The sequence below is a fragment of the Miniopterus natalensis genome, chromosome 15 (genome assembly GCF_054644295.1).
Source record: "Miniopterus natalensis isolate mMinNat1 chromosome 15, mMinNat1.hap1, whole genome shotgun sequence".
Lineage (NCBI taxonomy): Eukaryota > Metazoa > Chordata > Mammalia > Chiroptera > Miniopteridae > Miniopterus > Miniopterus natalensis.
Genome location: NC_142095.1, coordinates 3,883,411 through 3,986,374, shown reverse-complemented (window position 1 = coordinate 3,986,374; position 102,964 = coordinate 3,883,411). Strand labels below are relative to the sequence as shown.

Genomic DNA, 102,964 nt, shown 5'->3' with positions numbered 1-102,964 from the left:
GGGGGACATGGGGCGCCAGCAGCCGGAACAATAGCTTTAACTCTTAGATCAGTGAGTTTTAAATCATGAAAGTCCCGACTATCTCCTTGTTTGGAGCGCCCCTTCGGAGCAGGAACGGGAGGTGACCCTCCCGAGGCGGAAGCAGAGGCAAACTCTTCCCTGCCTTGACGGCCCCCTGTAGTCTCCCAGGGATGGGGGGATCCTCCACTGGAGGCTACGGCCCCCTCTCCAGGTCCCGGGTCTGGAGGGCTCTGGGAAGCCACGTGGAGCTCGGCGTTGCCACACGGATGCGGGCCCGGCTCTTCGGATCCCGGAGTCTCGCCCGCTACGACCGCGTCTCTAAACCCCTTGATGGAACCAACGGAAGCCCAACCATCTTCCCGCCGTTCAATCCAGTTCTCCCCGCGCTATGCAACTCCTGACGCCAGTCGGTACCGTCTGGCCAATGGGCAGACGCGGCGAAACCTACGTCACGGAAGACGTGCGGGGCCGACGGGTGAACGCAGAGCGCTCCAATCAGGAAGTCGCCGTCTCCGTTCGCACAATGGGAGGCTCTGCCCCCGACGGCGGACTCATTGTCCGGGGAGAGGGGGCTCCCCGAGTTCCAGGATAGCCGGAAAGATAATCCAGGGGACACTCTTACCAACCGGTCTGCAGAGGCAGCAGCCACAATGGGCTGCAGCGCCACATGCAGAGGGCACGGGTGTCCCAGGGCCGAGGGGGAGGGGGCGGTGGTCAGGACTGGGGCCCGCAACACTCCAAGGGGCGCGGCTTCTGCTTGGAACCAGCCGAGAACCGCTACCTAAGGCCTCTGGCCCGCCCCAAACGGTAACTGTGACATCACCACCAACCAATGAGACGGCGCTCTCTTTGGCCTCTTGACTTCGCTTCCGGGAGGCGGAGTTCCCGCCGGTCCCGCCCCGCGGGCGCCCCACGTGACTACGGCGCGCCGGCGGCTGAGCTCGGGTGATGCTCTCCCATCTCTGAATCTGCGGACCCCCCAAGGTCGGCGCTCAGAGCCCGGCGCGCGGTCTGGGTTCCTAAGGGCGTGGGGGTGGAGCATCTGCTTCCCTTACAAACCGACGCAACGGCCCCTTGGACAATCCTGTGGACACCGGCGGGCCACACTGCCCGTGAGTACCAGCCCTGGTCCCGCCGGAGAGCCCTGCCCTGCTCTTCCCACGAGGTCAGCGCGTGCATCACAGGGGACCCAGCAGGCACAGAGGCTGAAAAGTGTCCTGCCCCCGCTTCCCGAGGACCCGCGCTTTCCACTGAATGACACTATTGCAGGGAGAGAATCGTGGTTCTCTGCCTTCTGCACTGAGAAAGGAGTCGCTGATTCTGGATGAGAAAGGGAGGAGCACATGCCTCCAGGATGAAGAGGAGTGGACCAGGCTGTACCACACAGAGCTTTTACCAGGACCAAACATTTTGTCAGCCCCTCCTCAGGACCAGGTGAGCCTCTGTGCTTTCCTGAGAGTGGACAGTTAAGGACATCTCCCCATCAGCCTCCTGTGCTTTGCTCCCACGAGCTCCCTGTCAAATGTTCTTGCCTCAGCTTCCTAAGGACTCGTTTCCCAGGGACCTATCTCTAGGCCGGGCTTCTCTGTGCTCACTGCTTAGTCTTGTTGGGAGAAAGCCCTCTGCCTTCAGCACCCCAATTAGAAAATAAAAGGTGTGACCACAAGTCATAGTATCAGGGGCTCTGGGTGTGAAAGGAACTGATGAAAACCACTCTGACTGGTTGGTGCCTGGCAGTGGGTTCCTGACTCTCCTCCTTCACTTACAGCAAAAGCTTTTTAAACTTGGGAGACCACAAGGAAAGGCAAGTTTTTGCTCAATGACTCCTAATTCCTCTCAAACAGTAGTGCAAACCTAACCCCATATTTGTTTACATACTCTTTTTGTCCTCCTGCAATTACCAAATTTCTGCCAAAGCTAAAAATGAGGGATCTTGCTGGGCCTCATGACATATAAATAAGGAAAACAGCTGGGCAGGCCTCAGGTGTTCAGAGAGGCCAGGGCTGGAGTAGAGTTTCAATAGGGGAGAAAGATGGCATTCAAGGCAAAGAAAGATTTTAAGCGAAGCCTGAAGGGGCAGTCACCTGCAGATGGACCACAGGGCACTGCTTGGCTGTGGCTCAGAAATGTGAACTCAAGGAAAGAGGCTGGAAAAGGGCCCAAGGGACTCTGAAGGACAGGCCTGTCAGGGGCCACCACCACCTCAGGGTGGAGAGGTCAAGGCAAGCTAACGAGGAGATGCTGAGGCCCCATGCCCCTGCCCATCCCCTTCCTACCACCACCCAGAATCATACAGGGAAGCATGTTTCCAGAGGCCTATGATTTATTTCCAAAGGTGAGCTGCAGCACATAGGAAAATACACATGGCTTTTCAGTCTACATTTTTACAGAGAAAATAGAATCTATCATTGGCTTTCTCAGTGCCATCACCCCATTCTGTGAGGCTCAAGGATGGGTGGCCTTTCTCCAAGATGCTGCTTTCAAAGCAGCAGTTTGGTCAAGGCCCCCGGGGGTGGGAGCGAGGGACAGCAACCCCTACGGGGGTAGGGGAAGCACATGAGCAGCACTTACTGCAAAGCTAAGGCAAAAAACAGAGCTGGCGGCAAATCTCCCCTCACCCCAAGGACATGGCTTGCTGAAGCCCAGGACACAGACCAGACAGGTTGGGGATGGTGACTCTGGCCTAGCCTGTTGCAGCAGCAGGACTCTGAGTGTGCATGTGTATATGGGGGAGGGGGAGGGGGACATGCTGAAGAGGCAGCCTAACGGGAGATGGAGGAGCTTCACAAATTCCCTTTGCCCCAGCATTGTTCCCAGAGCGTGGTCCCCAATCCTGAACTTGGCCCCTCACATCAGCCCTACTTCAGGTGGGGGGCCCTGCTCAAGACCCTTCCACCACCACATCCCCTAACACTGTCAGTGCAAAACATTCTTAGGGCCAAGCCCCAAGTCCACTGATCCCTGCCCAGGGCTGCAGGGAAGGGTGGAAAGGAAGGTGCTAGCTGGGGGCCTCGCCCAGCACCGGGAATTCCTTGCACATCTCTCGGACAATCATGCGGTCCATCTGGCACTGTGGTGAGGCGTCCTCCTCAGTCAGGATACGTCGCAGTGTGGCTTGCAGGTCAGGGAGCCTGTGGCGGTGCTGCAGATAGGGCGTGGAGCGGACCACGGCATGCATCAGGGAGAGGTACTCCATGCGCAGCTGTGGGGAGAGCAGGCAAAGCTCAGGGACCCCAGGGAGGCACTGCGGCCAGACAGGGACGGGCCACTACTGCCTCATGGCAGCCACATGGACCCTGGGGCTGTGGACCAGCTCACACCAATGAAGATCAGGGTCGCATACCCAGCACATAGAATGTACTTGGCTTAGAACTGGCCTTTGACAGCTCTCGAATAAGTAAGTGAATGAATGAATCACCCAAAACAGAGAGAGTCCCAGAATGTGGCTGACCCGAGGAGGTCCTGGCTCAGAGAGGTGGCAAGCAGCAGCAGCGAGCCCCTGCCCCTCCTTTAATGCTGAGCCCTCATGGTAATGCCATCTGTAGTCAGAGGCCCTCTGCTTCTCACTTGTCCTCTCACCCTGGCAGATCTCATTCACATCCACAGCTTCAAATGTGACCCACACTCACCCCAGGCCTAGACCTCTCCTATGAGCTCCAGACGAGAATATCTAACTGTCCATTGTCATCTCCTATATAGCTCACAGAGTCCTCAAACCCCTATATCCACCATCAAACTCATGACCTTCCCCATCATTCCAAAGCTGAAGGCTTTCTCATGTTCTTTATCCTAATAAAGAGCACTGTTGTCCATTCAAATGCTCAGGCCACACCTGCAGGTGTCCTCTTTGAATCTGTCCCCACACCCCCCAAATCAACCCATCCCTGAGACCTGACATCATCTTACGGTCTACACATGCTTAGAGTCCATCCAATACCCAACCCCATCCAATTTCATCCAATTTACCTTCCTCAGGTAAAGAGCTCCAACAGCCCCTCCAATCTGACACCAAGCTGCCCCTTACCATCACTGAGGCCCCCAATCCACTGACCTGACCCAACATTTTCTCTTGGACTATCCCCCTCACCAACCCTCATTTCTCTCTTTACCTTTCATTGGGCAGCATCACCCTGCTAACTCCCACCCTGGTCCGACCTAGCACCTGCAAATCACACCCAGGCGTCTGAGCCGACATACAGCCTCAGGCCTCAGCCTCATTCCGGACTGCAAACCTCCAGTGGACACGCACTGCCTGGGCCTCCCTCCGCTCCTCTCGGCCATGCTCGCTCCTCCCTTAAAGCACCACTGCCACCTTCTGTTTTCCAAACGTAAACTGCCCAGTCGGCTGGCCTTGTGCTTCATGGAGAAAACAAGCCACCTTTCTTTTTCTTTCCTTTTTGTAACCCTCACCCAAGAATTTATTTTTATTGATTTTATTTACTCATTAATTTATTTATCCTCACCTGAGGGTATTTTTCCCATTGCTTTTTCAGAGAGAGTGGAAGGGGGAGAGAGAGGAAAAAACACCGAAGTGGGAGAGGCACATCGACTGGCTGCCTCCCGCACGCGCCCCGGATCGAGCCTGCAACTGAGGTACGTGCCCTTGGCCAGGATGGAACCCGGGACCCTGCATTCTGCGGGCCGATGCTCTAACCACTGAGCAAAACCAGCCAGGGCTGTTTTTATTGATTTGAGAGAGGAAGGGAGAGAGAGAAGGAAACATCAATGTGAGAGAGGAACATCTATCGGCTGCCTCTGGTACTCGCCCCAAAAGGGGATCAAACCCGCAACTTGGGTATGTGCCCTGACTGGGGAGCGACCCGGCTTGGTGTATGCGATGATGTTCCAACCAACTGAGCTGAGCCACCTGGCCAGCGCAACAGGCCATCTTTTAGAAAGCCCTGTCATCTCTCAGCACCTACATTTCCCGTCCCCACGTGAATGAACTGTCAGGGGCCATCCCCTCACGTGGGCCTAGACCCTCCTCTGTGACCTTATCTCCTTGCCTCCTGCAGTGCCCCCCCTGCTCCGCAGCACACAGGCCAGTTCTCTGTGCTTCCTGGACCGTTCCCTCTGGCTCGGACACATGCACCAGAATCTTCCACCTTTCAAACACTCTCCCTAGCCCTACATCTCCCTCCAGCAACCCCCCTTTTCCTGAAACGCGCAAGAGTTGTCTCCTCCATTCACTGCTTCCAACCCCCTTCCCCTCCCCATTTCCACTGCCTTCCAACTTCAAATTCTCTCAAATTTCCACTCAGATTCTCTTCCCTCCACTCCACGGACATGGCCTGTCTGTCACCAGTGACCTCTGTGTCGCAAATCTAGTGGCCAACACTCAGTCCCTATCTTACTCAGGCTCCTAATTGTAGAGACAGCTCATGTCCCTCTTCCTCCAAACACGTGGCTTTGGGCTCCTGTCCTCTTGGTTTTCCTCCTGAGTTTCTCCCTACTTACCCTACCGGGTCCACTGCTGAGGCCTGAACTTCCTCCTGACCTGTCCCTCCTACTCCCTGTGTGATCACACTGTCACAGGCTTCCCACCAAATCTACGCAAAGACAACTCCGAAGTGTCTCTCCAGTGCCGACTGCCTCCGACATCCTCTGTACCTGGATGTCTAGCAGGGATCTTCTCAATCTTGACACATCATAATACAACTCTACCCCTCCCCCCGTCCATGCCACCCAACAGTGGCGGCTGCTTCCTGCCTGGAATCCCATCTGGGGCGTTCACTAGATCATTTCCCCTTTGTCGGAGAAGCACTTGCAGCCTCCGCTCTCCACTTCCTCTCCTCACCTCCCACGGCTCCCTCCACTCCAGCTTTCTCTAGACAGGCCACCCCCACATCACCATGGCTGGCTCCTTTGGGTCCTGGCACACCCGTCAGTTTCCAGAGCGCCTCCCACACTTACCTGGTGCCGGCAGCACACCGTCCCTTGTTTCCATTCAGTATCCCCCCCCCGCTTTCGTTTCCATTTCTACCCACTCCTGTGCCTGCTGCAGCCCCTCCAGCACCTTGTCTCCGGGCGACAGGTCGGCAATGTGCCGCACGGTGATGTCGATGAGCACCATCATGTCCGTGTGGTAGAAGATGGCAGCCGTGGTGGGGCTGGCAAACACGTCCTGCAGGAACTTGAGGATGGAGTGTGGCGGCTGCGGCTCATGTTTGAAGATGCGCACAGGGTCATCTAGGAGGCCGGGAAAGAGGCGTCAGGGAAGCAGGGTCATCCCAGGGAGTTATGGGGTCATGCAGTCCCAGGACACCGAAGCGGTAGCACACACATCCCTGGCCCTCACCCCCTCTGTTCAGGAGCAAAAGCAGCTTCTCGGAGAAGATCTTGACGTTGGTGTGCTTGCTCAGAGCAGCCATGATGATGTTCTGGTCAGGGGCTGAGAAGAGACGGGGGTATGGACAAGAGTACTAAGCCGGGGGCGCCCCCGCTGGTCGCCGCCTCCCGGCCGCCGCCCCACCTGGCAGGTGCAAGTTGAGAGCCAGAAGCAGGTTCGTGCAGAGATCCGGCAGCTGCTCTGTGGTGTCCAAGGGCAGCCCGTCCTCCACAATGCTCAGCAGAAACTGGGCAAAGGGTGTGCCCAGGTGATCTGCAAGAGGGGCACATGGAAGTCTGCAGCCCTGCGCTCTCCCCATACCACCCGGCCTCCTTGCGTTTCTGTGAGCCCTGGAGACACTATCCCTGCCAGGCTACTGTCAGTGGGCCCCCGGGGCCTCAGGCCAGGGGTCCCGGCCCCAGCTTGGCTCTCGGCTCCCTGCAGTGAGCTGGTCGGCAAACAGCCTTCTTACCATAGTGTGCGCAGGGCACTGCCTCCCCCATGGAGAAGACCATGGCCAGGATGAGGGCGGAATAACAAAGTTTCTGGTGATCTGGGGGGGCGAGGCAGACAGTCAGAGACTCTACAGAAGGCAGGAACCCCCCTCCAGGTGGCAGGAAACTCCCCTCGCCTCACCCTGCGTGTCTGTCTGCATGTCCCGTGCCAGTTCCACAGGCAGCACAGATGACACTAGTATGGAGATGATGGCTGCATCCAGGCTGCACATGGCCCCGAAGCACTTGAGGAGCAGCAGTCGCAGTGACACCCGGTGTTCCTGGCAGGCGACGCTGAGTGCTCAGTGCCCGGGACCCCCCCCTCCATCCGGGTCCTTCCATGCCCCCACCCGTCTTGCACATACCATTTGGTAGTAGGCCACCAAGGCCAGCACAGACTCGAACTCATTTCTCTTGCACATTTTCTTACACACTTCAGGGTCTGCGTCAGTCTGTGGGGGGGAGGAAGTGTGAGAGTCACTCAGTGTGAGCCATGAGACCACACACGAGTGAGCTGAGTGCATGTGGGGGGAGACCCCTGAGCACTGGAGGATGGCGCAGGGCAGGGTGGCTGCTCTGCATACGGGGGACAGCTGGGGACCCCCACCCCTCACCAGAATGTGCAGCAGCTCCTCCAGGTAGCAGCGGATGACACCCTCGTCTTCATACAGGGCCCAGCTGCGCTGCTGGGCATCGTCCTTCCGCCGAGCCAAGTCTGCAAAGATCACTTCCAGCCGCTGCTGGTCATGGCAGACCTGCCCTGAGGGCAAGGCAGTGCTCAGATCCTGGGGGAGAGAGCGAGGCATGGGTCAGCACACTCTCTGCCCATCACCACCTCCAGGAAGCCCCGAAGCATGGAGCTCAACCCAGGCCCTGAGGTCATGGGCATGAGCTCTAGGCAGTGTCAGGCAAGGGGTCCAGGCCTCACCTACCAGAGCTGCCTCTTGTCAATGTCCTCCTAGGACCAGGCAGGCTTCTCTTCCCTCCCCCCCACAAATACCTGTTCCCATGACCCACCCCTCAACATCAAGGCCCCCAAGGGTACCAGCCCAGTTCTCCCTCCCTCTCCAAGTAACTCTACTGCCCCCAAGTCTCTGGATAACCTCCTGGGACAGGCTTCTGCATAAAACATGCGTGGGGTGTTTCCCAACTATTGCCCCTCATCCTAGACCTGGATAAACCTCCTCCACGAGAGGGTCATGGACTGTCGCTGCTTGAGTGAGGCTGACACCCCACCCTCCAATTCTACAGGGTGGCACCGCGCCTATCATCTATTCACGTCCCATGTTCCCCTTGATCCCAAGCCCATCGACCCACTGCTCCTCCAACCCCAAACCTGAGCTGCATGGGCCATGGAGCCCCAAGGAGGGTCCCACTATATAGACAGGGCTCGCTGCCCTCTAATCCTGCTCCCTGACCAGTGCCCCACCCCATGATGCCCACACACCTCATTCACGTCTGAGTCAGTACTTAGGCCTTCATCAGAGCTCTCAAAGCACCCACTTCTCCCACTGCCAAGGTCAGCAAGACAGTGCCCTCACTCATGCCCTATGTTCATTCCTCTCCTGTAGCCAGGGAGTACTGTTGGCCACCCATGTCTGGTCTCACCTATCACCTGCCCCAGGTCTCACCTCCCACACCACCTGCACGCTCCTCCCTGTGTTCCAGCCACGCTGGCTTCACCCTACTTTCTACTGTGAGCCAAGCTCGGTCCTGCCTCATGGCCTTTGTTCAGACTGAGCCCCTGCCTGGAACACTCATTTTCCCTGTCTCCTTCAAGGGTCAGCTTAAACGTCTCCAGCACCTAGCAAAGTGCAGGCCCAGGGCTAGAGCTCAACGAATGCTGGTAGAAGGCAAGTAAAGGCTTGGGTACAAGTGTGAGGGTGGGAATGGGGCAGGAGCGGCAGGGTGGCCCAAGGATGGGGAGGCCCCTGGCCCTGCTGCCCACCCTCACCTTGCCTTCTACCAGCGAGAGGAGGACCTGCTCCATGACAGGTGAGCTGGCTGGCACGGAGGCCTGGATGTGACCCACCACGACGCCAATGGCCACACGGCATAGCTCGTGGCTCAGGCCGGTGTTTCTCCGCACGAGCTCCATCAGCTCTGCCCCGATGGTCTTGGGCACGGCCGTCTCAGCCACCGCCTTCTCCTCTGTGGTCCCCAGGCTCAGTGCACCCAGGGCCTCCAGCTCACTGGGGGCTGAGGGTGTATCAACTGCCACCTCCTCTGTAGGGGGGTCGGGGACTGGCACCTTGGAGGGAGGGGGCTGAGCTTGGGACACAGTGGTATGAGTGCCGCGGCGGGGCACTGGTGGGGGAGTGGGGGAGCAGCTGGGGCCCAGCTCAGATGAGCTGGAGCCCGTATAAAGCGTGTCAAGGGAGGTACTGCTGACTGAGGAGCCACTGGACACAGAACTGCCCCCGGAGGGCGTGGCGTTGCGGCTGCCTGTGGGCAGAGAGTGGATGCTGTGCTGGGGCAGCCCCCTGGGGACTGTACCCCTCCAAGTCCAGAGCCCCCATTTCCCAGTACAGGGCCCAGATCCACTGCCAGACCCTCCCCACCAAGCCCAGAGCCCCCAAATGCCCCAACATGTGCTCTGTCCTCCCCGCAAGCCTGGAGCCTCCAACTCCCTGACACGCCGAGCAACCATTCCAAGATCATGGCTCCCCTACAGTTCCCCCAACCCTGCCTCTCACCGCTCCCCGAGGCCACCAGGGCCTCACGATCTCGGCGTTTCACGGGTGGAGGTGGTGTGGCAGGTGCTGCTCGGCGAGGCTGTGGCGGGATCTGCGAGGATGCAAGTGTGGTGTGAGAGGACAGGCTGCCCTCTGGGCTGCCAACCTGGCTAGGGCCCTGTGCTCCTGGCACGGCAGGGCTATGGTCCTGGGCTGCACTTCTGGCCCAAGTGGACCCTCCAAGCCTCTGGACAAAGGCCTTAGGCCCCACCCACCTCCTTTCCCCAGGCTGTTCTCACCATGTACCTGGTAGAGGCCTCCGTCTGCCCCAAGATACTCAGAACTGGGCAGGCTGTGCTGCCTCTCGAACCCAGCACGACACACCCCATTGGGCTGCCTGGCAGCAGCAGCATCCAGATGGTGGTCACTGGTGGACGGGGTCATAGCTGCAGGGCTGGAGGCAGAGGGGCCCCTGCGGGACAGAGTCTCTTTCCGGTGGTGGATCAGCTTCCTAACGGAGGAACAGGGAGATCACTGGGGGTGTGTTACCTCCCAGCTCCGAGTCTTCACATGCTCCCTGTGGGATGCTGGGCCCCCCACAGCCCAGGACCGTCCTGCCTCCCTCATGCTCCACCCTACTCTGCAATACACCCAACTCTGCTCTGAGCACCTACCTCCCTGGCACCCACCTCCCTGGTACCCACCTCCCTGGCACTGACTGGGAGGTGCCCTCCCCTGCTCCCACTCACTGGAGGACTCCGCGCTGCTCCAGGCTGTACTTGCCACCGTCCCGCATGGCTGCATTGTGCACAGCCTCAATGGCCCGGTCAATGGCTTGGAGAACATCCTGCTCCAGGCCCTGAGTGGGGGGGCGGGGGGGACAGTTAGATCTGGCGGCCAAGTAAGGGTACTGATCCCAGGCCCAGCCCAGGATGGAGCCCAGGACAGAGGACCATGCCAGCTAAAGCCTGGCATGCTAGACGTGAACACAGAAAGCTGGACTAGAATATAAAATGGGGTTTTCAAACTGCATCACTCAGGAGCTGGGGCATGGCACATGGGGGCCCCTGCTTAGGATTTGACCCCATAGTGAGGCTTTCACCTAAGATGTCTCTGAAAACCAGGGTTCTAATGCAAAAACACAGCCCAGGACCCCCAGCTTGAGGCCAAGAACACACACCTAGTCTATCCCCAGGCTTGACTCAGAGCTCAGGCTGAGATGCCAAGTAGGTAGCCTCTAGTGTCTGGGACCCTTAACAAATCACCCTGGATCTTGCAGATCCTTCACAAAGCCAAGGTCACACTCCAGTACAGCCCTGTCCTCATAGAGACTTCTGTAGGTCCTGGTAGCTGACGATGAGCCAAAGGGATCTCCTCTCCCCATCCCTGGTACCAGGCCTCACCTCCCCCAAGCTGTTCCAGGAATCTTTCTGACTAAGCCAGGGAAGCAGCAGTTCTGTGTCTGTGGCAAAGAATGGACATAATAGAAGGGCCTGGCCCCTGCCCCAGATTCTGTGTTGCCATGCCCAGCAACTCACGGGCCGAATCTACCCAGCCTGCCTAGCATGCGGTGGGGAGTAGGGGGTGGTAGCTCTGGGACCAGCCACCTCCACCCCTCCCCTGTTCCTGGCACCCATGGTCCATCAGGCCCAAGGAGCCTCAGAACTGAGGTGACATCACTACAGAGCAGGTTTGAAAGCTTCCCTGATGAGGAAAGACAGACAGATGCAGAGGTCAACAAAGCCATGCAGGTAACACGGGGCATTCCAGAGTGCAGGGGGACAGGAGACAGAAAGGGGAACAGAAAGGGAAAGACACACATAGAAAGTAAGAAAAACACTGAAACAGAGGAGGGTGGCGGGGAGAGACAGGCAGAGGGAGACAACGCAGAAAGAAATTGAGAGCTGGAGACAGACAGGGAGCGAGTCGGAGGAAGAAAGACACGCCGGTGGAGAGTCAGAATGAGAGTTAGGGAGACCAAGGCAGGGAGATCTGCAGAAGGAAACCAAGACATGGAGAAGATGGAAGCCTTTCTGCCTTCCCCAAACTCCCAGCTCTACTGGCCCTGGCCAGGGGAGGGGCCTCACAGGACCATGTACAGAGGCTTTCCTCAGAGGCCTCCAACAACCTCTCAGCCCCAGAGAGACTGGGTCCGACATGCTCACTCCCGACCCAGCAGCCCTGATGTCCAGCGTTCCCCACTATCACTCCAAGCACTCCTAGATGGGATCAGGCTGAGGGTCCAGGGCCCTGGGTTCATCCCTCTGGTGCGACCAGACAACATCTCCAAATTTATCCTGTTATTTCTGTCCTGAACTGGGCTGGAACAAGATGTTTACTAAAAGCTAGGGACTAGGATGGCATGAGGGTGTCTGGCACTGGCCTGGCCAGGAGGTTCCAGGCCTTCCTTCCCTGTGGTCAGAATAGGCCAGCTGGAGACACTGCATCCAGCCCCAACAGCAGGACTATTCTTGGGGAAACAGGAACTGGGGCTGCAGCCTCCATTGGAAGGAAATGGGGCCATAGCCAGACCTGGGGAAGCCATGGGGAGGTCTCACTTCCTCACAATGGGAGCAGCCCCCATTCCTGGCTGGGGACAAAAAGGGATGGAGCTCCCTCACTTTCAAAGAAAGGAAGTCTGAAAAGTCAGGACCTGAGGCTTGGGGGAGTGGGGAGAGTAGTGCCAGGAAGTGTCAGCAGGGGCTGGGATTCTTGGTTCAAAGTGGGTGGGTGGGTGGTCTTAGGAAGAGCTTAAGGGGTGGCTGGAGTATAGGATGGTGAAAGACACTGAAGTCTCAGGGCTTTGGAGGTCATCTAGGGGATAGGGGTGCCCATGGCTCTGGGGTCCAAGTGTGTAGGGGGCGCTAAGGACATGGAGGATGGTTAGGGAAACAGGTGGTGTCCAGGGTGGCCAGGGTCTCAGTGGTGGAAGCAGTGACTCCAGTTGGGGGTCTTAGGGTGAGAGGCAAGAGTCTGGAGTCTTAGGGATCTGGGGAACTGGTCAGAATTGGGTGAGGCTGGAATCCTGGGCTGACTCTTGAATTCTATTTAGATGAGGTCCCACTGGGTCTGAGATCCCAAGGAGAGTCGGGGTTTTGGTAGGTCTGAAGTCCTTCGAGGTGACTGTCAAGGGCCTGGTTTTATGTGGAGGTGCGAGCTCTTGCAGTCCCAGTCCTCGTGGGTCTGGGGTCTCAGGGTCAGGCTGTCAAACTCCCTCTCTGCTGGAGGTCCCGCGGGCCCAGCGTTCCGGGGTGGGTCCTGCGAGCCCATCACGCGGCCCAGGCGAGGGGCGCGGAGGGCCGGCCGGGAGGGGCACACTCACCTGCAGGCGGCGCAGGTAGGCGGGCGGCACGTAGCCGGTCTCGCCACTGCGCGCCCGCGCCGCCAGCCACCAGTGCGTGCTGCTGCGCTCCAGCACCAGGAAGGTCTCGCCTGCAGCGAACGTCAGCGCATTAGGCTCCGCCGAGCGGAACGCGTACAGCGCGCGGTACATGGGGCCGAGCTGGGCCGCCCTGGAGCAGGGTAGGCGGTGGCGGCTGCGGAACCAGGACCCAGGCCACCAGCGCCGCGCCCGGGCGCCCCGTGACACACGACGCGTGCGCGCGCACGCTGCCCGCCGCAGCCCCGCCTCCGAGTGTGTGGTCCCACGCACGCTAGTGCCGCGCCCCCTGGCGGCCCCAAACGGCTCGGAGTCTGCGGTCTCTTCGGCCCTGGGCCTCTCCGACTCCAGGTCCCTGTCCCACCCCCCTCCTACTCCCACAGGGCCCCTCCCCAGAGCCCCAGCATCTGCCGCCCAGCCCTCCATTCCTTTTCCGAGCGCAAGCCCGAGTGCTTTGACCCGTACTACCCCCCTAAGGAGTGCTCTGCCTGCACCCCAACGGCAGAGCCTGTGTCCTTTCCGTTCCCGCCACCCCGAGGGCGACCCCGTGAGGGTTGTCCCCTTTAATGGGTGTCTCTGCTTGGACACTTGGAGGCGCCCGCGGGAGCCAGGTCTCTTCCGTGTTTTAGGCCTTTCTGCCCAGGGGCTGGTCCAGCCACATTCCCCACTGGAAGCCTGGGCCAAGGGAGCAGGGGATGTGGGCACTTGGCGTATTTTTGCACATAGTGAACATAGGGATACTGGGCCTAGGAGAGAAGATGCTGGGAAGTTCAGGAGGGGGTGGGACTGCTAAAACTGCACATCCAGGCCTTATCCTCTTGGCACCGGGTCTGTGCCCTCCTCTCTGTTGTCTGGTTCTGCAGTTCAAGACCTGCCACACATCCTCCTTCCAGAAACCGTCCTAGCAGAGCACAAGTAGCTCTCCTAGGGGCTGCCCTGGCTGGAGCTGCATGAAGGATGAGCCTGGTACAGTTGCAGTGGGGCCCAGGGCTGGGTAGTAGTGGCAACAGGGGGTGAGCCAAGAGAACCAACCTGTGCAGAACACCCCCTCATTTAACACCCACCTCCTGGGACCCTTTACCACAGAGCCCATTGCTGCCAACAGACCAGAGTCTGGTGGCTACTTAAGGCCCCAATACTGGTTCCAGGTCTTCTGACATCATGTCCAGCCAAATAGCTGCTGCCAGGTTTGGTTTAAGCTGCATGAGGGCAATGACCTGTCAAGAGTCAAGCGTAGTTCTTTCCATAGGAGGTGCTGAGACACTAGGCTGGCACAGACCCCAGTCACCTGGCTGTTATATGTGTGGGGCTCCTTTTTGGGTGACCACAGGGTACTAGGTTAGGGGACTGAGGACCAAGCCAAGAGGCTGTGGTGACTTTAAGGGCCATGGAGTGGGGGTGGTGGCAAGGAGAATACAGCTGGGCCAGGGTGGAGGTCACAGTATGGTGAGGAGGCTTCTGAGGGTTGGAAGGGGAGCTGGCTGCCTGCCTCTGACAAGAACGACAGCAGCCAGATGGAAGGGGGGAGGGAGAAGAGGGTAAAGGGGAGATAAAACTGTGACGGAAGGAGACTCCACTTGGGGTGGTAAACACACAATACCATATATGGATGATGTATTGTAGAATTGTATACCTGAAATCTATATATTTATTAACCAATATCACCCCAATAAATTCAATAAAAAAAAAAGAATGACAGCAGCACTGTGTACAATTAACAAAAGGATTTGTATTAGAACATTTACACTCAGGGAAGAAAGAGGTATCTGCATCATCAAATGTGGAATGTTGAAGAAACTTAAAATAAATAAAGACTCCGAGCGTGGTTGGGGCTGGCTCAGGCTGGGACTCACAGAGGCCTCTGTGCATCAGCTCCAGGCTGCAGAGGCCACCACCTGGCCATACTGGCTTCCTCCCTGACACAGCACAGCTGTGCCTGGGACACAGAGAGTCAAGTGTTGGTGCAGTCAGCAAGCTCACTCCCCACTTTCCTCAGTTATCTCTGTGACAATGTCTATTAGGCTCTGGAGCCCAAAAATATAGCCAGCATCCTGGCCCTCGTGTACCACCCTGTCCTCGCCATACAGCCTGCAGGTAGTGTGTGCAAAGTCGATCATGCGCACGTCCACTGAGCTGGCGCCGATGGGCTTGAAGGCATAGGCACCAGCAGACTCATCGGCTGACTCCTCTGACAGGTCCTCCAAGTCCTCAGCATCTGAGTCCAGGGCCACCTCAGGCCGCTCCTTGCCATCATAGATGATTAGCAGGGAGCTTGAGTAGAAGCGGTAAGACTCCTGTCGCTCCAACACAGCCTTGAGCTCAGCCAGCTTCTTAAGCACAGGGCCAAGGAGCTCACGGCGCAGGTACCGCCCGTTGTGGAAGAACTGGAAAAGTGCCTCCTTAAAGCCCTGCACCGACAGCTTCCGTCCATGGTACTTGTTCATGAACATGAGTTGCCCACTGCCCGCCTGGTACACCTGTGGAGTGGTTGTGATAATAACATGCCTGGATAAGATCCTTTAACTTGTTGAGTCACAGGAGACGCTGTCCTCTCCAATCAACACCCACTAAGGATATAGCCCTTTGACTTGGGTTCTGTCCCCAGCCCCCTGTTCAGTATATGGTTGGTGGAGAGGACCTAACGCTTTTGCCTTTCCCCTCCCTCCTGTCCACAGACTTTGGACTCAGCCAGCTAGGCCATCCCCGAAGGGGATCACCAAGCATGAATGCTTTCTTTTCTAACCGGAAAGTGCTAGATTTAGGCAAATCTGGCATCTTTTGAGAAAACAGGACTATGCCAGGATACTGGACAACTTAGCCAGCCCATACCATGCACCAGCTCTCCCCTCACCTGCATGCCACACAGGCGCACACCGATGACTGCAGATGTGCTCTGCTGGCATTTTCGGATCTGGTTGGCCGCCTTCTCTTCTGAAGCATCGTCACCATGCTGGCGTGTACCCATCTTGAGGTCCAAGACACAAGGCACCTCATACCGGGAAGTCAGATTCTCCAGTAAGATAAATTCTGAGTGGTTAAGGAAAACAAAAACCCTCTAAAGAGGTGCTGCTGCATGGGTCCTTGGTACTCCCAGGGTACAATACCTGCACAGAGCGCCAGAGAAGCCCAAGACCATAGAGTGCCCCGTCAGTCCTGCCATCTCTCACACAAGAAGCCCCAAAACAGCCTGAGTCAGACTCAATACAAGCCTGGACTCCCCCATTTCCTCAACTTAGCAAGGTGTGGGACCAGTGTCCAACAGCATACTGGCCTAAATTACAAAGCAGAACACCAAGTAAATTCAGTAAATCCTATAGCCTTAAATATGAACTGGAGACATCAGTATGCACTCATGAAAAGTTTTCTCTTTAAAATAAATGTGTTTTTTCCAGCTGCATGCACTGAAAAGGTCTAGAAACAATGAGCAAATGTATGAGCACCCCTAGCCCTAGACCAGTGTTCCTAGAGCAGGGATTGGTGAACTGTGGCCCCCTGCTCATTGTTGTACATACAACCTGTAAGCTAAGAATGGTTCTTGCATTTTTAAGAGGTGCTATATATATATATATATATATAAAATATATATATATAAAACACGTCATGACACATGAAAATGAAATTCAAATCTCAGTGACCATAAACAGTTTTATTGGAATATAGCCATACTCATCCATTTATTATCTATAGCTGCTTTCATGCTACAGTGAGAGTTGTGATAGAGATTGTTGCAAAACCTAAAATACTACTTGGCCCTTTAACTGAAAAGGTTTGCAACCCATGCCTTAGAGGAATGATTAAACTCACATCTGGAGCAGGAAACATACATGACCCTGGACTTCATTCCATATCAGAAAGTAAGACAGCTATCACAGACTATTGTGATTGTGTCAAAATGACTCAGGAGCTTATTTTAAAAATCTCCCCCTAGCCAAATGTGAAACAATTTGAGCATCAATAGATAACTGCAATGGACTAAAACATGTCAAATATGTTTAAATTCATGGATTGATAATGATGTTAAAAAACTCACTGGTCACTTCTGGAGGATGTTAAGAAACCTATGTATTATTCCAAATATATATCTAGTAAATAAAAATTTAACCTGTGTTTCCTATATAAACTATCTCAGGATAAGCATGTAGTTGATGAGGAAAAGTTTCTCTTTATAGCTGGATTCCAGCTAATGAATGAAGGAATGATAAATTTAGAAAGTCATCTAATGACAAAACAGATCTAAGGCAATGACAATACAAAAGAAAAGGACAACTAAACACTGTGCTTCCTGGTGGATATATACAACACCATCTCTGAGAGGCTCTGGTCCCCATCCCCCTCAAACTGAACCTGAATCTGATCAAGCCTGTAGATCAAATGATCAACTTAATGGAAACAGAGGAGACAAATAACATGTAAAAGACACCGCAGGGACGTAATCAGTAAAATCCAGATAGTGGAAACTCTAGAAGACCCAGTTTCTTTGGCAAGAAATTTCTAAGAAGAAAAAACAGGGATATTTAAAAAGACTAAAACATTTCAATCAAATGAACATGTGAGTCTCATCTGGATCCTCATTCAAAGAAACTATCAATAAAAACTTATTTATGAGACAATTAGGAAAATGTGGACAGAAGCTAGGGATTTCATAGTAAGGAATTATTGTCTACTTTTTAAGGAGTAATAATGGTATTAATGTTTTAAAATACCCTTATCTTTTAGAGATGCATGCCGAGGTATACACAGGTGCAACGTTATAGCTGACACTTGCCTCAGACATAGTTCAGCTCAGGGGTGCTGGGTGTATATACTCATGACAAGAGAATTACATGAGTGGGTTTCCTGCTGAACCTGGGTAACTGGTACTTAAAGGTTCAACATGTTCTATTTTTAACAGGTTTAAATTTTTCCCTAATAAAAATGTTAAAAATAAATAAAACAAACATAAATAAAACACTCAATTCTGAGGAATTTCCCTTCTTTTATCCATTAAGCTGATTAAAAAAAATCAGTAACACAGAACTTAACGGATAAAAGAAGGGGGACAAAAATGACCTTGTGCTTTCTTCATGTGCCAATCTGGAGAACCAGGACTGACAGGTCAGTCCTCGCTAACCGGGCCCTTGGCAGGTAACCACTATTTGGGGACTTCTGTAGCAGTCTAAAACATGAACCTGTCCCTTGCATTCTAGGCGAAAGGCCCCCGATGCAGACTGGTCCCTCCATGAGAAGCCACTCACCCCAAAAAACCCCTAAACCCCCTGCCCTACCACCTGCATTCCCAGACCAGCCCTTGGCCCTGAGGGAAATGGTATTTAACCACGGCTATCACACAGTAGCGTCCAGGCACAACCATGACTAAAAATTCCAACCCTTCTCTCCAAGCTCCAAGGGTCTCCTATCCCTCCTCTCCCCAAGATAGAGATGCTCTGTCAACAAAGGATACTGTACTGGTTGCGATGTTTTGCATTCTCCTTCATTCTCTGTAACTGTTGCTGGTGACATTTCATGCTCCAAGTGTTATAGTGTTTAAGCTGGGAACTTACATTCCCCTTTTTCTCGACACTGTAGTACAAGACTTCGGATTTCTTTAGCCAATCAAATTCTTCTTCTAACTTATGGCTATAAAGAGATAAGGAGTCAATAAATCACAATGTCTTATCAAAATTCAGGGCGAAAGAAACACAAAGGAACTTTATGGAGTGATGGGAAGTTTGATGTCTTGATAATGGTGGTACACATCAAACACTTTTAATAGGTATATGTCGTATGTATATTATACGTCAAGAAAGTTTTGTGTGTTTTTTTAATTAAGAGGCTAGCTCATGTTTTTCTATGATGCAAGAACAGCCTTTGCCTCCCCCACTGGCCCCACAAGGAAGCCTACATTGCCCTCTTCTTCTAGGCAGTACCACCCTGGCTTCTGGTACATTCAGGTTCCCTGACTCTGAATGCTGGAGACTGGGGAAATCTGAATTGAAATACCATGGTAATAAGCAAGCCTACTTAACTACATTATACATACTTCAATTTATATTTTTACAAGCTCTGCCAAGGTATGGCACTTGGAAGGCCCTGCCTAGGTGGATTTCTGAGTTTAGGGGTTACCCAGCAGACTATCTGTGACCAACCTGAACTGACGGCTGTCTTGGTCACTACTGCTATATCCCCAGGGGGGAGCACAGGGACTGGCACAAAAAGAATGAGTGACTTAAATTCTTTCACAGCTCCCACTACAGCTATTTACCCAAAATGGCATAATTTAATGCAGAGTCAATTACAGAAAAGCTGGGCATGCCATGTGGAAAACTGGCCACTGAGGGACAAGGCACCTACATAAGTCCATGAAGTGAGTCCTTAGGGCTAGGGCACTGAGTTGTAACAAGGTCCTCCCAGAGTCCAGTTTATACCCACCTCTTCATTTTCTCCTCCTTCCGGTGCTGCCGCACCCAGTCCTTGGGGGTCTTCTCTGTTTCTAGGACATGATGTTTTTTGTTTGTCCACCTTAGGAGTTTACTTTTTGGTTCACAATCTGAACAGTCTACACTGTCCACAGTTCCATGGTCCCCTTTTAATGGATATGCTATTAAACACAAGTTCCTGTCTTCATCTTCATCAAAGCGCACAGATACCACACCTGGAAGGGGGGTGAGGAGCAGAGAGGACTTTTAATTTCAAAGAAGCAGAGAAAACTTTTAATTCCACATGTGTTATAAATAACATGATTGTAACATTTGTGTGTTTTTCTTACCCTGTTCCTTAGTCTCTATGTTGCCAGAGGCCCCAAACTCATCTGCAAACCTAACAAATATCAAAACAGCTAGAAAAGATGACACCATACAAGACAAGCGATTAGGGAGCAAACACAGCCGAGAGTCTTCCTCTCTGATGCACTCAACAAGGCAAGAGCCAAAGAATTACAAGACACATTTTTCCATCATTGAAAATGTTTATTAATTTTTATGTAATTCTTCTAATCCTAAGAGAGATGTAAAAACATTTGCTCTTTATATCTTGAGGGAATTTTTAATGCCCTAAACACAAACTCAGATGGCCTCGAGGCTTGCTTTAAAGCAGAGCCTGAACACAGGGAACACAGGTTTGCCTGAGGGGTAAGAAGCATCCAAGGGTAAGGGGAGACTGGGCAAGCAAAACAATATAAAGGAGCAAACAAAACAAACCACACAGCACAACAGACACCCTAGCAAAGGCTTCTTGCAGCACCCCCATACAGGTGGGCGCCGCAAGCCTTTTTGTCCTTCTCAAATATTACTTTATTGGTCTCTTGAGGTCTCATGTCACAAAAGAACAAAATAAACACAAGGCAAACAGGGCTGAGCTGGGAGCACAGATGTGTGGCAGCCTTGAAAGCAGCTCTCCCCCCCTTCAGTCTCTAGAACCTGCCATGTAATTAGTCAGTCTTTGAGGAGGGGTTTGTCAAGTGGCAGCATTTCAGCAGGTGCCGACGAGCGCCTTACAACCGACTGGCTGAACACTTTTCCTCCCAGACCTCTCTGGGCCAGGATCACTCAATTTGCTCAGTCCTTGCTGCCCGCCCGCTGCAGGGGAATGCGTGCTCAGAGAGAGAGACGACACTTCTGAGGTGGTCCCCGGCTCTGGGCGCAGAGGAGCCGGGGTGGGGAATTCAGGGGACCACACTTCCCTGTGGCCACGGGGAAAGAACCAGGGGGAAAAAAGGGGGCAGGGGCGGCCAGCTAACAAGGGGCCTTTGGCTTTGTCCTGGAAAAAACAACAGAGAAGGACCAAGTGAGGGCCCCCAACTCTCCCACCCCCACCACAACACACATGCATATTCAGAATACAGAGAGAGGTGCCCAGCACATTCTGTCTTCAAAGAGTATGTTTCAACAGTCCCAGAAGAACCTAAGTTGTTCAAGAGTCTTCTGTATAATCAGGCAATACAAATTTTAAATTACTTTCCTTAATGGGTTCTTCCTTGATTTACAAAGGATCCCACCTCCCCAGGAAAGACCACACCATGCTAGTGGCTACTGATATCCCCCCAAAATGCATTATAAAAAGGCAGAGTCACCATATGTGAATCAAAAGGTTGCTGTAACATAACAATTTCAGGGACATTCCGTAACAGCAATGGGCTGCAGCTAATCAGCACAAGCCTCCCACTCCTGCATTCCATCTGACTCAACCCTGCTCCCAAGCCTACCTAATCACCAGGGCTTCTGGTTTTCTGGAGGGCAAAAAGCAGGCGGCAAGTATTCTGGGCAAAATCCTCCCAAAGTCTTCCCCGCTGGCCCTCCATGGAGACTATGGGTTACTGTGATCAAGAGACACTTGAACATAAAACACAACTACACTTCCACCAAAAACCAAAATAAACTAAAAACAATCCACAAAACAAAAGACAATTGAGCAATCTTACCAGGGCTTGAAAACTGAGGGTGTGAGGTGCTGGGCTGAGGGCCAAGAGGAGGAGGAGGAGGAGGAGGAGGAGGGAAAACACAGAGTGAGTGGGAGGGGGTGAGGGCTCCCAGTATGGCTGCCATGGAGGTCAACAACGCCTGCCTCACATCGCCTCATATCTCCTCGCCAGGCGCTGGCGACCCCTACCAGCAGTTGGGGGCTCACCTTTGTACCGGGGAGTGAATTTGCGCATCTCAGCTGGGAGAGTCTCGTAGAACTGGTGCTCCCTCGGGACCAGGGGCTTGCACAGAGTTGTCTCATTGAAGCGGAGCACACAAGAATGCCCCCCAACCTGGTGGACAAAGGGCTCCAGCAGAACACCCTTGGCTCGGGGCTCCACGTCCATGGCCCTGAAGGCTGGGCTCATTCTCCAGGGGCAAGCAGCAGGGAGAAGGGGGAGGCGGCAGGGTCCAGGGGCCAGCGCGTCCTCCGTCTGCCGTCTGTCTGTGTGTTGGTGTGTCTGGCCTTGGCTCCTTGGTCGTGCAGGTCAGGACACTCTGCAGGAAGCAAACAGTGACAGGAGTTGGATGTGGCCTGGGAACCACATCTGCCTTAGAGTCGCAGCCCTCCTCCTCCAGCAGCAAGACAAACAGACTGAGATCACTCAGGAGCCAGCCCACATCACCCACTCTGGCTCCGCCTCCACCCGCAGAAACAAACAGCCAGAGCTTTTGCTGGGCGCGGCCGGATGCCTACAGGCAGGGACTGGCTCCATGTGCTTCTAAACGGCCCACCTTAGCCACTGCAGTGGGCAAAATGCGAAGCCACAAGGAGGAAAAGTAATAATTTCAAACCTAATATTCAGATTGAGTCTTACTATTTTCTAATAAATTTTAAACTTAAGGTAATTGATGTCCAAGTCTCTTCATTAATTATATATTGTTTAATAAACTTTTAAAAAGAGTTTTAGATTCAAGGCAAAATTAAGAGGAAGATACAGAGATTTCCCACATATGTATACCCTCCCCCATTATCAATATTTCCCAGTACATTTGTTACAAATGATGAACCTAAACCATCATAGTTTATATTAGGGTTCACTCTTGCTCGTTAATTATATTTTTATAAAATGCATTTAAAGGGAAAAACTGCTCACACACCATCTAGTAAGATTTACCCCCCCAGGGTGTCCACACACACCCCCGCCCTACCCAAGGCCAAAGACAAGCCCTATTAACCTTATTAGCAGTGGAGCTTAGGCCTAGCTTTAATGATTAACGTCTGTATCTAAAAACAACTGATCAAGGCTGGCTAACTCCCTTTAAAAAGATACACAGTGTTCTAGGTCACAAACTATTTTTATCAGTTCTATCCTGATCTCCAAAAGCTGGGACACACCTTTAGACCAAAGCTGCACTCCTCAGGCAACCAGAGCTTTCTCCCACTCTGAGGTCCAGGGCCGTGCACCTAACTTCACATTTCCATACACACTGGATCTCTATGAACCTGCTAACAGTTTCAGGGCATGCCTGTTTTCTGTCTGTAGTTTATGAGCTGCACAGGCACTACTAGCACTGCTTACAGGGCTTGGGCTGCATTTCATATCAGTACAGGGTTTCTTACTGGGTATTCCTCTGGTTCCCACGACTCCAACTGAGATGGTAGTGGTGAGGATGGCCTGCTGGAGATGTGCGTGCTTGTCCTCTAGGTGGATAAAGCACCTATTATGTGCCAGGCTCGCTGCAGGAACATACCTTATTTAGTCCTCACAATACTGTCTAAGAGGTAGATACTACTACTGTCCCTGTTGCAAACAAAGAAGCTGATTTGGGGAAGTGAGGAAACTCATCCAGGGTAAGAGATAATAAGCCACAGCTCCCAAATGAACCTCAATCTGTTGCCTGCTCCCACATGGCTGACACTAGGGCACAGAGTTTCTGCCTTGGTATAGCACTCCTATGTACTTGCAACATTTGGCTTATCCTATGAGTGCTTTCACTGTGTATTTATAATTCCTATTTATAAAATACAGTCATGCACCACTTAACAACAAGGGTACATTCTGAGAAATGCACCATTAGGCAATTTTGTCATTGTGCGAACATCAGAGTGCACTTACACAAACCTAGGATGGTACAGCCTACTACACACCTAGGTTATATGGTATAGACTATTGCTCCTAGGCTATACTGTGCAAAACAACATGAGATTAAATCAAGCACAAGAGAAAATTATGCAATCAAGAGGCACCGTAAACACAAGGTGTATGAGGCTGCTGCTGGCATACTACGCATACTTTTTACAGCAAACCTTTGTGCTTTTTAAAAAATAAGTAGAAAGAGTACACTCTAAAATAATGATAAAAAGTATAGTACAGTAAATATATAAACCACTGACAGTCATTTATTATCATTGTTAAGTATTATGCACTGTACATAATTGTATGTGCTATACTTTTATACCATTGGCAGCAGGCTTGTTTACACCAGCATCACCACAAACACGTGAGTAATGTGTTGTGCTATAATGTTAACACAGCTACAGGTCACTAGGTGACAGGAATTTTTCAGCTCTTATAATCTCATGGGACAGTCATCATATATGTGGTCTGTTGTTAACCAAAACGTCATTATGTGGCACATGACTTTATATAGCCTTTTAGAGAGTTTAAACTGGTGTTAATTTCTTCCTTCCAGAGAGAACCAACTGTGGGCCCCAACGGGACCCAAGGAATCAATAAGCTTCCCTATACGCAAAAAGCAGAAAACCAAAGGTCCTGATTTCTCACTTGGCACTACCTTTTCATCATCAGAGAAGCTCTCAGGAGGGCATGCGCTAAGAAGAGTCCCAAAACACAACACAGGCAATCAGCTATAAGGATGAGGACATTCCAGCCATTCCAGACTCTCTCCATAAGGTGGAGCTCTGAGATGCTTGGCCACACAAGCCCCTGCTCTAGGTCTGCGGAGAGTAGTTCACTCTTCTAAAAGACCTCTTGAGTAAGAGCAATGCCAAAGGAAACCTACTTACTGACTGACTCATGGTCAGACTGCCAGTACCCAGGCACAAAAATTGTGAAAGTATATGACACTCCTCATGGACCATACTTTAGAAACATAATCCAAAAACCTTTCATAAACGTGTAAAATTGCTTTTGTTATCACAGCAATGCTAACAACAATACAAATCCCTTTCCAGCTCTGTTCAAGATTCCTTAAATGGCCCCGGGCGGGCGTGGCTCAGCGGTTGAGCATCGACCTAGGATCCAGGCGATGGGGTTCGATTCCCGGTCAGGGAACATGCCTGGGTTGCGGGCTAGGCAGCCAATCAATGACTCTCTCATCATTGATGTTTCTATCTCTCTCTCTCCCCCTCCTTTCCTCTCTCTGAAATCAATAAAGATATGTTTAAAAAAAAATTCCTTAAATGTATTAAATTAGGAAAAATATCTTTCCAGACATCTCTTATCCATCCCTATCGCCAATGACAAATCTAAAACAAACAAAAACTAGTCCTTAGTGGCAGCTCTCTATAGAGTATGGTTCATGGGTGTGGCTGGAGGCTGAAAGGCCCGGTTAGGGTCCCTACCTCCTCCTCTCCCAGGTCCTCAGTGTGCTCATTAGCTGCTGGGTGTGATGTGGCACTTTGCCACCCTCCTCTAAGCACCCAACTCTGGCAGTCCACAGGACACTGTTCCCTGGAGAAGAATCATCACCTTCAGCAGAGAGGCAAGAAAAATAAGGCTCATTCTCACCTGAGCCAAGTCTGACAACAGAGGAAACTCCCAAATGTGAGGCAGAATTATCCTTTAGTGAGGTGACTCGATTACTTGGAGAAAGTCTCCAAGTCCCTGGCTCCCTCTGAATTTTACAAACTTGTTTTCTGGTCTGTAAAACGGAGAGGAGAGGCCTGGAGTAGATCTCTACTCCGTGGGGTGTGTAATGAGTGTTTTAATCAAAAAGGAAAAACAAGTAAATATCAGTGCATTGCACATAATAAGGTGAATCCTGTTTTGTGATTCTTTTATTTCAATTATGTTCAGTATCTCAATATGAACATAAGTATGACTTCAATATACAACATATTTATCACATTTGGGGTTGCAGACAAAGAAGTGGAGCTTTTGTTCTCGGGGCCCTTACAGGTCCTATCCCTGTAGGAAAATGAAAGATCAACTTTCCAGTGACTACACAGATCAACTTCTCTAGTAGCCTCAAAAGAAAAGCACCCAAAGCATCTGCTCTGCCTCACCTGCTACTCTCTCCTGTTCCACATATGGTTTGAGCAGCAGGGTCTCTTAATGGTTTTTAAACATTTAAGGTCTAAGGCCAAGTTTCCCAAGAATCCTGGAGTAGTAATGGTTACTGTCAAGTCCATGCAATGGATAGGCCTGTACCTAGGGAGATCGGAATACCATTAAAAACTGGCTTCAGATTTAGGATCTATTTAACTTTCTATATTGCCTCACACATTGTCCATGAAACTATGAACAGGTAAGGAACACAGAGCAGGATTCATACTAGGCTAGGACACAGCTTTTCCCCACAGCCCACTCCCCTAAATCTATTAAATTGGTTTCAGTATCTACTGGAAACAATGCCTTAATATTCTTAACTTTTAAAATGAGAGCCCCTGGGTCCTTAGCTCACACATCTGGAGTTTAATTAATGAGGCTACAAATGGGATCTGCTGCTGGGGCTGCATACTCTGCCTCAAGAAAAGCCTGTGGGTAATCACAGGGGATGATGTGAGGCACACTAGCCCGATAGTGGAAAACAACCCTTATTACCCTAAGCCTCCTCTCCGTGAGCTCTCCCATGAGCCCCAGAGCTACTGCCTGGCATCTGCACATATCCACGCACACCCCACAACTCCACCAACCAGGGTCAATCACTGGAACTCTCAAACACTGCTGGTAGAAATACAAAAAGATACAACTTTGGAAAACAATTTGGCAGTTTCTTATAAAGTTAAACATATACTTATTATATGACCCAGCAATCTTTCTCATAGCTATTTACCTAAGAGAAATAAAGAAAAATGTTACACAAAGAATTATACCTGAACGTTCATAGAAGCACTATTCACAACAGCCAAAAGGTGAAAACCACCCAAATGTCCATCAAATAGGTGAAGGAATAAACAGTGGTATATTGTGTATCTGTATAATGGAATAGTCATGAAAAGCAATGTATTGATACATGCAAAACAAAGATTAATCACAAGAGCATTATGTTAGATGGAAAAAGTCGGTGACGAAAGATATGCTGCACAATTCCATTTGTATGAAATTCTAGAAAAAGTAAAACTATAGTAGCAGATAAGCAGTTGCCAGGAGGCAGAGGTAGGGGAATAGGACTGGCTGCAAAGGAACCCAAGAGAACTTTTAGAAGTAATGAATATATTCTATGCTGTCAGTGGGACAGTAATTATATGAGTGCATAAATTTGTCAAAACTCATCAAATTACAGACTTAAAATTGATATTACTGTATAGAAGTTGTACTTCAATAAAGGGATTAAATTTTTACTTATACATTTTTGAACTTACATATGTTTCATAATTATGTATTATTTTAATAATCAGAAAATATTATAATTAAAAAGATCATAACAGCAGTATAATATTTTCTACATACAAATGCACTGGCTGATATTTACCTTCCCATTCATTCTAACTGGTCTCATTTGCCTCACATTGAGTATCTTGCATCACTCATACCAAGGTCAGCCTGGAGTCACCATCTTGGTCAAAGTAAGGGCTTCTTTTCAGTGAAGATACTCCCTGATGCTACAGGCTTTCAGGGACAGCCATGTTTTCCCTCATAAATTCATGAAGCCCACTGCTAATCTTAAAGCTATCTGCTCACTTTGAAAGGCTAATTTTTATCAGGGTATTAATACTAGCACACTTCTACCAGTTGCATAGTTATCTTTTTCATTTATATAAAGAAAAGCATCCTTTACACACAAACAGAACAGAAGCATAGGTCCAATAAGCCTTTCTGTGGAACACCCATAAGGAAAGAAAAATCAACATCAAATCTGCTCCATTTATATTGGCTTCCTAGTTATTTCTCAAACACGCCTGGCATACACCTGCCTCTAGGGGTGTTACACTTGCCATTCCCTCTGCTTGGTCCACTCCTACCTCCTTCAGCTCTTTATGCAAATGTCACCTCTTTATTGAGGGCTTCCCAATTCACTACATCCACAGGAGCCGCCCCTCACCCTGGCCAGGTGGCTCAGTTGGTTGGAGCATTGTCCTATACACCAAAAGGTTGAGGGTTCGACTCCCAGGCCGGGCACATGTCTAGTTTGTGGGTTCAGTCCCAGGTAGGGGCACATACAAAAGGCAACCGATTGATGTTTCTCTCTCATATCAAAGCCCCCCCCCGCCCTCCTTCCTCTCTCTCTCTAAAATCAATAAAAAAACATATCCTTGGGTGAGGATAATTAATAAATATATAAATAATATATTTACCTAACATTAAATTAACTTTGGGTACCACAAGACCTGGATCTGCCTGTACTTCATTACTCCCTTCTCTTCAGTTTTTTGTATGTTCCAAAATTCTTTCTTATTTTTTTTCTCAACATGCTTTTTTAAAAATTGATATTTGAGAAAGAGAAGAAGGGAAAGGGGAGGGGGAGAGGGAGGGAGGGAGGAATAGAGACAGACAGACAGACATCAATGTGAGAGAAACATCTGTCAGTTGCCATATGCACCCAACCAGGGACCAAACCTGCAACCTAGGTATGCACCCTGACTGGGAATTGAACCCACGACCTTTCGGTGTATGGGCCAATGCTCCAACCAAGCCACACTGGCTAGGGCTGGATAATTTTTTTAATTAAGGAATTATCATTGTCTTTTTAGGTAGAAAAGTGGTATTACAGATACTGTGGGTAGTTCCTTGTCTCTTAGAGATATTCAATAAAATATTTATGAATATAACACGTTTTAGGGAAAATCTTCCTTAAAAATTCAGCTTTTAAAAAATATATATCGTCTTTATTGATTTCAGAGAGAGGAAGGGAGAGGGAGAGAGTTGAAATGTCAATGAGAGAGTTGTCATTGATCAGATGCTTCCCACACGCCCCAGAATGGGGATCGAGTCCGCAACCCCGGCACGTGCTCTGACCAGGAATCGAACCTCGATCTCCTGGATCCTAGGTTGATGTTCAACCACTGAGCCACACTCGGCCAGGCAAATTCAGCTTTTTTAAAAAGCAGGGGGACGAAGGCAGAGTGTAGAACAAACAGGATTGGCTAAAAGTTGGTAACTTCAGAAGTTGGTGATGGGTAATAAACCCAAACCAACTATGCAGCATCTTAGGACAGTCTCTTTTTTTTTTAAATCCTCATCCGAGGATATTTTTCCCATTGCTTTTCAGAGAGAGTGGAAGGGAGAGAGAGAGAAACATCGATTGGCTGCCTCCCGCATGCACCCCGACCAGGGCCAGGGACGTGCCTTTGATCGGAATCAAACCCGGGACCCTTCAGTCTGCAGGCCAACTCTCTAACCACTGAGCCAAATGGGCTAGGGCAGGATACTATCTTTTCCTTTAGAGATGGACTCAATTTGGGGGGAAAAGGACCTTTCCTTGCCGTTGGAATATTTTGCAAAATACTAATACTACTTGTGACTTTTATTACTTGGTATGCAAATAGGCAGAAATAGAATTTATTTTAAAAACAAAAACATGCTTTAAAATGTAATCATGAGTGTAATCATCTGCTTACTTTCTACTATGCAAAAATATGTTTAAGGTGATTATCTCACTAGGTAAAACAACTTTACTTAAAGGGAATATTCTTCCCCAGTGCATCCCCTTTATGAGCCAAACAATGGAAAATTTTCACCTCAGCAAGCCAGCCTCAGGGAGGCTCAGGCTCAACCCAGTTGCCTAGATACCAGTGACATCTCTGGTGCTTACAGAAAGCTCTGGCACCCTTCTGCAAGGGAAACCGGCAAGGTTCATCAGCCAGCGGTGTTCCTTCCTCACACATTCCACTGCTCAGTCAGACACAGGGCTGGTATACAGGTATACAGTGCACCTGTCTGTCACTTTGGAAGCGTTGAAACCAAAAAAAGGTCCATTACATGTGCTAAACTAATCCTAGTTCTCGTTCGCTTGATTTCTAATAACTCCTGTTAATTCTACTCTAAAGTCACAAAGCAGGTAGACCAATTGGAGTAACAGTTAAACAGTTCGAATGACGTCCCCCAAAGAAAAAGTTACTAAGCGATCAACTTGGCCTATTACGTCAAATATGAAAGAGCATTCATTCTGCCCACTTTCTAATTCTGATAGTAGCTAAAATTAAAACAATAACACCACCCTGAAATTTCTCTTTAAATACTTAACACTAGGTTACAGGATGCAATTATACAAACTCCGCAGCAGCAACCTATGTAAATAAGCATCTTAGCTCACTTAAAATGTTACCCTGCTAAAAATGCAAGTACAACAAACATTTTACATACTAGGATTCATCAAAATTACTGTAATCATGGTGCTTTATAAAAGCTATAATAAAACTGGTTATCTGCAACATTATTGTTACCGCTTCTCAAAAGTTTCAGTACTTTTTCTTAAAACTATTCTTCCAAATTTTATTTTATTCTTGTTCTATGTACATCTTTCTATCAAAATGCTGTGTGTGGTTTTCTTTTTACCCTCACTGGAGGATATGTTTTTATTGATTTTAGAGAGAAGGAGGAGAGAAAGAGGAACATCTATGTGAGAGAGAAACATGGATCAGCTGCCTCCCCTACATGTCCAACCAAGATCAAACTGCAACCTTTTGGTGTAAGGGCGGATGCTCCAACCAACTGAGCCACCCGACCGGGGCACTATCAAAATGTTTCACTCCAAGCAGTGACTAGTTCTATTTCCCCAGGCATTTAAGAGCAGTAGATTGTACTGGTTTCTACATTTTCTCATTTGGACTCATTTTTCTGCTAATGCAGCCTTTCTTAATATGAGACCGAATAACATGGTAACATGAAACAAAGCATTAGATGCAAAAAACAAAAGCAGTCTCTAATCAAACGTGAAAGAACTGAGAGCCCCACCTACGGCGAGGCTTATTATAAAGACACATCCTCTGCCCTGGCCGGTGTGGCTCAGCTGGTTGAGAGTCCTACTGCAGAAGGTCTCCCACTGGATCCCGGTCAGGGCACACGCCCGGGTTGGGGCTCCATCCGGGGTCTGGGGCTCCATCCGGGGTCCGGGCGTGCAGAAGAGGCAACCCATCGATGTTTCTCTCTCTCCCTCTCCCTTCCTCTCTCTCTAAAAATCAATAAAAATATATTTTTTAAAAAATAGAAAGCGTCCTCTGATCCATTTTAGGGCTTTTTTGGATAATAAGGTTAAGTGTGCAGATTTCCTCACCAGACAGCAGCTGACAGGCCCAACTGCCATTCAACACTCAAAATGGCTGCACATCTACCGGCCCCAGGTAAACAAACGTACCTGAGGCGCTGGTTGACTCCTCCACCCAAACACTCAAAGAGACCCCTCAATAAACCTGGAGATCATGAACACCACTGTCCTGGGGAGACACTGACCCCAATGACCCGGGACACCTTGCTCCCCCAAAGACCCGAGAAGACTTCCTCAATGACAGACGGAGATCCTGAAACCCGCAAATATCCGGGAGACCCCGCCAACGACCAGGGAAGATTCTGCCCCTCAAAACCAGGGTAGATCTCCTCCAATAACCTGAAGAAATAACGTCTCTCTCAAATGACCCGGCGAAATACCGCCCCACAAAGACCCTTGGACTTTCCCACCCCCACCCCCGCCATTATAGCAAAAGCCCCTCCCCAAATAACCCGGGGATACCCCTAATGACCGGAGACCTCACCCCACAACGGCACGGAGAAGCCCTCCCTCAAAGCTCCGGGGAAACAAAGCCGTCGGCACGGCAAAGCGGGCGTTACCTGCGGCCTCAGCCCTGTCCTGGGGTGCTTCCGTTCTATTGTTTGTCTCCCATCAAGATGGCGGCGGCCTGGCCGAGACCCGCCCCCTACGCCTCGCTCCCGGCGACCCTCGCTATTGGCTCGCACCGGGAGCTCGGCTCGTGGATTGGGTGGTCCGAAAAGCGCTGTTGCTAGGGTGCCAGGATTCTCCTCAGTGACTTCCGGGATGGGCGGGGCACGGGGCGGGGCCTTGCTTACGTCACTGGAAGGGTGTGCAAGGAGGTCAGGTGGGGTGGTTGGGTGGACTGATGGGTTTCGGGCAAATGGGTGCAATGCGGAATGCCTGGGAGACGGAGGGATCAAACAACCGCACCATTTCCCGCCCCCCCTTCCCCCCCCAGTCTAAGGGGTTTCCCAGGATGTGGGACTTTCAACGCTAACATTGAGATCGTGGTCAGCAAACTGGGAAGTTGGTCACCCTCGAAGATGGATGGACAAAGAACTGGATATGAGTGGACAAAAGAGCAGCAGCTGTAGACGGTGGATAAAGGGTGTATATGTGTACAGGTGGCCAGCCCAGCTCCTGCTCCTGTGCTGCACCTGTGGCTCCAGGACCTGCAGCAGGTGCTGTAAACACAGAATAAAAGCCCAGCAGGCACCATTCAGGCCCCACAGACGGGCACTGCCCGACTTCCTCTGCCCACCCGATCTCCCCTTGCATTGCTCCTGTGTATGGGTGGAGGCTGGACAGGACAGGGTCTACTTGGGGCAGCGCCAGCATTAATTCACTCTTCGTTTGTTCCACAAGTGCTTACCCAGGGCTGACCTGGCCTAGACACCTGGTACATGGCAAGAATGGACTCGGCATGTGAGCTCTATGGTCAGGGATACTTACTGCTATATCATGTCTAATGGGGAAAACACTGCAAAGAGATGACCCCCATCCACAAGGACACGGTTGGAGACATTTTGGTGCTTTCATACTGTTTGGGTTACTATAATGTGTGACAAATTACCTAAATTTAGTAGCTTAAGACAGTAACATTAATTTTGCTCACACATCTGTCTTTGGGCAGGAGCCAGTGCAGGCTGCTGTTTTCTGCTGTTTTCTGTCTGAGCAGCTTGAAAGCTGGGGCTGGGAGTCATCTGAAGGCTCCTCACTTAAGTCTGCTGTTGGTTGTTGGCCGTCAGCAAGACTTTAGCTGGGGCTGAAAACACCCACATATGGCCACTCCATGTGCCCTCACAGCATGGTGGCGAGGTTCCAAGAATGACTATCCCAAGAGAGATTTTTGGAAACCAAGTAAAAGCTGTATTATCTTTCTCACCTAGACCCAGAAGTCCCAGTGTCTTTCTGCCTCAATCTATTCATTAGAAGTGAAATGACTAAGGCCAGGCCATATCTAAGGAAAGCGAAATTAGATCCCAACTTTTGTGCGAGAATTATCAACAAGTGTGGACATGTTTTATGTCATCATCAAAAAGAAGGAATTGGGATAATAGCACTTGATTTGGAGGGCCTACCACAAAGTTGGAGCGAGTGAGAAAAATAAGTGTGTATAAAATTATCAAAGTGGCCCCGCCAGTGTGGCTTGGTGGTTGAGTACTGACTGACTCATGAACCAAGAAGAGGTCACCGGTTTGATTCCCGGTCAGGGCACATGCCCAGGTTGTGGGCTCGATCCCTAGTAGGGAGCTTGTGGGAGGCAGCCGATCAACGTTTCTCTCTCATCGATGTTTCCATCTCTCTTTCCCTCTCTAAAATCAATAAAAACATTTTTTAAAAAAAGATCTAAGTATATACAACAAAGAGAAACTACTGTGTAACTGTATATATTTCTATAATTATAGAAGCAAGGAGAAACATAGGGAACATACATCTTGTAACTACTGGTTCCAGAGAGTGATGGTGAGAGAAGAAAGCGGCAAGAGTAAGCAGAAGAGGGAAAGACCAAGACTGTGCTGGGAGCCAGCAGCTAGAATGAGTTCCCCCTTATGCATTTCATTATAGGTGTATAACTGTATGAAAAAGGTGATTTTTCAGAGGCTTGTTTAGGTGATGAAATGACCGAGACCACCAAGGAAACAATGACCACCTGACCTGAAAACTCGGGATAGAGTAGGGAGGAAGACTGAGAGGCTGCAGCGTGCTTCATCTGAGGCTTGTTTTGTGTCTGACCTCTGAGAAATCATTGAGTAAAATGTCTGTTTTATGCACCTTTCTGTATTTGTTATAATATTCCACAGTTTTTAAAAGATTTTAATTATTAAAAAAAGGAGGTCCTGGCCGGGTAACTCAGCTGCTTAGAGCATCGTCCCGATACGCAGGTTTCAATGAGCGAAATAAAGAGATGGGAGAGGGACAGGGCAGGGAGGACTGGACGCTAAACTCAGTGTAGCGTGTCCCAGAGGGAGTGAGCAGCGTGGAGCTAACACCCAAAGCCATGCTGTCCTGACAGAATCTCCCAGGAGGGGAGAGTAGAACCCAGGGCGGAGACCTGGGCCACCCTACACTAAACTGTATCTGGGTTAAAGCTGGCAACCCAGGTGGGAAGAAAACCAGCAGAACTACATGTTCCTGAGAAGGTTGTCCTTGGAGTAGGAGGGAGGAGTCCATCATGACAAATTTGACAGACTCCAGTGATCCAGAGAGTACTCTGGCTCTGCCCGAAGTCACCGAGGACTGCGTGGGTGGGCTGAGGTGAGGATGGGAGGTGAGGAGGCAGCTGCAGGTGTGGTCAAGGCTTTTTGCCATGAAGAGAGAACAGTGGGGCAGGAGCTTGAGGAGGAGCTTGGAGTTTCTGGCCCATTGCTTCTGTTTTCTCCCTAAAAGCCAAGTGAGGCCATTCATTGCCTGGCTGGTGTGGCTCAAGTGGTTGAGTCGACTCATGCACAAGCCCCGGTTGCACGCTCAGTCCCCAGTGGGTGATGTGCAGGAGGCCGCAGATTAATGTTTCTATTTCTCTCTCCCTCTCCCTTCCTCTCTCTCTAAAATCAATAAAAACATATTAAACAAACAAACACGCGAGGCCACTGCTGAGGGGGGCAGGGGCGCAAGAAGTTAGAGGACAGGGCTGAGGGCCAGGCAGCAAGCCCTGCCAGGAGCTTGAAGATGAAAGGAGGCACTGAGAGAGCTGGCCTCAGGGACGTAAGTAACCAGGCCCCAGGCAGGAATGGGCCAGGGCAAAAGAGGTCGTCCAAAGATGAATGGGGCAAGAATTGGACCAGGAGGCCAGGCAGTTGGGGAGCCCAGGGCAGTGCCTGTGGGCAGTTGCTGCTCCCTTGCTGCACTTTGCCCCTCCCAAGCAGCCCTGGCGGGTGGGGTGAGCCTAGAGTCCTCTGAGATCAGCATCTCTCCACATCCCCTTTCCTGCCTGTTCCTTAAACAGAGCTAGGCGGTCTTGCTCAACCCCACCCTCCCTGGCCTGGAGTCCTCCCAGTGGCCCCAGCGCGTGGCTCAAGGGTGGGACGTGCAATTGCATGTAGGGAACATGATGTTCCCACCAGGACAGGGTGTCCCCGGATGCCCCCCCTCCACACCCACAGCCCTGGGATGTCAGCCTCGGGGAGGGGCTGACTGCAAACCGTTCCGAAGATTTTATTTTTCCCAGAACAAAAGGCAGGAAAATTTCTAAGAAAAGATCCCCCAGGACCAGGGTGGAGGCAGCTCAAAGCACACCCTGTCCCTGGCACAATCAGGCAGTGAAGAGCCCAGGGGGCACTCTGGGAAATCCCCATCATGCTGGAAAGCCTGCCTGGTCTCAGCGGCACTCTTAATGTACATTTAGGTCGTAAACCTGGACCTGGAACCAGTTTCTGGAAGCAGAGGCTTGCCCATGGGCTATAAAACCAGCTTTACACGTTTATGGTTTTCAGTTGTGTCGCCATCTCTGTCAAGGACCGGGGGCTGCTTTTGCTGTGAGCCAGAGATTCCCGGCCTGAACAGAGCACAAGAGGAGAGACCACACCAGCCACTGGACCCCAGCCCCCTACTGTATGTAGGTGGAATGGGCAGGGGGGGTAGTGCCCTCCCATAAACCTGGCTCGTTTACTGAGCAGCAAGCCAAAAGGAGGCTCTGTGTAAGGCTCCAACTCATCCTTGTCTGTGGACCCAGGGCAGGAGGAACTGCCAGTTAGGTGAAACTACCTTGAATTCTGAGGTAGGGCAAACGTGGGTATTTTGTATGTTGACCCACAATGGCAGCCCCGAGTTCAGGATCTGGGGGTCACGTGCTGTCCACCCCCCAGCTCCTTCCTGGTTGGGGAGAGGCTCTGGCTTCCGAAGCTGCCAGGGCTGCAGCTGCCAGTGGCAACAACCCCTTGTCAATTCCAGGCTGATTCCTGGGGGCATGTGAGCTTGTGTGTTGGCCTCATTTCTTACTCCATGGATAAGCCTGGCTGCACAGCTCTGGAACGGAAGGCCAGGGTCCAAGGTGGCTCACGAGCTGTTCCAGCTTGCCCGGGACTGATGCCTGGGACATCTGCCTCAAAGGCCTCTTCCCCCCAGCCCCGCAGGCCCGAGACTCAGCTCCAGGTCTCCTGCTTCTCTATCTGCCCGGACTGGGATCAAAGCAGGCATGGGAATGTGTATTGCACATGTCCCTTCATGCCCAGGCTTTCATTTTCATGAAAATGTCCAGTTTAACTATGCTTGGATGTTATGCTGGAAAGAGCTGGTTTGCTTATCTTGTGGGTCTGGACTATAGCTCTAACACCACCTGTACACCCCTGCTTCCTCATTCTGGTCAGAAAGGAGATTGCTAGATCCTGGCTGCCTGCAGAATACACAGTGACTTTTCACCCTTGGCTCAGAGCAATCCTGCAGAGGAGGAAGGGGTGGGGCCCATGGCCAAGGCGGCCATGGGGATTTTAGCTGGTCCTATCTGTTTCAAATGCCCACTCTCGTGCCTGTCAGGATGGACTGATTGAGGAAGAACAGTGAAGAATAGTGAAGTCCTGCTGGCTTTCCAAGTGTCCCAGTCCCCCTTTGGTTTCACACTCTGGCCTGGCCAACCTCCTTTATAGCCTCTGCAGTCTACAAATGAGCTGGGCACTGCTTCACCCTGTGTACTTGAGGATAATCCAGATAACTGGTTTTATAGGATAGAGAGATGTGCCCACAGGATCAATGATTCTGGCTGGGAAGAAGCCAAAGAGGAAGGGGTAGAACTGTCACATGGAAAAAGACATTTTAAGAAAATTTTGACTTTTTTTAAACTTTTAAAAATATGTTTTTATTGATTTTTAGAGAGAGAGGAAGGGAGATAGAAACATTAATGAGAGAGAAACATCATTGATCGGCTGCCTCCTGCACACTCCTTAACCTGGGCACGTGCCCTGACCAGGAATCGAACCGGTGACCTCTCAGTTCCTGGGTCAACCACTCAACCACTGATCAACAGCCAGATGAAAAATTTGATTCTTAGCACACATCATCACAGAAGGCTACCTAGGCCAGAAAGGCATGTCGTCGTCTGGCCAACCTTCGTCATGATGTTTAGAATGACTGGCACGAAGATGACAGCTTCTGAGGAGTCCCTACCTGGAGAATCTTTCTTCAAACCTTAACTCTAGTCTTTCTTTCACAGCTCTCCCGATGCTTCTGTAACTAGAATTGTGTGATGCAAGCTAGAGCAGTGCATGTTTGTGTGTCCAAGCTACTCACTTTAGGCGGGCCCATGCAAAATATTGGGGCTGGAAAAACATACCCAGGTCCTGCCAACTGCAACCCTGACCAAGCAATGGAGTTGGAGGAAGCGGGGGAAAGGTGAAAGGGAACATGTAGCTTGCTGCCATGTTTTTGGTAGGGGCTGCCAAGAACAAACAGCTCAAATTACCAGAAAACGTCATCCTGCTGGAAATTCAGTTGGTTTGATGGCAGAATACACAACCTGCACACTTTTTAAAAATCTGATTTTTTAAAAAAATGTTATTAATTTTAGAGACAGGGAGGGAGAGGGATAGGAGATAGAAACATCAGTGATGAGAGTCATTGATCAGCTGCCTCCTGCAGGCCCTCTGCTGGGGATCGAGCCCGCACCCGGCCATGTGCCTTGACCAGGAACTGAACGGGTGACCTCTCGGTGCATGGGACAGCGCTCAATTAACCGAGCCACACTGGGCCGGGCAGTACTTCGCCCTTTTGTACTGCCACGTGAAGGCAAGAGCAAACTGGAACATGGTTTTGTTGTAGAATGAGCTCCCTTTGGTCACTTGGAAATAAACTGTAGGTACAGTGGCCTATCACAGAGTCATTGCTAGTTCTGGTAGCCATGTTACAGAGAAGGAAATGATATAACAGTGTCAGACAGAGGATGATTTCTGCTGGGCTTCATTGGTGAGTGTATTTTCCCTGGTAAGGAGTGTATTGGATACCCTTGTACACCATGTGCAACAACTCAAAGCTGTTTAATTTTATGTGTCAACCTGACCAGGCCATTGGTCAAACATTATTCTGGGAGTTTTTTGTTAAGAGTGATTTTGGATGATATTAACATTTAAATCAACAGTCTGAATAAAGCAGATTGCCCTCCTAATGTGGGTGGGCCTCATTCAATGAGCTGAAGGGTGGAACAGAACAGTCTGACTTTCCCCCAAGTAAGAGGGAATTTTCCTGTCTTTCGAATTGGGATATTGGCTCTTCCTGGATCTTGAGCCTGCTAGCCTTTGGACAGGAACTACACTATTGGCTCTTCTGGGTCTCGGGCCTTCAGACTCAGACTGGAATTAAACCATTAGCTCTCCTGGGTCTAAAGCTTGCCAGCTCATCCAGAAGATCTTGGGACTTGCTTGTCTCCATAATCAGGTGAGCCAATTCTTTATAATAAATCTCTTTACACACACACACACTCTCTCTCTCTCTACTGGTTCTGTTTCTTTGGAGAACCCTAACTAATACATATTCCCAGGCCTCCTCTTTAATTTCTAAGAACTCACACCCCAATCCCAACAATATATCTGCCAGATGAGTGATCCGATGGCCTGGAGCCCTGAAATGAGAGGACAAACACATGGCACAAGGCTGCACCAGAAAGTCAGACATGATTTGTCAGCCTTTATTAACCAAGAGCAGAGCCAAGCCCTAGAGTTTCCTTTTAAAAAATCCAACCTTGTTTATGGCAAACAATGATTTAATTATACATTCAATTCCACAGAGCAAGAATTAATCACTTTCCAATCACTTATTCTTCTGAGATTAAAACACAAGTGTAAACAGGTTAAAATAAAATTCTTCCCAATGATTTAAAAATAATTCCAATTGAAAGACATTTCAAACACTATGTGTAGAACTCAGGACCAAAAACAGACCTTAAAACATTTTTACCTTTGAGGTAGCACAATAATGCTGAATTAGATTTCTTTTATTACAATGAGCTTTAAGAAAACAATGAGGAATCTACCTTTTGCTCAAGGCGGGCTAAATGGTTTTCTGCAAATCCCCCATGAGGTTAGCAACAGTTTTCTTTAAAAAAAAAAAAAAAAAAATTTTTTTTTTTTAAGTATAAAGATAGCCCTGCAGTGTGTAAAAGGAAACCCACGGGAAGGCTGCTTCCCATAAAATAGACATTAGAATCATTGAGGAACGTCAGCAGTCAAGACAGGAGGGACAAGAGGTAATTGTAGTGAAAACACCAAAACAACTTGTATCTTGGCAAGATTGGTTTACAAATGCATGTCAAGAACAAAAATTCCAACATCAGCTTACTGAAAACAAAAGATAAAAGATAACATTCACAGGTCTTTTTTCTTTTTCTCTGTGCAAAGATGCTCTTTCACTTTTTCTAAATGAGAGGGGATTGTTTGTACACTTGACACGACATGGAGATGCTGTGTACCCAGGGTGCTGCTGGGTGGCGGCGGCACCGCTGACTGCTCTGCCACTGTGAGCGGAGAACCTGGGCGGTGAGAGGATGAACACAAACCTCTCCCGGCTGGAGAACCATTTCTTGCCACTTTGCTGCCGAATTCACTCATTAAACTGCTCAAAGAAAACCTCCACCCTGGATTTCTGAGCATCTATCGCAATTGTATGTAACACAATTATATATATAAGGGCTGTTGGCTAAGGCCAGAACACATGAATCCTTCCTTCAGAGAATACGACCAAGAGAGAGTGGATGTGATACACTGGGGCCAGAAGGAAGGGTAATACTGCAAGCTGGACCGCGAACTCTCAGAACATTCTCCACCCTCCAAAATCAATTAGCAAAGGGTCATTTCCCAGCCCACACTCTGCCCCATGAGGCTCAACCGTCAGGGCAGGGCTTGCCTAGCACAATGTGGACACCAGAGCCCTGAGGTGAACTCGTCTATTCCTTTGGTTCCCCATGCTACACAGAGAATTGGAACAGTGTCAGACTCCGGGCACCTTGGTAATGGCTATGTCCTGTTTCACTCACACTGGTCCCTTTAAAGTCTCCCTCCTTCAAGCCAGGCCCCAGAGGGGCTCTGTACGAAGTGAGGGGCAAGACTGATGATGATCTGTACGTCAAACTGTAATTACAGCAGGAGGACTTAAACCTGATGAATTCTACTCTGTAAAACACCAATCATGAGCGAGCCGGGGGTGTCAAAGAGGCTTCTGTGAAGCGACAGGCTGGACGGGGATGTGCAAGAGGGCAGGACGAGAAAGCCTATTCCCAGCAGCCTGTGGGAGTAACTTTGGCACGGAGTTCACAGCCAGCCCTAACAACGCTGGCATGGGGTGGGGGGCGCAAAGGGGGCATCTGCTCAGCGTTTAAACAGAGTCCTCACAGTCTGGGGCTAGATCTCTGTGTCACTCCCGAAGCCCAACGTACTGTTACCTCTGCAAGAAACTGGTGTGGTTCTTGTCAACTGAAGTGCAAGATCTGCCTTCTTATTTGATAATAAAGCAACACCATAGAAAACAATAACCTTGAAAAATCATGGGGAAAACCACATGGGCTTTCCCAGTGCTAGCTGCCTGTTTTGGAGTACTAGTTACAACCTTTCACACTTCTGAGAGCTGCAATGCAGACTACTTAGGGCAGCCTGAAAAGAGTCCTGCTGCTTTCACTTCACGGAGCACAAGAAAAAGGGAGAATTGACCAAGCTTGTGGTGAGTCACCACTCTGGAAATCTCCTGACCACACTGTCTGTGGCAAAAACAGAGAGCACAGCTTGTGTGGACAATGGAAGGTGACCACGTGGGCTCCATCATCACCCACAGTAGGAACCACTTTAAGCCCTAGCTCATAATCTCTTAGGGATTTACTGAGTTATACAAGTTTTGAAAAAATCATATTGGAAAGGGCCTCTTGAATTAATATAAACTTGGTTACAATGCAAATGTCACACTGCTCTTAGGATCGCCTGTAACATCTGATTTTAAGTCATTCCAAAGAAAAAATTCATTCTGAAACATATCTTTAGGATAAATATTAGGATAATTCATCAGGATTCTACCTGATATAATTAAAAGGTTAAAAAAGTTTTAAAATACAAGCTAAATTATTACTTTCCTTTGGGATTACTTGGAACCCCAAATATTCCTAACATCTTAATTAGAAAGGTCTTTGCAGTAATTCTATAAAATTGTAAATGATGCCGATTTTTGAAAACTAACAAAATGAGTTGATCTTTAGGATAAATGCCTGAGTCAGCTGACAAACTGATATATATGAATATGTCCAAGGGGAATTTCTAAATAGAGAAATATTTGTTTAATTTCAAAAAATAGCTGCTTCTTCTTTAAAGAGTTTAAAAATTGATGGTTCAACAGCAGAGCCATGTGATAACTCTGGAGTAGAAGGAAAAGGTTCTCTTTGTAGTATAACCTCTTGCCGGCACACTGCCATTAGCCTGTAGAGGTAACTGGAAACAAGGGATGGCAGAATTATCCAGGAAAGTATTTGGGTCAGATAGAGTAATGGCACCTCCAGACCCTGGCTCCTTAAAAACGGACAGCAATTTATTCATGCAAACTGCACAGAGATTAAACAAAACAAAATCTACTAAAACAAAACAAAACCCCCAACCCAGAAAACCTTCCCTGTCTCTCTGCTACCTGAAGAATGTACCAAACCCAAATTTTCTGCTCTAACATGGGTCCCAATGATTGATCAGTGTGCTTTGGGGTGCTGACTGCTGGGCCCTGGGCAGGGCCATCCCCTAAGAATCACTGAATTTGGAGACAACTGTCATGTGTGCAGCTCTCAGCAGATAGTACAATGCCACAGGACCACATACCTCCATCATATCTGCCACCGTTTTCCACTGTAGAACCAAAGGCTACAATTTTGAACAAATGTGGACTTTCTCAAAAGACAAATGAGATCAAAAGCTACAACATTTCCTCCCTTGAAAAAGGTTGGGAGAGGGTGTCTACAGTTATACAACAGGTTTCTGCAGACCTGTGGTAACTTCCAAAAGCAATAGTAGCAGCAGGAGAGGAAAGGAAGATGTTTACACTTTGGACTTTGTATCAGGCACTTAAATTGTTGGAGAGACATGCCATTTTGAACCAAATATGTGAAACTGGGTTGGAATAATCATTACAAGTAGTCTAATAATGGGCTTTCAGAAGCAAAGTGGAGGTGCAGGTTGAACCTCTACCCATCCTTTAGTGCTGACTTTCAAGTTTTCTAAATGCCCATGGCCATAGCAATGGCAGCTGCGGTGGCAACAGCAGGAACAGTTCTGTCGTGTCTGCTTTCTGTGTGTGTTCTGTGGCTGACTGTAAGGTTTTGGTGTCACACTGAGAAGACTCTGGGGTGTGGCACACCTACTGCCCAGGGTCGGCCAGATCCATGCTGGAGCCAAACATCTTCACCAGCTGTTCCTGGTAGTGTGAGATGTTCCTCTTCATGATGTCCATGCAGGGCCCCAGAAGCCTCTCAAATGCTAGTACATCCATAACTGCATTATTAAAAAGAGATGAGGAAGAGAATGAATTCTATACCAACAATTCCAAGGTCATTCTCTTTGTGCAAACCTTTTCTTAAATATATACATTCACATTACAGGATATTAGACTTTGGGATACTGGGCACTTGGGAAAAGGGGAAATGTTTCCATGGAACACAGCAGGACTGTGTCATATAAGTTTGAGACTTTGCAGAGTCCAGTAGCACCTGTTTCTCTCTGTCCCCACACAACCCTGGACACTTGCCCCCTCTTTTCACACTGCCAGGGTGCCTGTATGCCCGCCTTGTTCACAGACTACAATCAGTGCTCAGAAATGTTTGTGAGAAGAAAATATTCTCATTTCTAGTTGGTCACACAAACTGCCCAAGTCTAGATTTAAGAACCGGTGAAATAAGTCAAGGCTTGCTGATGAGAAAAAAATACTGCATGTTAGAAAAAAAGTATTAATGCATAAAGAGTTTTTCTTACCTAAGCATTTGACATTTCCCACAGCATAAGCAGAAGCAGCTCTAGGTTTGTTGGTCACCAGTGCAAGCTCCCCAAAATATTGCCCCTTATGGCAGCGGGCAATCTCGACCTCCTGGTTCCCATCATCCTTGTCTGCTTTAGTCTAGAGCAGGGAGAGAACATGATCCAGGCTGACTCCAGAATCAGAGTGGGGCATGTCCAGTTGCACACACTTGAATTCCCTTAACACAATTACTGAGAAATTCACTTTGCAGAGATTCTAACTGTACCATATAAAATGCACGGGCCAATCTCAGTGGCATGGTTTAATCAGAGGAGTTGGCTTTCACCTGGGACTTCATCTGAATTCTAACCCCCTTCAGGTAATAGAAAAATATCAAGAGGTAAGGCACAAACCATTTTCTTTTGAAGATTTATATATATTATTATAATACATTTTATATTAATATATAATATGTAATTATAATATATAATTAACATATAATATATAACATATATTATAATTATAATTATAGTATAATATATTATATAATTAATATGTATTATATTATGTTAATATATGTTAACATATAATAATACATATATTTTATACATATATATGAATACTCTCAGTTTGGTAGATGCTAACTTCTGTGGCACAGAGGAAAAGACATGTTTTGATAATTCTTTCTAAATAATGTCAATGCTTTTCTTAGATAAAGAGTCAAAACCCTGGGCTGCTACTTTTTGATTTGAGACCATGCCTTTCTTGGACAAAACTTACAGTGACAAATTTTCTTTTTGGGTATTTTCTTCTTAAGCTAGTGGTCCCCTCCCACATGTATTTTTAGAAGAATTAAGTAACTAAATATTTTTAAAATAATGTCCAACCTTGACATTTGGTGGTTTAACTCTGTGTTAAAAAATCAAGAAGGGCCTGGCCAGAGTGGCTCAGTGATTGAGCGATGACCCATGAACCAGGAAGTCACACTCATTCAATTCCCAGTCAAGGCACAAGCCTGGGTTTCAAGCTCAGTCCCCAGTAGGGGGCATGCAGGAGGCAACTGAGCAACGATTCTCTGTCATCACTAATGTTTCTCTCCTTCTCTCCCTCTCCCTTCCTCTCTCTGAAATCAATAAAAACATTAAAAAAGAAAAACCAAGCAGGTTGTAATTCATGCTTATCAGATTACTAAAAATAGTAATGTACTATATTGTATTTAGAGTTTCCCTTTTTTTTTTTTTAAAACAAATCCCTCTGCTAAGCTAAGCAATAAGTTGCTTAAGTAAATGATTATTTAGAATATATTAGTAAGAATTAGTCTCAAATCTCTAAGAGCCCCTTTATGTTATGGGCAGATAGACAATTTTTTGAAGGTTTATTTAGAAAAATAAACAAGTGCCACACTAGCTTACATGGCCTAACCATTTTTCCTTCCACACATCTGCCCTGAACTGTTTGTTCTTAAGTCTATCTGCCCCATTCAAGCCAATGCTCTCTTTCCTATTTCTGTAGTGTTCTCTAGGACCACAGACATGTTGGTGCCCACCTAGTCCCTTCTCTAGAATAGCACTTCCCACATTGTCACACCAATATCAGACCCCTGGGGGTTTTGTTACAATAGAGATTCTGATTCATTAGGTCTGGGGCAGGGTCCAAGACTGCATTTCTGACAAGCTCCCTCAATCCCCCAGTACCACAGTGCTGATGGTCCTACACACCCAACACTATGCTGTGTGGCAATGAATACCTGAGAAATGTACATTTATCAGCAGTCCCAAAACTAAGTGAAAGAACACAGAAGTTTCAAACTATTGTTTCATGTGAAATAACATCTATTTTTAATTCGGAATCAAGCCATCTTATAAGCAGTAATCATATTTTTCTTTCTTTCTCCATTCTTAACTTTTAATAAAGATGTTCTATAGAAGGTTTCATACTAGGTTTATTTAGTATTAGATATAACTCACTATTTTAACAAATTCTATATTCTTTAAAAAAAGTAAAACAGGGAAATCTGATGATATATTTATGGTAAGAATCATTCCTCCCTCTTCTAGTCATCAGTTTTCTAGGTCTCCCTACCCATCAAATGGCCATAATGATAGCCATACTAATAATTGTCCTAGAGACCTCCTCTCTCAGTGCCCTAAAAAGGAAGCTATTTTCATATTCAATACCTACGTGTATTTTTTAATTATATAATTCCTCCATTTTTCTGTTGGGATGTTTATCTTTTTATTGATTTGTAGGCTAATATTTCTCATATTACTGATTACATAGCAGAGGCAAAGGCAATAGGGACAAGAAGAAATACACTAACTTTCTATCAATGGATGGGCCTACCACATGGGTCTTTGCCAGTCACATACCTCACCTAACAATGGTGGTTTTAGTACACTAAACACACTTCACTTTATTTAAAGCAAACAGTTACTTTCTGTGCATACACCTGGCTGGATCTTCCCTAGAATAACTTGCATCATCACACATAAACTCACCTTGCTTTTAATCAAGATGCGCACTTCACCGGACTCTATAATGTAAAAGCTATCAGCCTTTTCACCCTGAAAAGGGAAAGGAGGTCAGGCACATATGTACTGAAGAGGGACACAGAAGTAGATCATTTTGTTATTGCCTGAGCTCTGATTTGTATTTATTTTCCAACTCTACAAATCAATCAATGGCTAACAAATTCAGAACAAAACTAGAGGATCCTGATCACAGGGGATGTCAGTCCAGTGTAACTAACACACACCTCTCATTTCCTAACATGGAATATTCACATTTTCCTCCAAGAATATGCCCAGGTTGCCAAATGCACAAAGCACTGTTCTTCTTATTGCTCGTGTTGGTCCACAACTGAAACCTATGATGAGGGATCAGTAGCCAAGGCTGCTACAGACAGTATCAAGATGACTCCTGGCTACCTCTGGGTCATAGGGCCCAGGTATAATTTTGACCACCAAATGCAGCCCTCTGGAGGACAGTGTGGATCTGGTGAAAGCCCTGCCATGGTCAGGAAGGTGCTTTGATATGGGCTGATGTCACCCTTATGAGCCTCAGGCTTTTCTTTTGCTTGTTTTGATTTTAACCCACTTAGCTGAACTAGTCATTCAAGTAATTCAACAAATAATTAAGTGCTTACTATGTGCCAGGCACTATTTTATTCCACGCATGTGAGATACATCAGTGGACAAAACAAATATCCCTACCCTTGTGAAACTTAGTCTGTAGTGTGAACGAACTGTAAACAATCAACATAATAATCAGTAGATTATGCTGTTGTGTTGGAAGGCAGTAAGTGCTACAGGAAGAAAGCAAGCAGGGAATGTGGAGACTGCAGGACTGGGGAGATGGCTACAGTATCTGACAGGGCCTCACTGAGGTGAGATCTGAGCAAAGGCCGGAGGAGGTGAGAGTTAGGCCAGCAGATATGGGAGAAGCAGCTTTCAGGCATGCTTCAGACTATGGGCCCCCACTCAACCTCTGAAGCAATGACCATCTACTCTGGGTAATTCAATACTAATCATGTGCTCTCATTCCATCTGAGTCTTATATCTTCAGTGAGAATCTATACTTCTTCCGAGCATTCATAAGGCTTCATATCCTTCGACCACCATAGTACGTTCACCATGCACAGCTGAAGTTGACATTCCTGCGTTTTCTGGTTCCAGGGCCCCATATAATCACCTCTCCATGTGAGTGAAAGCAACAACTTTATAAAGGGATGTCTGTGGGTTCCCATGCTGCTATGCTGGGTGGCTATCCTACACGCAACAGAGCCAAATCACCATGAAGTTCTAGCATTACATAAATAGCTGCATGATAGGAGTTGATGGAGGATAGGGAGCCATGAAAGAAATGAAAAAAAATCAACACAAACATAAAAATTTGTGTTGATGAACTTGAAAGGATGTAATAAAAGAAACTCTGAAAGGACAGTGGGCCAGGGGCTCCCCCAACAGCATGTGTGGTCTGGAGAACATCCAGAGACAGGCTGAGATACATGCTAGGATCCCCCCATTCCCTGCAATAGGCAATGGCTTCTATTCTTTCTGCTGTACCTGGGCCCCAGCTGGACATCAGTGTTAAGAAGGCATGCACCCTCAGGTATAACACATGTGTAAAAAACAACTGGGCTGCAGAAAGAAGCTAGAAGCATGTGGGTGCTAAAGAGTCACAGCAGTCAGAGTACAAGGTCCAAGGGGACTTAAGGTAGGAATCTCTAAGTGCTAAAGATCATCATTGATCTTCAGAGACGTAGGCAAATTTCTAGTTTAGGAATGCCCCTAATGTAGCCCAGGCTGGTGTGCTCAGTGCTTAGAGCGTTGGCCGGTGCACTGAAGAACCTCGGGTTCAATTTCTGATCAAGGGCACATACCTGGGTTGCAGGTTCGATCCCGGCCCTGGTCAGGGTGTGTGTGGGAGGCAACCAATCAGTGTGTCTCTCTCACATCTATGTTTCTCTCTCCCTCCCTCCCTCCCTTCCACTCACTCTAAAAATCAATGGAAAAAATGTCCTTGAGTGAGGATCAAAAAAAAAATGGTTTGTTGGTTTGTATAGATTTAGATAAGCTGCAAGCGTAAAATACACACCAGATTTTGAAGACTGAGTTACTCCTCCCCCCAAAAGGAATGTAAAACATCTCATTAAACTTTTATGATACTTAGATATTGAAGTGGTAATATTTTAGATATATTTGGTTAAATAAAATATATTAAAATTAAGATCACCTGTTTCTTTTTTTAATTTGGCTACTAAAAACATTTTAAATTACATATGTGGCTCACATATTTCTATTGAACAGTGGTGGTCTAGAAGTAAACATAGGAGAAAATCTTATTGAGCTTGCAAAGGTATTTTTAAAAAGGGCATAAAAATAATGAATTATAAGAGGAAAAAATGACAAACTGAACTCATCAAAATTAAAAACTTTTGTTTTTTAAAAGCTACCATTAAGAAAATGAAGAGACAAGCCACAGACACAGATTGGGAGAAATATTTGCAAGTCATTTGTCTGATAAAGGGTTTGTACTTAGAATATGTAAAGAACTCTTATAACTCAATAATAAGCCAAACAACCAACTTTTAAATAGGGCAAAAGACTGCACAGATATGTTACCAAAGAAAACATGAGGATAGCAAGCATTCACGGGAAAAGATGCTCAACATCATTAGACATTAGGTAAATTCAAATTAAAACCAAAATAAAACACCACTTGATACCACTAGAATGGCTAAAATTAAAAGCTGTCAGTGCTAAATGCTGGTGAGGACGCAGAGTATCTGGAACTCCTGTGCACTGCTGGGGAAATGCAATTTTGTATAGCCATTTTTAAAATTTTTATTTTATTTTATTTTTAAGCCATTTACAAACCAATTTGGCAGTTTGCTAAACACACATTTACCATGTGACTCAGCATTTCCATAAAAACATATGTCTACACAAAGACTTGTATGTGAATGTTCACTGCAGTTTTACTCATAATTACCAAAAACTGGAGAGGCCCCAGTGTCCCTCAAACGGAATTATGCTACATCCATACAATGAAATGCTTCTCAGCAATAAAAAGGAATGCTCTGCTGATACAAACAGCATAGACAAATCTCAAAAACATATGCCAATCCCTAGCTGGTTTGGCTCAGTGGTTAGAATGTTGGCCTGAGGACTGAAGGGTCCCGGGTTCAATTTTAGCCAAGGGCATGTACCTCGCGGTTGCAGGCTTGCTCCCTGGCCCAGTCGGGGCGCGTGCAGGAGGCAACCAATCGATGTTTCTCTCTCACACTGATGCTTTTCTCTCTCCCTTCCACTCTCTCTGAAAAGCAATGGAAAAAATATCCTCGGGTAAAGGTTAAAAAAAACAAGAAACATAAGCTAAGAGAAAGGAGGCCGACACAAGACTCTGCATTATACAATTTCACTTATGTGAAATTCTAGAAAAGGGATTTATAGAGTGATAGGAGGCAGATCAGTTATTTCCAGAAGGAAGGGGGTTGGGGGGGGGGGGGGGACTGACTGCAAATACAAATGAGAGAACTTCTTGGGGTGATGGAAATGCCTTATTCTACGATTACAGGGGTGTTATAAAATTCTTGAATTGTATACTTAAACTTGGTAATCTTATTGTATGTAAAACATACAATATGTATCAAAGCTGACCAAAACAACATAAAGCACATTTTCTGACTCAGTCGGTCTGGGGTGGAGCCCAAGAACATGCATTTCTAACAATTCCTAACAATATCTATAACATTCCCAGATGGTGGTGGTGCTGCTGCTGCTGGTGGTGCTGGGACCTCACTTAGAGAAACCTTGGTCTAGAGACACTGCCAAAAGGGGTCTAGAATAAATACATTAATTCGTGTCCACTCTGCACCACCAGCTAGCACTCTTATGCAAGAGCAGACACCCCAGAAAACACTGTGGCTTCTCATACCTCTTGACACACCTCCTGAAGGACTGAGGCTTTCAGGATGAAGTAGAGGCCCTCTGGGTGTAAACTAAAACACCTTGGGTTCAGAAGCAAACGTGACCAGTCAACACGTCCCATTCCTGCAGCCTGGCACTGCGTTCTTACCATACTAGGATACCTACCCTGGCACGCAGCTCATGCCCACACGCCCTTGCTCATATTGTTCTCTTGCCCCTGGAAGACCTTTCCCTGACCTCAACTGTTGAAGCTGCACTGTTCAATAAGCCCAACTCAAATGGCATTTCCTTCATGAAACCATATGGAGCATTTCCTTTTTTCTATATTCTGTCATTTATATAAAACTACATTACAGAGCTTATATCTGGTCTATCTTAATGTTTACAGAATCAAACCAATTTCTTTTTTTTAAAGTTTCAATGACACTTCTGTTATACTTTTTATTTTACTTATTTATTTATTTTAACCCTCACCCGAGGATATTTTTCCACTGCTTTTCAGAGAGAGAGGAAGGGCGGGGAGAGAGAGAAACATTGATGTGAGAGACACATCAATTGGTTGTTCCTCTCACGAGCCTTGATCAGGGCTGGGAACGAGCCTGAAACCGCACGCAGTACATGTCCTTGGCTGGAATCGAACCCAGGACCCTTCAGTCCACAGGCGGATGATCTAGCCACTGAGCCAAACTGGCTAGGGCACAAACCAACTTCAAATGAAAAGAATTAACAGTTGGGGTACCCAGAACAGAAGCTTTAGAGATGCCACTCAGAGTAGACAAGGTTTTGTCATCAGCCCTCTTTCTCTGGAAGTGCCTCTCTCCTTCTGTGATAAGCCTGATTAGCCCCTGTGGTGCTGGTTGGGCAAACTCCAGGGGTGGGCCTGGACTCAGGCTTGACCAGTCTAAGTCTTTCCTCCTCCTAGCCCCAGTTCTGGGTTCAAGGATGGGCACAACACTCAAACCAGACCAGCTAGATTTCTTTCCAGCGCTCTTGCCAGAACCACCGGCAGAGTTTAAACTTGGCAAAGTCCATAATACTCTTTAAATAACCCTGCATCAAGCAAGTCTACCAGCACCATTTTCCCAGTAGCGTTTGCTTACTTTGCGTCTGTCACATTTTGGTAATTCTCCCAATACTTCAAACTTTTTCATTGTTATTATATTTATTAGTGATTTATGATCAGTGATCTTTGACATTAATAGGGCAAGATTCTCCATCGGCAAAAAGATTACGACTCGCTGAAGGCTCAGGTGATGGTTAGCATTTTTTAGTAATAAAGCATTTTTAATTAAGGTATGTGCATTGTTTTTTTAGACATAATGCTATTGCACACTTAACAGAATACCATATAGTGTAAACATAACTTTTATATGCACTGGGAAACCAAAAAATTCATGTGACTCCCTTTACTGAGATATCTGCTTTATAGCAGTGGTCTGGAACCAAACCTGCAATATATCTGAGGCACGCCTATAATTAAAAACGCAAACATAGTAGATGAGAAAAATTATTACATAGTACTCATCACAATGATCCAGTGCATTGTATAGTGATCCTTAAAGTACCCAAAAGTAACATGAGAAAAAGGCACAAAGGAAACAATAAAGGAACCTTATAAATCTGGTCAATCACTGAAGACTGAAGACTCTGGTTTGTGTTGGATTAGCTAAGAGGCTACCTTTGTGTCAAACATAAAGAGAAGGTAAAGGGCCCAACTCTTCGAACTTCCTCAGGTTTTAACAGCCATGAATGAAGCTTACTCAGAGTCAAAAGAAAATGACATCTGAAAGCACAAACACCAGAAGCCAAGGAGAGGTGAGTGAAGGCAACAGATGGGAATGTCAGTAAGAAACATCAATGGGCTTCAGGAGATCTGCAGGAAGCGTGCCCTAGTACCTCCCAAAAGTGAGAGGACAGGCACACACACATGCACGAGTCCCTCACGAGGGGACTGCCCCCACCTGAGTGATTATGCGCTCCCCATCCTTGAAGTCTCTCTCTGCAATAACATCCACAATCTTCATTCGTTCTGACACCTGAAACAGAGATACACTCGCAAGTCATAAGAAGACCTCCACTGAAAGTCACAAATAGTATCTACACAACACAGAAATGAGTTATAGTAGTTTGAGTTGAAAACCTAACAGTAGCATAGTTTCAATGGCTTTTCTCACACCCCCATAGACAGTCTTCAGTACTTACCTCTAGGGACTTGAGCAGGGGCACAGACTCAATGAAGGTCTCAAACGTCTTCCGCTTCCGTGCATTGTTCTTCACTATGATTCTTCTAAACGTCGACCGGTCCTATGGAGAGGGGGTGAAAATCTCAGTGAGTGCCTATGCGATAGAACGTCTGCGGGTTAACTAACTGGGCCACTACAAACACTGGGACTGTGAAAGGCACTAAGTCTGGTACTTTAATCTGAGTCAGCCAGAGCCAGACTCTCACGAGCAGCTGCTTGCTGTGCGGTGCGCAACTGGGCCACCTATAGGTGGTAAATAGAATATAAAGGGAAAAACTCCCAGTCAAACATCTGAGAGCTTCCGGTCTGTCACTGCTCAGTGTGAAAAGATGCACCTTAAGAAAAAGGAGATAAAACAATCAGATGGTTTTTGCCCTCAAGGATTTTACAATCTCAGTGAGGACACAATACAAAATACATAGGGATAAATATAAATTTGTCTGGGACCTGAAGGAGGGGTAGAATTTAAATTAAGAGAGACAGGAGGAAACTCAAGATGGAAAGCAGGCATAAGAAAGGTACCTTGAGTCCAGCAAGTCATGGATTCAGACTCAGGAGACAGTTAACCAGAGCTATAGCCAGGCACTTCTCAGATGCGTGGGGAGGGACATGCAGCCAGGAGAATGTTGATTGGTTTTAGACTTCTAAATGTTTACACAGTTATTTGTACCTAAGTTAATTGTAGTTTTCTTCTACCTCAGGCTGTCAGTAATGAAAAAATAATTTTTTGGAGGGAGGGGGTTACAGTAATGACATCCTAAAGGCTGGCAGGATGAAAAAACGGCAAGAAGCTGAAGGCATGTTAAGCTTGTAGGTTTGCTATTTTAGCATTCTTGATGATGGGGTAGGTGTAGGTAGAGAAAACACATAAAAGACAACTAAATCGAGATGTCTAAATGGGTTTCACCAGCTCATGTTCCATTAAGGACAGAATTCCCAGGCACTATCCCATGCAATGTTTCATCTGCCTTACAAAAGAAGTCACCTACTGCACCCTACACACCTAGTGTGAACCATGGCAGACTGCTACCCTCCCTCCCTAAACTGCTGTACACATAACATCTGCCCTCCAACATTTTGCCAGATTCTGCCCCATTTTCTTCATCTGTCTGCTTGAGAAGAGCCACTCAGTCTCTGAATGCTATAATGGGCTGCATTATATGCCACTACTTTTTTGAAGTCCAAGGTTAGAAATGTATCACTTAAAATGTTACTGTTATACTTTGGAATATTACTGCAATGTAATATTCCAGCCTGGGCAACATTGATGCATTTTATAACAGAATTTATTTTCTCCCTATTATTTATTGACCTATCCTTGAGTTTTCCAACCACTGAGTCCCCAAAGTGTGTGATCTATTCTGAAGTCATTCTATCACTCATCTCTCAGGAGCATTCTTATTTTCTTAAATCATAGTAAAGTGCTGTATATGTCTTTAAAATGTGATTTCATTTGAGGAAATACGTTAATCCTATGGTATACATTCAATTCTGCTTTTAAGGTCAATAGAAACAAATTACTATAGATGTCAATGCTTTAAAAGTAAAATATGGAATTTGTACAAGAGAATGACTATTTTGTTTAAGAGAGTCATATATTTTGAAGGAAGGTGGGTCATGTACAATAAAGGATAGGAATCACAGCCGTGCTATGCCTAAGACATTTTAGGAACGTTCTCTTTCCCAAAATCTGGCCATCAGCCTTTCTAGTCATTTAATCTACTAGATATTGGCATGGGCCAAGACACAAGTGGATGCCTGAACAGAAAGAAGAGAGTCCTGGGACAGCTAGAGATGCAAAACACTGTAGGCAGAGCTTTCAATGACTTATTTTTCTAGGCTGTCTCTTGTATAGAGTTATCCCCCCCCCCTTTCTACTTGTCTCATGAAAACATAAACACAAAATGCAGTAAGAGCTGACACAATCGCTTCTCAGCCTTTTGGCTAAGATCAAGTAGTGAAGACTTGACGTGGCTGAAAGGTCATAAGACCCAGTCATTGCTCTGTAATTTGGAGTAAATGGTTTGCTGACAAATCATTTAAGAGAAATGGAAAAATACACTGGTATAAGACCTTCCACAATGTCTTTCAGATAACTGGCTATAGAATACAGTGTTCATCAACAGCCCAAGGACAGAGGCCCAGGAGTAAAGGAAATTAATACTCTGCCCTGCAAGGGGAACCACTTCTCTAACTTACCAGTCCCCAAAGGGCGCCTTCTGAGGTGGCAACAATGGTGGCAGCTCTTGGAGTGTTGTACATCAGAGCTAGTTCTCCAAAACTTCCACGGTTGTCATATTGACCAACAGTGCGGGTTTGATCATCTTTTGTTACTAAAATATTATAAGTTCCCCTGAAAGTATAACAAGAAACAATTTCATTGATAATTCTAACAATAAACTCAAGAACTGGCAGGCAGTGCACAAACAGAAGGTACATAAGACAGAAAGGTTGTTTCGGAGATTCCCAGCAGACGTTTGCATTTTGACTTTGCATTCTGTGACCTTGCTAAACTTAATTATTAGTTCTAATAGTTTTTTTGTAGCACTGTCGGGATTTTTCAGAGGGTCATTTCATCTACAAACAGTTTCATTCCTCCTTCCCAATTTATGTGCCCACCTGCCCGCACTCCCTCCACATTCGCCTTTCCTTCTTTTTCCTTTGCCTAGTGCACTGGCCAGGGCCTACAGACAATATTAAACAGACGTGGTGAGAGCAGAAATCCTTGTCTTGTTCTCAATCTTACAGGAAAAACATTCACTCTTTCACCATTAAGTATGATGGTTAGCTGTAGATTTCTAAAAATGCCTTTAATCAGGTTGGAGAAAAGTCCCTTCTGTTTCTAGTTTGCAGAGTTTTTGATCAAGAAAAGGTGTTGAATTTTGTCAAATGCTTTTCCTGCAGATATTGAAATGATTGTATGGGTTTTCTTTTGTAGTCTGTTGAAAACTAGGATGTAGAACTGATTAAAATAAAATAAAATAAAAATTTCTCTGTTGATTGATGATAATTGTAAAATAAAAATATTTAGAACTGACAAGCATTTGGAGAAATAAGCTCTCTCAATATACCACTGAGGCACATGGAAATGTTTTAAAGTTTCTGAAAGACAATTAACAACATATAGCAAATTCTTTAAAGAGATCCTTTGGCATAGCAATTCCATTTCTAGTCAGGATTCTAAAAAAGATAATCAAAGACACTGAAAAATATCTAACGAGCCCGGCCGGGCGTGGCTCACAGGCTGAGCATCGACCTAGGATCCAGGAGATCAAGGTTCGATTCCCAGTCAGGGACATGCCCGGGTTGAGGGCTCGATCCCCAATGACTCTCTCATCATTGGTGCTTCTCTCTCTCTCTCCCTCTCCTTTCCTCTCTCTGAAATCAATAAAGATATATATATATATAAATATATATCTAACTATACGAGTGTTCACCAGGTAATATTTATAACAGCAAAAACTACAATTTAACCGGCTAACCATCGGGTATAGGCCAAATACTGGTCTATATTCACATCATACAGTCAATATAAATGATGTCATAGAATAATACTGCATCCCATGGCAAACTACTTAAACTAGATTTTTAAATCAGGCCACACAACAATGTATGACACAACAAAGAAGTATATATATATAAATGTGATAAAGAGTCAGCTCCATTTTTGGTGTCTGACTGTCAGTTCTCAAGCCCTACCCCTCCAGTCCACCTCCCTCTTCCCTCTCACATCTGGGGACGCTGAGAAGAAAGCCTTCGTGCCAGCCCATACATAGGAGCACCCTCACCCCAGCCCCGTCTTCTAAACACCGTGAAATTCCAAGCCAGTCACCTGTCCCCCGAGTCATTTTTGGACCTCTTGGGAGCTTGCCTTGCTATCCCTAAAAAGCCTCACTATGTGAGTAAGAAACCTTTTGCATCTGAACCAAATCTGGGATAATGGATTTTACCTCAACAGTAAAAGGTAGAAAAAAATAAAAAAAGAAAAGAAAAGGAAGCCTACACTCTGGTAATGAAATTATGGCTAAATTACTTTGGTTCCTGTTTTTAATTGTCTAAATTTCCTATAAAGAGCCTCCACTTGTCTAATAAAATCACTACGTAGCGTATGTTACACAAGAAGCAGAGACTAAAAGCGATCATTCAAGTATCAGTTACGTGGCACTGACCCTGCTCTTCAGGGAGCTCGCCAATCAGTAGGGAGGTTGACCTGAACTAGACCTGGTGGACAAGACAAAAGTAATGAGGCCATGAATGGTAAACAGAATTCACCTCCGTGCTTTTGGTCTCTCCTCCAGGAGACACCAGCTACTTCATTCTGGGAATGACAAAGTATTTCGGATGTCCGGAGAGTCTTCCTAACCTCTCTCACTCAGGTCCTCTTCCAAATGATGGAACACATCTTTATCACTGCTGTTAGCACCATCTTATGTAATAATTATCTATTTAAGGGTCTGTCTCTCCAACAGGTGAGGTTTTTGAGGTCAGGAACCATATCTTTTTACTTGAATGATAGTCTTTCCAATTTGTCAACAACTACTCTCGTGGCATACAAAAGGGGATCCCTCTCATTTATACAGGTAACGAATCATTCCCTTTGTAGGCAAGCATTTCAATCTTTAAGCTATGGATATGTGCAGGTGGGCGCTTATTTCCCAAACTACAGGTGCCTAATGGGATTCCTGAGTTGGTAGGAGAGAATACATGGCAAGGGGGAAAGGTGGCTGTTAGAGGTGGTAATATAACTTAGAAAGTATTACTTCTAATATCGGAACTCTTTAAGTAAAACATTTTTTCTAACTATAACACTGTCTCAGATATCAAGAACCCAAAGGTTATCCAAGGAGTGAGAACCTTTTCTGTTCAAGAATCTGAATGAGCAGCCCTGGTTGGTGCAGCCCAGTTGGCTAGGTGTCTAGTCCCTTGCACTGAAAAGTTACTGGTTCTATTCCCAGTTAGGGCGCATGCCACGGCCGTGGGCTCCATAACCCTGTAGGGGGTGTGCAGGAGGCAGCCGATCAATGTTATGCTCTCACATCAATGTTTCCCTCTTTTCCCTTCCTTTCTCTCTAAAAATCAATGAACTATTCTTTTTGTTTTTTTTAATATATCTTTATTGATTTCAGAGAAAGGAAGGGAGAGGGAGAGAGAGACATCAATGATGAAAGACTGGTCATCGATCGGCTGCCTCTTGCACGCCCCTGACTGGGGATTGAGCCTGCAACCTGGGCATGTGGCCTGACTGGGAATCGAACCACGATCTCCTGGATTCTAGGTCGATGCTCAACCTCTGAGCCACACCCGGCTAGGCAATGAACTATTCTTTTTCTTTTCTTTTTTTAATGTATCTTTATTGATTTCAGGGAGAGGAAAAGAGAGGGAGAGATAGAAACATCAATGATGAGAGAGTCACACCCCCGACTGGGGACCGAGCCCGCAACCCAGGCATGTGCCCTGACCAGGAATTGAACCCTGATAGCCTGGGTCCCAGGTCAACACTCAACCACTGAGCCACGCCCAGCTGGGCAAATGAACTCTTCTTTAAAAAACAAAACACCAGAAGGTGGCAGGTTTGGTTCTGGTCAGGGCACACACCCAGGTTGCAGATTCGATCCCCAGTTGGGCATAAACGGGAGGCGACCGATCGGTGTTTATCCCTCACATTGATGTTTCTCTGTTGCTCTCTCCACGATACACTAAAAAAATAAAATAAAACAATATAAAAGATTCTGAATGGGCAAAGGCTTGACAAGAAAGGGAACCAAATGAATCTGGTGCAGCTACTTGATGGAGATTTAATAACTAAGGAAATCAGGGAAACAACTGGAAAAATTTGAATAAGTCTGTACAGTAGATGACAGTACTGCATAAATGTTCATTTCTGACACTTATAATTGTTCTGTGCTTATGTAAAAGAACACCCTATTTTTAGGAAATACACAATGAAGTATTCAGTGGTAAAAGGGCATTATACTTGCAACTTACTCTCAAACAATTAACAAAGCAAATGTGGTAAAACATCAACCTGGGGAACCCAGGTTTATGAAAATTTTTTGTACTATCTATGTAACATTTCTATAACTCTGAAATTACTTCAAAAGAAAAAATTGAAAAATAAAGTTATTGGGTAGGGAAACATCTTATTGATCTTAAACTCTGATGAGAGTGTTCCTTTCAGGACTGAGAGGGGTCATGAGGAGTCCCCCAGATGATAATAACAGCTCCAGAAGTTAGGACACACTAAGGCAAGCAAGTCAAACCCACATATTTCATGTTTTCCAACATGGCTTCTACCTGGAACACAGCCAGAAAGGGCCGGAAGTTGAGGCAGTGTACTCATGTGTAAAATGAGGCTGGGATTGAAAGATCCGGATAATAACATAGCATCACAGCTATTCTTCAGGAAATCAATTCCCTTGAACACTGGCAAATAACATATTTAAAAAGCACATCTTGCATAATTGTAAAGGAGACTTTCTAGTGTAGACAGTGGCAACCCAAGTATGGGATGTACTGAAGACTCCAGACAGCAGTAGGTAGAGAGGGACAGGCTGTGGACAGAGATAGGCAAGCTTTAAGAAGCTTGTTCGTCTGCCTAAGTCCTCTCTAAGCCAAATAAACATAGCTTAGGTGACCTGAATCCTGCAAAGCTCCATCTCCTACCGTTCTATGACATAAAAGTTGTCTCCATCATCTCCTTGGTCAATAACATGCTCATCAACTTTGACTATCTTTTCAAACATGGCATCAAGGACTTCAGAAAGCTGTTCCTGCAGGGTACACACAAGGAGAAAAGATAGCTTTTACATCTGCTGGGGAAAAATCCCAACTACAGTTATCTGTTTGTGGCTACATAGTTGAAGTCTACAAATCAGACTATTGCCCATATTCAAGCAAAAACCTAAGGGCTATCTGAAACAAGTGCTTTCCTGTGACCATTCAGCTTTGTACCTCCATGTACACAGCATAGTTGCAAAGTTTTTTGAGGCAGTATTGCTTTGAAAAAGGGTTAATTTAAGCAAAAATAGGTATCTAAATCATTTTCTCAGCCACACCCACATGACTGTCACTTGTCCTGATAGTTCCACTATGTCATGTATAAAATCATATGATGTCACCTTCTTATAGGTGTTAATTTAACAGATCATCGGGTCTAAGGGGCTGGGATGGTGTTAGAAGTTATCTTTTGGAGTAGCACAATTGCTCTGACTAGCCAAGTACATCACTTCATCTCTCTGAGCCTGTTTTTTCATATGTGTAAAACTGCTTAATAGTTTCTAGCCTGGCCAGCACTGCTCAGTGGTTGAGCACTGACCCATGAACCAGGAGATCACCGTTCGATTCTCGGTGAGGGCATATGGCTGGTTGCAGGGGGCAGCCAATTGATGTTTAGCTTTCAAATCAATGTTTCTCTCTCTCCCTTCTCTTTCTAAAAATCAATAAAAATCTTTTAAAAATAAAATGAACTGCCTAAAATAAGATGGGTTAATGTAGGAGCCAACAAACAGCTGCCTGTGTTATAATGTTTTATTGGAACACTGTCACACCCTTTCACTTATGTATTATCTATGGCTGCTTTCCTGCTACAATAACAGGGTTGAATAGTTGTGATGGAAATATTTACTATCTGGTTCTTTAAGGAAAAATTTTGCTGAGGGATGGGTAGATGGTATATAACATGGCAAGCAGAGTAAATGTTAATCAAAGCAGTTAATAAATGTGTGGTCCATAAAATTCTTTCAACTTTGTTGTATTAAATATTTTCATGATAAAAATGTTAGAAAAATATAATTAAATCTGAAAATTCAGTTATCATTTTTCAGCACTAAAATGGTATTCTCCAACAAAACTCTGAATATTAAATTGACATAGCAATTTCCCTTAGAACATCTGATGGTATTAAGTTTACAAGGGATTTTAGTAATAGTAGATAAAGGTGCAATTCCCCTTTCCATTGATACAGATGGGTTTCCCAGAGAAAACAGCTGACACAGACCAGTATTTCTCACAACCAGTCTTTTCTTGAGCTCATGGTCCTTGTTTTTTAATTCAGTTTGAGACTAATAAAACTCGGATTAATGTTCAAGATTCTTCAGGAGGTAGTCCCTGCTGTCTATCTCCACAAAGGGAGGGAAGACAAACCCACGCAGCGATCCCTATGCTGGGGCCCTATAGACACACACCACTCTGTGTGTGCCCCATGCCTGAGGTCCTCATTGAGAAGTAATTCCAATAGCTGCCCCACACCTAAGGTCTGAGAAGCAGTCATACACTTCCAGTGTGTTACCTGAGATTGATGAAGAGAACTCCACACTGGTATCTTTGGAGAAATTATCCTGCAGCATGAATTCAGACCCTTTAAACTAAGCCAGGGTCATGCAAACCTGATCATTTCCTTTTTACATGACCAAGCTGCATGCATGATCCTCAAATGGTACTGTCTTGGAGGAAGTGTCAAAGCAATTCTGAGAAATACTAAAAGTAATCTGAAAAGCTCATTATGATTATGGTGCTCAACACAATGCAAACATATGTAAGAAAGACAAATCTAAAGTTTTATGCCTCACATGGCTGTGGCTAAGACACTAAAAACTGTTTAAATGACAAACAGGAGAAAAGCTAAAAGACAAAAATATTTTAAAAATCAATGTTACCTGATCAAGACTTTTGAAAAGGAGAATATCTTTGCAAGATTCCTGAAGTCTGCATCTCTGTTCATCAGTTTTAGGATGAATCACCTGCCAATACAAATAAGGCCAAGGAAATTTTAAATTCTATTTTAAAATCTTAATTTATTTACAAATTGGTATATCTCTCTCCTAAAGAGTGGGAAATATTAAGAGCATGTTTACTATCATTTTAATTCTATACAAATACCAAGCAGTGCCCTGATCACGAAGGGTACTATGACAGGGGGTGAAGAGAACCCACCCTGGAGCCACCCACTGGTGGCTGCCAGCAAGTCAGCGACCCCCGGGGAGCCTTGGAGTCCTCACTGGTAAGGCAGAGGGTTATAGATTTGTTCATTCAACAAATATTAGGCATCTTTTAGGTGCCAGGCATTGTCCTACCTCTGAGGACATAGCAGCAAACACACAGACAAAAGCATCTGCTCTCATATTCAATAAATATATAAAAATATGTTGAAGAGTGATAAGGCTAAGGAGAAAAACAAAGGGGAGGGTGATAAAAAGCATGTGTGTGTGTGTGTGTGTGCGCGCGTGTGTGTGTGTGTCCAGAGGCACATCACTGAGAAGGTGACATCTGGGTAAAGATCTCAAGGGAGGACAACCTGAAGGAGTGAGCCATACCTATCTGCGTGGGAAGAGCACCTCAAGCAAGGGGAACAGCAAGTAAAACAAGGCCCTGGGAAATAACCAGGAGACAGGTATGATGATGCGAGCAAGGGGGACAGGTCAGGAGACACCAGGTGGAGGTTGGGTAAGGGTGATGCCCAAATGACAGGGGGCACTGTAGGTCACAGAACCGGAACTTTTCTCCAGTGACATGGGGACAATTTGAGGGTTGTGACTGAGGGGAAAAAAGGGATCTAATGTTTTTAAAGGCTCACACTGGCTGCTGAGTAAAGACCAGCCTTGAGGGAAGACAGGGTGAAAGCCAGGAAGCTACTATCATTATTCCAGTGCCAGTAGCAAGAGAGGTGTTGAGAAGTAGTGGAATTTTGGTTATTTTCTAAAGACTGAGCCCACTGGGTTTGCTTAAAAATTAAATGTGGGCATGAAAAAATGTGAGAAGCAGAGGGTGACCCTAAAATTTTGGGCCTGAGCAACTGGAAGGGTGGTGCTGCCATGAATTGAGTTGAAAAAGACTGGAGGTAAGAAGGATGTTTAAAAGGAGATAGATAATCAGGAATTCATGTTAAGTTTGAGTTCTCTATTGAAATCTAAGCAGAGATGGAAAGTAAACAATGGCTATACAGGCTAGAGTTCAAACATTAACAAATAATAATAATAACAATAATAATTAGTAGTAGTGGTGATATCTGTAAAATTAGAGTTGCCATACAGATTAAACGAGTTAATACATGCAGTGTTTAAAACAGTACCGGGCATTTAGCAGATGCTCAAAACTATTACAATTATTATATTCAATAAATATTTATTGGACTAAAAAATAATTATTGCTAGTACTGCTATTATAACTGAGAGATCCATCAAGCTCCTTCCTAAGTATTGTCTTCACCCTAAAAAGAAAGGTACATCACTTAACCTAACTGGAAATAACAGATATCAAAAGTGTTAAGCATTTTGCCCCAGCCAAGCAGCTCCGTTGGCTGGAGCGTTGTCCTGTGCACCAAAAGGCTGGAGCGTTGTGGGTTCTAATCCCTGGTGAGGCACGTACAAGAGGTAATCAGTAGATGTTCCTCTCACATCAGTGTTTCTCTCCTCTCCATCCCTTTCTCTCCAAAAATCAGTAAAAACACATCCTTTGGGTGAGGATCAAAAATAAAGTGTTAAGCATTTTGAATCTGTGATACGAAAAAGTTAGTAAAAACCAATTTACCTTTTTTTATTGGTTGTTTTAGAGAGAGAGAAGAAGTGAGAGAGATGAGAGAGAGAAACATCAATTTTCTGTTCCACTTATTTGTGCACTCATTGGTCGATTCTTGTATGTGCCCCAAACAGGGATCGAACCCACAACCCTGGCGTATCGGGACGACACTCTACCTGGCCGGGTGATTTAACTCTTAAAAGTCATCGGGAATATTACGATATCCAGAATATAAATATTTTAAAATCTACATGTCTATTATATTCGCACAGTGGTAGCATTTTATTATTAGAATACTTCAGAAATCTTTCACAAGCTATTTATTTTAAGGCATACTTGAAAGATCATTAAAGTTTCTTCTATAACATCTTTTAAAAATGATGCTTCATATTTGTTTTTATAGGCTACTTTGTTAACTGTATAAGAATTAAAAAACCCAAGTGTCTTAAAAGTGCCCAAGTCAACACAGTCCTGCTACAACCACTGTTAACATCTGGAATATATCCTTCCAGATGTAATTGTATGAATAAGTAAATAAATAGTACAAATAAATGGACAGATTGCTATTACAACACTGTAATGGTCTCCATCTGTACATCCTTAGGAAGGATCCAACTGTTTGTTAAGAATGAATTCCCCTTTGGGTAACTGCCGAATCAGTGGTCCTGACTACGTTTAAGGCTTTGACAGTTAGAGCGAGGCACCCCTTCTTACCAATACCTCAGCCAACCCTGCTTGCTTTCTTCTTTTTTCAATCTTATTTTTCCAATTACAGTTTACATTCAATATTATTTTGTATTAGTTTCCGGTGTATAATTCTTCATAATAGGTGTCAACATGTTAGATAAAAAATGCCATCTTGTTGAGATTTTGTGTTTAATTATCAGCAGGGTTAGAGCTGGTGTGCAGAGGAGCAGGGGAGTGAGTGGGGAATAAACCAGTTCTACTTAGTACCCTTTGCTGCACTTCTTACCCTTGGATCAGTATCTTCCTCTTCATCATCAGGGTTATAGGCCTCAGCACAAACTAAATTTGTAGAGAAAAAAATAAAGAGAAAGATGAATAAAACAGATGTGTGCTTTTACTATGAAAATAGAAAATGAACACAATTTCCTTTTATTCACTACTTGCTGAAGCTGTAATGATTTTCTAAATCCCTCCTTTCAATTTCCAAATGTATTAAGTACCTACTAACACCAGGCATTCTGTTAGGCACGAAGAGCCAGCTCTCCAGGGATTGGTAGTTCCAAATAGGAGAGAGATGATAAAATACAGAGTGGGGCAAAAGTAGGTTTACAGTTGTTCATACGGAAAATAATACAATAATTAATAATAATACAAGAATAAACTATGTGTTTCACATACTAAGAACTGTAAACCCACTAAATCCTATGGTAGTGGCAAGGACAAGCAAGGAGGTTCTGTTTCTAAACTAATGGAATACCTGAGAAATGGTGAATCCCAGCATGTCCTGTAGACAGAACTCCCTTCCCTGCCCAGCCTATACTACTTTACTTGTGTGGGTCACACCTTCTGTGTTGTAATGCCATCAATATTCTGCCCGTCTAACAGAAACCCAGTATCCTTAAATAGAGAAAAATTAGGGAGAAGAAAATAAGAGGACACCAACATTCTAGTCCCTAAAACAGCAGCAGGTGATATTCTGCAGAGAGGGCTGCCCAGCCCCTGCCTGGTTCAGGCTCTGGGAAGGTGAGCCAGGGAAGTGATAGTGGGATGCAGGTAATGACTTATTATCTTTCTCCAAGCCATCCCTGTTTCCACAAGGTGAAATCAGGGTGCGTTTATCTCAGATCTGTCCTAAAGACTAAGGCAGACACCTTCCTGAGTTCCTAGACATTATTGCTGCCACTCCTTTGCATCTTCATAGGTATTTTGGGAGGAGACTGAGGAAGCTGCATTGAGGGCAGCTAACCAGTCACCATGTTGAACTGCAAACCTCTTGGTTCTTTGTGCTCTTAATTTGTCATTATCAGCCCAGTTTCCTAAACTAGGAAGTCACCATGACCTCCTTCCTTCTCCTCTTATCCAATGAACACATCAAATTCTACTCCAGAAATATTCGCATATTTCACCTTCATTCCATCTACTCCAACTGCTACTCCTTAGTTCACGACTTCAAAATGTCTTCTTAGAAAAATGCATTTTAAAAGCCCTTCATTTTGGAGATAGATGGGTACATGGGTATTATCATACTAACTTTCTCTAGTTTTGCATTTGTATGAAAATTTTAATTAAAAAAAATTAAAATAATAATAAGCCTTCAATGATGAGACAGGACTTTACTGACAATGACACAACAGGCATTAGCCTATTTCCAAGCTTGCTTTTCCTCTGATTTTAGAGGAAAATACTTTAGCGACTTAGCTCATTTTTATATTTTTAAAATATACCTTTATTGATTTCAGAGAGAGGAAAGGAGAAGGAGAGAGAGAGAGATAGAAACATCAATGATGAGAGAGCCATTGATCGAGCCCACAACCCGGGCATGTGCCCTGACCAGGAATCGAACCCCAATCACCTGGATCCTAGGTCAATGCTCAACCGCTGAGCCACGCCCGGCCAGGCTCATTTTTATATTTTTAGACATTAATGTAACTGAGGCAGCAAATGTTACAGTCTTTAAGTCTCACAGTACAGAACTATGATTTAAACAAAAGTAGTTATTTTCATTAAAATTATTAATATGTTTCTGTTTGTGGAAAAACATTATGTCCTTATTTTTCACAACTGGTTCTGAATTTTTTCCCTTTTCTTCTGAACTCACCTCCCTGTGCCCTCTTCCTCTGTTTACACCCAACAGCTCTCTTTCCTGATCCTAATCCCAAATTACTTTTTTCTTTTTCTGCATAAAAATCCACTCTTATATGTCTGTGTGATTGTTGCTTGTATGGTTCTGCACATCAGAGAGCTTGTCTCAGTGCACAGGTTACCTGGGGGAGGCTGTATGATCCCGCTGTAGCCTCAAGAACTACACTGGGTGCCAGGAGACGCTGAAGACCTACTGAACATGCAGACTGAGAGCAGCACAGCCCATTGTTTGAAGGAATTTATTTTGCCACGGGTGTCCAGCAGATGTCACTAGTCAGTAATATAAAACTGTACAAAGTAACAATAAATTATCCAGCACAATTTCTTCTGCCAAATTTTAAATGGTGCTTCTTTCCTTCATCCAGAAACATGAATCATTAAAATGTGCTTGTGAGAGAAAACTCGTTTTTACAAAGAAATTAGCACAGATCCTAGTCACAAGCCTGAGGCCCTATGCTGTCCTGCTAGCTTCCATGAAGAGTTGATACAGCCTGGGTGTATTACTCAGCTTAACAAAATACCACTGACTAGGTGGTTTAAATGACAGAAATTTATTTTCTCACAGTTCTAGAGGCTAGAAGTCCAAGATCAAGAAAGAACATTATGTCTTTATTGGCAGGTTTTGTTTCTCTTGAGGCCTCTCCTTGGCTGGCAAATAGATGCCTTCTTCATTTTAAAAAAATCTTATTTATTGATTTTAGATAGAGAAAGGAAGAGAGAGAGAGAGAAAAATATATGTCAATTTGTTGTTACACTTATTTATGTATTCAAAGGTTGCTAATCTTGTATGTGCCCTGACCGGAGACAGAACCAGCAACCCTGGAATATCAGAACGCTCTAACCAACTGAACTACCCGGTGAGGGCTGGATGCCTTCTTGCTGTGTCCTCACATGGCCTCTCCTCTGAGCTTGCACTCCTGGAGTCTCTTCCTCTTCTTATAAGGACTCTGGTCCTATTGGATTAGGCCCCCATCTTTATGAGCTCATTTAACCTTAATTAACCTCTTTAAAGGCCCTAACACATTGGGGTTAGGCCTCAACATATGATTTTGAAGGAGACACAATTCAATTCATAACACTGGGTTTCTAAGCTATTTTAAACAATGCTTAGTAGTATTTCAGCTGAAGATAACTATGGATGGAAGGAATACTGAATTTAGGATATAAAGACAATAAGTCAGTAGTTAAATACATTGTAAGTATGTAAGCCCTAGAAGACAGGGATAACTGGTGAAAGGCACCTATCATGCAGAAATGAGTGACTGACATGACGCCAGATTCTTGGTAGACTCTTCTGTTGACTGTATTATAGTCACCACTAGAATCAGATGCTCCCTGCCTAAATGTGGCATGATGCCAAACACACAAATTTACAATTAATGTGCTTTGAAGCTTCAAATTTCTGAAAAAATGAGGTTTTCTCAAAGAAAAGGACTGAAGAACAGAAAGGGTAAATGGAAGGGTAAGAAACATTCCCAGAACAAGATGACATGAAAAAATAATGCTTGTATACAATCCTGAAACACGTTAACATCCCAACTATACAACCAAACAAACTCTGGATGTTATTCCAACTTGCCAATAAAAGTATTTTTTTAAAAAAATAAAACAAACTAACTCTTGGATGTATCCGAAAGTCAAACATTTTAATTATACAAAACACTTTTAGAAAATATATTTTTCAGCTCTATGAAAAAAGGGGGTCCTTCTCAGTGTAGGAGCAATCATGAAGAAAAGGAGAGAATGTATACATTCAATAAATATTTGCTGAGTGCCTGCTGTGTGCCAGGCAGTTCAAGGTATCAGTTACATAATAAAAATTGTGAGTAAATTAAAAAAATAGCAAAATTAAAATAGCACAATTGATGCGGAAAACTTAGCATTAAAAATTTCAAAAGGTTAGCCCTAGCCAGTTTGGCTCACCGGTTAGAGAGTCATCCTGCAGACTAAAGGGTCCTGGGTTTGATTCCGGCCAAGAGCACATACCTGGGTTGCAGGCTCAATCCCCGGCCCTGGTTGGGGTACAAGTAGGAGGCAACCAATCGATATGTCTCTCTCACATCGATGTTTCTCTCTCTCTCTCTTTCTCTCTCTCTCCCCCCACCCCTTTCCACTCTCTCTGAAAAGCAATAGAAAAAGTATCCTCAAGTGAGGATTAAAAATATATATATATGTATTTTTTTAAAGGTTAAAAATCTTAACAAAAATTTACTCAAACTTACAAAAACAATCTAGACCATAATAGATAAAAGGGTAAAGTATTACCAAACTAGTTCCATACAGGAAAATATAAACAGATTTCCCATGTTTAGAAAACACAAATTTTTGTTAATAATCAAAGGAATGCCAAATAAAACAATCTGAGGTACTATTTTACCTCTAAACTAAAGGAGTAGGCACCCAACATATTAGTGAGATGATTTTGGAAAAGAGGCCTTTGCAGGGTATCTTTCTCGCTGCAGCCTAGTCTATAGACCGTCTCTAGAAAGCAATACTCACAGCAAAAGCCAATGCAATGCTCAGTCTCTGACCAGGGAATGCCATTCCCAACACTATAACTGAAGAAATAATTTAAGTGGCTCAAAAATGTATGCAAGAAGTTAATGGCAGCATAATTTAGAAAACGAGAAATAGTAATATTAAAAGTAGTTTTTAGAAGCCATAATGATGAACATGAAAAAAAATGACATATTCATTATAGCAATTAATGCTATATTAATTATAGCAATATAAAAACATATATGTATAGTCCTAGCCGGTTTTCCTCAGTGGTTAGAGCATCAGCCCACAGACTGAAGGGTCCCAGGTTCGATTCTGTCCAAGGGCGCATACCTCAGTTGGAGGCTCGATCCCTGGCCCCCATCCAGGCGTGTGTGGGAGAAAAGCAATTGATATGTGTGTATCTCTCTTTCTCTCTCTCTTTCTCTCTCTCTTTTCCCCCTTCCACTCTCTCTGAAAAGCAATGGAAAAAATATCCTCAGGTGAGGATTAGAACTAAATAAATAAACAAACAAATAAATAAAATTATATATCCATATATATATACATACACATATGTACTCAGAACTTAAAATGAAATAGAATGAGGGAATCAGATACCTTTATAATGTTCTGAATGCTGTTAACTTTTTATTAAAAAGATCAGTTTGTTTTTATTTAAGATAATACTCTCTTAAAATAGCATTTTAGCAGTGTCCTTTGAAAGAGAATACATACCTGATACTCGTCGATCAAATCTACTAGGAGGAGGTGGAGCTGCAAAAGAAAGAAGAAACAACATTTAGTCATCACAATGTCATATGACCCCATTTTTACCCTCCCATTTGCAAAGATCTTTAACAACAGAACTAGGCACCTCAACACCGAGTGATGGGTCAAATTCATACTCTTCCATAATCAACCACAGATAGGTCAACATGATAATATAAAGACAATATAGAGGAAACAGATGATGTGTTATAGAACTGTACCCCTGAAATCTATATAATTTCATTAACCAATGTCACCCCAATAAATTCAATTTTTTAAAAAAAGACAAGACAATAGCTCTAGCCAGTTTTTCTCAGTGGTTAGAGCATCAGCCCATAGACTGAAGGGTCCAGGGTTTGATTCCAGCCAAGGTAACATACCTTGATTGCAGGCTTGATCCCCAACCCCAGGGTTGGGACTCATGCGGGAGGCAAACAATCAATGTGTCCCTCTCACATTGATGTCTCTGTCTCTGTCTCTGTCTCTCTCTCTCTCCCTTCCACTCTCTCTGAAAAGCAACGGAAAATATATCCTCGGGTGAGGAAAAAAAAAAAAAAGAAGACAATATAGAAAATAACATGTCTCTTTGAAAACAGGCTCTTTATAACTTCAATGTACTTAAGGTGGCAATTTTATTTCTGCTCACGTCCATGTTCCATTTAATTTGTATCATACCAAGTGAATAAGAAGTCTACAAATTTATTGGTAATGTTATCTCATCAAATGGTTAATTTTTTTCTCTAATGTTCTTTAAAAATAATCCCAAGACCTCCTAGGCAAAAGCATTTAAATTTCATTTTTAAATAATTTAACGACTATTACACAAAAATGAAAAATAAATTGACCATTAAGTTACACACTCAATATGAGTGGATTTTCTCCTGCCCATGGTTAGTGTAAAAAAACAACAAAAAACAAACTAGCCTGGCTAGTGTGGCTCAATTGGTAGAGCGCTGTCTCATGCACCAGGAGGTCACTGGTTCGCTTCCATGTCAGGGCACATGCCTGGGTTGCGGGCTCGATCCCCAGTGAGTGGGGTGCAGGAGGCAGTCAATCAATGGTTCTCTCTCATTGATGTTTCTCTCTCTCTCTCTCTCTAATCAATAAAAACATATTAAAACAAATACTAGCACACAAATCCAGCTACATATTAAAGGGATCATATACCATGACCAAATGGCCAAGTGGGATTTATCCCAGGAAATTAAGGGTGGTTCAAATAAGGGTATTAAGCAATATACACCATGATAACAGAATGAAGGGAAAAAAGACTACATAATCACTTGACAAAACCCAACACTCGTGATAAAAACAAAACAAAACAAAAACTGGATATACAAGAAACTTCCTCGACATGTTAAAGTCACATGTGAAAAATCCATAGCTAACACCATACTCAATGGTAAAAGACTGAAAGCTTTCTCCCTAAGATCAAGAACAAGATCCACAGACATGATAAACTTTCATTTTTATTCTGTTGTCAAATCATATTTTATATAACTAATTCAAATCAAATACATGCATAGCCCTTATTATTTTTTTATTGATTTTAGAAGGAGTAAGGAAGTAGAGAGGGGGAGAAAAAGAAACATCAATCTATTGTTCCACTTATTTATGCATTCATTGGTGGCTGTTGTTGTTTTTTAAGATTTTTTTTTTTTGGTTTTTAGAAAGAGAGGAAGGGAGAGGGAGAGAGAGAGAAACATCAATGTGAGAGTGAAACATCCATCAGTTGCCTCCCGCATGTACCCCAACTGGGAATCAAGCCAACAACCAGGGCATGTGCCCTGACGATGCTCAACAAACTGAGCCACACTGGCCAGGGATTTTTTTTTTTTTAAATCCTCACCTGAGGATATTTTTTCCATTGCTTTTCAGAGACTATAAGGGGGAGAGAGACAGAGATAGATTAGAGATAGAGACAGAGATGAGATAGAGAGATACAGAGATGAGATAGAGACAGAGATAGAGATAGAGATAGGTTGAGACAGAGATGAGAGAGAGAGAGAGAGAGAGAGAGAGAGAGAGAGAGAGAGAAAAACATTGATGTGAGAGACACATCAACTGGTTGCCTCCGGCATGTGCCTTGACCGGGACTGGGGACGAGCCTGCAACCAACTTACATGCCCTTGGCCGAATCAAACCTGGGATCTTTCAGCCCGTGGGCTGATGCTCTAACCACTGAGCCAAACTGGCCAAGGAAGGGTTTTTTTTTTTAAAGATAGAGAGAAGGGAGAGGAAGAACCATCAATTTGTTCCACTCATTTATGCATTCATTGGTTGTTTCTTGTATGTGCCCTGATCTGAGATCCGACCTTCAACCTTAATGAACTGGGATGACGCTCTAACCAACTGAACTAGCTGGCCAGGGCCTAATAAATGCATAGTCTTTAAAATAAACAATGTGTTAGTGAGGAGAAAATTTTGTACAAAAAATGAGAAAAAAAATAACAAAATAAACGTGTTGAAATTCACTGAATTTGTTTCACAATATACTGACTTAAAATTTTTAAATGCAAACTTAAAATCACTATTTTCATAAAGCATGCAAAAAAGACAAAATGATTTTTTTTTTTTAAATCCTCACGTGAGGATATTTTTCCATTGCTTTTTCAGAGAAGTGGAAGGTAGAGAGACAGAAACATCAATGTGAGAGACACACATCGATTAGGCTGGGGATTGAGCCGGCAACCAAGGTACGTGCCCTTGGCTGGAATAGAACTGGGTCCCTTCAGTCCACAGGCTGATGCTCTACCCACTGAGCCAAACCAGCTAGGGCAACAAAACATTTTTTGTTTTTTCTTAAATATATCTTTATTGATTTCAGAGAGAGGAAAGGAGAGGGAGAGAGAGAGAGAAACATCAGTGATGAGAGAACCATTGATCTGCTGCAGCCCAAAACCCGGGCATGTGCCCTGACTGGGAATCGAACCCTGATCGCCTGTATCCTAGGTCGATGCTCAACCGCTGAGCCACGCCCGGCTGGGCCAAAACGATTTTTTAAACTCCTAAAGCATTTCCTGTTACTGTGAAAGAGTCCAAAAATGTAAAATAAGTAAATAAAAGTTGACTTGCAGTGGAAAATGTAATTAAAAACAAGAGACTTAAGGCATTTAGCTTGAACGAATGAGTGGATAAAAAGGTAAACAAAATGGGTAAAAACATGCTGCCTGATAAACCTGTGTGCTGTTTTTAACTAGTACATGGCTTATAAGCTTTTATAGGGCCAAAGAAACAACTGTAGTTAAACAAGATACATCAAGGCACACAGAGGATGCAATCAAGACCACAACAAAGGGACCATCTTATTCTAATTTCACCACTGCTTAGGGAGCTCAAAACAGAACACATCAGGCTCTATGTGGATCAGGCGAAATATCCAACCAGCATAACAAGTATGAAATTCTTCCAGCAGAAAACAACACCTAAAATGCACTGCGCTAGCCCGAGGGAAAATACGTGATTCAGATATGGCCCCTGCTCACAAAGATCTTAGGAGCTGCCTGAGGAGTGACCTCAAATACTCACATCATAATTGTAATAGTGTGATATATACTACAACATGGGTGAGTACAGTATGCTCTGTGAGCACAAAGGAAGAGTGTCTACTGAGAGGGAAGGAAGGTCCCTGGTCTACAGAAAGTAAGGTCTAAGCATGATGAGCTGGAAGATGAGGGAGCTTGTGATTTCAGGAAATAAAAGAAGTATGATATGAGCATGAGCAATGTTGAAAAAGAGCACAAAATGAGAGTGAAGAGGTGAGCAAGTGTACTTTGGAAACCATCCTGTGGCAGAGAGACATTCAGGAGTAATCCAGTATAGAATACCTGTCCTCCTGCTCTGCTGATTCTCCACCTGCAGGCTCTCTGCTTCCCTACAGCCCTGGACAGCTCTAAGACCACTGGAATGAGGGTAGGGGACTTGGACACTCCACATAAGGTGGAACTGAACTGAAATCACTTAGAAATGTTCCCTGTGAGTGGATCAGCTGTGGATATAGCACTTCTGTTACATTATGAAGGAAGTGGAGCAAAGGGAGTCATCACAGACTGGATTTTATAAAGATCACTCTGACTGCAGCTGGTGGACGAAGGTAGTAGCTTAGGTTAGATGTGTGGCTGTGGACAGGAGGAAAATAAATGGATTCCAGAGATGTATACACTTTAGTGACAGGCTCAATGCTTACTCCACAAATGTCAAAAAAATAAAATTATATCCTTACAATTACTAAAGACAAAGTATTCAATATTGATATCATTCAATCTATAAATAAGGGTGCTGTCATAGATTCCAAAATCATAAAATGTAAGAACTGCAAAGTACCTATAAAGTCATCTGGCCATGACAACTCACAAGGAACTCTCGTTGATGAATCATCCCCAACTCCTTCCTTTCATTACTCACATCTACTTCTCTAACAACTCATCTGTTCTCCCTCCCACTTTATTTCTTGAATCAGTCTACCTTTCTCAATCTCCACTGTCATCCTAGTGCACCATTTCTTGCCTGGATGACAGCAACAGATCCCAAGCTTATGTTCCCACTGCCAATCCCAAAATACTTTGGAAATGTTTCTGGCTGTCACACTGGCTTTTTTGCCAAGTTCCCTCTCACTTCAAGGTCTTCTCCTAGAATGCTTTCCCCACCACTTTGCCTAGTTAATGGCTATTTCAAACTATGGAATTAAGATGGGGTCTACCTCTCTCAGGGTCGCCTCTTCAGGGAAGCTTTATTAGCCTGCCTGATGAGATCAAATTCCTCTTACAGGCTCTGAGAAAACCAAGTACCTTGCCTTCAAAGCAGTGATACTGCAGGTGCAATGCTAAATGACGTAAGTGGTTATTTGGTTGATGTTGGTCCCTCCTACAGACTGTGAGCTCTTCCTAAGGAAAATAAATTAGGTCTGGTTTTGCTTACCAATGTATTCCCAATGCTTGGCATATAACAGATCTTCAGTATAACATTTGCTCAATGTGTTTATAAAATGCCTACTCTGTGCTAGGAGTACATAAAAGCATTCATCCTCCAGAAAACCTGGGGAATTGATGATCACAGGCCTAAAGATTTCAGTGAATGGACAACCAGGAACCCAAAGATCCTGTGAAATGTCCCCATAGCAGCTCTATTCATAGTTGCCAAACTCTGGAAACAGATGAATGGATAAAACATGGTATACTCATACAATGAAATACAACTCAGCAATAACAACTATTGGTAACATATAACAACTTGGAAGAATCTCAAAGACATTATGCTGAGTGATGTTTCTCCCCTCCCTCCCTCCCTCCCTCCCTCTAAATCAGTTTTTAAAAAACACACATAAAGTCAGGTGTGATCCAAGGGGCTCATGAATAACAAAAACACCCCTACATTTGGGAAACTCTGAGAGTTTCAGAAGCTGACAGGGATCTGGGACAGAGGCCAGACGCATTCTTTATTATGCAACAAAAACAAACTGTTAAAACTCCCCAGCCAATTTACAAAAATAAAAAGAAACATTTTAAAAAACCCAGGATCACTGATGCCCACTCATTTTAGGGACACTACATCCCATTCTTATTTATTAGTGTTTTATAGATACTATTGATCTACTAGATTAACATTTCAAAAATTTGATATGCATTAAAATCAACCATAATCTGAAAATTACCTAGTGATTCCTAGGGAAAAAAAACCTAGAGCATCACGAACCAGATGTGACTTCTCTTTTGTGAGTTAAGAAATCAACCCATTAGTTGAGCACTGGACACATGGTTAAGACCAATCACCTGCCCTTCTAATGGAGTCAGTCACCAAAGAAAAAGCCTTAACAATCTTTCCCAAAAGAGCCATCAAGAACATAACAAAATGATATGTCTATATACGGCAAGAAGCAAATCCTCCTCTAATCATAATTTTACTTTTCTTTATAAACAGATGCTTCAAAAAACAAAAAGCTCTGCCCTGACCAGTATGGTTCCGTGGTTAGAGTGTCGGCCCACACACCAAAGGGTCTCAGGTTACATTCCTGGTCAAGAACACGTAGGTGGGTTGAAGGTTCGATCCCCAGACCATCAGGGTGTGTGTGCAAGGCAACCAATCGACGTGTGTCTCTCACATCCATGTTTCTCTCTCTCTCTCTCTCTCTCTCTCTTTCCTCCTCCTCCCTCCCCTCCATTCTCTCTAAAAATGGAAAAAATATCCTCAAGTGAGGACTAACAACAACAACAAAAAGTTCTCAATTATAACACTGCAAACTGAATAATTCTCCAGCCACTGGTTTATCCAAAAAATCTTTATCTAAATTTCCACATTATTAGTCACTGTCGTCACACATAATATCTTATGGGTATTATAGTTTAAAACTATTGCTAACAAATTCCCAGGCAGATATCAGGGCTTAGGCTGAGAAAAAGTCAACCACCTCAAATGGAACCTCAAATGCAAAAGAAATAATACGAGCTGAAAGTTTCAGTTACCAGTCTCTGTCTGAATCGTCCTACCCTTTCTTTTTAATTCCAAAGAGCCATACATTAAACTTTACACTAAATAGGAAAAATTACACAAGAAAAACGTACTGTGAAAATATAACATGCAGAAACAGTCCTAGCAGACCACGTGATTTTAGAGACAAAAAAAGTAGCTGTGCCAACACCTATTTTCATTCCCAGAGCCACATCATCTAAAATTATAACAAAAGAACTCTTAATGAACAAAATAGTTCCCCTATTATTTTTCTTCAAGTTGCTTTTTATTTGAATAGAAAGTCTTGATCCATTATTACTGAGTAAACAGTTAATCTTGAAATAATCTCTCATCCCTGGACAGAGCTGTAAACTAAGGCTATTCTGTGCCAAAGAAAAAGAAAACAAGCTCCTCACACAGTCTCCGGAATAGGCAAATATGCCAACCTGTCCTTGCCCACATATTATGCACTGATGGCGCCAACTGCTTTTGGTCCTTCAAATGAGAGCATTTCAAAAGCTGCCTGTAGGTTACCAAAAATGCATTAGCAATGCTTAGTTTCTGTATTAATGCTAGAGTGAATCTCCTGTGTCCTGTGATGAAGTGTCCTCTAATTTCTTTTTAATAGTCATATTTCCTTAGGAAGGGCCACCCTACAAAGAGAGCTTACCTTTTCTCGGTTTTTGGAAAAGCATTTCTTCCACACAACTCATTCTCATAGCCACTTTCCAAAAAAGGGCGGGAGGGCTGTAAGGTTTACTGCCATTCAGCAGCAAAAGAGGAAGGAAAGAAGGAAGGAAGGAAGGAAGGAAGGAAGGAAGGAAGGAAGGAAGGAAGGAAGGAAGGAAGGAAGGAAGGAAGGGAGGGAGGGAGGGAGGGAGGGAGGGAGGGAGGGAGGGAGGGGGGGAGGGAGGGGGGAGGGAGGGAGGGAGGGAGGGAGGGAGGGAGGGAGGGGGGGGGGAGACGATGTACATTTTTAACTGCTTAAGTGGAGAATGGTGTCCCTGGAGAGCAGCAACTCCACATTCTCACACCCAGGAAGCTGATAAGTCCCCCCAGGAGCCTCACCAAAGCCAGAGAAGTGTTAATCATGATGTGATGAAAACAGGACTTGTGACTGTATCTCTCTCAAAGAGAAAAACTTAGGCACAGGAGAAGCAGTGTATGATTCAAAGTACTGTATAATTCACCTTTCTGACTGTAGACTGTCTTGCTCTTTTCTACAATAAAAACAATTTGTGAGCAGATCAATGAGGACATCATACCTTCTCACAAAACTGAAAATATTTTAACAGTATCAGCAGAAGAGCTACAGAAAAAGCAGGAAATCTTCTGCATTCTCCATGTAGTATCTATATAAAAAAACTAACTCAAGGACAACTAAATCACTTAACTGTTTATTTAAAATATCTGGCTATCTCCAGAAACCACAATATAAAAGTTCCATTATTACAACTGCTTCTAATATTTTTTATAATAATAATGATCTTTTAATTGCTTTCATTGTTTCATGAAAATAGTTTATCAAGAGCAACAAATGAAAAATTCCAACAAATATAATCATCCAGAAACAGCTCATCACCTCTCATCAGATACTGAAGAGTTTTAAGACTTGAAAGAGGATCCAATAAGCTGCCTCCGTTTCCTTCATTTCCAGATAAAACAATTTTGTATGTAGTAGCTGATACAATTTAAAAAGCCCCCCAAAAAAGGTCTAAATTATAAACCTTTTTAAAATGCATTTGCATCCTGGCCAGTGTGGCTCAGCTGGTTGGAGCATTGTCTGGTGCACCAGAGCACCAGAAGGTTGCGCATCTGATCCCCAGGCAGGGCACTTAGCGAGGTTGTGGGTTCGATCCACAGTAGGGGAGTGTAAGGGAGGCAACCAATCCATGTATCTCTCTCACATCAATGTTTCTCCCTCTCTCTCCCGTTTCCTCCCTCTCTAAAATCATTAAAAATGCATTTGCTTCTCTTTCATTTATCCATGGCATTCAAAATGGCCAACAGACAGATAAGCCAGAAAAGTCAATTACCTGTTTCAAAGAGATAATTTTCCTTTAGCTTAAATATTCACATTTATCAGAATCAAGTAAGTAAACAACAGGGCTTTGAATTAAGGGCATAAAGAAGTAAAATCTTAAATTACCCTTTAAATTAAATAACTGCTAAGTTACTTAACAAATAACATTCCTCTTGTTTCTGAATATGAGCTGTCCCCACTTCTCTTCCCTCTGTTCTAACCTACTCACCCATTCCAGGACCTTATTTCATCAGCACCGACCTCTCTACTGGCTCCTTTCCCTCAGCAAATGAACGTGAGAAGGGTGATTCTATCTTAACAGAACAAAACCAAAGCATTCTCCCCTTTACGATACCACCAGGTCCGTTCACTTCTTCAAAACATACTCCCCATTCCCTGTCTGAATCTTCTGCAGCCGCCTTCTCTCTCTCCCTCCCTCCCTCCCTCCCTGACCCACTGATAACAAACCTCTCCCACCACAACCCCACTGGAGCCTCTATCTCTGAGAAATGCCACTGTGTGCAACCACTTCAACACTGGCCTCACCTGACTTGACCTCTCCATTGCTTCCAACACCACTGACCAACCAGTCCCCTCCTGAGCTTCCATCTCTGTAGCCAGTGTGCTACAGTGTACTCTGTGATAGCAGTCTCCAAAATCAGCTACTCGGGTCACTCATTCACCCACTTACTCAACAAGAGATTTTTATCCACTGGGGGCGAGGCTAAATGCTAAGCACTGGAGACAAAACAGTAAAAAACTAATGAGAATTTTAGATCACTACCAGAATTCTAAAGTAACATTGGGGTACTCTTGAACCCCACCAACAGAGGGACCCACTCTAGGCAGGTAAATCTGGAAAAACCTCTCTGCAGCTGAGACTTAAAGGAAGAGAGGAGCCAGCTGGTCAGAGACAGGGAAGAAAGATTTGGGAATGACCAACAGCAATCACAGACTACACAGCCTGGTGAGTGCAGAAACAAGCTTAGCAGGCAAGGTGGGGTAGGGCTAGAGAGAATAGGTAGAGAAAAACAGGGACCAAATCTTGCAGGACTGTGTGGACCACAGAAGACATGTGATTTCATCTCACTTTCAATAAGGGTATTAAACTGAAGAGTAATATGATCTGATTTCCATTTAAACAAACAAACCTCTGGCTACCAGGTAGAGAATGGATTGGACAGGGAAGGCATCTAAAATAAAAAAAACTTCTGTGGTTGTCCAAACAAAACAGGAGAGGTAGGGTGGGGATGCAGAAAAAGCAGACTGAGCCTTATACCCAAAGCATAACAACAGAAAAAAACAGATAAATTGGACTTGATCAAAATTTAAAACTTGTGTGCTTCAAGAATGTAAAAAGACAACTAATAAAATGGGAGAAAATATTTGCAAATCACCACATATTGGTTAAAAAGCTCGTATCCAAAATATATAAAGAACACTTATGCCTGGTAGGGCGTGGCTCAGTGGTTGAGCACTGACCTAGGATCTAGGAGATGGAGGTTTGATTCCCAGTTGGGGCACATGTCCGGGTTGCCGGCTGGATCCCCAGTAGGGAGTGAGCAGGAGGCAGCTGATCAATGACGACTCTCTCATCATTGATGTTTCTCTCTCTCCCTCTCCCTTCCTCTCTCTGAAATCAATAAAGATATATTTAAAAAAAAGAGAGAGATATAAACAAAAAACATTTAAATACCAATGAAACAAAGCACAGGGTTACCAAAATTTGAGTCAACTCAATTTTGAAAAAGGTATAAAATATAACAAAGAATGAAGACATAACACAAAACTTGTAAACTCCATTTTACTCATCTGGGACTAATTTCTAAAATACTGTTTCATATAAAGAAAAACTGTCACAATTCGTGGTCACCAGATGGGAGGGGTTTTGGGGAGATGGGTGAAAAAGGTGAAAGGGCTTAAGAAGTACAAATTGCCAGATATAAAAATAGTCACGAGAAGAAAAATAGTCTCAAGGATGTGTACAGCATAGAAAATACAGTCAATAATATTGTAATAACTACATATGCTACCAGATGGGACTAGACTTAACAGGGTGATCACTTTGTAAGGTATATATATGTCTAATCACTATGTTGTATGTCTGAAACTAATAGAATATTGTATGTCAACTCTAATTAAAAAATAGCTTTTTTTTAAAAGAGACCAAAGAAAAATTGTCACAAAGCAGGTTACAACTTTGTGATTTATAGATATGACAGTGAAACAAAGGTAGGAGTCATTCCCGAAAGAAAGCTTTTTAAAAAAGTACCTTTATCCCTGGGAGACTGTTGCCATTGTCCCCATTTTAAAGATAAGTAAATCTGAAATCAAACAGGTTTGACAACTTGCCTGAGACCACAGAGAAAATCTGTGGCAGAGATTTGGAAAATAACAATTTCTGATTTCTAGGGTTAAGGTGAAAACCCATAAATGTGCAATAACTTAAGGGAAACACGGGAAGAGCAATTTCTACTCTTAGCCTGCATAAACTTAGGGAAGCTGTCCAGAACACTGAAGCTTGCAACAGCAATGACCAATAATTCGCTCCTTGCCAGCATGACTTAATGTGGATTCAACTCTGAACTATTTTCCCCCCTAGTATGATCTAATAACACTAAGTCTCTAACTTTGTCTCCCAAATGTTTTCATTGTTTTGTTAAATGGTGGCTATTCAAAAGTAGGATAATTCTATTGTTAAACTGAAAAGCCTACGTTGAAGCAACAGGGGTAGATGGAATTGCTTTCTGACAACCTTGCTAAAATCTGATGCAGATAGAAACTGTTACTTTTCTTTCCTGCACCCGATGTGCTGAACAAGGCAGTTATTGTTTACCCTCACCAAATCTGATCCACTCGTGTCAGCCAAGTTAAAAACGATATAGATGCATTCCCAGGGTCCTTTTTATTTTATTTTATTTTGTTTAAAATATTACAGATGTTCCTTTTCCAGGGTCCATTTTTAAGAAATGCACACTCAAGTATGCAGCTGCGAAATGATCTGACTGGAACTTGCTTTAAAAATACTTTAGCAAAGGGGAAAGAAAAGGTATACATGAAACATTTCTGGCAGGTATTTAAACTGTTGAATGTGGGTGATGGCACCTGGAGGTTCATGTCATCTCTTCTCTCTACTTTCGTCTACGCTTAAAGTTTTCCCCAGCAACTTTTCACAGAATGACTTATTTCCACACTCAGCTGCCGCACAGGCCCGTGGGCGTGAGCTGTCTGGTCTTCGGAATACACGGGGCGAGGGGTCTCCGGCAGCGGCTCGGGCGGCTCGGCAGGAGGCCGCGGGCTCGGCGCCACGGCGCAGGCCGAAGGCGCGCACACTTCCGTGGAGGCGGGTCTGACGGCTCGCTCCGTGCGCTCCGGGGCTCGGGGCACCGCCGAGCTCCATCCGGAGGCGGCGCGCGCGGGGCTCGGGCAGCCCCGACAGACTCGGCTCCAAGGTCCCGCCGCGGCCCCTCCAGCCCTCTGGAGCCCGCCCGCCCGCCTCCTTCCGTCCCCCCGGCCGCGAACCTCCACCCGGCCCGCCGCTTACCGTCAAAGTCCTCGTCTTCCTCAGACTCGCTCTCCGCGTCGGCGACAGGGCCAGGGCCGGGCTCTGGCTCCGGGGAGTAGGCAGGAGGGGCGGCGGGCGGGCGGGCGGCTGGGGCGCGGGCCTCGCGCAGGCGGGTGAAGTAGTCCACCGCGAACTCGACCAGGTCGGGCGGCTGCCGCCGCAGCACCTCCACGGTGTAGCCCTGCAGCAGCTCCGTGAGCCCCGGCGGGATCTGGATGTGGCTCATGCCGGCGGCGGCCGCGAGGACAGGCGGGTCCCGGCCGCCAGCGGCCACTGCCTCCGCGCTCCCTCACGCCGGCCTCTCGCCCCGCGCCCGCGCCGTCTCCTCACGCGCGACCGCGCTCGGGCCTTTCCTCGCTCCGTGCCGTTCTTAGACCGGCTCTGCGTTTCCGGGCCGCACGTCCCTACGCGGCTAGTCCCGCCGGCCGCGGTGCCCCCCCGCCGTTGTCACTGGGCAGCGCCCCGCCGCCGCCGCCGCCGCCGCCGCCGCCGCGCCGCGCGGGGACCGACCAGCGGGCAGGCGGGACGGGCGGGGCTGGAGCCCGGGTTGTGACGCACGCGGCCCCGGGCGTGCGCGCCCCCGCCGGGCGCCGGCCCTCTGTGCGCGTGCGCGTGCACCGCCCAGCCCGGCGGGTCCCGGGTTGGGGCGCCCCGGGAGCGCTCCACCAGCTCCGCAGAGTCGCCGGCGCCTCCCACCTACTCCCGGAGACCTTTCACTTCTTTCCGCGCGCGCCCAGAGCCTCCCGCTTGCCAGCACTCACCGGGCGCCGGGGACACAGCCCCGGGGACCCATTACCGCCTCGGCGTGGTGCTGGCCTGGTGGAGACCTAGAGGGCCCACTTGAGGGGGTGACATTCAAGTTGACGCCCAGGCCTGGACGTTGATCCGACTTAGGACCTGGAGGAAAGCCATCTGAGCATAGCAAAGGTGAGAGCAGAGGCCTGGTAGGGACGGGATCCCCTGGCCGCTGGGTGGGATGGTGCAGTGACCACAGGACGCTCAGAAGTCTGGCAGGTCTGTGAGATGTCAAACGGGGAAGCCCTTGTAGGGAGCAGGAGTTTCAATGACATAGTGAGGTGGGAGCCACAAGCAGACAAAAAGCCTGGAAGGCCAGACATGTACCTTGAGAGAAGGGAATAGGCCACTACAGGAACGACCTCTGTGCCTGTTGCCCTGGAGCACTCCCACCAGGATTCCCAGGACTAGGACTGCGCGTCCTTTCTCTCCCCACACTCCACCCTGGGTCCTGGGCCAGCGCTGCTTGGATGGGGTTCAGCAGACCACAAGGCAGTGTTATCCATTGCCCCTGGGGAGGGAGCCTAGGCAAACGGGAGAGGTCAATCTATTTCCCAAGTCATCCCCTTTCACCCACACCAGGTTGGAAGGGAAATAGAAAAAAGGTGAAGACCTTCCTGAGATGTCCTTGCCACAGTCTAGGCACTGACCAAAGGCCCAGTGGACATAGGACAGAGTCCTCCCTCTCTTTGCTGGGCCCCACCAGAAAGCAACTAGCTCTAGGCTTGGAAACCTGAAAGGCATTTGGTTTGAGATGGTTAAGCTCCACCTCGCAATTACCCAATATTAATTAAAATCCTCACTAGGACCTCTCATATTCACTTGGCACACCCCCAGAAGCTCAGTGCTGCTGGTGCAGAAGCCACCCAAGCTCTAGGCCAGGCAGGCCTGTGAATCCAAACAGCAGGTCTCCCTAGTCAAATTCCTTGGCCCCAGGAAGGAGTCTTTGACCATTAGCTTTGTGAGGGGAGGGGTAGTGTCCAACTTGTTGCTTGCTAGGTCCTTACTGCACACTCTTGGAGAAGATTAACTGAATGAATGAATGATAAATTTCCTCACAGCAAGCAGAGCCAATTAAACTGCTCTCCTGACCTCACAGTCTCAGAATTAGGATCCTTTGCTTCAAAGGTGTGCTTCTGATCTCAGAATACGAAGACTTCACTAAGGACAGGCAGTGAGAGGCTGGAGGGGCAGGGTTCCTCAACTCTTCTCTGCTATTGGGTGGACCAACTCTTCCAAGTTTTCCAGGAGTCAGCCCACATCCTGGGTGTGACTCCCACTACACTGCCACACCTGAGGATCTGCCCTCACTTCAAACAATCCTACAACCAACCCTTTGGAAAGGCAAAATCATAACTCCACTCTCTGGTTTGCCCATTTGTCAGGCTTTATATGTTTTAAGGGGGGGCAGGCACCTGTACAGTTAGGACTTTGACCTCAATTATAAAGTAGGGTAGAGGGAGGCTGCTCTAGGGTTGATGAGCTGGGTGGGGGTGGGTTCTAACAGTTGCTCTAAGCAACACACATCAGCCTCTGCCAGAAGCAGGCTGGCTTGCCTGGGTTGTTCTCAGGTGCCCCGCAGCTTGGTCATCCATCCATCCAGCAAACACGGCATTAATGCAAAGGCATCCTTGGACCTGGAGGGAATGAGGCTCTTTATCTGTCACCACAGACTAGCCTCAGAATAAGAATAGACAGACAGCCTCCAGGCCTGACTTGGTTCCCCTCCCTTAGCATCTGGTCCCCAGAGCAGGGATCCTCTCTGCCCCTTCTGGGAAACCCTTCAGTAGGAAGTAGAGTACCAAGGGTCTTCATGAATGCCCAGTTGAGCTGGCAAAGAAGAGGGCCCTGGAGTAAAAGAGAATACCAGGCACCTGAGCCCCAGGTATTCTACCCTCACCCTGCTAGGACTGCCTTCATTCAAGCCTTTCCAGCTGCACCACGGGGGTTACCATGACAACAACAAAAAAACACAGGCAGCCAGGAGCACAGAAGAGCTGCAAGTGATGGTGGGTGGAAAAGGCCAGGAGTAGAGGTCCCCCAAAGTAAGAGAAATATAGAGCCCATGATACAGAAGAGGAGGCCCCAGAGCCCTGACAGGAGCTGGACTCCAAACCTACTACCCAGAAAGCAATCAATCTTGCATAGACTGCCACACACCAACCACAGGCAGACATGGACACAGTGGGACCAATTCTCAGAGATATTTCAGACTATGGATACAGAGTAACACAGGTGGGGCACATGTTTAGCCCCATAGTAGTGGGTCTGGTGAAAATGAGCATGGGTAGAGTACCAGCTGCAATTTCCAATGAAACAGTAAATTTTATTTACTCTTGATGGGATCATTACTTAAAAGATTTTTTTTTTCTTTCTTTCCAGGAAGTAGAGATGCCCAAACTCCTCCAGACTGCTCTGGAAGCCTGATCTTGGCCCAGACCTCCTAATTTACACACCTTCTGTCCTCTAGCACCCTCTGCCTACTTTGGGGGTTGGGGAGACACAGCTCTAGCAGGAACATCTCCTTCTTCTCTGTCCAAGGGGGTCACTTCTCTAAGCTACTCCAGGCCTGCACTCATCTTCTGTGTCCTGTTGCTCACTTGACCACTTCTGCATGCTAGACCCCTGGTCCAAGCTCATTTAGTATCTACCACCCTTAGTTTCTATTTTGTCTTAGAAGTGTTCATGAGCCTCTTGGGGGCAGAAGGGATTGGGGAAGCAGGTTATGTTTCTTCTGCCCTCTTCAGCATCCACAATGCCTCCTCCATGAGGCCACTGCATTAGTTGGGTCCGGGAAGGCTAGTTTATTTTAACAAGTGTCCTGCTCCAGGGAGTACTCAATTCCTGGGTCACCTATTCCTGTACCTGCGTGTTACACCCCTCCCCAAGATACTGTGTCCCAAGAAAGTGTCCGTCTCTGCAGTGGACATAGTCTACCTCTGAGACCCCTCAGGACAAGGACAGAACCTGGGAAGCAAGGGGGAGCCTAGCTGGAGAGCCATAGGCCTGAATGCTGCCCAGAGCAGAGAAAGCAGAAAACGGGCCCTCTGGGATTGCCTGGCCCTGGGACCTTGCCAGTGCCTGCTGGGACTCTGTGTGTCACTCCTGGCCTGATTCACAGGCCACTTGCCTGGGCTTTGACCCTGCAGTATAGACAGGCCTCTTGGGGCAGCCTTTGATAGCATCACAAGCCTTTCAGCAGGCCCGTGGATATCCAGACACCACTCTGTTATCCCTACTCTGTTAGCAACTTGCCACTGATCTTGGTAGATCAGTTTACCCTGTCTGAGCCTTGACTTCCACACCTGAAAGTGGGGGTACAAATCCCTTCCCCCTAAACATTGCATTACATGGAGATAAAGACATGAGAACAAACCCCTGGCAAGCTTAGAAAGAGCACAGGCGGTTCCAGCCTCAAAAGAACTGTGGGTAGGGATGGTCTGACCTTACAGCAGCAGTGGTGCTACTGTTGCTTCCAACAGGCCGCTGTTGCAACAACCTGCCCTCTGTCCTTCACCTTTGACCCAGTTATACTCTGCTTTGTGCCGGGTGAGGCTGCTATCACCGGCTGGTTGTTTTAACAAACACTGTCTGGCTTCTACTTAAGGCTGTCTGTGACAGTCACAGAAATTGCTGTGGGTGGCCCCAATCTCTCCCCCACTCTTACCTCTATCAGGGAGAGAGGAGATATATGAGAACAGGTGGCATTTCAAAGTGCATCATAAAGAGGAAGTGCCATCCAGGAGGGAGTTACTCACCATCTGCTCTGCTCCCTTCAGAAATATGCTTCTAGGGGCCTCCCTATTTGACTTAACATCTATTGAAGACCCAAAGGAATACAAGAATCTACCACCACTAACATCAAGGAACCAAAACATTTCATTTTAAAATAGAAGCTGTTTCAAAGGGCAAGTTATCCATAAGCACAGACTGTAAAAGTGTTCCTGAGCCATGGGAATGGCTGGCATTTCACTGGAATGCAAATGTGCTCCCAGGGGTTTCCTAGCAAAGGCTGAGGGTTCAGCACTGTCTCAAAAACTGGGTGGTGCTGAGAAGAGCTTCAAGAGATACATATGTGGCCATCCCCAAATCAAAGACGTTAAACAGAAACACCCCACAGCATGAGAGGGGCAGGATTAACACTAAATCTTCCCAGGCAGAGGGCACACAATTTTCATCTCTAAAAAAAATGTTTTTTTGGCTTGAACATAATTCCTATCTGCTCATCCAGAAATATCTTCCCAGGAACAGAGCCTCCTTCCTTAAACTCCCAAATCCTCAGCTTCCTGCCAGGTAGGGCACACCTACTCCCAGATGGGTGTGGATCCTTGCCCCACTCACCCATTTACATAGAATGGTGGCTCTAAAGCCAAAGTCCAAGGGTCTCTGTGAGGCTGCAGGGAGAAGGGAAGTGCCAGTGCAGCAGATCTGTGACTGCCAGATAGGATATTGCCAGAGAAGCGCAGCTCCCCCAGCCTCACCCTCCAGCAGGCAAGGACAGACTAGCTTGTGACTCTCCAACCCCCTCACCTCCTGGGGCAGCACCTGGGCATCAGCCTCAGCCTGATGAGTAAAGCCAGGCTGGTGACATCAGATCACACAGCAATCCAAAGCCCATCTAAAAACTCAGGGCTGTTTTTGGCCTTTCAGAACAAGTGATTCTCTGTTAGCTCGGACACCCATGTGGCTGAGTGCAGAGAGGCTAAGGAATGACTGGAGAAGCTGCAGGCTGAGTCTGTGGGGCCTGCATGCCAGGCTTGCCCTGAGGGTTATAAAAACAGTTATCAATCCACGGGCCCTGCCCCACCCCACTCTGCCTCAAGCAGCTGGGGCTGGAGCAGTCAGGGAAGGCTGGCCTGGCCAAGACTTTCCCCCCTTTCTCCTGCTGGAGCCTGAAACAACCAGGGAAGGGTACTGGATCCCCGACAGCCTCTACCAAGGCCATGGGCTGGCTGCCTGTGACATGACCCAGAATCAAAAAAAATCTCACACAATGCAAAAATTAAAAACAATCTTTATTGTTTTCTGTTAAAACAAGGTTTTTGTGAGAAAAGAGTGTGCAGAGAGAGCCTTCCTACACCGTGGGCTTTCTCATTTATCCCGGCAGGCTGGGACTGTCAATTCAAAACCCTCCTCACTGTGTAGGAGGGAAAGCTCTCTACCTTCTGGGAAATTAGGCTACTCTAGTTTCAATTTTGATTACCTGCATGCCTTAAAAATACACACACACACACACACAAACCCCTCATGTTATCAGGCTACCTGCCCCTGCACATTTGCTCATCCCACTTGACAGACGACGTGGGTCTCAAGTCCATACCTCCCTGTGCATGTCAGAACAGGATGATACCCTGGGAATCTGGTGGGTGTTCCTGGCTAGGGATCAACGAAGACCCCAGCTCCTAGTCAGCTGGCTGTAAACATGCATAGTACCTCCAGTGAAAGGCTGAGATTTCCTCTTTTGAGACCAGTATTTTGGGTACAGTAGGGCCAGTAGTCAACCAATCAATAGACATACTCTGGCCACAGGTGGTATCTGGTCTGGAAGCTACTTACTCCATCTCCAAATCCCCCTGAGATCCCTTAAACTGACAAGAGTGAATTCAAGTTTTTCAAAATGGCACACCAAGTTATACCAGGCGGAGGATGTCATTAAGGCAAACGGTCTCAACAAGTCCATGCACAGAGCTCTGATCCCACCATCCCCCTCCCCTCACCCTTCAGGACAGCCTAGTCCTGCCTATTGCTCCTCTTCGGTAAGTTTCCAGCATCCAGAAGCCTTGAGCAGCCTTCAGCCTCACAAGTTAGGGGTAACCCAATTAAGGAACTTCATGGCAACTTCAAAGCCAAGGAAACAGGCCTGAGAAGGGTTTGGAAGAAGAGAAAAGCCAGCAGGAGTTGTTACTATTCATAGAGACCCCAGCGCCACACTTGGCTGGCCCTGCCAGGACCAGAACCCCTCCCCAACCTCACTCCCAACCCAGGTCAGGGAATCAAGCTGTGTTTTCTCATTCCCAAGAGGGGAAGGAAATGCATGTCCCACAACTGCCCACTTCTGATGGCCAGGTCAGGTAATCAAAGCCCCTCTCCTCAGAGAATCACAAAGGCAAATTGTCCTAGCATCTTCAACAAAGGGAGAAGGCTCTGGCTGAGGGTGGGGTTTTGGGAAACCTGAGCCCCCAGTCCAATCCTAGGAGCAAGCAAAAGTCAGCCCCCCTGGCCCTGGACGGTGTGGCTCAGTTGACTGAGCATCATCTCATGCACCAAAAGGTTGCCAGTTTGATTCCTGGTCAGGGCACATGCTCAGGTTGTGGGATAGATCCCCAGTAGGGCGGTGAGCAGGAGGCAGCCAATCAATGTTTCTCTCTCGCTCGCTCCTCCTCTCACTTCCTCTCTAAAGTCAATAAAAACATTTTTTAAAAAGTCAGCCCCCCTGTACCCTGTTCTGGACCCCAAAAGGAAAGCATAGCTCCTGCCAGCCACTCACCGCATTGGCTGGGAAGGCTCTGATCATCACTGCATTGAACCCTTTGTACAAGGATGTGACTCCTTCATGCTGGATCAGCTCCCTCAGCACATCTTTGAAACCATTAGGATATTTTCCAGGAGGTGCTGTGGGCAGAACCCAACTGTTAAGTCTTCAGGAAGCTTCCTGACCTGACCATGGTGACCCACATGAGGACAATCTTGTAGTCAAGTCTTCCTGCAGGGTCACAGCACCAGGGAGAGGACACCTTGCAGGTCATCTGGGACCAGTCCACAGACAACATAGTTCACCTTGGGACAAACAGACACAAATGTCTGGATTACTGGTGCCGAGGGAGCGGAGAAGAGGGATGAACAATGAAACGGTCCTTCTGCTCATATGGAGGAAGCAGAGTTGATTTGACTTATGTCATTTACTTTGCACTCAGGCCAACAAGAAAATGAGCCTAGGGTTCTAGAACACAAATGACTGCAAGGGAGAATGCTAGTCAGACAGGCGCTGGGTGTGCTGTGGAGAATGAGCATCCCCCAGGCCTTAAGAGCTCTGCAACCCAGGGGCAGCCAGTTCCAGGACCCACCCCACACCATCCACCCCACTACCCTCCACTAACCAGTCTGGAAGCGGGACTTCAGCACATCTGGGGGGATTGCCACAGCCCAGTTGAAGATCCCTGCAACGCCCCCGGCCACCAGGATCCGAGGCACGCTGAGCTCACTGACACTGCAGAATACCAACCAAAGTCAGACAAAGGTTGTAAGAATGGCATTCTGACCATCCCTGCTGTGGCAGACATAGAGAGGGAGAAAGTGGCTAGAGTGAGAAGGTCCAAGGCCAGGGCTCCTGTGATGTGGCAGCTGCCACTCCTTGGAGGAGATTTCGTGCACTTGTTTTAAACACTTGCTCTACTGGGTGAGACACAGAGTGGAAAGGGGACATGAAGCCAGCGGCAAGTCCCACTTCTGCCTCCAGACCCACTCACAGGAAAGGGCAACCTACCCCTGACTGAGCCAAGTGGCTTCTAAGTTCTTCTGTTCTCCTCACCTCTTTCCCTCTGGAGTTAAGATATTTTTCAGCCATTCATATGTCATGAAATACATCCCACTGGCTGGAACATCTGTTAGTGACAAGAGAGATGTGAATTCAATGATATAAAATCCTCACAGATTTCCTGAACTCAGCAGAGCCGAGCTTGGCACATTCTTCAAGGATTCCTAAGAAGCTCCTCAGCAGCCCATCCTATTTGCAAAAATTGCTATGCAGTAACCAGATGCTGCTCTGGGGCAAACGCTGGTGTGAGTGAGTGTAAACACACAGGACATCATTTCACATTCAAAGTCCCCTCTGCATGGTCCCCACAGACATGCCCACTCCAAACAGTTATAACCACAGCGAGCATATGGCCTTCCTCCAAGCTACCATCTCAGGACAAGGGTGGGGCCATCTCTGCCTCTCCTATTGCCACCCAGCAGAACATGCCTCTCGAAACCAGGGAGAGCCCCACTGTTCCTGAGTCATTCTTTCTTCCCACACAGCCCTGCAGCCACAGTTTCTATCTACTTGCCATTCCCTTCCAATTGTCACTGTCATCACTTCTACCCTTGAGGATCAGCCTACCAGAAGGATGGAAGGTAGCCCCACCTTCATCTGTGTCCATGTCGGCCAGAGGTAAGACTGCCTAAAACCAGGCCGCACAGTTCCAGCTTGTCAGAGCTGCGGCGTGTATGGTGCCAAGGCTAATATGGCAAATCCACCTCGGGTGAGCGCCCCCCAAGGTGACCTCAGGGGGAGGGCCTCAAAGTTTACCTCTCATGAGGGTGAGTACAGTGCCCTTGTAGATGCCTCGGATCCCAGACTCCTGGTACAGCTTCTTCGCACAGTCCAAGGTACCAGCGTACTTGGTTTCCCCTGTAGAAGCCTGAATCTGAGAGGGAGGGAAGAGTCATAAAATCAGCAAGAGCATCACAGTCAACAGACTCAGCAGGTTACAGAAGATGGCAAAGTGAGTCACGAAGTGGTCATTATGCATTAGCCGACTGTCAAAACAACAGTTATTTAGAATGTACAATACTGGTGCGAGCCACTATGAAACAAGGCTAGGTGAAAATATCACAAAATGTGCACACACTGACTAGAAAAAAATCAACAGAGGCGTTGGAAAATAAGCCCCACCGGGGTGGCTCAGCAGTCGAGTGTCAACCCATGAACCAGGAGGTCAGGGTTTGATTCCCGGTCAGGACACATGCCCGGGTTGCAGGCTCCACCCCCAGTAGAGGGCATGCAGGAGGCAGCCGATCAATGACTCTCTCATCATTGATGTTTCCATCTCTCTCTCTCCCTCTCTTTTCCTCTCTCTGAAATCAATAAAGATATATTTTAAAAAAAAAATTTAGCCCAGCCGGGTGTGGCTCAGCGGTTGAGCGTCGACCTAGGATCCAGGGGATCGGGGTTCGATTCCCGGTTGGGGCACATGCCCGGGTTGTGGGCTCGGTCAATGACTCTCTCATCATTGATGTTTCTATCTCTCTCTCCCTCTCCTTTCCTCTCTCTGAAATCAATAAAGATATATTAAAAAAAAAAAAAAAATTTAAAAATTAAAAAAAAAAAAGTGAAAGGACAAACTTCCACACAAAATTGCGTGCTGAACAGAAAAGGCTAGCCATTTCCCCCAACATCACATCCCCTGACCCCAATCATACCCTTACCTGTAAGAGGCACTTGATCCGCTCTCCAGGGGTCATGATCCCTGTGGTGAATACGCCAGATAACATCCCGGCTGCAAATAGTTGGGGGTAGCTGTATTGAAAACAAAAACCAGAGGCAAGTACTTGTGACTATCCACCCAGGACAGAGGCAATCCCAGCAGAGTTTGTAAGAAAAAATAAGTACTTGGACTGGGAAGAAAGCTCAGCACAAATAAATTATGTTTCACACAAAAGCCAAGTTCTCGGTGTATTCTGATGTCAAACTTCCCAGGGCAGGGGTCTCAGTTCCAAGAGCCATTCGAGGCCTGCCTGCACACTCATATGGCCTCACCCATGGAAGAAGCTTTCTAGCGAGACACAGTTTCCTCCCCTGGGCCTGCCATGCACAGTGACTATGGACAAGTTTTCAGGCCTCTCTGAGCCTTGCTTCCCCATCTATAAAATTCAGGGTTGTTGTGGAAAAAAGCCACTAACCCAGGACCTGGATCTCAGTCGACCCCAGTTCCCCTCCAATCTCACTTTCTCTGGATCACCAAGGGCCTGGGAACATTTTAAGCCAAGATTCAAGCAGGACAGCATCAAGGCCAAGGGAGAACAACTGTGGCTACCTCCACAGACTGGGGGGCAGCCTGTCCAGTCCTAAGGAATGTGCTATAAGATACTGAGAAAGGGCCAGACAGGGATGATACCCATACAGGCATGATGGGTTCTGTGGCCCTCTGTGCAGGGAACAGTCCCTTAGTGGCCAGAGATAGGGATCCTCACCTTGGCCCCACAGAATGAGCTACACTGAGTATTTGCAGGAGTCTGAGGCTTCTAGCATCCATAGCCCACAGCTATGCCACCTCTGGCATCTTTTCCTTCTGGGATTAGCAATACCAAGGCCGTCTAGAGGCCAAGGAGCACAAAGCTACAATTAGCATCTCAACAGAGTCCCCGCAATTTAGCAAATGTTGCTGAAAAACTTCACTTACTTGGCTAAGCCTCAGGCCACTCCTAACCCCAGGCCTCAGGCCGCTCCTAACCCCAAGCCTCTGACAGCTGAGCCTTCAGGCCTGTTCTACCCAACAAGGAGCCCAAGACCTGAGGAACAGATGTCAAGTAGGGATAGGGAGACATCCACTAAGGGTTCTTCCCTCTAGGCAGGACACCAGTCTCAACAGTCCAGTTTTTTGCACACACACACTCCTGGTGGTACTCATACATCCACCTCAGCCAAAGGCACGCACAGCACAAAGGCTGACTGCTGAACAGTCAAGAGACTTGCTTTTGTACATGGTCTCCTTCACAGTCTCAATCCACATCACTGTCCCCAAGAGGAGACCTCTCAGCAAATAAACTTCCCCTTATGAGACCAGCATGCTCCATTCTTTCCAGGATGCCCAGACCCTAGGCCGGGCACACCTCCATCTCCTGGCTTTCCTCTGAGTGTGGTCTCTGTGTGCGCACAGGGTACCGAGTAGACACTATGTGATTGCCTGGCCCTTCTGCCACCCCTGGGAGGTATCTGTGAGTGCTGGCCCTCCTAGGCTTCCATCCCAAGGCCCTGGCACTGCTCCTTTCCATACTGTCCCCAAACACCACTGCAGGGAAAGGAGTGTGTCAGGGCTGACATTCAGGATTCAGGACATGGCAGGATTGTGGGGATGGGGTCCTGAGTGTCTTAACCTTTGCTTAAGCAGGAAGTGTTCCTCTTGAGTGCTAGCGTGACCGCACAGGGAACACAACCCATAGGCCAAAGTACTGGCAGTGACCTTGCTGGGGTTCTGGTGCATGGCCCTGGCACAGCTGTGAAAAATCTGTTTTCAGGAACTACTTTGTCATGATCTATGATTCTGACTCACCAGCCACTTCACACCCAAATCCAACTTCTTACAGTTTATTAAAAGGAAAAACACTAACTTTTTTCAGTTTAATAGAGAAACCAATATCTGGATAATTACAATCATGTTATAAAAATGAAGTCAAACAAAAGTAGGAGTCTCCTTTCTCCCAACCAGGTGATGGGAAACAAGGCTGCTGCTGTCATTAAGGAGGCACCAGGTGCTGCTCAGGGCACCTGACACACACTTTAGCATTCAGACCTCACAATGCCCCTTGGGGCTGGTATTGCTAATATCCCCAGTAAGTGCAATACTATCTCACAGAAGGAATTATGGCAACCTGGCAAGGGGGGGGGGGCGCAGCTTTTCCCTTTTGGTTCACAGGGCAAAGGAAACTCAAGTAGCTCCCTCATGTGGCGCTTCCAGGAGCCAGCCTCAGGGCCCAGGAGGACAGCCACTGCCTGTCAACCAAGGTTCTTTCCTTTAACTCAGGTCACACCACCAGGCAGAGCAGCATCCAGTGCTCCAGATTTGTAAATACTCACCTGAGCACATCTTCTGGGTGTTTCTGTTGCAGTTTCTTCCCCAAACCAAACCCAAAGAAGCACACAGCGAACATAGGGGTGACCCCGATGATGGGGGCAGCCATGCCTCGATAGAGCCCCGTGATGCCCTGCAATGAATCACAGAAAGAGAAACCACCACCCATTACACTGCTGAAACAGGCAAGCAATGTGTCCACTCACCTGAAGCTTCCTTCCTTTACCTCTCCGCCAAGCAAGGAGAGCTTTTAAAAGGAAGAAAACCCCCACATTTATCCAAAATATTTGCCCTCTTAGCTCTGGCCAGTGTGAGTCAGTTGTTTGGGCATCGTCAGGTGCACTGAACAGTTGCTGGTTTGATTTTTGATCAGGGCACATGCCCGGGGTTGTGGCTGGATCCCTGGTAGGGGGCATGCAGAAGAGAGCGGACAGGTGTTTCACTCTCACATCTGTTTCTCTCTCTCTCTCCCTCTCCCTTCCTCTTTCTCTCAAAATCAATTTAAAAAATCTTAATTAAGAAAGAAAAAAAATAGTTGTCATCTTATATGCTGCTGGAGAAAATGGAAAAACAGTGTCCATTCTGGAAGAAAATCTGACAGTATGTAATATACCCTTTCACCAGGAAATTCTTGTCTAGAAATGTATTCTAAGGAAATACTCAGAAATGTAAAATAATAACAACAACAACAACATTGGGCACTTATCAGGTACCAAGATTTTGAAATGACTTTAAAAGTTCCTAAACAGGAAATAAATGAGACAAATTATAGAAATTCCATAAACAGACTATCACACAGTCACAAAATCACACTGTAATGTGGAGACTACTAAATGAAAACAAAGCAGGCTACCAAACAGGATATACAATGTGATCTGATTTCCTTGAGGGTGTGGTTACAGGTGATTAAAATTTTTTGTATTTTCCAAGTATTAAGACATGGGATTTTTGTTGTTAAAAACAATAGTCATACTGCACATCAATTTTTTACTAGTATAGTTTGCTAATGAAAGCAAGTACGTAGTAGCAATAAGTAGACAGTAAGACATATAGATATCCTAACCAAACAAGGGTAGTAAACCAAGGGAAAGGAAGGTCTGGGATCTGGGAGAGCAAAGGTTCAGCCCGAGAGAGGTGAAAGGGACTTCCAGGATGGTACCGGGTGCAGTGGGCTGGGAAAACGCCAGTCCATATGGGAGTACAAGGAGGGAGAATTCTGTTTTTCCAAGAAAAACAAGGCAAACCAACACACACTGGAACAACAGATTATTACTGTTCAGGCAGTGTGGAAAACCAGAGAGGTATTCCACACAGCATTTAGGGTACAGCATGACACAGACAGCCATTCAAAGAAACACAAGCAACTGAAATTGACATAATTACTAACCCAACCTCAAGAAAAACAAAAAATTGCACAATAAATGAGTGCACATCATAGCACATTACTTAGTTAACGGAAAGAAACATATATATAGTTGCAATAATAAAAACAGTGAGTTGGATTAAATCACCAAGTAGGATAAAAGTATATGGGCAGGGCCGAAAGAGGGGATAGGTGATGTAAGAGTTCAAGTCATCTATCATAAAGAGCGAGATAAAACATATAAAAATGTGTGAAAGATAGCAGTAAATGTTTATTATGTAGTTCCATAGAAACAGCATAAACGACTGCAAGAGCTCAAAGTAATTGCCCCTGGAAAATGGGGGGGGGGGGGGAGTGAGGGGAAGATCACTTTGGGACTTTGTTACAAGTCTTTCAGTAACAAACTAAGTGCTTGTATCACTTTAATTCAAAATAATTTTTAAAACAAATACAAAAAATGTACAAGCTGCTCCTTGGGGAATGGCACCTGTAACAGAATGGGGGCTGCAACTGGGAGGGTCCAGACCCAGGCTGGAGACCCTGGGCATTCACAACTCATCTACTTTCCAAAACTAAAGGGACAAAACTGTACCTGTCAGAACACCTCCTGGATCCTGCAAAGGGCAAACACTACTATAGGCTGTAAGCTGACTCTCCAAAAACAAAGTGCAGAGGCAGTAAACAGGAAAGGCTGAATGGGACAGAGAAGGTTCTGAGAAAGATCAACAGAAGCAGCAAGGGACAAAGTCCTTCCAAAGTCCCTCCCACATCTCTCCACCTGGCTGAGCAGGATGCTCGGCTGCTGAGGGGCCAAGCCCATGCCCCCTGACAATTCTTCTAGCCTTCCTTCCACCATGCTAGCCCACACAGATCCATCCATGCGGCACAACCGAGACCTCCATCTGGCAGCTCCAGAAAGCAGAAAGCTACATCTGGCACAACAAAAACCAGGAACACACACCAACGTGGAGTAAGGAAGCCTAGTCAACTCTGCGGGGAGTTGGGTTTACACAAGCCATTCTTACCAGGCCCCTAGCACCCAGCACATTGCCCAGCCACTACACAGTTGTTCAACAATGTTTGTTGACCAAGGGGCATGTAAACTTGCCTCTCTTCCATAAGGGCAGAGGACTCTGTGCAAACCTGAAACCTAAAGCCTCCATCCCACACTGATCAGACTCTGCCTGGGGCAGCACAGACAAAAGCAGCAGCACCTTACAGAAAAAAGGCAGCACCAACGCATGTACGAGTGTAAAATAGTCCTTCTATGCCTGTGCCTTGCAGGAACCCTGGGAACAACTTCTCCCCAAGGCCGAGTCTATCACTTACTAGCAGAATCCCCTCTTTATCTGAGTGACACTGGCTTCTCAGTTTCTGTATATTTAATAGACTATCTATTTAATAGGGTATTTATTCACGAGAGTCATATTTTAGGAAGCAAAGGAAGAGAAAAATTGTCAACAAGTTCTTTTCACACGTGTGCTAATGAAGTGAGTAAAAATAGCACTAGTAATTAAAACTTTTTGAAAATCCCATGTTTTCACTCTAAGAAGTATCTGAAAAATTATTACGTAATCCGATGCCCCCAAACCAATTTAGTGTCCTTGTCTAGGGGTTTGAAGACTGCTGGCCTCTCTCACTGTTCCTCAGACTGGCTAACTTTTCCTTCAGACTTTATGTAAACTTCTGCCACCCATCCCTGTCAAACTGATTGATCCAGCTTTGCATTTTCTCCCACTTCGAGTCTCTAATTATTCCTGTGGTCTAAATTCTGCCTGCCAAGGAGAGAATCATGTTATTAGCTTTAGTCATCCATATAAAACTAGAACTGGAACTAGCAGAGACTCCAGAGTGATGACAGCAGGAGGGCATAGGACGGGACGGTAAGAGAGGCATTGCTGTGGGCTAGACCTCCAGCAGAACTGACTCCGGAGGGAGTCACAAACCAACCCTGTGAACGTGTTCCTCTGAGTAAAAGGAATGCCCAGCACCAAGATACAATACCTCTCTAATAAGAGTCTTCCGGAAACAGTCAAAGGTCCCAGAATACATGGGAGGCTGTCCAGCCAAACTTGCGGGCTGCGTCTGCAGTCGGACCTGAAATCAGAAGTTAAAATACAGTCATCTGCCGGAATCAGAACTGCCTCACTTAATTCGTTGTATTCAGACGTCTCTCTCCTACAGTTTATTCAAACCCTACACTCACAACTCCTAAGTAGCATGCTTTTAGAGAGTGACAGTTCCTCCACTTTCCCCGGCCACTTACTTTCACCATTTATTTCTTACCCCACAATGACCCAATGGGACAGGTATTTCTGGTTTACAGGCGAGATGAGGAGACTGGGTTTAGTGAGTTCCAGTGACATGCCAGTAACGAGCTGATGCAAAGCTTAGCTCTAGCCACCACCAACTCCAGCATGCAGCGGCATGCTGGTAGTTAGATCAGGTGCTCAGCAAGGGCGTCCTGGAGCGACGTGGATGCAACCTCACTCTTCTTGGTCTTCATTCTTCTTGAGCTTTTGGTGCATCCGATGCTTAAACTGCCTCTCTCTGTAAACCTCCCTTCTTAGCACTTCCTCCTCCGGCTCCTTTTCTACTCAGGCATTCCCCAAGGCTTGGCACCCTATGCATAGAGCCCGCTATTCCTTTCCGAAAACTCAGGCTCCAGGGCTTCAGCTGCTGCTCAGTGATGACTGGGCCAGCTCCAGGCTTCTCTCCCACCTTTAGGGTTGCATTTCCAATTGCCTGGAGAAGCTCTCCCTACTCAACTCACCTCCAGAATCTCACCCTCCTGATGAATGTCCCATTTGTGCCAGAGCCATCTCTCAGTAACCCTTTTCTCAGGATCTGAAACGCTAGCATCACCTCTGACTACTTCCTGTTGCTCTTCTTGCCTTTACATGAGTACCAAGTCTGTGCGAGGAGACCTTCAAGATGCTTCCAGAATCCTAATTCCCCCCCACCCCTCTGTCTGAGTCTTCTCCCAGGCCAGGTCCTCATCCATCCTTACCCAGTGTATTGCTTTTCAATTATGTCCACTGTCTTTGACACTCTTTCCCTTCAAAAGGTAAATCCTTTCCCCTCCCCTTAAATGTGGGCCAGACTCAGTGATTCACATCTATCAAATAGAATGTGGTGGTACTGATGCTATGTGACCTAAGTGTACATCTATGGGTGAACGGATCAGTAAGATGTGGTATAGCCCGGCCGGCATGGCTCAGTGGTTGAGTGTCAGCCTATAAACCAGAAGGTCACAGTTTGATTCCAGGTCAGGGCACATGTCTGGGTTGCACGGCAGTGGGGGGGAGCGGGGAATTGATCCCCAGGAGACAGCCGATCAATGACTCTCTCATCATTGATATATCTCTCTCTCCCTCTCCCTTCCTCTCTCTGAAATCAATAAAGATACATTTAAAGAAAAAAAATTTTGCCATTTGAAAAACATGAGTGGATCTTAAGAGTATAATGCTAATTGAAGCAAGTCAGAAATAGAGAGAAAAGTACCATATGATTTCACTCATATGTGTAATCTAAATAGGTACAGAGAACTCATAGATACAGAGAACAGACTGGTGGTTGCAAGAGGTAAAGAGGGCTGGGGAGTGGGCAAAAGGTGTAAAGAGAGTCAATTGCATGGTGATGGATAGTAACTAGACTTTTGGGGGTGATCACTTTGTAGCGTATACAGATGTTAGAACATGATGTTATATTCCTGAATTTTTTTTTTTTTAATATATCTTTATTGATTTCAGAGAGAGGAAAGGAGAGGGAGAGAGAGAGACAGAAACATCAATGATGAGTCATTGATCAGCTGTAGCCCACAACCCGGGCATGTGCCCTGACCGGGAATCGAGCCCTGATCGCCTGGATCCTAGGTCGACGCTTAACCGCTGAGCCACGCCTGGCCGGGCTTTTTTTTTTTTTTTAAGTAGGAAGAGAGACCAGACAATTTCTTTCTCTTGAATGTAAGAAATACCAATTGGTTCCCTCCTGCACGCACCCCCGCTGGGGATCAAACCTGCAACCCAGGCATGCGCCCTGACCAGGAATCAAACCTGTGACTCTCCAACCAACTGAGCAACGCCCGCCAGGATTGAATAAACATTTGAGTTCATGTTTCACAGTGCCCTAACCAGACAGGTCACTATAATCCTGGTTTTGCCGTAGAATGACCCCAGCTCCTCTCCCAGGTGAAAGGCAGCAAAGAAGCTTGCTGTCCAAACCTGCCAAGAGGGTATCCCCAAAGCTATTTCCTGTGTGCGAATCCGGATCTGAATTCCAATAAGCCCCCTACACAGGCTTCCCACTCTATGAGACTCATATCTGCTCCCCACAGGGCACCCTGGCCATGACCTGTCGATTTCCTCCAAGTGTGTGTCCAGGAATAAGGTTGGAAATTCGGATGAAACCTTGAATGCTAAGTCACAGGGCATGAACTTTGGCCTCCATTCAGGCCTGACTGGCAGTGCTGCCGAGGAGAGAGTCGAGGCAGGAACGAGGTGAGGAAGACCAGGGAAAAGCCCCGATGAGTCTCCTCCTTCCCACAGCCTCAGTTTGACCATGGCTTCCTCACCCGGCCGGGCTCTGGGCAGTTGGTCACTGTCTTCTTTGGCAGGGCTCAGTCACTGAGGATATAATCGCTTCCCACAGGAGGGCACTCAGGCTAAAATGGGTGCCAGGCTGCAGATGGCCAAGCCCTCTCGGGAGGGGGACAGGTGGAAGGAGATGGCCACGGGGCGCTCTGCCCCAGAGCAACGCGTCTAAAGACACCGCTACAGTAACTGTGCCTTCTTTAGCTCTCTTCCCCGGGCGAGCTTTACGAGCGACCTGCATCAGTGTTGCTGACAATGTAGCGTTTGCTGAAATCAGAGCTCTGGGGAGGCGCTTTTTCTTTCCCATCCCCAAAGTGGCACAAGGTCAGGAGAGGCTGCGGGGCAGCCCCTGGCGGCCGGTGAGACTGCTCGGTCTGCGCGGTCCAGTTGCGGCGCGAAGAACTGCTTCCCCAAACCCCCGAAGGGGCGAAAGAGACATTCCCTAGACTTCTCACGGGAGCCCCCAGGGGCCCCCTTTCTGTCCGGGACCGCGCCTCCTGGGAGACCCTGCTTTTCGCGCCCCGCCCGGGCCTCCTCCCTCCAACCCGCGCCCCAACCTCCCCGCACCTTAACCGTGTCCAGCGGGTGCCCCACGAACACCAGGCACATGCCTCCAAAGCCGCCGGCCAGCAGATTCTTCAGCGGGCTGATGGGTTTCGCCTGGTCCGTCATGGTCCGTCTGTCTGTCAGTGTCAGTACGTTCCCTGCCTCCTGGCTGCACAGCCCCAGCAGCAGCACCGACGCGGCCGACCTTTCACCCACTTCTGGGTGGGCGGGGCGAGAGCCTGAGGCAGGTCGGGAGGAGGTTCTAGACCGCCCGGCCCGGCTTCCGCCGGGAGGCTGCTTCCGGCCGCGGCCCCGCCCCGTGGGCGTGGCCTCGGGGAGGTGGGCTGGGCTGGGCGCCGCATGGGCGGTGTTTCGGGGTGCGGGCGCGCGGGCCGACTTCTCCGGGAAGTCTTTCGGGACTGATTTGTTTCCTCTCCCCGGCTCCTAGTCCTCCGCTCGCTCAGCAGAAGTCGCTTGCGCGGTGCCGCGTGCCAGGCGCCCCGCCCGGCTCTGGGGGCACAGCTGGTAGCCACACACGAGTCCCTGTGCTTGTGGAGCTTACAGACCCGTAACAAAGATAAATAAGGGAAAGATGCATAGTATCAAGTGGCGATAATTTCTATGCAATGGAGAAAAATAAACCTGGAAAGAGGATTAGAGGTGTGAGGGGAGCAGGTTTGATTTACAGTTTTAATTAGGTGAGTAAGGGAAGGTTTCACTGAGGAGGTGACTGGATTCAAGACCTGAGAAGGTGAGGGAGTGAAGCGGGCCCTATCCATAGGTATGGAGTGGAGGCTGAGCGACATTCCAAGCAGGAAAATAAAATGCAAAAGCCGACATGGTCTGTGCCTGTTCTGTTAGAAACCACAGGGAGGCCTTTGTGGCTAGAGCAGAGGGAGGGAGAGCGACAGGTAGCAGCTGATGAAGACGTGGAGGTGATGGTGGCATACAAAGCAGACTGTCGTCAGGCGAGGACATCAGCTTTCCTCTGAAGGAGATGGGAACCATTCTGGGGTTTTGAGCAAGGGAGTGATGGTCTGACTTATGAGTTAACGGGAGCCCTCTGACTGCTGGGTGAGAGTAGACTGTAGGGAGCAAGGAGGAGGCAGGAAGCCTTGAGAAGGCTCATGGTCAGAAATGCTGGCTTGGATCAGGGCATCGCAGAGGAAAAGCTGTGAACAATAGTCATACCCCGACTCTGTAGCAGATACCTCAATGCCAAGGTGACCTGATAGCAGTCCTCCTAGGTAGGTACAGCCAGGCTGGAGGGAAGCCTGGAATGGGGAAGAAGGACCATGTATGCGGGGGGGGGGTGGGGGGGGGTGGGGGGGGGGTGGAAAGATGAGTAACAGGATCAGGAAGTGACTGGGCCCGACTGGGCCAGAAGGTCCGTAGGACAGTGGAGGGCAAGGAGGCTGGGGCAAGGCACAAAAGCCTGTCTACTCTGTATTACAGGCATTTTCTAGAAAATGATGGGAAACCATGGGCGAATTTTTTAAGCACACTAGTGACATGATCAGAGGTGTTTTAGAAAATGTTTTGATTGTGTTGTAGTTAGACAGACATGAGCAGAGCAAGGGAAATGGGCCAGGTACAGGTAACCAGGGTAGAAAGCCCCAGGTGCCTAGCAAAGGACAATTGTAGGGTGGGTCCTCACCCCCAGGGTGGCCTTTTCTCCCCTAGCATATCACTGGTAATGTGATTTGGACCCCCTGACCTTTCCTGTCCAGATAACATCTAGGCCTTAATTGTACTTCAGCTCCAGGTCCAGAAAAGTAGCAAAACCAGACCAGTGACACCATGGCTGACCTTAGAACCAGCTGCATTGGATAATGTGCCCTTGTGCCAATCAATCGGTGGAGACCCCACCCTGAAAGGACAGAGTTGGAAAGCTGCTGCATATCTTCCCTAGGACTTCCCCTAAGAGCTCCATACTTAAAACCCTTCAGACCGAGGACCCAGTGTGCTCTTCCTCCCCAGGAGCACACCTGAGCCTTTCCCTCTCCTCTCCCCCTACCCCCGCCCCAGGCACATTAATATTAGCTTCCCCACTTCCAAGTTCCTAGGGCCCTTCCTTTGCCTCTATAACTTGTTTCCTACCCATTTCTCCTATGAATTACTTCTTCCATCTCTGTGATTTTATAAAATATTCTCTTATAGTTTGAGTCTTGGCTCTGAATTCTTTTCTAGCCAGAACTCAAATACCGAGGCTGCTGAACTCAGGTCCAGTGTGACCCCATGGGTCACACACCTGGTGCTGTTTCCGCTGCCTACAACAGATGGATAAATTTGGGGAGAAACTGGAAGCAGGGAAACCAGTTAAGAGAGAATTATAGCAGCCCAGGCAAGAGGCAGTGAAGGCATGAACAGAGGCAGAAGTCATAGAAGGATGGGAAAGAAGATAGAATTGAGGCATTACCAGAAATCCTTCAGCAGCTCTAGGTTTCAGGCACACTGCAATTGCAGTACCCATGGCACATCTGGGGATATGCCTGGTTAGTGTCACATACACAGCTTGGGAACAAGGAAAGAGGTGAAGGCCAGAGACAAAAGCCAGGAAGGCTTCCACATAAAGATGTATATGTAACCTTCCTGGAAGACTACACCACAGGAGAGGGGCCAGCATTAAAGAAGTCCCCAAGCAGAGGTTGCTATTAGAGTTTGGAGATAAATGAAGATAAAATGGTGCCTTTGAGTCCAAGAGATGAAATGGTCAAATGCTGGGTCAAGCTAAGGAATTTTAAGTGCTCATTAGGTTTAACTAGTAGCCACTAATGACATTTACAAGAAGCTTGCCAGGAGTGTTGACAAATGATGGATCTAATGCTGAGCAGGCATTAAGAAGGCAAAGGCCCTGAGTCAGTTATTGGTTCAAGGAGCTTGGTAGGAAGGGAAATGAACAAAGAATTAAAAGAGAATTTAGATTTTAGTGTTTTTTGTTTTTTTTTCTCTCACTGCCTTTGATCACTTTTTTATTCAAAATTAGCTGTCCAAAGTGATTTGACTTTTATGGATTTTTTTTTTTTTTTTTTTTAGTGTTTTTTTAAGATGGGTCTGAGGCTGAGGGAAACATCAAGAAGGGAGCACAGCTGATAAGACAAGGTCCCTGAGCCCTGGCTGGTGTGGCTCAATTGGTTGAACACCATCCCATGCACCAAAGTTGCTGGTTTGATTCCTGGTCAGGGCACATGCCCAGGTTGTAGGCTTGATCCCCAGTAGGGGGTATGCAGGAGGCAGCTAATCGATATTGATCTCTCACGTCAATTTTCTCTCTCTCCCTTCCTCTAAAATCAATAAAAATGTATTTTAAAAAAAGACAAGGTCCCTGAGGTGGTGGGGTGGTATCTGGTGTGTGTGGCCTCACCTGGCAAGCTGTTTCTAAATGCCTTGGTATCTCCGGGGCTTTGACTCTGAATCTCTGGAATTAAGGCCTGGCACAGGAGTTCTTTAAAGCTCTGTGACTGAGTTTGCGAAGCACCCATTGTTAAGAAATTCCAAGATAGAAGGAAAAATGTTAAAGCTAGGCAAGGAGACAGCTCACAAGTTGTAAAGAAAGGTTGCATAAGACTGAAACACACTAGATGTTTACTAAGATGACTGTTGTTAAATGAATAAAGTTCCTGTCCTCAAAAGACTTCAGTAGGGCTGAGGAGAAGAATCTCAGACATTTGAAGAAGGGGCTGTTAGGAGAGAGCTCAGGTTTAAAGCAGGTTATCAGCTCCCAAGGAAGCCTGAGGTTTCCTTCTGACTTCCTACTCCAGTGAACTGTCATCTTTGCTTCCCACAGATAATGGGGAATTTCCACCATGAGAGCACAGGACTGTTAGTGTCCAGGCCACATGTTTACTGAGGACATTCAATCTGCATAACTCTGTGCTCATCGTTGGATTGACCTCAGGAGTTTTATTGGGCAGAAGGTCCAAAAGTCTCTAAAATCAACAAAAAATAAAATTGTTTTGTCTGGGACATGAGTGCCAATATGACACCCAAGTGGAGCTGTTGAATGGATGATTGAATATATTGAGTGTGGAGTTCAGGGAAGTGGGTAGGGCCAGAAATAAAAACCTGGAAATCATCAGTGTTTTAGAGATACTTGGGCAAAGAGATTGGATAAGATCACTAGGAATGTGCATAGATGGAGTTAAGGCTAAAGATGGAGCCCACTGACTCTCCTGAGCCCACTTTTTTAAAGCCTGTGTAAATGTATGTATATAGCTATAAACATAAGTATGTATGTATGTATCTGAAAGGGTTCTGGAAAAATGTGCACCAAACTCT

The 102,964-nt window shown here is 46.4% G+C and overlaps 4 protein-coding genes and 1 long non-coding RNA gene across 7 annotated transcripts; 1 reads left to right on the top strand and 4 right to left on the bottom strand.

The window, feature by feature from the left end:
- Positions 1-2,326: 2,326 nt before the first annotated feature.
- NCKIPSD (NCK interacting protein with SH3 domain) lies at positions 2,327-13,040 on the bottom strand. Its single transcript, XM_016202761.2, has 13 exons — positions 12,841-13,040; positions 10,268-10,377; positions 9,825-10,029; positions 9,540-9,630; positions 8,798-9,288; positions 7,458-7,628; positions 7,209-7,295; positions 6,986-7,124; positions 6,822-6,902; positions 6,494-6,622; positions 6,320-6,412; positions 6,038-6,210; positions 2,327-3,223 (listed from the first exon to the last, which is right to left on the bottom strand). The coding sequence occupies exons 1-13, from the start codon at positions 13,009-13,011 to the stop codon at positions 3,020-3,022; spliced, it is 2,145 nt and encodes a 714-aa protein (XP_016058247.1). The 5' UTR covers positions 13,012-13,040; the 3' UTR covers positions 2,327-3,019.
- A 1,566-nt stretch (positions 13,041-14,606) lies between these two features.
- Positions 14,607-31,284, bottom strand: IP6K2 (inositol hexakisphosphate kinase 2). 2 transcript variants are annotated; one of them, XM_087824766.1, is made up of 7 exons: positions 31,226-31,284; positions 21,499-21,830; positions 19,643-19,711; positions 19,306-19,528; positions 18,338-18,513; positions 15,749-15,924; positions 14,607-15,374 (listed from the first exon to the last, which is right to left on the bottom strand). In XM_087824766.1, exons 2-7 carry the CDS (start codon positions 21,698-21,700, stop codon positions 14,874-14,876), a joined length of 1,347 nt encoding a protein of 448 aa, XP_087680892.1. In that variant the 5' UTR covers positions 21,701-21,830; positions 31,226-31,284; the 3' UTR covers positions 14,607-14,873. The 2 variants fall into 2 exon arrangements, with proteins under 2 accessions (XP_087680892.1, XP_016058312.1); XM_016202826.2 differs by lacking the exon at positions 19,643-19,711.
- Positions 31,285-38,238: 6,954 nt separating this feature from the next.
- Positions 38,239-80,079, bottom strand: PRKAR2A (protein kinase cAMP-dependent type II regulatory subunit alpha). The gene is made up of 11 exons (XM_087824765.1): positions 79,818-80,079; positions 67,774-67,812; positions 62,702-62,754; positions 59,871-59,954; positions 57,880-57,986; positions 53,416-53,569; positions 51,176-51,277; positions 50,935-51,009; positions 45,041-45,106; positions 42,560-42,701; positions 38,239-42,082 (listed from the first exon to the last, which is right to left on the bottom strand). Exons 1-11 carry the CDS (start codon positions 80,062-80,064, stop codon positions 41,949-41,951), a joined length of 1,203 nt encoding a protein of 400 aa, XP_087680891.1. The 5' UTR covers positions 80,065-80,079; the 3' UTR covers positions 38,239-41,948.
- A 490-nt stretch (positions 80,080-80,569) lies between these two features.
- Positions 80,570-84,394, top strand: LOC107529435 (uncharacterized). The gene is made up of 3 exons (XR_001602458.2): positions 80,570-80,765; positions 81,695-81,761; positions 83,016-84,394. It is a non-coding gene; the product is annotated as an uncharacterized LOC107529435 (long non-coding RNA).
- Positions 84,395-85,629: 1,235 nt separating this feature from the next.
- SLC25A20 (solute carrier family 25 member 20) lies at positions 85,630-98,953 on the bottom strand. Of its 2 annotated transcripts, XM_016202830.2 has the most exons (9): positions 98,708-98,953; positions 95,553-95,645; positions 92,191-92,318; positions 89,823-89,913; positions 88,924-89,041; positions 88,162-88,234; positions 87,731-87,840; positions 87,121-87,245; positions 85,630-86,493 (listed from the first exon to the last, which is right to left on the bottom strand). In XM_016202830.2, exons 1-9 carry the CDS (start codon positions 98,810-98,812, stop codon positions 86,431-86,433), a joined length of 906 nt encoding a protein of 301 aa, XP_016058316.1. In that variant the 5' UTR covers positions 98,813-98,953; the 3' UTR covers positions 85,630-86,430. The 2 variants fall into 2 exon arrangements, with proteins under 2 accessions (XP_016058316.1, XP_016058317.1); XM_016202831.2 differs by lacking the exons at positions 85,630-86,493; positions 87,121-87,245 and adding an exon at positions 87,256-87,410.
- Positions 98,954-102,964: the final 4,011 nt, after the last annotated feature.

Bases quoted from the DNA above. Each gene is read 5' to 3' on its own strand.
- NCKIPSD (XM_016202761.2), bottom strand. From the start codon at position 13,011: ATGTACCGCGCGCTGTACGCGTTCCGCTCGGCGGAGCCTAATGCGCTG. The intron at 9,289-9,539 runs GTGAGAGGCAGG...CTCTGCCCACAG, and splicing joins CCTGGTGGCCTCGGGGAGCG to GCAGCCGCAACGCCACGCCC. The intron at 6,903-6,985 runs GTGAGGCGAGGG...TCGCCCCCCCAG, and splicing joins CATGCAGACAGACACGCAGG to ATCACCAGAAACTTTGTTAT.
- IP6K2 (XM_087824766.1), bottom strand. From the start codon at position 21,700: ATGAGCCCAGCCTTCAGGGCCATGGACGTGGAGCCCCGAGCCAAGGGT. The intron at 19,529-19,642 runs GTAAGAAAAACA...CCCCCCTTCCAG, and splicing joins CATAGAGACTAAGGAACAGG to GTGTGGTATCTGTGCGCTTT. The intron at 15,375-15,748 runs GTGAGGGGAGAG...ACCACTCCACAG, and splicing joins TGCGCCTGTGTGGCATGCAG to GTGTACCAGGCGGGCAGTGG.
- PRKAR2A (XM_087824765.1), bottom strand. From the start codon at position 80,064: ATGAGCCACATCCAGATCCCGCCGGGGCTCACGGAGCTGCTGCAGGGC. The intron at 51,010-51,175 runs GTAAGTACTGAA...TCTCTGTTTCAG, and splicing joins CCCTGCTCAAGTCCCTAGAG to GTGTCAGAACGAATGAAGAT. The intron at 42,083-42,559 runs GTAAGAAAAACT...TTAATAATGCAG, and splicing joins GGGAAATGTCAAATGCTTAG to TTATGGATGTACTAGCATTT.
- SLC25A20 (XM_016202830.2), bottom strand. From the start codon at position 98,812: ATGACGGACCAGGCGAAACCCATCAGCCCGCTGAAGAATCTGCTGGCC. The intron at 89,914-92,190 runs GTGAGTATTTAC...TTTTCAATACAG, and splicing joins CACCCAGAAGATGTGCTCAG to CTACCCCCAACTATTTGCAG. The intron at 87,841-88,161 runs GTGAGGAGAACA...GGTATTCTGCAG, and splicing joins TTAACTCCAGAGGGAAAGAG to TGTCAGTGAGCTCAGCGTGC.